Source organism: Ixodes scapularis, unplaced genomic scaffold, assembly GCF_016920785.2.
Source record: "Ixodes scapularis isolate PalLabHiFi unplaced genomic scaffold, ASM1692078v2 PGA_scaffold9__187_contigs__length_104089568, whole genome shotgun sequence".
Taxonomy (NCBI): domain Eukaryota; kingdom Metazoa; phylum Arthropoda; class Arachnida; order Ixodida; family Ixodidae; genus Ixodes; species Ixodes scapularis.
This window is the reverse complement of record NW_024609884.1, coordinates 94,696,907-94,815,611: the sequence shown is the minus strand read 5'-3', so window position 1 is coordinate 94,815,611 and position 118,705 is coordinate 94,696,907. Positions and strand designations below refer to the sequence as shown.

Genomic DNA, 118,705 nt, shown 5'->3' with positions numbered 1-118,705 from the left:
AACCTGAGAAATCCGAGTAAAATATTATTTGTGGGTAAAGCATATGGCTCTATCAAAGCGGCAAGTTTTTGACAATTGGATTTCAAGTCGCCGCCAATCACTCTTAATTGCCCCCCTCCCCCCCCCCCCCCAAAAAAAAAAACAACAAGAAAAACAAAAAAAAAAACACGAAATTTGTTTTTGTTGTTTTATTACAAATGTTTTCAGAACATTTAGTTTCTTTCATTTTTACGCGCCGTCGTTTTGCCAATCCCAGCCTTTCCAGTTCGGTAGAGCGCCTACCCGCTTGCACGTCTGCTCCCTGCAGCACGTTTCGTTGGCGTTGAAAACTGGCGAAACAGCAGTGAGTTTTACTATTGCGTATACGAGTGAACGCAACCACTGTGTGTTCCACACTGCCCGTGAGCGGAGCTCAATCTGCGGTATTGGGTTGGAACGTGGCGACGACGCGCTGCGCAGCTTGAAACTCGCAACTCTAACGCACAGCGCTTACGCTTGCGTCTATACGCAGTGCTAAAACTCTCTAATAAGGTACAAATCCCATTCCGGCTGCCGCACTACATTGGGATAGTGAAGAGTTCGGACATGACATTTCGCAAGCCATGATCATACACTCCTCCAACCCAGCTCTCCATGCCTCCCCTTTCCTGAGTTCCTCCACCTGCCTCTCGAGTTCGACCCCCTTCACCCGTTCCTGGTAGAGCTCACTGTTCATCTCCTCCACATGTGCCTCCAGTACGACCCGCTCTTCCATAAGCTCCCCTTCAGATCATCAAACCTAGTAGACCTACCCTTCTATCTTCCTAAAGCCTACCTCGAGCCTCTCAAGAAAACGGCGGATAAGGCCACTCTCCTTTGCATCAGCTATGCTCTCGAAGTCTGTCTCCTCCAAAAAAAGCCCACCGCTAACAATCACAACCAACTACCGTGTCCCCCCTTAGCCTTTCTGCTCTTACGAGCCATCGCCTAACCGACCTAGCTGCTAAAAGACTCGTTTCTGTCACCAAGGAAAAGTCCGACAAAATATAAACAAAGCTCTCCTTACACTACATCCTGCCCGGCCGCTTACGCTATTCTAAATCCCTATCCTGGTGAGTCACTGTACGAATCTACCCCACCTGCGCCATGTACGCCATGCACGTCTGAGGTGTGAAGACAGACAGTGTTCGCAGACTTTCTTTTGCATGAGCAGTGTGAGCGTGGCTTAAGAAAAACATGGGAAAGATCGGCGATTCCGCGTTAACTGACCTAATCAGTGCATATTCGGTGAAATTTCGAGCTTTCTATGGGCAGGCACTGATTTTTCCGGCTCGTTTTACAGCGTCGGATCCGCTTGAGCCAACCTATAGAGCACGGGTATTTCCCCAACCTTCAGGGACCATACGCGCGACCCGAATGCTATTGCTAAGAAATACAAGGTGTGTGGTTGCAAAGAAATAGTTTCACATACAGTTTATTGAATGTCTTTTCCGGATCAAGAAAAAAGCGGAAGTCAATGATTTTCTTTCCATGAAGCTCGCTTTTTATATACAACGGCAGGTTCATTTTGGGACTTTCGCGTTTCCCCAATTTTAGTAAAAGCGGCTCGGGGGCTAATTTTCGGGGTATTTAACAAGAAACTGCAGAAGCTCTAAACTACTCTACGTTAAAGTACGATTTGTGTTTGAGCATATACTCGACGTCAACTATTTTGTGCTCCATTGTCAAGGCCAGCGTAACTTCCGCAGTGCTCCGGTGCCGTCAAAGCCGCTTGCACGAGGGCGTCGCTTCGTCTCCCTCGCACAAGAGCACGTGTGAATGAGACGCAAAGTGAATCCACTTATGCTCTTGCAACAATGCGGGAATGCACGTGCCTAAGCTAAGAGAGAAAAAACAAAAACGTAGCCTAAAAGAGTTGGCGCCGACTAGCGCACTAGGCTCCTAGCAGAGATCGAATTTGTGGTGTCAAGTTGATCCCTCACAATCGACGTAGGACACTTTTTATACGCCATTTACTGGTCACTTTGATTTAATCAGTCGAAAAACAGACGCCCGGGGTTTTACAGGCTGCGTATTTGTGCCTTATGTGTCTTCTCTGGGCTAATCTACGGGCGCCATGAAACTCGCAACGGTCGCTCCGATGCTTTTATCCGTCAAAATTGTACCTGTGGCTGCTGAGCGCTCATCGAGTGTACGGTGCGCACAGTCTAAGCCGTCGCGCTCGCGCATTCCTTCCTTATGGCAGTGGTGGTCGTGGAGAAAGGAAACGCCATCGCCAAGGTGGTGATCCCGGACACGCTGAAGAAGATCAGCGACGTCAGTGTCACCTATGACCTGGTTGAGCTGGACGAGGAGGTAACCACCGAACAGGGTACGTGCGGGTTCTTTCGTCGTCATTTCCTCCGTTTCCCAATTGAGACCATGGTGTTAGCCCAAAAGTTACTATTGTTATGATGATTAGAGGTGGAAGGGGAAATGCCCGCACGTAAATGTTATCCTCCAATGACGGGAAAAAACTCACGCGGTCAGGAAAAAGGAGATTGAAACAAGTTGTGGGGAAATGAAAATTTCAATTGTGGTGGGAAACCGAAAGGTTCACGTAGTCAACTGCGGATCTTTGGGGGTTTTGTGTGTTGCCTCAAACCTCGAAGAGTGAAGGGGAAGCCTAGAATGCAAGTGCGATTAACTAAGTGCGGACTGAAAGAGCATCAAGTGTCAAACCAGCCGGCGCAAGGGCCGTGTGGCATTTCGTTTCGCCCACGATGTAAATCCAGGCGATCAGAGTGACAAAGTACTCCTCACACTAAGGCATGAAACTCTCCAAGTGTAAAGCGTCAAACTGAAGCAGCCTGTCGGTGGTGGACGACGGTATCACAGCCGTTTGATTTGCAGCACGCCACGCAGTTGATCTGAACGGGATATGGAGGCATTGTCAGAATATACTCGAATACAGGGGTTCGACATTCACATTTGCGGTCCAGATTAGTACCGCTAAGCAGGCGCAACCTCACTGGTAGGTTCCGTTCGTGGCAGGCTTTTAGATGCCTGAGAAAACCATTAAAACTTAAAGAAGGTGCGTTGGCGCCAAGTGTGTCGCAATCTGTGCACGAGACAGGCCCGTACGCCCATTTGGTTGTGACGCTGTTGGGGAGCCAGACACTCTGCCAAACGTCTGTAGAGACAAAGAGCTGGTGTTCAACACCCCCTGGTGTGTGACACCAGCGTCTCTCAGGTAGCACATGAAGTGGGGCCAACGGGGGCATCACGTGGGCAAACTGGACTTGGGTAGCACCAACAACACCCCCCCTGCCTCCCACATCAGTGCGACGTGGGCATGCCCAATTTAGGCTTCCCATGCAATACCCCCGTGGGTCCCCCTTCCGATACGCAAGGGCAAAGTTCGCGCAGATGTGGGCAAAGAGAGGGCAGGCCCATTTCGGCTTCCGACGCAGTATCCCCTTGGGTCCCACTTCGGCTACGCGTGGGCATGCCCAACTTGGGCTGCTGGTTTTATGCTTCCGTGGGTTACACCTCGGTTATGCGGATTCAGAGTTAACAGAGAGGTGGCCTTCTCAGAGGAAACACGTGAGTACGCCCAATTTAGGGTGCCCCTGCAATGCTCCCGTGTGTTCCAACTCGGCTATGCGGGGGAAGAATAAGCACAGAGGTGAACTCTGCGGGGGCATGCCCAACTTGTGCTACCCGTGCAATTCCCCCGGCCCGACCTTGGCAATGTGGGGGCAGAGTTTGCAAATAGGTGAGCTACACGGGGGTAAAGCTTGGACATGCCCATTTTGGGCTGTCGTGCAATGCTCCCGTGGGTTATGCGGGGGCAGAGTTAGCGCAGAGAAGGGCTACAAGGGGGCAACGCATGGGCATGCCTAACTTGGGCTGTCCACGCAATACCGTCGTGGGTCCCATGTCGGCGTTTGGGGCCACGTTAGCATAGATATAGGCTCCAAAGGGCGTAGCTGGGCGTTATGCCCAACTAGAATTGTGCCTTTTGTTAGGTAAAGGAGAAAGCCCTTTTTTCGTTTGCTGACAAGATGTAAGGTGCGACCTTGTATGGTTTGCTGAGTTATGTTAGTTTTTTTTCGTCCCTTCCTGTTTGTAGTGGCCATGTTTCTTTCTTCCTTTTAATTGTTCCTCAGTTACCCTGTCTGTTCAATGTCTCCCAGTACAGTGTCAATAAATTTTGCTATACTCTAAAAATCGCTGTCTAACAGGCTCAAGCTGGCTACATAACCCGATTATCTGTCCAACAGGCATTATATGGAAATCTGCACAGCTTTTGTTTTGCCATTTAGTACACTCGGAATTTTCATTTTCGATGGTCTTGCTCAAGACGTTTTATTGATTTATCAAACCATGCACATTAATGTAAGTAGGAAAATTGTGATATTTTTTTTCTAGCGGGCACATGGGGAAATGGAGGCATGCCCATCTGGGAGGAACTGCAATACCCGACATGGTAGGGGAAGGATAATAAATCCCGCATTGTCTGGGAAATTAGGAAATTATTAAATATCTCCAATCATTTAGGAAATTATAAAATGACCCCAAACGTGATGAAGTTCCCGTGGGCCGCCCACATGGTGCCACTGTGGGTCCCACCTAGGTCCTCTGTAGGACCAAGGAGGGAGGCTCATCTGGGCTGCCTGCCTAGGCTCCCTCTGGGCCCCATGAGGAAGGCCCATGTGGGCTGCCCAAGTAGGCCCACTGTGGGTCCATCAAGGTCAGCAAAGGTGGTGCCTAAGTGGGCCCCCCTTGGTCCCGACTTGGGAAACCGACGTGGGACCCACGTGGGTTGCCCAAGTGGGACCCACGTCGCCCCCCCCCCCCCTTTATAGCCAACTTTGTGCAACTTGGGCTTGCAATGACAGTGCATGGTGTAACTTAGTGACGCCTCTTTATATTCAAAAAAAAGCCGCTGCGTGCAGTGCGTTAATCCGCAAATGGTTGAGGTTTGGACATGCGGTCAGTTTCTGCAAAGAAACAACTCTACAAGTTTGCCAACTGAGAGTTTTATGCTTGGGGACAACTTTCCGTGGCTATGAAGACAAACCTATTGGTGCACGTGAGCTCGCACACATTCAGCGCAGTTCAAATCTGCAATTCTGAAATGCGACCGAGAGTTGTCCCCGAGTATAGAGGCCTTGAGTGAGTCTCTTTGCAGCGAATTTCGGCGATGGCCTTCTGTGTGCACAGTGTGTTCCAAGATCTTTGCTTCTGGCACGCCACCGCACCTGATGATCGACGCGGTGCGGACTCCTGGCAGCAGCATCGACAAGCTGTCAACGGCCGTGCGCGAAACGGCGCGCAGGATGCTCTTGCCCACGTTGAGCCTGACCTACGGCTGGCATAACGACTACGCCCTCAGTGGCTGGAACAAGCTGTCGCCACTCGAGCAGCAGCTGCTCGTTCACGTGACGCCACCGGGGGACGCGTACACGCAGATCATCCGCTCCCTCTGCAAGGACATGGAGCTAGGAACGGCCGGTATCCTGTACGACAAGACTGTCAGTAAGCGCCGCACACCCCTTGACTGAAATAGACCGATCTCACGAAGCGTCCGGCGCATGCGTGACACCACCATAAAACGAGACATCTCGTACCATCCCGTCCTCCGATTGCGGCGACCCGCAGCGAGCTCGTTGCACGCGCATAAATAAAGCTCAATCGATTTATTGTTGGTGTAACAAAACTGGATAGTAAGATCGGTCTATTCTGTATTGCGAACTCTTCCTGTAGCATGCTTGGATATTATGATGCCGAAAATCTTTGTTTTGCAGTCGATAGTTATTATTCTCATATTTAGGAACTTTTGTATATAAGGAATCGTGTATATTATGAGCTTTTTCGATGTTTCTGCAAGTATGGTTTTGGTCATTTTTGACAGTGGAATCTGTTGTGCAAGGGTATATTCGAGCATGCGAGTGCAAGTTCATGCGGGCACTCCAGTCCTCTTTTTTTTTTTTGTGAAAAGTATTTGTTTATACTTGTGTGTATTGTCTTCGCTTACTACCGTTTGGGCCAATCGCCCGTGTTAAATTAAAATAAATATAATCATAAATAATAAAGCCAAGTGCATTCAATTCAGCTTGTGGATTTAGATTTTCTCACACGCGTATGGTGCGCATTACCATTACTGCATCACCTTTACTTTCTCGAAAGTGTCCAATATTAAAGTCGGGGTCACTCTGCTTATACATCATACAAAATACAGTGTGCAGACAACTTCTAAAGGCGGGTCACCACGAGATGTGTGCTTTTAATGCCGCATGGCAACGTGTTCAAGGAGAAAACTTGGCACCCGGCATTCCAACCACGGATATTAGGGTAACTCGTGTTTGCAGACTCTCTTTTGTATGACGTATGGGCAGTAAGACCCCTGGCTTAAGAAAGGACTCGACTGCGAAAGGTGAACTCTGGAATACATTTGCGTAAAGAATCGGAAAAAGAATGCATTTTGCGGCGTCTAGCTCTTACCTAGTGCCAAAGGACCCTTGGTCAAAAATCCGCGCGTCACTCTGCACAATAATCGCAATGTGTCTGCTGCCCGGCAGTTCGCTAAAATCACCTAGAGTCATTGTATAAGCAATGCTCAGAGCATCGGCACTCCATTCCTTCATTATCATTTGGGTGCCGCCATTTTGGTGCTTAGTGCTAAAAATGAGCAACAGTTACGAATCAAAACTTCCTCAGCTTTGGCCATGACGTCGGGAAGCTCGGGCAATTGTGGCCTGCTCTGTCACGGACTGGTTGAGCGATTCTGGAAGGAAGACAAAAAAGCGTTTATGCTATTTCAGATAAAGCTTTCTATAACTGTCATGAATAATTTGAAGCACCAAGATGACTGAAATTTTCGTTAGTCCGAAGCGTTGCTTATTTATTGGCTCTAGAGCGACCATTGGCGTAACCTGTGGTCTTTTGAAATGCCACAGTCATCGATCACAAGTACGCCAGGCTACTGGAGAACGTCCCAACTCGGCACATCATGAGAGAAGTTGGCGACTCCTTCGAGGACTTCGAAAAGAAGGCGAAACTTGTCCACTCGACCGACGTAGCCAACTTCTTTGTCGTCGGCTCAGGTGCCACCCTCAGCAACGCCCTCAGACTCGTACGTTTAATTCCATTCCAGAAGAGATATAAAATGACCAAATCGGACCGACCGAAATTTGCCCGTGTTGGAGTGAGCCTCTCTAGGGGAAAAGACTCCGCCATTACCTTCCCGCACGGCACGCGGAGAGCCGATAATTGCAACCGGTAAAAAGAGTAGCGAATGGCAAAGCCCAGAAAAGCGCGTAGGCCTATACCTCGAACAAAAAAAATAATTAAAAGAAACCTTGCGGGACGACACAGTCTGAGAGCCGGCGCTTTTCTCAGAGACCTCTACCCAACTGAGACGTCATTTCTCATTCCACAGCAGCGCGGGTCGCGTCCTTGAGTCCAAGAGCTACGACCGCGATCCTTGACGTAAAGGAGGTAGTGACTAGCTGACCAAATGCCCCTAGGCCCGAAGGTTGTCATATACTCACGTAAATACGCTGGCTAAAAAGATTATTATGACCGTGCTGATGATGTGCGGATAAGGTGCATTGTGACGCCGAGTACTTTTCTCAGCTATCGCAATGTGTTTAGTGCTGAGCTTGCTCTTAAACGCTGGAACTTGAAACCAGGCATTCGGTCGTTTAGCCTCTATTAATAGCTCATTGTGTGAGTAGCGACCGAATTCAAGGCGCCATAGGATTGACGATCTAGTCTTTTGAACAGTTTTACATAGGAGGAATGATATAAATACCCAGATGTCCATTCACCTGGCATGGTTTCGTTGGTTTTGAAAGACTTAAAATTCCCAAATGAATTACGATTGGTAAACTTTAAACGTTTTAAAGTGCAGAACCTAGTTTTAGCTATGTAGTTATTGCACGTGTCCCAGGGTATTTCAAATGTCATTATATCAAATACATCTTAGAGAATAGGTGCATACTTGATCTGAATGGTGCACGTGGTATACGCTAGTTCTCGGATCATTGGTGATTCAAAACCGTTTGAGATGCTCGTTCGATACGGCTAGAAAGACTGATATGTCTGCTCCAGACATGAAGGACAGTAGGAATGGAGCCATCCTCGTTTTTGTGTGCACTCACGTTTTCATGTGGATAGCAGCAAGACTTCTCTGTAACCTTGTGAAAAGCAATTGTGCACAACAAAAAAAATGCAAAACAGCGCACAAAAAACAAAAAGGAAATATACAGGTCCTCCTGGTTTTCTGTTTTCGTTTCTTGCGCGCTCTTTTGTCCTTTTTACAATAAACCAACTCACCCACATTGCCCCCTCGGTTCAAGTGTCTGAACGCGGTGGCTTGTGATATAGAAATTCCTTTTCTTACTCAACAGCTTCTCTCGCTGATGTGCTTTTGGATCGAGTAACTTGCGAGATGGGGCATAGAAGCCAGGGTCCCCAACTATAGTGCTCGTATTGGTTCGGTTGAGAACATTATGATACAACCCCTCTCGCTGTCCACGCTACCGGGCATACGCCAGGTGACAACTATCACAATTCTCGGCTATGGAGCCGGCCTACTGGCACGCTATTCTAGGCGTCATTACTCCTGTCGTACAGGCATCTAAAATTTCGATTATACAATGCATGGTTTTCACGTGGCATCATTTCATCATACTGGCAGTCGTTAATACCTTTATATGACATTATCCAAAAGGTATGCGCTCATGTGTCGTCAGTGCAAGGCGTATAGAGTTTTTTTTTTTTTTCTAGTTGTTTTTTTTTATGCATGAACAAATTGAAGTTTTAAGTACGAGCATGTTACCCTGAACGATGATTGCACTGTTTGAGTGCACGTTTTTGGCAGGGATGCCGAAAGCTCGAAGTTCGCTCTTGTAGCTTCGAGAACTACTGCACTTACGCGAAGGCTAGCGTAATTTCTAGGGTGCTGCAGCCCCCCTCTAGTGCGCCAGCACGTGACTTTGTATTGCGTTTGTTTCGCAATACAACATGCTTAACGCAGACACACGTTCCCGCAAGTAGCTTTGACAGCGTTGTACAGCACGTACGCTACAAAGTATAGATCGTATTGCCTTTACTGGGCTGCAGAAAAATGTATCGCAAATTGCCCTGCAATTGTGTTGCTACGTCAAACGTTCTTCGTTTACCGCTAGCCGTGCTAAACCACTAGCGCTAAACCAAGTATTTAGTGGAGTTAGTGGTGAGTTGGTGTTAAAAATAGTTAGAGTTAGAGTTAGTTAGTAAGAGTTGGACTTAGTTAGATTAAGGGTTAGTTAGAGTTAGAGTTACAGAGAGTTCGCTAGGGTGAGGTTTGTTAGAGTTAGAGTTAGTTGATTGTGTTAGAGTTAGTGGAGCTAACTCTACTAACTCGCGGTTACGCTTTTTGTGGTTTCCCTTAACATGAACACCTAGCCTAAAACGTTTTACTTTAAAAACAAACAAAAATTAGACGTTACCTGTTTATCCAGCAGGAGCTTAGTCTGCCACAGTGGGACAACATCGTTACCCACAGTAGATGAGGAATTTTGCCAGCGCGGTACGACTGCTAGCCTGGTGTCCTTAACGTGCATCCCGCAGTAGTGATACACGACCGCACGCCAGTGCGATGCCCATTCAGATCGAATAGGCAGGGGTGAGAATTAAACCCAGGATTCCTGGGTTTCGCAACGCGTGCTTTCGCTCCAAACGCTCCAAGCTGTGGCGCGTTGAAGCGTGAAACACATGTAAGCAAGAATCGCGTCGCGTATCTCCGACGCTAGGACGAGGCCCAATGGCGTGACGTCCTGTGCGACGGTTGCCATGGGACGCGATGCGACGCGATTTTCGCTCACTTGTGTTTCAGGCTAACACACTTGGCTACCGATCTCCCCCTAGCATTGAAAAAACTGCGCTAGCCTTGACAACGTTGCACAAGAAAGCAAGTCATCACCGGCGCCAACGCGTGGCTGTCAAAATCGCCTTTCTTGCGCGAGTACTATTGTGTCAACAAAACATTCTGCAGAGTTATGCTCTTGTTCCCGGGTTCTTCGTTAGCACTTCTCATGAGTCATAACAAGGTAGATGTAGCATTTATACAATTATACACTCCTGGCTGGTGCCCCATGTGTTCAAGCACGCGAAATTAACTTTGCAAGGCTTGCAATCGTGAGTGCTTGACCACATGGCAAATGAATGGCAGAGGCCTTTTCTCCGTTTCGTATTTGGTGTACGACGCCGTAAAAGCTTCTAACTAGAGCGAGTGTCACCTAGAGTCTAATTTGCGCGAGGGCACGTGTGTGCCAATATTCCTTAAGATCAAGCCACACACTCACACTAGAAGCTTTGACGACAGTGTTCCATAATCAAATTTTTTCATGGTGACGGGACACCAAAATGATTACAATCAAACAGGTGTTAAGCTCACTGTTCCATCAAAACGAACAGAGAATAAATAAAACATTCTAGGGCCCAACCACTTCACGTGAAGATGGAGGACCAGCGAAACTGTTATCTTTACGACAACATTACGACAACTATACGACATCTAACGATTTACATATGATTGCAATGAAGACGCGTACACGTCTTCGTTGTTTATTTGTTTTTATTTAGTTTTTAGTGACAAAAGTCATCACTGTTTTATGGTCACTTATGGTCAATTTTTAAACCCAATTTTTCGAGGCACACCTCAAGGACAGTTTTTTTCCGATTGAGCCCAAGTCTCTTTATCAGCATCGCGGAAGCGAAAGAAAAGAAGGTTAGATCGGCGCGTTCTGCCCTCAGCCTCGTCACAGCGCACTCTTAGCTAAGTCGGTGACCGTAGATGATAACAGGGGATTTGGGCCTCACTATCTAATAACGCCAAGGAAGGCTGACTCCCGCGGGTTGCCCCCCCTTTTTATTCATACATGCCACGACCAGTCGGAGCGAAGGAGCGCCGTGTAAACGGGAGCTTTTTGTGAACATCCATGGACGCATTTTTTTTTTTTCAGATCCTAGCACCTAACAGGCTTCGCTGTAAAAAGCATACGTCGTTCATTACTCTTGCAGTGGATGAACGTTTTACCATACTTTCCGGGCCGTGACAGCATCTAACATTTGCAACATGGGTGCCATTAGTTTCTGATTTACTCGAACATGATAGGATGGCAGTTTCCTTGTTTCATTACAATCGCTTATTGCGTCTTGATTTCTTTCCAGGCTCACGTCAATAAGTGGAATAATTGGCAGTTTGCCTGGTTCCTCATAACAAAGGTGAGAAACCAAGCCCAATTTGATATGATACATTTATTTTTGTTTTATTGTATAGGTGATGCCAGGGGGAAAAGACGTACGTCCCTTCTATCGGCAAGTCATTGCGTGATTTGGAGAACGGGATGAAGCCGAAATGGTTAATATGGGTGTATCAAAGCATGTTTTGATCAATCCGGATTATTAACTTCCTTGGGCTTTAGAAACGTGAATTGCCTTTGGGTTTGGAAAGGGGGGGGGGGGTGTATTCTTTCCTTCTAGCTTAGTGTAATAATCCTCAAAGCCCAAGTGGAAAATATTATTTTATAAGAAATATCTTGGTCCGATAAACGTATATGATCAAATATGATCATATAAGAACATTTAAGAACCATACAAGACTATATAAGAAGTTACAAAAGAACTGATAAAGAGTTTTTTATAACTTTGTATGATCTTATATTGTTTCTATATGTTTCTTATGAGGTTCTTTGATGCTCTTATATGAATTTATTTGATCATTGGACCAAAAAGGTTCTTATAAGATGTTTCACTAGGGAGGCACTTCTTTGAAATTCATTACACGAAAGAGGAATGGGGAGGATCTAGTGCAAAAATTAACAGTGAAGGTTTCCGAATAACAGATCTAGTAATGATGAACAAGAGACATATTTACAGGTCATGTAAAAAAGTAAAAAAAGTGATATTAAATACATATTATGACTAATGAAAAACGCTTGTGAGGTGTGCTTTTCAAAGATCACCGAATCTAGCTTGATTTGTTTCGATTACGATTATTTCAGGAAGAAAATTCCAGTCAATGATAGCTAGTGAAAATGGAATCTTAAAATGTATTAGTTTTCGCGACTAGAAAATTTACTTTCAAGTTGTGGACACCATGCAAGTTGATCTGAGATAGCGGACGAGTGTAATTGTCAGGAACAAAGAAAGAGGAATTGTAAATTTTTTAAAACTTTACGAGACGAGCAAGTTTAGTTTTTTTTTTTTCGTTTGATTTTAGTACAGTTATGCTTGACGTCCAGGAGTGGTCGTTCGATATGAAACGAGGTGCTTTATTTTGAACTGATTCGGGTTTGTCAATGAGATATGCTTAACCTGGGCCCCCAAATAAAGTTACCGCAGTCTAATTTGGATCTAACGAAAGTTTTATATGCAGTTAGTTTCACACAGGCATAGGTTGCGTTTAATAAATCCGAAAGATTTACAAGCGCTAGCCACTATAGTGGTGTAGTGAGTATATCAAAATAGGTCATCAGAAAATGTTACGCCTAGGTGCTTATAGCTCGGTACTTTTTCGAGAGGTCGTGTTAGTAACGTGAAGGTTCGTATTAGAGGATTTTCGTTTATCTGTAAATGACCGAGCTTAGTTCCTTGTTGCTTTTCGAAGATGATTCTTTGAAAGGTCTCCCAAAAGCACTATGGCCGTTCCACCTAAAGTGACTTTAGTTTTACCGAGTGCGTCGAAATCTCTTCAATGGGGCGGTAACAAGTCCCAATCGTGGCATACCGCCGTCTGTTGCGCATTATAGAGAGTGAATGCAACGTAGTGAGGCGATGTGACATCTGTCATCACAATTGTTAAATGTACGTACAGCAAAGCGTGGCACTAGATTTGCTGAACATTTTTCGTTTTTTGCCATTCAGACTACATGAGTGTTGGAGTACGATAGTGCTGGCTCTCCCGACTGGCTAAGTTAAGTGACTGGCAAAAGAAGGCACATACATGTTCAAATAAAAGACGAACAACAGAGCGGCGAAGGAGCGATAGCTAGGGTGCCACACAGCGGAGGAGCCGAACAGTGGTTAAAACCTATTCATCTCTTCTTTTTCTTTTTCTTTTTTTTTTTTTTTTGTTCGCGACAAACCACTCTTGCGCAAGTCTGACCAAGGACAACACTCAACTGTTAGAAACGAACAACACAATCCTTCAAAAACAGGTCGTTCAGCTCGAACAGTACTCCCGTCTAAACAACGTGAGAATCCGCAGTGTTCCCAACGACCCGAGCGAAAATCTCGGAGTGATTCTATTGAAAAACGCATTAACTGTCCCATTGCTTAAACAGACATTTACACCCTCCATCAGGTTCCCACCTCAAGTCAACCAAACGCTTACAACATAATAGCGAATTTCCTCTCCAGGAATGTCAATAATCACTTTCAAAGGAAAGCAGATTGAGCGCGGCTAAAAACCGACGATTTTAACCTGCACTACATAAACTACCTCGTCAACTTTTTTTTTTTTTTTTTTAACGAAAAGCTGCTCTCTGAGGCGCTACGCCTGAAAAAGAAAAAAGAGTGGATGTACTATCGTGGACACTGTTAGCTATAACACGGCAGCGGCGGCCATCCCGTACCCCCAGCGCCTCATAGCAGGCGCCGTCCGAAACCCCGCGCATGCGCCGTGTGGCGGACTCGCTCTTCCCGCCTGCGAGCACACCCTCGCTTTGTCGTCTGCTAGGCACGGAGCAGACGACGCCACAGCGCTTGCCAATTTTCCCTGAACACGGTTCAGCAAACCACCGCGTAAGTGGTGTCCACGGTTGATTCCCTGACTCCGCTGGCTAAGGATAATCATCGCCACTAATTGTAATATCACGGTAGACTACTTTTTTTCTTTTTTTATGGGACAAACTTGCAGTTATACTCCGTTTCACTTTAGGTCTAAGCGCAGCGGATGCTACGACACGATAGGGCCAAACAAAAGCGACAAAAGCTCACTTTTTGCACCCTATTGTGTCCCCCGGTGATGCACTCCGTGACATTGCACCTTCTTTGCCGCTATTTGATTGGCTATGTCGTTTTGTAGCGTACGCTGCATTCGGACTTTAGCTGAAACGGAGTATAAGTCTATTTCTGTATCACACCTGCTGCGCTCATACTGGTTTGCGAGCGCATATTGTGAAAGATGCATTGCGGAATCCTGTTTCAGAAAAAGCAAAAAAAAAAAAAAAACGTAGACAGGGTTAATGCCTTAATGACTCTGCAATCTCCCCAATCAAAATCGCCGGTTTAAAATGAGTTTGAGACCAGTTCGCTAGGGCCAGGGTACCAGACGAGCAGCACTGTGGCATCGCCTGCCCTGCGCCTAGCAGACGACAAAGCGAGGGTGTGCTCGCAAACGGGAAGAGCGAGTCCGCCACACGGCGCATGCGCGGAGTTTGGACGGCGCCTGCTATGAGGCGCTGGGGGTACGGGACGGCCGCCGCTGCGGTGTTATAGCTAACAGTGTCCACAATAGTACTTGTGCACCGACCAATGTATAATTAAAGCTAGGAAAACCAATAGAAACAACCATCCACAATATCGTTTCCCATGATGACTTGAGTGTTTCTGTCTAGTTCCTAATTATTTCTGTGTCATTAGATATTTTTTTAATTTCTTTATGAGGGTATATTTGGTTGAACCAAACCTATTTTTCAGACACACCCTCGTCTTTTGAGTTGTCGGTGCTTCATCTAAAGCTTGAGCAATCATCTTGACGATCTTTTTTATTATATACCCTAAAACATGATTTCCACTTTATAGCGCTTGTTGAAACATGGCGCTATAAACAACACAAATGCCAACTTAAATATATCTGGATATCAGTCGGTCAAACGCCAACAAGATGGAACGTTCTTATATACATCGCACGGGAAAGTTGCACTTTACATTAAAAACACACTCACATTCAAATCTCGAGATGATATTAGAATATCCTCTAACCTATGCTGTGATGTCAGGCGTCCACGATCATATACGAGTCTCCATCGGGTGTCCTTCGGTTTATTGGAATTTCTCGAGATTCGTCGTCGTCTACGCCGTCGTCTACGTCGCCGTCTAGCTCGCGCTCCTCTAATGACGACCCAGCTCATAGCACATCATCCCCCTTTTCATTATGGGCTGAAACGACGGATTAGGGGTTTGATCATTCTTCCACTTCGGGTCATCACACAGTTGCAGTCTGGCTTTTAACAGGGCGGCTCTGGTGTTCTTACTGCCGTCGCAGTTTGAGGTAAGAGGTCAGGCGTGTTGTGTACTACTGATACCGGCTCCAGGTGCAATCGATTCTCACGTAGGTTCCACTTTGTGTCGACAGAGTAGGATCTTGGAGTATCCGCCGGGGATCGTACTATTTCAGTTTCACGCCGATCGGTTATCCATCTTCTGTCCCCCGTCTTCAAAGATTGGAGGTGGCGGGCACCATGTCGCTAGTCGTAGTTACATTTTTGTTGCTTTCTACTGCATTCTTCCCAGAGATTTATCTGATCTTTGTCGACTTGTTTTGGTTGAAGCGCGGAATCAGCTGCCGGTAGCGAAGTACGTAATCTTCCTTCCATAAGTAATACCGATGGGCTGTAGCCGTTATTCAAGGGTGTGGAGTGGTAGGTTTGTAATGCTACGTAGCTTTCGCCGGTCTTCTTGAGACTTTGTTTTATGATTCCTGCAGCAGCTTCCACAAAGCCCTTACTTTGAGGGTATCGTGGACTAGATGTCTTGTGTTGGAAGCCCCAACCTTCAACGAACTTCTGAAATTCCGAGACTTCTAAGTTGAGAAACTTTGAACCATCATCGCTGAAGCCTACTTCCGTAGGACCGTGTCTCACAAAGAAATATTTCATGTGGGTTATTACCGTTGTCGCTGTCAAATGGATTAAGGACGCAATGTCTGAAAATCTTGGAATATTGTAAAAGTCAGAATGAAATGCGCAGATCTCTTCTGTATGAACTCAAGCAAGTGAATAAGGTAGGCGCTGCCGGGACCCCAAATGGAGACGACAAACTCAAGCTTTTACCGCACTAATGTTTATAAATAGTTTTAACGATGAAGGGGCCAAAGAAAAATTACTGTTAAGATAACCAAGCATGCAGTTAGCGTTATTGGTCAAATAATTAATATGTCAATTCCTGGAAATATCGGAATTTAGGTGCGCTCCTGGATCCTTATAAAACGTTGACGAGCTCTAGTGTTGTGTAATTAAGGTTATAAGTAGAAGTAAAAATAACCTTGCGGGTTATGCGCATTCGTTTACACTTGTTAATGTTTAGTTCCATTGACAAAATCTCGCACCATTTAAAACTAGAATCAAAAGCATACTGTAATTGATTGGAGTCAGAGTCATTATAGATTTTTCGACAGATAGCACTGTCGTCAGCAAATAATTTGATTGGGGAGGAGAGAATGCTGGGAAGGTCGTTAATATAAATGAGAAAAAGCAAAGCACCTAAAACGAACTTTTGAGGTACGCCGAAAGAAGCAGATGTTAGAGTAGAGTTAATGCCATTACAATTTACAAATTCTGAACGGTCTGTTTAAAATGCTAGGATCCAATTAAACACATTAGGGGCAATGTTCAACTTAGTTTATACAGAAGCTTTTGGGATACCCTGCTTAATGCTTTTGCAAATTAAAACAAATTTGGTTCATCTTCAATTCCTAATCGAGAGCAACACGAAAGTAGTTACTAATGCTAAGTAGTTGTGTTTCACAAGAAAACTTATTTCTAAATCAATGTTCAGATTAAACAAAATGAGTTGGATTCAAAGAAGTCAATGAGTTGTGGTAGATGATGTGTTCGAAGACTTTACGAGGAATGATAGTTGATGAGATGGGCCTGTAATTATTACGGGACTGTTTATCACCAGCTCTGTCAAGAAGAATTACTTTTCCAATTTTCCAGTCATATCGTAGAACAGCGGCGTCGATTGACGGTTGGCATAGAATCGCAAGCATGAGAGAAGAGTATTGAATTGTCAATTGAAGGAAATTTTAATTGATTTCGTTTTTACCAGTGACTGAAGATAGTTAAAGATTATTTAAAACTTCTAAAAAAACCGTTGGGGTCACCAAAAACATGGTTCAAGAGTGAAAAAGTGTTAACATGATAAGCCGAAGTGGTGTTACTGTATGGATTAAAAAATGCAACAAACGCTTCATTAAAAATGGAAGCACCCAGGGATTCGTCAATCTTGTTTGAAGTCAAATAATGGATGACCTATCGAGGGTGGACGTAACATTTCAAAATTGCCGAGGATTATTTTGTAGCATAGATGGCAGTGATTGATTAAAGAAGTGAAGTTTGGCATTAGAAATTTCATTTATTTTATAACATTCAGCAGCAGTGGCATACTTCTACAAGTGAACTGGAGAGACAGTACCTTTCACGGCTTTGAATAAACGCTTATTCTTGTTAGAAAGTCTCAGAACTCTACTGGAAAATATTGAATCAAAATTTACAATACAAATTTTCAAGAGTATGTAGTAGCTTTAAGTAAGCGAGCTTATTTATTTTTTATTATTTTTTTTACAAAGGACTCCATTTTGCTCGAGGGAGAGCTTGAAGAAGTTTAAAAAATATTTATCTAAAAATCTAAACAAATGTATCAAAAAGTACATAAATCCAGATTAATAGCATCATAGTTGGCTCAACTATAGCAGCGAATTACTTTTTTTTTTTCGATTTCTAGCGAAGCTCAAAGGAAAGGTCAAATAAAAATCCAATTAAGAACAGGAAGAAAAGTAAATGTACTAATGAGACTAGGCATAGTAGATAAAATATGATCCAAAATATTATATGCAGAAGCTGCTATTTGTTTTGCTGTGTCAACTAAAGAGACAAATCGGAAACTCTGCTCGAAAAGTTCGTACACTCAAGTGACAGAAGATCAGGATAGAAACAACCCGAGTCCCAAACAGTCGTATGATACTTAAAATCACCCAATAGCAGTAGCGGCTTATTAGTAAAACGTGTTATAACACATCATGTAGTTTATCGACGAAGTCGACGGCACATTAAGGTGAACGATAAGAGCATCCTAGAATGAACCTTGCATTTTGAATAATGATCCACACGAAGGTTATTTCAAGAGGGGCCACCATAGAAGTAGTGCGCGATCTCGGATCACCCATAATTAGGCACTGTGCTGCCAGCCGGCGCTTCTAGTTACGATTTGGATCTGTCACGCGCCCACTGATTGACGAGGCTGACGAGCCTGAAGAGATGCCGCAATGCCCGCAAAGGTAGCAGGTCAGGAAGGACCAGACGACGCCGCCGCGCCTTGTGCGCCTTCGATTGATACGCAGATACCCTAGGAAACAAAACGACCTTTGTGTAGCACCGCGAAGTCATATTGTGACAAAATGCAGAGGCCGCGGGCTGTACTGCAAGGCGCTCGCTGGCACTCTTCTGTAGGCCGGTGAGGATTACAGTAGGTCATAAATAAAATATCGCGATGACCACTACCCCTCGCTGACTGCTAATCTGAAACAGTTCTACTCTCGGATATCCAAGTGCGATGTACAGGAAAACGGTAGGCATGCTGGCGAGCCAGTTCCGAGACTTGGCTCAGTTCATGATCGTAAATGTAACACTTATCGTTTAGGAACAATTCGTTAAAGTTAAGCTAGCATGTGGAACCATGCGATTTTTCAAATTCGATTAAATTCCTGCGTTAAACGTGTCGCAAAGAAAAATTCCTCGCCAACACCGATGTTAAATGATTTAAGCTTAGCCCTCAGTTGCAGCACTTGGTCTTTTGTTTTAAAATTGACAACTTAACAATGAATGGGTCTGCACTTCTTGGCCTAAAACTGCCCCAGCCTACGAGCAAGCTCGACGACAAAAGACGGTGAGTTAAGTTGCCAGAGAAGTTGGCACATTCCCGATCGAAATAGTCTGATAACTTTTTTATTAATTTCTTCTGCTTGCGTCCAGGTCTCGGCTGCACCGTCAGGATTCCCGTAGAAAAGCACGTTATTTCGCCTTCATTGGCCTCCCATTTCATCGAGCCGAGAACGTAGTGCGGTATTTGTTTTCCTCTGGTTTCCGTTTTCTTGCCTTAGTGCTCGTATTTCGTTCTCTATAGCGTCTGCCTTGTTTTCAACCGTTCCAAGCCGCTCTCCAATATTGGTTACTTTTTCGTTGATATCATTTTGGTTTTGCTTTATTTTGTCAATGGAACTCATACTTGTTTGGCCTGTCTTGAAGCTTTGTGATCTAGAATTAAGCTACTTCAGAGGTAACATTCGTGTAAACTAAGCCAACTACTCCGCACTTATGGAACTAGGAAATGACTACGTCTATGTGTCATCGAAACAGAGCAATTTTCGAAACGAAAAAAACACATGAATGAACATAAAGCTGCACAAAGTGTGGGCATGGCATCAGTAGTAAGAAACGGTCGTCCCAATGATAACGATAGCATACGTTAACATCAAGACATGCCTGTACAGAGAGAACCAACAACTTGTAAGGCATTGTAGCCGTGCTGCTGCCGACCTGCCCGCTGGAGAAAAAGAAATTGGGTTGTGTGTATGTTTATACAGCCTAGAAATTGGTCTGCATCAATGAGCGAGGAGTCTCTGTTGCAGTCGCTGCGGGTCGTCACAGTAATCGTTCTATATTCACACATCGAGCAACACTTTACTATTTACACCGCTGAGAATAATACATCGGCATTCTTCAAACTTGCAAGGCCAAAACGTTCAATCGTTCACGTTTCACGTCGTCGTTCTTCTTTTTCTTTCCCCGTTCTCCTTCGTACCCACGTGCCGAGGCCTCTTAGCAGACTTCTTTCTTTTCTGCTTCTACTCCCTGTTCGTCTAGCACCAACAGAGGTTTATCCAACATTAGTTGCAACACACTTCCCACCGAATGGGTTCGGACCCATTCTAAATTTCAGTTAGTTCTATTGGATAAAGCAATTGTAACGGTCGTTTCAGCAGCAATCCCCTGTTTAAACGCACGGCACATGAACGAATCTTTCCATCCCGGTTTAAAAACACTTCTTCAATCCGGCCCATCTTCCACAGCAAACGTGGAAGCTGCTCCTTAAGCAGGACAAGCTGTCCAACCTTAGTGGGTGTGGATTTCCGTTGCTTTCTTTCATAGGCGGATCGGAGCTCTCTCAGATACTCCGATCGCTACGTCTCCCAAAATCTGTTTAGAACCTCCTTTCTGCGTCTCCAAAGCTGGCGGAGCACCTCAGGAGAAGAAGTGAAGTCCTTTTTCTCCGCCACCGGAAGTGCCGTCAGCCTTCGTCCCGTGAGGAAGCTTGCAGGAGTGAGCGACTCGTCCTCGTCGATCTCATTGTAGACAAATGGGAGAGGCCGTGAATTTACTACGGCTTCAATCTCGCACAGAACAGTATGTAATTCTTCCGAGTCCAAACATTTCTTACCGATCACTTTCCTGAGGCCAACTTTCACCGATGGCGCCCGCTCAACATTATAGCGCCACTCAATATTCGCGTTGGCGAAGTGGTCTATTACCTCTGGGTGTCGGAGCGTCTTCCAGAGTTCGGCCAAGTCTTTGGACGCCCTTTTGAAGGACAGCGCATTGTCCGAGTACACGATACGACACAAACCTCTTCGCGACACAAACCTTCGGAACGCAAGCAAAAAGCTTTTTGTCGAAACGTCCGGCACGAGCTCCAAGTGCACCGCGCGCGTGACGGCACAGGTAAACAAGGCGATGTATGACTTATGCGTGAGTTCATTTTCTCACACGTATATCGGCCCCGCAAAGTCTATGCCGACCACCGCAAAGGGATCAGCCTGCGTGGTTCTTGTACCCGGCAAAGGTCCCGTTGGAGCACTGGCAGGAGTGGCACTGAACCTCTGGCAGGTAACGCAAGCATGCACTACCTTCTTCACCAATTGTGTTCCGCGGATGATCCAGTATCTCTCGCGAAGCTGCATGAGAGTGTCTCGTGGCCCCCCGTGCATCATCTGTCGGTGAGCTTCGATGGTCAGCAAGGTAGAATACCGGTGCTCCTTGGGCGGCACGGTGGGTTCACGTTCATCACGAGTCAGGTTTGCTGATCGTATACGGCCTCTGATCCGAAGCACTCCCTCTTGGTCGACGAATGTTTGGAAATTTCGCAAGGCTGAACCAGGCGGCGCTGCTTTTTTTCCAGCGGCACAACTAATCTTGGAGGCAAACTTCGAGCTTTGTGCCTTCTTTATCCAAGCGGTTTGTGCTGCTTGGATCTCCTCAGCGCTCAGCGATCCAGTATTTTTGATTGGTGATCGAAGGTTATGGGGACAAACCAAAGCACCCAGGCTGTTGTTCGGTGTAGTCTCGCAGCCGAACTGAATCTCGAGATGTCCATGAACTCCACGGACGTGCCTGCGGGTACTAAAGTGACTACAGCTTTCGAAGCTTTCTCCTCGAGCTTGTCGTGGGAAAGCACCCCAACAGTTTTTTCGGGCCATTCGGTTGCTGGAAGCTGAAACCAAGTTAGTCCGGTCCACCAGAGTGAAGCAGAAAGCAGTCGATCAGCTTTCAGCCCTCGGGTCATCAAATCTGCGGGATTTTCCTTACCCGGGCAGTGGTGCCACTTTGCGTCCCCTGAGTTTCCTTGCATCTCCAGTACTCGGTTTTTTGACAAACGTTTTCCATCTGGAGGCCTCTCCTCTTATCCAGTGCAAAGTGATCATCGAGTCCGTCCAAAAGTGAACTTCGTCCACCTGGATTTCGAGGCATGTCTTGACGTACTTCAGTAGTCTCGATCCGATCAAGCATGCCATGAGCTCCAGTCTCGCCAAGGAAATTTCCTTCAGGGGTGCGACGCGGCACTTAGCGAGCAATATTGTCGTTTTCTTCGTTCCGCTGTCGTCAGTTGAACACAGAAAAATAATCGATCCGTAGGCGGAAGAGCTGGCGTCCGAGAACACATGCAACGATCTGTGTATGATTATGTCGCTCAGTTCGCTGTCGTAGTACCTGGGCACGCTGATCTGACCCAGTTTGGTGAGCTCGTCGCACCAGCTCTCCCAGTCTCCCATCAGTTCACCCGGCAGTCCATCATCCCAATGCAGGTTCCGCTTCCGGATCTCTTGAAACAAAATCTTGGCTTGGGCCACGAAAGGAGAGAGGAAACCGAGTGGGTCGTAGAGTCGCGCCGTGGTCTGGAGCACGAATCGCTTGGTGTTTCTGCGTTGGCTTGTAAACTCGACCACCTGTTCTGTTGTAAAAGACAGTTTGTCTTCGTTCGACTCCCAGGTTATACCCAGCACTTTCACCACTCCCGTCAGCTGTCCAAGGGCTCTCTCTCCGGATACGTTGTCCTCCAGCATTTTCTTTAGGACCGCGCTGTTGTCTTATGAAGCTTCATCCCAGCTGCCCCGAATATTTTGGTGGCCTCGGTGTAGAACTTCTGGGCCGCCTCCTCACTTTCTGTATCGGTCAAGAGGTCGTCCACATATACTGATTTTTTCAGTTTTTCTGCTGTTTGTGGGAACTCGCTTTCCATAACTTAGTAATGGTGCTGTAGGGTTGCTCCCAATAGGAAAGGACTGCACGTGGTACCGAAGGTTACTCTTGTCATACGCCAGACCTCGACTTCTGGGGTAGGTTGGTCTGGGTGAGGCGGTTCTTTATACCAGAGAAACCGCAAGGCGTCGCGGTCCTGCTCGTGTACACCGATCTGAAGGAAGGCCTTCTCGACGTCTGCAATTAGTGCTACCCGATGTTGCCTAAACCTCAGGAGTAGGGCCACCAGGTCCGGATTCAGGTTCGGACCGCCTTCAAGGTTGTCGTTCAATGATCTGGAATTCGGTCCGTGCGAAGAGGCGTCGAACACGATCCTCATTTTTGTCGTGCTGCTACCCTCTCGTAGAGCAGCTTGGTGAGGCATATAATAAACACGTCCATCGGAACCGTTTATGTGTTCAACCTTCTCGGCCATCCCGTTATCTGCGTACAGCCGGATAGCCTGGTCATACCTTCGCATGAGGTCTGGGTTTTTGCTTAGCTTCCTTCGTAGACTTTCGAGGCGCTTCCATGCCACATCTCGGTTGCATTCTAGGTGCACGTCTGTTTTCCAAGGGAGGCCAACCTCGTACCTTCCCTTCGTCTTGGTGATGCATGCTTCAAAGCGTCGCGTGATGTCATTATTTGACTGATCTTGGTCCGCCTCTTCGAGTACTCCCACACTTTCAAGCTCCCAGAATCTCCTCAAGATGGATGGCTCTTGTTCGTCTACAGCAGATATGAGCACTATCACCTGGGAACAGCTGACAGTATCGGAATTCAACTGTGTGAATCCATGTATTGCCCAGCCAAAGGCGCTTTCCACTGCGGCGAGGCTGTTGCTCTGTCGTTGGATCCTTCCTGTTATACATTCCCAGTAATGTTCCGACCCCAGTAGTATCGCTACACCGTTACAGTCCAGTCCGTTCAGGTCGTCACCCGAAGTAAGGCCCGAGTTCTTCCATTTTTCCAATAACGTCCTTCTCAGGGCTAGGGAGTTCTTGCTCGGAGATGGAATGTGTCTCGAGGGCGTCGATCATGTATTTCTTGCCACTGTGTTGGTTGCGCAGAATCACTTGAACTCTGCGGTACGTTCGTTCCTTATTCTTGCCTCCGAACACTCCTACAGTCAGGATCTCGGTCCCGAGCAGTTTGCAACCGAGACTCCTCGATAGCTCTTCCGTGATGAAGCAGCGCTGGCTACCACTGTCAAAGAGAATCCGAGCTCGCGTTTTCCTGTTTTTGCCTTCCACCCACGCAGTAACCGTTTGTAAGAGTACTGTCGGCTTGTTTTCCTCGTTTACATGCAGGGTAACTGGTGCTTCGTCTTTTTTTTTTTTTTGCTGTGCGTTCAATCCGTCGGCAGATCGTCTCGGAGTATAATCTGGGTCGCACATGCTTGATGTATGTCTTCCTCGGCAGCTGATGCAGCCGGGTGTACTACGACACATCTTTGCCATGTGCCCGACTTTCGTGCACCGGAAGCATCTCTGGGCGTATTGTAGCCTGCGCTTCTTTTCAGCTACCGTTATCCTTGAGTTGCAGTCGGGTGTTCCATGCTTTTTTGACTTGCAGAAGAAACATTTGAGGCCTTCCACAACACCATACAGAGCCGTAGCAGTAGAGGTTCGTGGCATGCCGGGATTTGTAGACTTCTTCTGCGCCTCGCGCTTGGTGAAATGGGGTGTAGATTTACAACCAACGTCCTCTGGCCGTTCTTTAGATGCCTTTTCCTGGCTCTCCACCTCGATGTGCAGAAACTCGAGGAGAGTCCGAAGTGCTCTCAGATGTGTGCGATCTGTGGTAGGTTCTGAACTTGTTTGTGACGCTGATACAGATCTACTGGCGGTGGCGCTCTCGGCTTCCCACTGCAGCGTCGTTCGGTGGTATTCGATGGTCATTTCTCTCGAGAGCGCTCGAAGGAGCACTGGGTAAAGCATTGAGCAGTAGGATTCTTCGCTCACGCCCAGTGCCTTGAGACCCCTGATGCGAGCTTGAAGGCTATCATACAATCGCCGCAGGATTCTGACGTTGCGCTGAGGTGGAACACGTTGTATGTCCATGAGGCTTTCCATGTGATCCTGGATTAGCGCTTCTTGATTCCCGAACCGCCGCTGTAGGAGATCGATGGCGTCCGCGTAGCACTGTGCTGTGGGCTGAAGTCCATCAATGGCTGCCGCTCCACCCCCTGTTAGTGCCGCCTTTAATTAGTTAAACTTGTCGCACGGTGTCAAATCAGGGTTCCGGTGGATTGCGGCATCAAACTGGTTCCAGAAAGGCCGCCAGTTTTTCAGATGTCCGTTGAACTTGATCAGTTCCAGCTTTGGAAGTCTGACCTTCCTTGTTGATGCTGCCAGTCTGTATCCGTTTTCGTTCAACTGACTGGCAATGGCGGAATGCCCCGCTCCCGTCGAGCACCTTAACTGGCTCTTCAGCTTGGTTAAGTATACGACGATCTTGTCTGCGTACTCAATGACTTGTGCGAATTCCGCATCCCCGTCTTGTTCCGAAACAAGCGGTTCGATAGAGTCGACGTTGTTAAGTTGGCCCTGAGCTAGTGACAGACGCTCGATGAGCATCTCTAGCTCAGCTACGTTCGGTCCTGGGGCCCTTAGCAACCCTTCCGCGTCGTTCACCAGTCGAGTTACCTGTGACCGGATGGCCTTGCGCTTTTTCTTGAGGACTTCCATTGTACGTGAAGAGTCACTCACGTTCCAGCTTCGAAGTATCCGCAGCGATGTCACTCCCGGGTTTCGGCACCAAATTTTCGTTGCGGTCGCTGCGGGTCGTCACAGTAATCGCTCCATTTTCACACAACGAGCAACACTTTACTATCTACACCGCTGAGAATAATACATCGACATTTTTCAAGCTTGCAAGGCCAAAACGTTCAATCGTTCACGTTTCAGTCACTCACGTTCGTTCGTCGTCGTTCTTCTTTTTCTTTCCCCGTTTTCCTTCGTACCCACGTGCCGAGGCCTCTTAGCAGACTTCTTTCTTTTCTGCTTCTAATCCCTGTTCGTCTAGCACCAACAGAGGTTTATCCAACATTAGTTGCAACAGCCTCCCAGCTATAGATGAGAAATTTAACCAGTGCAGTACAACCGCTAGACTGGGGTCTTTAACGTGCAAGACGGAGTAGTGATACACGACCGCACGCCGGTACAATGCTCATCCAGATCGAAACGGGCAGGGGTGGTGATCGAACCCAGGATCCTGGGTTCTGCAGCGCGAGCTTTCGCTTCACGTACTCCGAGCTGGTGTGCGTTAGCCCACTCGGCCATCAATCACCTGTTTTTCAACTTTTTATTAAAAGTATGTGTATTTACAAAGTTTATAAATGATCACATTGGTTGCCAGACACTTCTCATGTCAGTGAGCACTGTTTGACGGGCGAAGACCGCGATTCACACACAGAATCAAAATGTAACACGCTCGATCAATTCTCTGTAGCGTCACATGCACCCCAGCGACTCGCGCAGTTGCCCGCTAATTCTTATTTACCACTGAGCCTTCAGAGCGCGGTTATGCAAACGCGCTCCAGATAGCAACCAACACTCAAGCCCTTGTTGCTCCGTCCCCTCAAGAAGGCTGCTCACGTACTGAAAGCCGTCGCAAAAGTGCTGCTACACGGGCTTGGATCCCTCTCGGACCTCCAAGTGATCCGTCCTCGACCGCCACAGCGCATATAGACCGAGGAGGGCCAGCAGCTCCCATGCCCTGCTCTGCGCACTGTCGCCGAAAAGCAGAAACTTCGCGCTCTTCCACTCTACGAAAAGATTTATCTTCAGCACTGCTCGAAGGTTTGCCCCAAAAATCTCCGCATTCATACAATAAAAAACCCATGCTGAAGTGTTTCGGGCAACAGACACAACGTACAATTGTTTGACCGAAGGGTCAAAGAAGCTTTTTTTTCACCAGCCACGTCTTGACCGGCAGCATTTCGAATTGGAAGCGTAGAAAATAATTATTCAGAGCCGTTCTGACAGGGTATCTACGTAAGCGACGAAATACATCCGATTTATCCGCACTTCCCGTGAAGCTGCGATAAAGTGGGGGCAGTGTGAGCAAATCAACTGTGTCCCAGTAAACAGCCTTTTTTTTACTTTCTGCAAGTACCCGTCGAAAAAGCGAGCACGGAAAAATTCCTTCGCCTCTGCTATTTCCCGATAGAATTTCAGAACACGTGCCCGGAAGTCCCCAGTGTCTCCCTCGAGCCACGGCCCTAAAAAGCTTCCTCCTAGCTCTTTAAACGCAGAAATCCCGAGGGGATTGCCTTGATCCCGAAAAAAGAGGAAGCGCTGTACTTTCAGCTTAAGTTCTACGTTTACAAGACCCAAGCCTCCTTTCTTCTGGCTTACAAATGGGTTGTCACGGCTCATGCGTTCAAAGCACGAGTCCCACATAAACGTTGCAAACAATCGATGAACCTTCGCCACGTCACTTTGGGGGCACGGCAACACTTGTGCGGCGTACCAAACGGTCGGGAAAAAAAACAGAGTGGCAAATAAATGCGCGATTGAACAAAAAGAGTTCCCTGGCATGCCAGTCAAGCACCTTGGTTCTGAGGCGATTAATGTCCAAACAACCACATCGGCCACTCAGTTGCTCTGCGGTCAAGCTGAACCCTAGATAGTTCGACACACTCGTCGTCCAGGTGGCACCGAGAAACTGCTCCGGTCTCAAATCCCAGTCTCCAAGCCAGGCGCCGACAGATTTTGTCTGTGTTCATCACCGCACCCGAGACACTGCAAAAGTCTGTGATGTGTTGGGTTACAGCGCGCACTTGCGTACTTGGCGAGCACAACACTGTGACGTCGTCCGCGTGAACGAGCACTTTAAGCGTACCCGACGTCAGGAACAGCCCACGAAAGCTCGCTTCACCGATAATGGCCCTTCACAACGGTTCCAGCTACAATGCGAACAGAGAGGCGACATCGGACAGCCCTGTCGCACGGATCGGGTAACTGCGATGGGAGCCGTCTTGATGCCGTTTACCACGAGCCGCATCGTGCTGTCACGGTAGCACAGCTGCACATACCGTAGCAGCCGCTCCGATCCCACACTCCTCCATGAGTCCGAAGAGGAACGAATGGCGAACCCGGTCGAAGGCTTGCTCAGATCTGCCACTGGACGCTTGAACTCCTGCGCTGCCTCGCACACGATTCGCATCGCGTGCAGGGTAGTGCTGATGGTCTGTCCCTTGATGCCGTAGGCCAGGTGCTCCCCGACGACGTCACGTAAACCCCATTCCAGCCGCTTTGCCAGAATCTTGGATAGGATTTTATAGTCGCTTGATAGCAGACTGATGGGCCGGAAATGGTCGACCTTCAAGATTCCCATCGAGTTTTTTTTTTTTTTTTTTTCTGGATGAGCACCGTTACCGCTTGTCGCATGAATGGCGGCAGCAGTCATCGCTTCAGTGCGTCGGCGTACACGTCTCGCAGGATAGCACACAGCTGGGCTGAGAACGTCTTCTAGAACTGGCTCCCGAGCCCGTCCACTCCTGGCGTCTTGCGCGGAGCTACTGCCTTGATGGCCTCCTTGACCTCTGATGCCGTTATTTTTCGGTTCATTTGTTCTCGGACCTTTGTGGATATCTTGGGCAGCGCCACTCCAGTCGTTTGGAGAACGCCGTCGTCTTCCACTCTCGTTAACAGGTCGGTGTAGGCCTGCAGAAACGCGTCTTCAAATTCTTTTTGCCGGGTTGGAGCTACTTGGAGCTTCTCGACCTTATTGCGGAAAGAGTGTTGGCGTTCCTTCGGCTTGAATATTTTGCTGGGTTCTTCATCTCTCTCGAGGAACAGCGTTCTGCTTCGGACCATGGTGCCGCGGTACTCCTTCTCGAGGAGCTCCAGAATTCTGCCCTTGCAATCGCGGATACCTTGAGTGAAGAGTCCCGGGGAGCGGTTTTCCTCCGCGATAAGAACTTTCTACGGTTTTCGTCAAGCGGCGCTTATCCGCCCTTTCGCGCGCCGCGTTTTCCCGGTTGTGCCGGAACGCTTTGAGCTTGACGTGGTCTTTCAGCTCCTCCCAGGTTACCACGTTCATGAGCGCACCTCCTGTTTTGCCCTCAAGGAGGTCCTTTTCTTTGTGCAGAGTTGTTCGTCCTCAATGAGGCTTTCGTTTAGCTTCCAGCCGCTCCACCATGAGGACTCCTCGATCCACAGCACAGGTCTACCCAGCGTTACCGTGACCAGAGCATGGTCTGAGAGAATAAAACTTCTAACACAGGCGTCGTTGCTAAAAAGTCTCCCAAGAGGTAAATACGACCTAGTCGAGCATAGTAATTTACTTTCCAATACGTGTACATTGAGTTGGCTGTTTCCTCGTTGTCCTTAGCGTCCACCAAGTCAAAGTCGTGCAGCAGTTTTCGCAGTTCCGCCCGGCTGACGTCCGTTTTCAGCCGCTTCGTGCAATCCCTCTCGGCCAGCACACAATTAAAATCGCCAGCGATAATCGTTCAACAAGGTGTGTCGAGGTACTGGCGACGATTTTTTTAAAAAGTCCCTTTGCTCAGTCACGTCATTAGGTGCATACACAGATACAAGCTTGTGAAGCTGCCCACAGTAGCATTCCTACAGCGCACACACGTCCGTTCCTGTCTCCCTTCCACTCGGGGCAGATTGCGATGCCTCTCCTCTTGCGAATCATTATCGCCGTTCCTCCGCTCTGTCCAATTGCCCTCGACAGGAAGATGACGAAGTGACGATCAAAAAAGCGCGTCATCTCCTCCACTTGACCGCCTGTGGCAATCTAGGTCTCTTTAAAAAATGCGACATCAACACGCTCGTGCAGAATAATAAAGTCCAGCACCCATTGCTTTCTTCTCTCCACAAGACTGACACAATTGAGGGTTGCAAACCTGAGGGGTCGCATTTTGTGGAAAAAGGGGGTGCGGGTGAAGCCATGCGACGAGAACACTGTCAAGAGATGAGCACGGAGCAAAGAAAAAAACAAAAAAAGAAGTGACCTACGGAGGGGCTGGCCGGCGTCGCTCTTCCGTCGGGATGCGCGGCTTTGGGTTAAAGCGCTCCCTCCGTGTGATGTTCCTGTGCCACTTGAACTCGGAGCGTGCTGATGCTACCCCTGGCCGCATGGTGGTTTCACTTGCGTTGCTAAGGTCGGAGTTGTCGTCGCTCAGGCTGGCCTGGCTCGTGTCTTTTGATTCTGGGGCTTGGATGGCCTCTACGTCTTTTAATATATACATTCAGACGTCGCTCGATACGACAGGACTGCTGCTCGACGCTTGCGAAGTGTCGGGTTTCACGGCGTCCCCTCGGGCTGCAACTATAGAGAGTGCACTTCCTTCTATACATCGACTGGGGCCTCTTTCGCACTGGCTGTGGCAGAAACCTCAGTTTCGACGTCTCGTGCGGCCTCCTCTGCCCCTTCCACGTCCATGTTGAGGACACCATCTCCATCCGCCACCACTTCCTGTGTCACTGTAGCGTAGGTACGGACGCAGTTGTCTCGCTCGTGTCCAAAGCGATGGCATTCGTCGCATCGCGGTACACGACACTGTCGTAGAATGTGTCCCGTACCTTTGCAGCGTAGACATAATGAATCACGTCCCGGAATCACGACCAGAACGTTGCCACCACCAATTCTCAACTGGTGCGGAAGGCGTTATAGAGCGACGCCCTCCTTTAGGCTTAACCGTACTGGTCTGGTCGTCGACTGGACGCCGGTGAATCCTTCCGCCTTCCATTTTTCACGATTCAGGTCCTGAACCTTCCCAAAGGGTTCTAGGGCCCTCCTGACGGTTTAGTCTGATACGTGGGGGAGCCAATGCAATTTCATGCGGACGTCCGCGTTCTCCGAGTCCACGACGACGCAATGCTTGCCCTTTACCTCCAGTTGCTTGTCGGTGATCAGGCGCCGCTCGGCGTCCGACGTCTTGAAGGTCACCATCCAGAGATGATTCATTTGGTAGGCGCCGAGCGCCTCGATGTGCCCAATCACACCAAGACATTCCATCTCGGCCCTTAAATCACCCATCTGGTATGGGCGAGCACTCACGTCACCGTACAGCAGCACAGAGTTGCGCACAATGGTTCCTGATTACAGGGGAGGCAGAACGATACGATAATCCGAGTGATTATCGTATCGTTTTGAAGCGAATGAAGCAGGCGGTGCCAACTTCATTTCACAATCTCCTTCTCTTTCTTTCTTTTGTTTTATTTTTGTCGCAACTGAGGTAAAACTTTTCTTTAGAGCAAAGAAGCTCGGGGGTAGTTTTGAGAAAGTTAATGCAGTTATTCTGCCAGGGTTGAACAAATCTTCATTGCTGGCGGAAATCCGTCAACTGTGCTTGAGGTCAATGCTATCTGAAAACGATTTGAGCTCTTTGCAACGCGTGAAAAATATTGCCCGGGCCACAGTTTCCTTTAGAAGAACACAAAGCTTTCTATCAAACAAAATATTTTTGGCCAGTAACAAATAAATTTAAAAAAAACTAACCTTGAGTCGCATGTATTGGTGTGGAGCAGTCTACCACTAAACAGCACAACTTCATGCGCATTCGCATCGAGAAAAAAAAATTAAAAGTGTGCTAAGAGATGAAAGGCATGACGGCTTAGTCCTTTGTCCAAGTTGGGTGATCGGAAGTCAGAAAACAATAAAGTTTCCGAATCCCACTTAGTGGCAGAGCTTCCATTCCCTGGAAATACTGAGAAACCTAAATTCAAGATATTTGACGCTTCCAAGGTGGCCGCGTGCACAGTGCTCCCAGACTACCAAGCGGTTTCGCACATCGTGTCATTACGGGGTCGCAAAGTACGGAATGATTTCGGAATCATTCCAAATCCAGAATGGCAACTCCGCAACACTGATACAAGCTGCAACTGGTTCAGAGCTTGCACTTGCGGACGGTGTCACGGAGTGGATGTTTGAGGACGCGCCGAAGGAGGTGGTCGCCTACGTATGGTCCGCAAAGGATACTTTCTGTTAGACACAGGTTGTGGTTTCCAACAAAACCTTTCTATTACCTCTAGGCAACCGTGGAAGGTGCCACGAGGCAGCCGTCGGACGGTGTGCAGGAGGAGGTGGTCGCGTATGTGTGGTCTGCAAAAAGGGTTTTTTTTTTTTTTTTGTTAGACACAGGTTGCTCTTTTCAGCGGAACCTTTTTCTTACCATGGGCAACCGTGAAAGGTGCCAAGGGGCAGTCATCAGAGGATACGTAAAACGTGGTGGCTTCCATGGGGTATGGAAAAAGGTATTACCGGGCGAACAGTGTGTCACTCGGTGAACCGAAGGCACAGCTGTCTTTGTTAGCCTCTTTCGTTAAGGGTCCGTGAAGTCTCGCGCCGTGAAGTGATCACTGCCAGAGGTGATACTTCACATATATACCTCACTAGCCGCTTTATCCAGGAGGTTCTCTCTGCCGGAATAATTGATTCAGGCCTTAGACTTGTAACATGCATTGTGGTTTATTATGATTAAAGGTGCATCATTGCCAAAAAAACAAAAATGCCTGACCATAATGGTGCGTATATCATGTTGTCACATGGGAATTATAGTAAAGTAATGTTGCTTGAGAGGGTAGCAGTTATTTCATTAAGGTGCACATAGACTAAAACCTTTTCACTCATTGCTTATAGGGTTGCCAACTGCCCGGTTTTCGACGGGCAAGGCCGGTTATTTTTATTACTTGCCGGTTGTCAGTCCGTACTAACACACCGTCAGTAATTTGCCAGTCTTTTATCTATCGTACTATGATACTTTTATTATTTATAAATGTCAATAATTCTCAAAAAAGACAACACAACTACCACCAGGAGTTATCGTCAATGGTAAAACTATGCCTAACAAAACAGTGGAAAAGGAACAGAATATTTTGAAGGTAAAACGCAAGCAGAGAGGCTTGGTTACAAGATGACATTTCCAGGGTAGCTATTATATAATATGAAAATAGAGAAGGGGATTTTCTAATTCTCATTACATATTTCCAATCATCAGTTTGTTCTGCAACTTCCCTACTTCCCCAGATAACTCACTTTTTTTGCCATTTTTTTCTCGGAGAAAGCTGGCAACAGCAATTGCTCAAGGCTTGTGCTGTGTCACAAAAAGTAAGGTAGTAACACAATCACTATTATTCTGAACGCAAGAGGTCAGTGCATTACGAAGGCCGATATTTGTTTGACAAACAGGCACTAGTAAATGGTCTATCTTCCACGAAAATGTCTATGCTCGCAAGTCTGTGTATGCTTTAGATCAACCTTGCGAATCCCACACTTTTAAAACATATAAAACAAATAATCGAGCTTTTGTGAATATCTTGCTTTAGAACTTTAGAAAATATTTAAAGAAATCTGCTACTCAAACCCAACTTGTATTACGTATGCTTTCTGCGGCTGGTGAACAATGGCCTTTTAGTCCCCCACAGTGCAGTCGGAATGAAATTGAAGGTTTTTTGAGTTGCACTGAGCAGAAATCAAGCTATTTAGAGTTATCAACTGAGTTATAAAAAAAAAAAAGATTTTGGTTTCAATTTAATCACTTTCAACTGAACTGCGCATTCGGCATGTTGTTAAAACAAAAATACAGGAGGAAACCACAACCTACTTGTCGTCCTGTGGAATCCGAAAGAACTTTCTTCCCGATCTTTTTCGCGTTCTTCCAATGTTCCTGCACCAGGCTACGCAACAGTAGCTGCCGTAGCCAAACATTCCGGGGGCTTAAAATAGAAAACAAACTTAACATACTTGTCATCGTGAGATTATACGAAACTGTACTCCATGTCACAGGTTGTGTGCAGAGCCGTGAAAACAATGGGCTTATGCAACAGGCTGCTGCGCAGAGTTACGCCCGCGCTCCGTTTTTGATAGCACTGAACACATCTTGTGAGATGGAGTATGGTGCCTATCCTTTCTTAAATATTATGAAAAAAATATCCTTGCGACAAGAAACCCCCACAAAGTTCGAGGTTAGCATACACAAAGATGGGCAACGTGGAAGCTTGACTTGCACGTCACAGTCACGTAATACAACGACATGCGTTCAGCACGTGCAGCACGCGCGTGGAGCTTGCTCACGCGAGAAAGGCCAAGTCAACATTCATATGCCCTGCCTGCAACTGCGCGCACCTTTTCATTGCACACTGTATTAGCGACGTTCGCGAACAAAAGCGTCGTTGCGATCAGCTTTCCACGATTGGCCAAACCACGGGCAAAAGAGCGCTGTTAGGCTGTCAACTTCGACGGTATTAATTTCAGATTGTAATGGCTCCTAGCTTCCACTGCGCATTTTAATCACACCATCGAACTTGTCATCACAACTGATGGTAAGTAGGCAGGGTAAAAACTCGTGATGTCAGGGCGAGTCAAATCGTGACGTCACGGATGAAAACCATGAGAGGGCGCCACCGAAACATCTCAGCGCTAATACACTGCAGTACTCGCTGCTCTTTTCCAGCACAGAGAAGAGAGAGAGGAAATATTTATTGTAAGACAAACACCTCGCCCGGTGCTCGAGGAGTAGATCTATACCACCCTTCCCCAAGAAGGTTGTGAACGTGCTGGATCAGGAATATTAGTAGAGTTCGTGTTGGTGTTCTTTTGGTGGGGCAAGCCAGCTCTCCCAAGAGGTAGGGCGTAGGTTGGGGGATGGGGGGGGGGGGGGGGGGGGGGTTATAAAGTTCTAGATATGAGTGGTCTCTTGTGCGGATATTCCAACATCGTCTGTGCGGGAAAATCGAGGCAGGCGTGCGCAGTTCTTTAAGAATAACTGCTCGGGCTTTGTGTAGTTGCTTGCGGTGTTCACGTGGGTCATGGGATTCAGGCCAGAGGGTGGGAGGCCCCGGATTTCCTTCAGCGTGGGAGAGCGCGTGCACTCTTGAATTTTCTCCCAAGCCCTGATGGCCAGGAATTCATTGAACGGTGACGAGTTGATGGGGGTGAGTGGTAAAGTGTTCTTGGAAGGGAAGAAAAAGACGGGTGCTTTTGGCTTGACGCATACGTCACGTTCAAATGCACAAAACCAAAACCCCACAAACAAACAAGCTAAGCACATCATGACTTACCAATTTCACAAGGAAAGAATGTCTGGAAATTCTCTTGAGACGACAAGTCAAAGAACCCACTAAACACTCGACGGCAAACACAGGTCATGGAGCCGAAGTAGCCTAAGCAACCGCCGTTCGTAGTGTTGACGGCTCCAAAGCCATCCTTCGAGCCGCGGCCATAGCCGCAGCAGTTTGATCTTTCTGGCGGTAGTCAAAACGATATTTTATATTAAAAGATTACACTTTCAAGAGAGGCTATATATTCAAATTATAATTACATTACAACCGACTAAATGAAATACCACTGCTGCGTGGATTAGCGGCTGGTGGAGTCCCTAGCTCGGTCACGAAACGGCTCGAGTGACTACTCTACGTTTTCTAAAAGTTTTTTTCTTTTTTTTTTCGATTACATATTACAAAAAAAAAAAAAGAGAAACCTGTACATAAACTACTCAACAAAAAGTCAATGCTTCGATACGCTGGGACGCAAAGGTGATACAAATTTCGTCATTAACACGTGACCCTCAGGCGTCAAACGAGGGTTGTCCTTCCTGCAGGCATTGCGCGTTTAGTTTCGATATCGACAGCCGTCGTGATGTTACAGAAAAGTGACGTGTCTCACTTGATCATCGCGACATATTCCGGTGCGCGGTCGAGGATGCTTTCAGATTGCAGGTGATCCCGAGGCTTGTCAGTCGTCATTCCAGACGGCAGCTGCCGATGCCCACTTCTTTGTAACCAGCGCGTTGGCGTAAAGAAACCCCTCCCTCTCGTTTCCGCAGGACACATTTGTTGCCAAATGCGAGGAGTGCATGAATGTAACGGCTCTGGTGGCAACTCCGGAGATTACCGACCCTGCACTGGAGACCCCGGCCCACAAGGACCGAGAGAACTACCCGTTTTCGTCCCGGGTAAGTACTGGCTCCAGCCACGTTTTCGATCCTGGTAAGTGCTGGCTGCCAAGCTGGACAGGCACGTAACGTTGGAGCTCATCAGCCACGCATTTCATCTCTCTGTGCTTTTTTTTTTTTTTTTTTTAATTGAGCGTATAAAAGCCTGCCTTTATTTCGCATAGCTACCCTACCGAAAAACCCAGTATAACTTTTCACTCTCTGGATTATGGAACTGGAAATCTATTTCTAGAAACCTGAAATCCAGAATGCCAGAAAAAGGAATAATTTCGAAAAACCTGAAATCCAGATAGAATCCAGAACAATTTACATATCCATAATTGAGATAGCGAAGGGTTACACTGTGTTTTACGGTAGCGTAAAAATTAGGTTTTGTCCAAGTTCGCAAGCTGAACTTCAATAAAACAAATATAAACGAACTTCAGACACACCAGCAGCGCGGCTGCGAGACTATTTTCACTACACTGTGCAATTTTCGAGGCAGCTCCATATTTCGTTACGTACAAGGAATATAGTTGTTTTCTGTTGGATGTCTGTTTTTACCGAATTTAGAGCAACACCCCCCGCCCTATGTAATGCCCTTGTGCCCTTAGGGTTTCTGAAATAAATAAACAAAAAATATGAACACACGAAAAGATGAACCCAATTTATATTTATAACATAAAGGTAAACTGAAGTAGTCCGTAGCTGAGAAGAAAAATACAGTTTGAAGCCGCTTCGTTCCTTCCAGGCCCGGTGAGTGCGAGGAGGTAGGGGGAGGGCGTGACGTCATCTCCAGAAATCTCGTTTTCTTTTTCTACTTTTTTTTGCTGCTAGATGACGTGTTTCGAGTCTACCACATAATGTGTTATATGGCGGCCCCTAACCGCTTCCGGCTCATGAGGCGGATCTAGAAAAGGCGAGTCCCCGCCGAACGCTGACTTCTGATTGATTGCACACAAGTGCTGGCCCAGCCGCACGTCTTGTTCCAGTAGGTGCGGGTTAAAGGGCCACGCGCAACCCCAAGATCGATTCTTCACTGCGATAGTGGAACACTTGGCGGGGTTCGCGCCGACGACCGCGCTCCATATCGGCGCGGGCCATTTTCGCCACCACCAAAACATTGCACAATGACGTCCCGGCGCTAACATCACGTCACATGTTACCTGGCGTCAGCGGATACCATAACGTGACATTGTCTAGTCACTTTGCACGATGACGCAATGGGACTTAGTGACGTCGGGTGACACCGTGAGTCGCATAATGTCATGACGTCACGTGGCACTGTAATGTCACGTGACATTCAAACGTCACGTGAGAATACGTCGTCTTGTGACACCATTACGGCACGTAGAAACAGACATGAGACTGCTGATAATGAAAACAATACAAACACGTTCTCGGGTGATAAAACCAATAAAGCTAGGTGGGTGGCAAGGCGACGAAGCCACGGGCGTGAAATTAGGTGGAGCTGCACGCTTGAAACTTAAGTTGGCGATTTTGGAAGTGTTCTTCAGTGACTACAAGGCGGTGTTAGTTTGTGTCTAATAACATTGCACGAGACGTTCAGACAACCACACCAACGACAGGGAACGGTTCATGCAGACACGGGCAGTTTTGTTCGTTCCCTGGATTTCTAACCTGGGCGCACGATTTTCAATGTGTTCTTCAATTACCATCAGGCAGTCCAAGTTTGTGTCCAATAAGATTGTTTAACCGATTTACGAAATGCTTTTTACTTAATACGCCCTCATTGGTTCCAAAGCGCTAAGAAATCTTCGTCCGGTGCGTTATTCGGTTTGGAGCAACGAGGGACAGTTTGAGTGAGTGACTCACACCTCATCCCGTGTGAGGTCATCTTCGTTAGAGTCCAATCAGCGAGCTCCGTAACCTTCGGCGCTAACTTTGTGTTTAAAGAGGTACCCCGGCGATTTCTTCATGGTCCCCGATTCGCCTGAAAATTTACTTGACCCATCAACGAATATCGCTAAATTAGTATTTCAAATATTAAGCCAAAATATTTTTTACGAAGTTATTGAATTTATAATTTCGGTCCTCACCGTATTCTCAAACTGAAAGGCTCTACTGGCAACAATGAAAAAGTAACGCCAATGAAAGTCATGGGTTCCTGCACATTTTGTTCCCGACCGATTACAAGCAGTTTCATAATCTCAAATGAATGCTTTGGACGCTCGCTCAAGTACCTGCACACCAGCACGAAACAAATCCTTGGCATGGTCTATTTTTGAGACTTCTCGCTCGACTCGCAAGCCTGCCTTCCACTGACGTCACGGCACTGAAGAGTGAGGCATATCTGAATGTTGATTTTTGCAACATTTTCATTTGCGGATTTCGCAATAACTATTATGAATTTCACGATTCCAAATAGCATATCGTAAAGGCGCCGGGTTTTCCGAAAATATAGTTGGTTCAGGTACTTGAAGAAATCGCCGGAGTACCCTTCTAACGAGTCTAGCGACCCTCGTGTGTAAGCGCGTGCAGCGTGCGCTTGAAGGTAACATGGCACACTAGCACTTGCACGTGCTTGCCCACACGAGCAGCACGCCCCCAGCAGTCGAAAATTTCAGAGGTAATGCCACGTCCATCGTTTCCGTTTTTTACCTTTCGCGCGCTTAGTGATTGGGGAGGAGATGGAACAGTCACGCCTCTCGCGGTACGCTTCAGCTGTACGGACAACAAACCGGATTTTCTTGATTGTTTTTGATCAGAGAAATCGAAGGGGACGATTCGAATGCCGCTCCTCCTGCGACCAAAGCACTGAGCAGAGCGGCGCGCTCGTGTCCGAACCGTCCATGACAAGGTTCAAATTCTTCGTAGTAAACACTGGGCTGTGGGGACAACAAGCTCGATAAAGCGCTCGCTACAGTTCAATTTCCTGCCCAATAGTATGAGGTGAAATGATTTTCAGGCTAAGATTAACTGGACAAAACATACGCTATAATTAACCTTCAACCCATCTTAATCCACAATCGGCCTCAGTTGAATGTCATGCAGAGATGAAGACCGAACAAGTGTCGCGCGCACGCCAGTGACGCCTGTGAAGTAGGTGACTAATGATACACATGGTCGCTTCCACAAGTCTCACAGTTAGTATTCTTGACTCTTTGTTGGTAGTAGTTTTTCCTCTCCCCTTGAGAGAGTTGCCTGCTAAACTCGGGTTCAGGTTGTAATTCTTGAAATACTCTGTTTTAGAAATGTTTCTCTTTCTCTCTCTCAAACACGTTTGTCATTCATCCAGACGTCGCGATGAGAGACCTGCTGGAGGAATCAGAAGGGTAGAGTACACTGCGCGCCACTGTTAGCGCGAACACGACTTCGGCGCTTTCTGGCATCTTACTTAGAAAGGCTATTGGGGGCACATCAAAATTTACCACTTACACCAGTACCCTAACTGACCACTTTCAACAGCTATAGTAAACTTGGATGAGTCCTTCAATAGTGAGAAAATACCAGAGAAAACCGCCGATAACTTGTTCGTGCTATCAGGGCCGCAAAATGTAGATTTCTCTCAAAGACTCAACTTCTTCAGGGCGGATCTATCTTAGCGAAACATGTGGACTCTCCTCCTGAGGCTTTCCACAGGAGGTTCACTTTCGTATCTCTGCTAACAGCATCTGCTGTCTTCGCGCCTTAATTCTTTCAGCTGGACGTGGCGTTCTACATCGACACGACGAAGATGGCCGTCAAGGCGATGAACGAGGAAAGGAAGGCTAGCCGAATGCCGCCTGTCCTCGAGTTCCAGACTTGTTCTAACACGACCATTCCGACGTCTTTCATGGAGAAGCGTAAGGACATCCAACTGGAGACCACCATAAAAGAAGTGAGCTACGCCTGTTACAACCAGAGACGGTAGTGAGGACAGTATAACGGATCGAATGTTTAGGCACCAACTTTTTTGGGTGATGAAAAAAACGGCACAAAAAAGTTTTGTAATAGAGGCCTGTCGGCACAATGGTTGGTTCATGGGAAGGTCGAGGGAATAGTCTGTCATCGGCTTTGAGATTCACATAAGAGGCTCTCTGTCTTTACAAGGGCTGAATTGCTTAAAAAGGCTTTCAGTCGAAGCCTCCCTTGTAACTTGCCTTTTTTTATTCAGCCAATGGATCTCATTTGGTATGCATATAGCTCGCCGTCTCAGTCATTCGAGCAGCTTCCGGTAGTGACAAGTCGGCATGGTATCTCTCCAGACGGAAACGAAACACCGTATGTCTGTGGCCAGGCCATGCGGCGCTTCACGCAAGTTACGCAGTTAGATGTGTACGTCAGGCACTGGGCAGTATATTGTCACTCGCATCATTAGACATTCGTAGCCTCCCTCACAACGCCTTGCGTAACTTGAAGCTTGATGGCAATATCCAGTTCAAATATCCAAACCTGCAGTAATTTTGTATGGCTTTAGTATATTCTCTATATAATCGACGTGTTCTGCCAAAACCTCCTCTATACTCACGAAGCCTGGCAGTTCGACGACGGAGCCATAGAGTGCCCGGTCGCAGATTTGGAGCACAAGGATCTGGTAGCAGAGAGCATTTCTCGAGGAACCTGGTATTCAGCGCACAGCTTTTGCAGCGGCGAGGACCCGAAACATGGTCTTCAAACCCGACGATAAAAGAAGCGGTAGCGCGAGGAACGCGAGGAGCACGAGCGGACATTCCATCGCTGGGGAGAAGTGTGTTTCGGCGTCTCCCCGCAGCGGCGCGCCCGTTGCACGTCTCTCCTCTCATCCGTTGTCTGCAGCTCTGCCTTTTCACTTTTGGCGGCCACGTCTCGTGGCGATCTGCCAGGCTTTCTCAGTAGAGAGGAGGCTATGGTTCTGCCGATACTTCCTCCTCGGCCCACGTAGATACAGTGACTGGGACCTACGGAGAGAAGCATGCGAATGACGAGGCCTAAAAAAATCTTTTCGACAGTCTGCACCGGGATTCCGGGGACGTGACAGCTCGTATTCAAAGTCCCAGTGCAGATTCGCTTGCGAGTAAAAGCTGATTTGGGGCAACTTTCATTCGAGGAACTTCCACCTTATATCATACAGCGATTCGCTCGCGGGCTTGCGGAAAATAGATGCGCCAGAACATTACAGACTGTGTCAACGTAAAGTGGAAAGAACGGATACAAAAAGGGGAAGAAGAACTATTGTTAGAAGAGTGAAGGAGAGGTCTCTGTTACAGAGAATATGTTGTCTCCTCTAGTGGGTATAGGTGACCGAGTGTGTGACCACGGCTGGTTTGTGGCTGTGGTGTGACCGCGCGTCAACTCTCTCGCAGACGTGAACCAGTCTCTGCGATTTGCGGAGAGAGCTCAGCGCAACACCAGGTCAAAAAAAAAAAGCTCTATCTACGGTGACACTTAGCGCAACGTGTTACACATTGGTGTCTTGCACATAGTCACATCCCGGACTGCAACTCTGTCACGAAGTCCGTGGGCCAGTTTGTCATTTTCACGTTATTTTTACTAATTAACAAAGGGCACAGCTCATGTATGTACAAACAAAAAGAAAAGATAATTCGGTCGGTTGACAGGCGAAAGGGCCACGCGTGGTGTAAACGTGATCAGGAAAGGCGACCACAGGGTTGAGGATAAAAATTGAAACGTATTTATTGCCTTGGCAAGGCGACAAAAACTGAGCTCTCTAAAAAACACTAGGCGACGCGCGCTCGCGAAAAGACAAACAGAAAACCAAAGAGTAGGTCAATACATAGCCGCATACTCAAAGCGCACAGGCGCAACAAAGTACAAGGGATAATAAAAGTCTTCTCTGTCGTCGTCGCTGGTCCAGGGGGATGAAAACCTCCTCCATGGTCTTGGTCAAGTCCGTCGGATGATTTTCTCTCGCGCACTTCCTCACACACTTACACCGCAACACTGGCATGCGCAGTGCTGCACAGAAACCAACTGAACTCGAGGAGCAACAATGGCGTTCCAACGGCGGGCTCAACTGCCCGTCGTCTTCAGGACCGCAGAACGGGAGAGCAGCGTCTCCGACTGCTCTTGGGATTCCGTGCCCCCGCCAGTTCAGCTCTCTATATAAGAACTATCCGCTATCCGGAGACACTCACTTAGACGAATTGGAAACGAGCTTCTTAGCTCCAATCAAAGCTCTGTTTTTCGGGTTACAAAAAAACAACACAGGATCAATTTTAACTTCATCTAGCTTCAACAGCGTCACTGGGCGGTCGGGACGCGGTCACCCGACAGCCGATACCATGAATTCAACGCGTACAGAAAGTGGCCTTGCCGCTAACGAGCTGTACCCAGACCGCTTCCCTTCGGCATACCCAGAAGGGGCGCGACCGAACACAAACCAAGCACAAACAAAACAAACCTTCAATTTTGGCTCTGACGCGTATACACAAAGCGGCTTGAACGTAAAGAAACCAGACCGCGGCAAGTTTCCCTTCGGTACATTCGGCGTGGCACAACCAGACACGCACAAAAAGCCTTCGGTTTTCCGTATGACGTGTACAAAAGGCGGAGTAGACGAGGCAGTGCCCTGTCGCTTCTTTTCGGGATACGCAGCATGCCTCAACAGACCGCCCACACAAAAAAAAAAATATAGCAATAACGACTAAACAAAAACACTCACACAAAAAAAAAAACTTTGCGATTCGTGTCAAACTTATAAATTTAAATTAGGCATGTGCGAATAGTGAATTTTGAGTTCGGAACGAAGTCGAACCGAATAGTTTTTTTTTTGCCGAATATCTTCGAATCGAATATCGAATAGTTTCTGCAAGTCTTTCACTACCGCGCACCATGCTTAAACGAAACTTTAGCTGAACTCGTGAAGATTGTTTCTAACCTTCCCCTTGCCACTTCAAAGCCCAGTTCATTTTAATATAACTCTATGAACTGTGGCATGTAAACGACAGATCTTTCACAGCTGTCCTAATCGAGCGTATTCATAAATATGTCTGCTATATGCAAATATACTTACTTATAAATAAAATCTAAAAAAAAAACAAAAAAAAACAGACACGTTCAAAAAAGGGTTTCTGGCCGGTGCATTTTCAGTGTTCGTGCGTATGGTGCATGATTTGCTCGCTTTGCGAAGCGACGAACATGGGCGTGCTGGGCTGAGGAGGTCACACACTGGGCTGAGGACTTGTGAATATTGGTATACCTGGGGACAACTTTTCTTGGCAATGAAGTCAAAGCTATGAGTACCCCTGCGCTCGCGCACTTTGAGTGCCGATCACAGCTGTGCTCACGCGGTCTTCGCTTCTCCGGAAATGCCAGAAAACGTTGTCCCCGAGTATAACATTTGCATAATCGGAGCGTTAGTCCCGTGAAGTGCGCTTCTCTGCGAGCATTACTGCACTACGGGGATGCTATACTCGCGAAAAACGCCAGCTGCGTTGGCATTACTTCGCCGCAGTGCAAGGGTGTTCGGTGAGAAGCGCACTCAACGGGACTAACCCGCGGCGATCAACACGTCGAAAAGTACGAATATCGCAGTTCACCTCGAAGCGAATATTGAATAGCGTATTATTCGGAATTACTATTCGAAAATTTGAATATTCGCGACATACTATAATTGTTATATACTCGCGGACAATGAGTGTGATATCTCTGGCGCTCAGAGTACCAGCGTAGATCATAGGTTTCGGTACGAACGTTCTCGGGGCTCGGAGGAAGAAGAAAGAGGTATCCGGAAAAGGCCAGAAAGGGGGCCGAAATTTCACTCGGGCTTCGCACATCTCCCGGCAGAGGCATTCTCAGTGTAGGGCTCCCGCTCAGGCGCGGTGGCGCGCCGTGCGGCCTCGAAAACCTTTGCGCGAATAAGGACGCTTGCTCTAGCCCTGCCATATTGCGCGTCTCACGGCGTGTGCCAGAAATGCGGGCAAACCTTCGACACACTTGTTCCATGGCGAGGCGGCACCGTTCAGGCACCTGTCTCTTCTTCCACCTTAGGCCATTCAAGGTGTTAAGACTGCAGTTTGAGCGAGTGGTTGTTCTTACCACCGAGGCGACAGCGCACAAATGATGACACAATTTGCACAGGCACACAAAAATGGGGACACTCACACAGCGCTGACTAACAAAGCGAATGACAATGAAATAAAAAAAAAAAGCATTGTTAGTCAGCGCTGCCCAAGTGTACCCTGTTTTGTGTGCCTGTGAAAATTGAGTATGCCTTCATGTAACATCTAAGGCATTTAAGATGGTTCTATGGGCTAGTCGGTTCATACCTAATAATTATAAAACCGCGCACAAAAACACAAAGACAAGCAAGAGAAGTACAGTGCGCTCAACTTATAAATATAACCTACGAGCTGTTGCCGAAATTGGATATCACCGTCACCTTATGATGAGAACCATGATGCTGCACGGAATAAAACGGCTCTTTCCGAGACTCTCTCCACTCCCCGTCAAGTGGCACGACAAGTTGCCGTGTGTGTATCCGAAAACCGCCCAATTCTCCCCGAAACCAAGCGTAGCAAATCATAAGGCGCGCATAACGCACGCACGAAACATTCTGTGCTCCCCGGGTTGATCAAAATTATCGAGACCAGTTTGATATTTCCTCTCTGAAATTTTGTGCGTTGTTTTGATGTCGTTATTCCTGACCATTTTCCGGGATGTCGCAGTGATTGACCTCCGGTGCTCTTCGAAAACGCAGATACGCGAGTGTTTGCCAGCCTGTATAGAAGCAACGGTAAATCTCGAAATCAGCTGACCCAAAATCACCCCAATGCTCTACGTTTTAATTATTTGTTCCCATTAACTATTTCAGATGGCCTACGAAGGACCCTACGGGAAATACGTGTTTACAGGCACCTCAAGTGGCTACCAGAAAATAAAAATGACCTTGAAAAAAGAGTCGTTCAGGAAAGGGAGAAAAGTGGAGAGTGTAAAGGTATTTATTGTTTCTCTTGTTTTTTAAAGAAGGGTGTTGCTGCTGTTGTGTTGCAGAAACTCCGTGGAAAACCAAGATATTACCGGCCGTATTCCTCTCTGATCACCAATTGTAATGTCACTTCCTTTGAGACTCATTCACACAGTTGCGTTTGACTATGTTGCGAAGCACCGTGGTAGATAGTTTTAGCGCTCTGATAACGCTGCCCCATGACTACACGATGCATGTACAACGGTGGCGGCAGAGTATCAAATATTGTTATCGGAATACAAATATATATATATATATATATATATATATAAATAAAACTGAGAAGAAAAAAACCCTTAGTGAAAACAGCAACAACGGACGATTTAATCTGTGACGTTTCGGCCGGAGTCCGGTACACACACACACACACACACACACACACACACACACACACACACACACACACACACACACACACACACACACACACACACACACACACACACACACACACACACACACACACACACACACACACACACACACACACACACACACACACACACACACACACACACACACACACACACACACACACACACACACACACACACACACACACACACACACACACACACACACACACACACACACACACACACACACACACACACACACACACACACACACACACACACACACACACACACACACACACACACACACACACACACACACACACACACACACACACACACACACACACACACACACACACACACACACACACACACACACACACACACACACACACACACACACACACACACACACACACACACACACACACACACACACACACACACACACACACACACACACACACACACACACACACACACACACACACACACACACACACACACACACACACACACACACACACACACACACACACTGTAGTGTGAGCGGGGAAATATAGACAAGCGCAGCCGTAGTAACAATGTGAGAAAAAAGAGAAAGAGTGATAAGTGGTTTTTTTAATTAAGGGATAGGGAAAGGGAAAGAGACCTGTCGAAAAATTGGGCCAGGGGCGGGGATCGAACCCGCAACCATCGCCTATGTGCGTCCGGGCTACACCTTAACCGATTAGACCATCGCGGCTACTGGTTTCAGAGGACTCAATTTTTGACCAGCTCTCTATATACAGTTAGTTTAGAATTTGCTTAAGTGGGTGGACGATAGCCGTTTTTTATTTAATGGCATGCTAGTTCCGAGTTGCGGCAGTGACGTGGCACGTCATTTGAACTTGCAAATGTCAGAAAGGGCCCGTTTTCCAAGATATCTAGGAAAGCACTCTTAAATCTTAAAACTTGAAACATATATCAGCAACGGCTGTCGTCCACCCAGTTGAACGAATTCTAAACAAACCGTATACAGAGAGCTGGTCAAAAATCGAGTCCGCCGAAACCAGTTGCCGGGATGGTTTAACACTAATCGATGAAGGCGTCGCCCCGGATAAACGAGATGGCGGGTTCGAGCCCCGCTCGTGGCCCCAATTTTTCGCCAGCTCTTTTTTCCTAACTTTAATGCGAGAAATAGAACTTGCAACTCTTCTCGTTTTAATGTGTATTCTCGTTTTAATGTGTATTAAAACGAGAATTAGCATATGTAATTAAATTGCTGATCGTTTTAAGATATTTGTTTTAAAACAGACGTGAAAGCTAAACTAATCAGTTTGTGTAGGTGACTCATGCGGCCAGGTGGACATAGTATGCGAAGATAATCGTAGGGATCTGTAGGTTAATTAAATAAAATATGTTAATTCACGTTTTAATTATTGACAATGAACTTATGATTCTAATTCGAAACATGCTGAGCGTCATCAAAGATTACTAAACTGGTAAATAATCGAGATACTTGGAGCACGAGGGAAGGATGGTGGAGCGCTCAATATCCCACTGGTGCAGCAGGAGCAAGACTAGCGGTGCGATAAAGCACCCGCGCGGCTACTCCGTCTCTCATCATAGGCCCGGTCTTGTGCCTGTTACACGAGTGGGAAATTGAGCGCACAACTGCGCTTTCCACGCGCTCAAAGCATGTCTAAAAATCACTTATTTGGCGGTTCCTGAAGACGCTAAAAAGGAATAAGGCAGGGGCAGCATTTTACGCCGTTCTGAAAAAAAAAAACAAAAAACGCACAGTTTGGACGTGTCTCTAGGTTTTGGTTCCTTATCGGAGCGCACCTACGCGCCCGCGGTCCTGCTCCCCCGTCATCGCGGCGCGAAGTCACCCCCTCGCCTCCCTGGTAGGATGGAGGCAAGTATGGCGCACGTGTGTTATCTGTCTCGGCCACTGGGGCGCGGGACCGCGGGCGCAGGGATGCGCTCCGATAAGGAACTGAAACCTAGGAACGCATCAAAGTTGAGCGTTTTTACGGAACGCTGTAAAATGCTGCCCGTGCCTTGTCTTCCGAAAAGAGTTGATTTAGGGGTTTTCGATGATGCTTAGCAAGTTTGTCAGTGGAACCATATGTTCATTTTTACTAATTCGAAAAGGAATTAGTAAGTTTTAGTTAATTATCTTGCTAATTAGTATGTTTTTGCACTGCTTCGGTACTTAAACCTGAACGAGTTCTTACTGACGTCAAGCGCAATCGCTCTATGAAATATGGTGAATGAAGACGCCCAATTTATACAGCCAAGTCCATGATTTTTTAATTCCTAACATACGACTGGCAGTTCTCATTTTCGCCCACCTCGAAAAAAAATATCTTTATAGTCAAGATTCTAGTAAGGCTGCGATTACGAAACTGCCATGGATATATCACAAGTTCTCAGATTGCACCTATTAACTTTTTCAAGTCGTATACTAGCTCCAAAGACTTGAAATGTGATTCAACTGACGTTCACTAACAAACGACGCAGCTCAGACCGTTCGTTCGAAAGCCATGGCATAGCGATGGGGCATCTCCGCGCTTTAGAGTTCGAAACCGAAACCACGAGAAATGTTCACCACTTCTCATTTGGTGCATGATCGTCCCCCAGTCACTCCCAAAATTCCCAAAGGGTGTCTTATACGCAGCGCCCAGTATGACTCCGGTCTATTGTTTCAGTGGAATCTGTCCCGGCAAGCTTGGAAAACTGTGCTTTCAGGAGGAAACACTTTTTCCTCTGTAAAAAGCGTAATAGTTCCTGAACACTATTCTGAAGCCTCCAAAATCTGTTGATAGCACCTCTCTCGCACGCTCAGTACGTGTTTAAAAAATATTACACCTTTCGTAAAAAAAAAAAGTATAGCGTTTTGAAAAGGTGCATTGGGTATAAAACACCTGTCACCCACCATTATAGGCGTTTTGAAATTTACTGTGTAACCAGGCCTTCATCTCCCTGGCCACTACACCTCTTCTATACACACACGGGATATTTTATTGTCACTGCTAACTAACTCCCGCGAAAACTATGCATCGCATGAAAAGAAAAAATGTTCATGCCGTAGTGGTCTGTACCGAAGGGCCCATTAAGAAAAATTATTAAGATTCAGTAGAATTGGGTAATAAATTACTTTTTTAGTAATTAAAATTTTTATTGTTAATTTTAAATGTAGGGTTTTATTAAAAACATTTAATGCGAATCATGGAAAACTACAAATTCCACCCAGATTTCTGACATAAGCACGGTTAAAAAATCTGGATTTTCGTTGAATAAATCAGATATATTTTATTTAGATCATATTTATGGAATTTAAATCAGATTCATTTGATAGAAATCGGTTCAACTTGATTTAAATCGCTGGAGCTTAAATGAGTGAATTTTATCGCTACATATATATTTAAACATGGCAGATTGATTTATCAAACCTTCGGATTACTGATAACAATGCAGAATGAATTACTGCAAACTTAAAGAACTGTTTAATTAACAACTTTTTATTTGTGTAACTCCACCCATACTAGTACAAAAACAGTTTGATTTTTCTCGTTAGCTAAAAATGTTCACTCGTTTTTCGCGTGCTGATTTGCTCGCAATACGACGTTACCTTTCTAGTTTTTGTTTATTTGTTTTGCGTTCTAATTTGCTTGCAGTAGGACCCTATGTAACTGACGAACGACGTGAAAAGTAGAGAAAAAAAAACTCAATGATCCGATTTGCTCAAAAGAGCAATGCCGTTATTGATTGATGATTCTTTGATTTAAATACAAAACAAACGCACATAGAAGGCATCAAATGATTGACAAACCTTAAATAAAAAATAATTTCGATATTATTTTTACGGGAAAGGTTTGATTTAAATCATCATGTAAAACTTGTCTGATTTAAATCAAAATTTAAATCATCTTGATTTTTATTCTCCACCCTACATATTAGGCACGCGCAATATTTTACGGCGTTCCGAAAATTATTTGATTCGGACGTGTTACTAGGTTTCGATTTGTTGTCAGAGCGCATCTCCGCGCCAACAATACCCACGCGCAAGGTGCGTTCGCCGCCGCGCATAGAGTCGAGATAAGAAAGCCTGCGGATTGCCCATGAGCTGGCCTTTTTCACGTCGGTGCCAGTAGGAGGATGCAGCTTTACGTGCGATGCGTGACACCGCACGCACGTTGAGCGTTTTGGCCACGGGGGACAGGATTGCTGGCGCGGAGATGCGCTCTGAAAAGAAACCAAAACATAGAAAAGCGTCCAATTTGAGCCATTTTTCGGAACCTCGTAAAAGGCTGCCTTATATCATTGTAATATGTGTGGACTTGGTAGTTTTGAATGACTCTCATCAGGTTTTTGATTGAAACCGTACCTTCATAGTTTTTTTGTTATATTATTTATTTATTACAGAAGTAATTAATTACCCAATCATACTAGACAATTTCATTTTTATTAATGGGCCCTTTGGCACAGACCACTGCGGCTTCAACTTTTTTTCTGTGCGATGTGCAGCTTTCGTAGGAACGATTTGGACCGCGTTTCCAAAATATATACGATATATTCTTAACTTAATTCGTAAGAAACCGGAAGTAACAAGGAGAGAGCTGAGGGCCCGCTGGTTCTTGCCTTACTGTTTTGTTCGGAGAGGTTCTTCGAAGCAGATTTTTTTGCTCCCCCCCCCCCCCTCCTTTACTGTCTCCGCCATTGCTCACAGGCTTCTACAACACCTAAATAAGGCCTGTATTTAGAAGCCCTGACTTACGAAGAATTTTGACAAAATGTAGTTAGTTCATAGTATTGCTCGAACGAAGCAGCCATGCTCCTAACTTCTTGAATGTGCTCGAAGAAAACCCGTAAAGCACGCACGTCGCCATTTTAAATTGAATAATCTTGAGTCACCTGCACAAACTCTGTGCATCATAAACTTATTCTTGATTGCTACGTTTATTTTATTGTAATTACCGAACCAGAACTACCAGCTGAGCACAGCCTCATCCGCCAACCCGTCGCTCCCGCGGCGTCGAGCAAGCTGCCAAGAGCAAAGGGGTGCAAGGTGTTGCCTTATTCGAAAGCGTTGGATGAATTTAAGAACACGGGTACCGACAGGGTACCCGTGTACACGAGATGCGCTTGAGCCAAAACTGACAACGCGCTACCACAAAGTCAGCGCGTTGTCGGCGGCGCCAGGAGCCACAAGAGACCAACAGGCGCGCAAAAGTTGGCGCGTGGCCTGCACTGTGAAAGAAGACGTTGTTTGGGAATGCCAATGTACTTCTTGTTGCGTTGTCTGTTTTGGTTGATCGTTTTTTCGACCTCGTAGGGATTTCAATTTTCAATTTTGGGATTTTGACTGTTTTTAGCGCAGTCAGCGTCCCTGAACTGCAAGGTGTAATTTTTTTTCTCGTTATTAAGCGTAGTTTTAAAGATATCGACGCCTCAAATTTTTGTTTGGGTCGCGGTCAACAAAACCAAAACTAGCCGCTCGAGGCCCCGGCAACACTGGAAATAAGCCGCTATGTGAACGTGACGTCAAGATCGTTCTCGTTCAACAAGTACGCAGGCCGAGCGGCACCTATTTCTGTTGCGCTAGCCGTCTAAAGATAGGAGGTTAGCTGCTTTTGTTTTAAGTCTGTATACGTGCTAGTTATCCAGCATATGTAGCAAGAGTTAGTACGTATACCCAAAAGCTATAGCGACTGGAAAACCCGTGAACTCGTACGGTGCCGTACTCGGCGGCCACCGCCGTGCGTGCGCTATGCCGTACTCGTCGCTTGTATACCCAAAAGCTAGTGACTGGAAAACAAGTGAACTCGTTCGGTGCCGTACTCGGCGGCTGTCGCCGTGTGTGTGGTCTTCCGTACTCGTCGCTAGGCCTAAATTGTCATCTGGGCTCCGTGGATGGAGCAGCGTTGCTTTACGCCGCGCTGCCAGTGACGTACAGTACTGAGGGTCCTCTCGCTTTCGCGCTGCGGGTCAGTCCCAGACACGAAGGTTTGAGGCTCCGGCGCTGGCCGCGGCGCCCGAACACACGTGTGCTGGGCTGAACACGACTGCTTTTCATTCTTTTTTCCTCGGGTGCGTAAAAGCCGAAGTACAAAATCCACTCGTAGAACAGCGTTCACCCACAACTTCTCTAATTTCCGGTCCATTGGAAACTTGTGAAAAAGCACCTCCGGGTTCCGCAGCGGGTTGTTTGAGCAGCCCACAGCGCTACACGTTCTACTCGGCATCTTTCGAGGATCAGCTGGGCAGTCTTGGGCGCACCGAGTTGCTCACTAAAACGAGTCCTGGAGTCCTCACAAGCAAATAAACAAAAGGCTATGCCGAAGCTACACGGGCTACAGATAAAGGCAACGGCTAAACACGCAAGTCACAAGCCGAAGTAGCGGTGGTAGCGGCTCAAAGAAGCGCACTCCGCGCAACGCCGGGACCGGAAGAAAAAAAAAGAGAAGGATATTGATGTCACGGCCCAATGTTGCTTTAGCGATCGGCAACCCGCTGGCCGCCCGCTAAGGAGCAGCGGCTCGCGGCGGGTCGCATTTTTATTATCGGCATTAGTTGAGAATGCGGCGACCCCCGGACGTAATTTTTTGACTGGGGTAGTATTTTGTGTCACTACAGCGGTACCAGTAATTTATTGCGTTTTGAGTTTTGGCCGGAGTTGCCCTTTAAGCGAGTGCATCGAGGACTCCATTTTCCCAGGTTTCCGAATGGACAGACGATGGAGACGGAATGGGCACTCTCAGCGAAGCCGACAAGCTGAAACCTTTTGCCGCAGTGACTGTGTTTCGAATCACGACTATTGTGGTGAGTACGTGAGAGAGCAGCAGAGCTATGAATTGTCGCTTCGTTTAGTTGTAGTTATATTTCGATACCGACCTTATTGCCTATACATTTAGAATCTCGCGTTAGAAAATGCGGAAATCAACCGCGAATTCCCGCAGACAATACGAGCTTCGTCTGTGAAGAATTTTCGCGCATCGGACGTATCTGTACAAGACGTAGAGGGCCATTTCTTGTGATTTACAGGAACCGAAAAAGCAAATAAAGGGGACCATTCTTTAACTTGAAAATGCGTTCTGCGCTCGGATCCCGGGCACAGGAACGTCATGCTCAGTATTACAACGTATTTTCTCGTAAAATCGATTGTCATCATTCTACGTCGTTATTCTGTTTGCTCGTAAACGAAAATGTACGGATCACGTGAAAAAAACGACATTCATAAATGGAGCTTGTGCAGTGCGATTCGCGCCGCGAGACATGGGTATGCCATTTTTCATTTTACGGAGCATAAGAAAGGCGTAGCTGTTCACACTACGTGATTGGTTCCTCCGGCGGATAGCGCAGTTTCAGTCGGTGCGGAGCGACCATGAGCTGTTCGGATTTCGTCCTGCGTTTCGAAAGTTGGCAGTGAATAGCAGTTTACTGCAGTAATTTCATTGCTCGTTGAGTGTCGTTACTTCTCGATAAAAGTAATTGTAGTTGTCATTCAGTTATATTTCGGTTCAGTAATCGCAAATTGTGAATTATAAATACAGCTACTGTCGTCGTGATTTTCTGACTCTCGAGCTCCGTTCTCTAGCATCACTGGCCACAAAACTACTCCGAGCGTCTGTCTTCTGCGCAGCGCCAGCTCGTCTGCTTCTTTTGTAAGGGTGACATCCGAGCTCCAATCTCGGATTGGCTCTCATTGAAGAATAGTGGGTTCCAGGGAGCTTGCTTCGGGGTCACTTCCCATCAGAGCCAATCAGAGCTCGGCGTCTCTCTGACGTCACCGCAAGAGGCAGACGACACTTGCATTGCCAACTCGTGGGGCTTTGAAAGCACCGAGGCTTGGTCGGGGCGCGAACCACGGACGCGCCGCTGACCGATCGTCCAGGTCATACCACCCCCAGTGTGCCAGAGAATAGAAAGCACTGGCCACAAAACTACTCCGAGCGTCTGTCTTCTGCGCAGCGCAAGCTCGTCTGCTTCTTTTGTAAGGGTGACATCCGAGCTCCAATCTCGGATTGGCTCTCATTGAAGAATAGTGGGTTCCAGGGAGCTTGCTTCGGGGTCACTTCCCATCAGAGCCAATCAGAGCTCGGCGTCTCTCTGACGTCACCGCAAGAGGCAGACGACACTTGCATTGCCAACTCGTGGGGCTTTGAAAGCACCGAGGCTTGGTCGGGGCGCGAACCACGGACGCGCCGCTGACCGATCGTCCAGGTCATACCACCCCCAGTGTGCCAGAGAATAGAAAGCACTGGCCACAAAACTACTCCGAGCGTCTGTCTTCTGCGCAGCGCAAGCTCGTCTGCTTCTTTTGTAAGGGTGACATCCGAGCTCCAATCTCGGATTGGCTCTCATTGAAGAATAGTGGGTTCCAGGGAGCTTGCTTCGGGGTCACTTCCCATCAGAGCCAATCAGAGCTCGGCGTCTCTCTGACGTCACCGCAAGAGGCAGACGACACTTGCATTGCCAACTCGTGGGGCTTTGAAAGCACCGAGGCTTGGTCGGGGCGCGAACCACGGACGCGCCGCTGACCGATCGTCCAGGTCATACCACCCCCAGTGTGCCAGAGAATAGAAAGCACTGGCCACAAAACTACTCCGAGCGTCTGTCTTCTGCGCAGCGCAAGCTCGTCTGCTTCTTTTGTAAGGGTGACATCCGAGCTCCAATCTCGGATTGGCTCTCATTGAAGAATAGTGGGTTCCAGGGAGCTTGCTTCGGGGTCACTTCCCATCAGAGCCAATCAGAGCTCGGCGTCTCTCTGACGTCACCGCAAGAGGCAGACGACACTTGCATTGCCAACTCGTGGGGCTTTGAAAGCACCGAGGCTTGGTCGGGGCGCGAACCACGGACGCGCCGCTGACCGATCGTCCAGGTCATACCACCCCCAGTGTGCCAGAGAATAGAAAGCTAGAGTGCCCTCCATTTCCGAGATGGAGAGACAAAAAAGTTTAATTGTGATGTGAACATTGAATATTTTATCACGACTCGTGTCTGCTATTTCTAGAATAATTGAGAGTTCGATTCCTCATTAAAATCGCTCAACACCTACGAACACTGGTAGATGAATTTTGTTTTTTTATCTGCCGGGGTAAAAAAAAACACGAACAATCTAGGTGATATTGCAACTGAATCTTACCATACTTCGAGCTCAGCTCCCATATCGTGACTGCTCTAAAACTATTCGTCGGTGGTTAGACAAGGAATGGACGAATAAAGTTATGTGTGGAGAAATAAATCTCGGACTCCGGATGGAACAATGAATCGAGTTCGACTAGGATGGTGCGTCTATGGTGACTGTTCGAGACAGATCCGAACAAGCACTGCCCGCGCACTGCCATCCGAGCCCCATTTCTTTTTCCAATAAATACGTGGCTTGCACGTGACGTCAGTACGCCCCTCTTTCTGGTGGCCAGAAGCGCCTTTTTAACGCGGCCGAAGCTACCCTCTCACGCGCCCTTTCCCTCGTTATGTCTGACCAAGTGACGTCAGTGCAAGCTATGTATAGCACATTCAGAATGCGCTGTGCTCTGGTTGTGGGCCTATTTAGGAAAGTGGTCTGTAAACTCAAATTTCAGCTGTGTTTGGAGCGTTGCCTCTCCTTCCCCACGCTCCAGCGTTCCAAAGTCTTTTAAAGGATAGCTCAGAGACGAGCCCATGGATGCCCATTTAAAACGCTCACCTGCGCCAAATGAAAGTTGTCCAGATAGGACAATCCAGAAGGGTCCCAAAGAGTTGCAATTTCCGCAAGGGATCCGCATGGCATGTCGTCTCTAAGGCGCCTCGTGCCGGTTTCCTACTTTATACTACTTAATGAGGACAGGAGGACATTGAGGTTAGGCAAAGAGGTTCTAGAAAATAAATAACGCCACACGAACTGCAATATAAAGCCGCATTTGCACCTGTTGCGGCCCGTGAGATCCGTGTCCCTAGGTAAGGTAATCGTGCCCAGCTGACGATGGCTGGCTCTCTTCCAGCAACCACCGTTTATCGTGCGCAAAAACGCCAGCAACGGTGAGAACCAGTTCGAAGGCTACTGCATCGACTTGATTAACGCCATCAAGGAGATCCTTAAATTCGAGTATGTCATCACTGAAGTGAAGGATAAGATGTTCGGGTCCATTGACAAAAACACCAAACAGTGGAACGGGATGATCAGAGAACTCGTCGACAAGGTAAGGCTGCATGCACAATAGACTGTTCGCAGTCAAAGCGCCCTCTGAGAAATCATTATGGTATACGATCAAGTAAGGTCGCTCCGAACAGGGCCAAACTGCAATAGTTTCCCTGCTGCAACCTGATTGCTTACAAGACCATAGAAAGAGTGACTTTAGTGACGTACTTGTCGTATCCGACATCGTGTTTACTCGAAGAATTTGTGCAATATTTATTATATTTATTAGCAAGGACCTTCCCGCAAGACGGGCATATCGCCGAAAAATTCTAGCGAACTACAATGCCCAGAAATCTATTGTTCTAAGAAATCCAATTCAATCTGAATATCAGTATGTCAGATGTGATACTGAGGCTCCCCAGGAAAGCAAATTTGTAGGTCGCTATTTTCGGTCTAATCATTTGCCCAGCTTCCTCAGAAGATTGTAGTAGATCGCATGCGGGGTTTGTGCATTGTACCAGCATAACCAACCACACAAGACCCGTTCACTAGCCCTTGACAATCACAAAATGATGACAGTTGCCCTTATTCGCAAATATTAATTGGACAAAAGCACCCGGTGCAGTGCTATCCAAAAGGTCGTGTATATTCAGTGTGGCGATTTTCCGGCAGTATCCTTGATATCGGTGCTGAACGCAGAACCTTGTGTCGTATTAGAGGGCGCCTGCAGAGCGCACGACACGAGAGCTCCGACTGCGCGCGACAGGAAAGCGCCGCGACACGAGAACGCGTGTCATTGGAGCGCGCGTCACGAGAGCGCTGAACAACTGCAGCCAGCAAGTTGCCTTTTGCCGTGGCAAGAACGTCCCAGTATCGAAACCCCTTTTAAACGCCATTCTAAGATTCGCAAGTCCTCAGCCCAGCATCCGATCTGCTCAGCCCAGCAGGCGCATGTTCGTCGCTTCGGAAAGCGAGCAAATCACGCGCCATACGCACGAACACTGAAAATGAAACCGGCCAGGAGCCCTTTGTTTGGAAAGGTCTGGAGTAACTAGACCTTTTTTGGAAAGGTCTAGAGTAACATTAGATTATCTGTTACGCGAAAGATGGCATTGAACAATATGTGAGTGCAGCTTTAATTTCCTCAATAATCATGGGAACGAACGAATTGATTTCTAGCGCGTTCCAAATTCGACGTTTCCCCAACGTTCGCCACAATTAAAAATGATAATGATGTACCACCTGTACGCACGGTAGGCTCCTGCAGCCTTGCTCTGACTAAAGAACTAAAATGTTTATTCTCCTCCCCAAAGAAGGGAATCGCCAAACCAACGTGTTTCACCCGGCCATGTTGATATGTGAAGCGAATTTTTGTTTCTGTGTGACAAAAATGACAAGTAGAATTGTCTCAAGAGCGAAAGCAGCGAAAAATTTTAAAAGGAGCACACTATAAGCGGCAGTGACGACAACTGCGTTATAACGTATTGTGTTAGGATCGATAACCTGAAAAATATGAATTATCTTAAATTGTGCGACTGCAGACCACTGCGTCGCTTTGCCAGTTCGCTCAGCTTAATTTGCGTGCTCAGTGATTTAAATGCCATAAAGCGCTCGAAATGCGACTCCATCTGATGTCAAAATTTCAGCTCCGTGAAAACATGTGTTTGACAACCCCAACATCGATCATTCCTAAGGCAAGCACATGCGCTCTCATGACCCGGCGCTCTCCTGCCGCGCTCTCTTCCGTTGACGCTCTAGTGTCGTGCACTCTCGTCTTATACAGCCGTGTTATATATAAATATAAGCGGGGCGGGTAGTCCAAAGCAGGTCCAGTAATTATGCTTATTTGACACCCAAGCGTGTCACATTAAAAAGGTGCAGGTTGAAGGGGTTAAGGTGGCAACCATTGTTAGAAAGCTCTATCTAATCTCAAATAATTGCGTATAGATGTTTCATTCTATAGAAGACCGGTTTCATTTGAATGCGACCAAACTTGTCGGGGTGATATTTTTAATTGTATGTGGTAGCTTTATTTTTCTAATGCACAAAACTGCCCTTTAGAAAAAATTTAAAAAATCCAAGTGGCAGGAAATGAAATGTGTCAAAAACTCAACTTGATTTTTTTTCTCGACTATGAACGTCAATTTAAGTATGTTGGTTTTGCTCAAGCGGCTAATATATTTTCACGCTGCAGGAAACATTACGGACAATTTATCAATAATATAGTGATTTCAGAGTTAATTTTGTATAAAGTAGCGAACTTGCTACCTGGCTAATGTTGCTTCCAACTTGAATTGCTCCCGTCAAATATAGTAACATGAATCAAGTATCAATGCATAGCTATAATTGTAAGTTATCTGATGGCGTATTTTGTGTCTTCTTATTGTTTACGAACAAACATATATCTAGCTTCAAACTTGCTACAAATCTACAAATTTAAAATATTTGAAGTCGCATTTATTAAAAAAACAGTGCTTATTTTCTTGAACTTTTTTTACTTGATAGACCATACGGTCTAGAAACACTGTATATAAGTCTTAAGTGTAATAATTTTCTTGTATTTTGGGGGACACGTTAAATATGCCAATTTTACGCCTGTCACTCAATCCTTGGTTTAACTATGCTGGCTTCAATGCAATGCTGCTGGTAGTCTCATTAACAGCAGATGTTTTTAAAAGCTACTTTACCATGATTTCTTTGCCGCTATATATGTTCATACCAACTCTTGTAATAACCAAGGGACGTTACGAAGGGCTCAAATAAACCATTCATGTTAACAGTAATGACACCTGCAGTCAGAGAACAGGGGAAGCCAGACATTCATAATACCTTTATTTCCCTTCAAAGCTATGGGGAAGGTTGCGGAAAAAAAGTTGAAAATGAGCTTGGCCGGCTCCTTCCTCCCCATAATTTATACAATTAAATATGTTTCAAGCTCTGGCAAGCGACTTTTCTTACTGGATAAATTGCTGGAGCAGAGCGCGTTTAAGAAAACTCGCACATACAACTCATAATATTTACGATGGCCCGGTTACTAAAATAAATAAAACCCCTGAAATATTATGACCAAAGTCGTTATATATATATATATATATAGGAGTAGTATGTTTTTTAGCTCCCCCAATTTTTCGAATTAACGGGAGGAAGTTATATGAATGTTGTTTTCACTCTGTGTTTATATGGCTCGGCGGGCATTATATGGGAATATAACCATCACTATTATCAGGCTGATTATCTCAAATTCGTTAATTAATTTTTGAATACTGCTATTAGGATATCCGTTTATACTACACATTTTGAGGCGGTCGTACTCCAAGACTTCCATAGTGTAGAATTCGCGTAACTAGCCCGTGTTCCGCAATATTCGTCCCCGAATTTTGCACTTTTATCCGGCTAATGTAGCGAAGTTCGGCTATACAGCCTACTTTCGCGGGTTTGCCGGATTGAGTGGAGAAGAAGTCGGATTAAGTAGAAACTTCGGCGCAGATATATCGGAACACGGGCTGGTTACGCGAATTCTACAAAATGGTTTTGGTATGTAACTGTGTAAAAGTTTGCAGTATATACATATAAACAATTAAATGTAAATGTGCGAGCGAGCTGGACAAGAATGACGAAAATAATCCCTGGGGAAGGGGAACAAGGGGGACAAAGGACAAACACAAATCTCAAATACAGCTAAGGTTACTGGTGCGCGACCGAAAAAATCCGCCTGGTCCGGGTATCGAACCCGGGACCTCTCCATTTTCAGTGGAGCGCTCTACCACCTGAACTAACCAGGGGTTAGACGTTAGTGGAGCAAACAGGTTTAATCAGCTGCCACCAGTTTGTTTCTCCTTTGTCCCCCTTGTTCCCCTTCTCAAGGGATTATTTTCGTCAGCAGGGTTGTGTTCGACGGAGTGTCGGAACGTCTGGCAATTAAACGAACGCAGGAAGCCTTTCGATGAAACGAACTGTCGATGACACGTCACATGTCGACGAAACGATCTTTCGATGAAACGTCGTCCAACGAACTGATTGCCACCGGGTCACCGCCACGTGGGCGCTCGTCAGTGCGTTCCTCGTTCTCCCCGTAGAACGCCGACATCGCCCTGGGTCCCATCTCAGTGATGGCCGAGCGAGAAACGGTTGTGGACTTTACGGTGCCCTACTACGACCTCGTCGGCATCTCCATCCTCATGAAGAAACCGGAAGTCAAGTCCTCCCTTTTCAAATTCCTCACTGTGCTCGAGGGCAGTGTGTGGGGCTGCATCCTCGCCGCATACTTCTTCACAAGGTGACTCTCACCTACGTACTTCCGCCAGTGCAACCGAGCACGCCACGGTAGAAACTTTACTCCAATTGGGAAAATGCGCTTAAACTTCAGAACCCATTGTAGGGTTTCATTTCTCATAACAGCGGTCTGTTCACGTCACACCGCGACTAATCTTGGGCGTTATAGATATAAAAGTATGCAAACTATTGATCGGACTGAGGTCGATTACATGACGTTACCGCACACTGCAGGCCCAGGGGTGTGACCGAAAAACTGAGCATCGCATTGTGTTGGAGACTCTTAATTAGACCGATTTCTTGCAAAACTCTTTGCCTTTTTAGAAACTCCTTTTGTTTAGACAACCGTTTTGCAGAGTCGTTGCAGACCTCTCATGCCCCAGTCCGACCAATCGTCTGCAGAAAGGTTATTTTTAAATAATCTGTGTTACAGACAATCTGGATAAAGAACCCTAAGCGGTTTCCATTCAGAAAGTCATTCGAAGAGTTATATTTTAAGATTAATGTCCTTGTTCATTTTGTTCTTCGGGGTTAACATGCTTATAATAAAACAACTGGCCTGTATCTTTGCTTTAACGCAGAACGCACCGACTGTCGTCCAAAATAGGTATGGTGCGTAGGCTCACTTTTAGAAAATCCTTAAAGGGGACGTGCAACGAATTTTATACTTTGCGTAAATACCACTTAGAATTAATATAACGTTTATACCTACCGAGCAACGCTCTTTTCCTTAACTTGCAGTCAGGAGTCGCATTTTTAACACGCACTGGGGTTGGCAAAGCAGAGGACACGCGCTGAGTTCCAGACATTGTTAGGGTTCGGCAATTTTCGTCATTGAAGTGATTGGGCACGAGCCACTACCCGAATGCTTGTCGAGGTGTTGATTATCACGAGCCCAAATGGAGTGTTCGCGCAATGCTTGAGTCCAGTTTGTGAGCCGCGTGCAAATATCGTCTTGAAATTGCACCGCAACAAAAAGGTTTCTTGGGCAATGGCGTCGCGTGCGACTATACTCTGACCGATCGCCTGCAAACGAATCCCTTTACAAAGCAAGTCGTTTTGCTGGTGATCCACTAATGGAACGTTGGCGCAGCTCACCGGTCGCGGTCCGACCGATGGTTTGCAAAACGGATTTGTTTTAGGGAACTTCGATTACTCTACTAGGAACCATAAGCACATAAAAGCAAAGCTCGTCTGACTGAGAGCACGCGTTTTTGCAGTTTCCTCATGTACCTGTTCGACAGACTGAGTCCGTACAGCTACCGCAACAACAAAGAGAAGTACAAGGACGACGAGGAAAAGCGGGACTTCAACCTCAAAGAATGCCTCTGGTTCTGCATGACGTCACTTACCCCACAGGGTAACTCAATTTCCCGTTGTCCAGAAAATGCGTCATGTGCATATCAAACTTGTTGAGGGCTGGTGTAGCCATTGCCGAAAAAGCTTCCATTAAATTAATCGTTGCAAGGAATTTAATTGTACTAGTAGAAGCATACGAGTCTAGCCAGTTCTCAAGGCAAACAGTAGTATTTATTGCATGCAAACACTCTGGCGGAGCGCGACATAAATAGCGGGAACAAGAAATCGTTCGTTTTTCCTATTTTTATCTTACAAAGGAAAGGTTGTATTACAGCTATTGGAGTGTTGAAGAAAAGTGTTCATTCGGATAATCCCCTTCAGTAATCAAAGTCGCTGCTGGTCGATACCCTATTTGAGTAATATCCGAGAACGCGCCAATGTCATGCTCGAGCATAGTGCATGAGAGCCCGGCAAGCAGACTTGTACACGTTACTGAAAAAAAGTAACTGATTACAATTACAATTACTACAGTCAAAAAAGTAACCGATTACCGTTACTGATTACTGCCTCCCAGAAGTAATTGAACAATTACTGCAAAGTAATTGATTACTTTTCAAGTTACTTTCACGTTACTTCTTATTGCGATAACAGAAATGCACAAATACACAGTAAAATATTGCGTACACAATTTTGTTTGGTTATTGTTCCCTTTTTTGTTTTCAGACCCGGACCTTGTCGTGTAGCTGACGCGTCGACCTAAGGAACAAAGCCCACTAAAAAGTCAATAGCGAGTTCCCGCTTCCCGTCGACTTTATCAGCAATCTGCAACGAGATCCGGAACTCCCCAGCCAAGGCTGGTGGCGCGCTTGTAGAAAAGCGTGGCGTAAAAGAAAAAAGGATTTGCCGACTAATCCTAGTTTTATTTTTTTTAGATGTTAAAAAAATGTCAATCATTTTTGCTCCATGGCTGAGTGACTATGCTGATTTTTGTGAGAAAAAAGAATTGTGGGATGAAAAATGTAATTGGTAATTGTGTAATTGATTTTGTAATTGATTACAGAAAAAAAGTAATTGAATTACTCCGAGCGTTACAGCTTGACAAATGTAATTGAAGCGTTACAAAATTACACTTAACTGTAATTGATTACAAGTAATCAATTACTTGTAACGCGTTACGTACAAGTCTGCCGGCAAGTAACACCAGAAGTGGTGATGTCACAAGTGCGTGGCGGCAGAGTAGGAACACCAAGAAAGGCACCCTCAATTTCGCTTCTTCCAAAGCCGCGCTTGTTGCTTTTAGAGCGCAGCTCTTAGGCGCCCGTTTCTGGCTCGAACGGCGTCGGCGTCAGCGTAACCGCGCGGTGCATTATGGGTAAATTTCCCCGCTAAATCTAACGGAAACATTTTCCCTCTAAATCTAGCGTAAAAATTTCCCCGCTAAATCTAGCGGAAAAATGTCCCCGCTAAATTTAGCGGAAAAATATCTCCGCTAAATCTAGCGGCAAATTTTCCCGATTAAATCTAGCGAAACATTTCCCCGCTAAATCAGGCGGAGAAATTTCTCTGGGGGTCACGTGACCCCTCCCCCAGGTCACGTGACCCCCCCCCCTTGAGAACACGTGACCCTCAGTACCCTTCCCTCTTCCTCCTCAAGAGCTGCGCTCTAATTCGGCGTTACAGGGAGTTGTAAACGGCTTTCATTTTTTTGTTGGAATTAACTCCTTATAGTATTTCCTGCGCCCTTGTAGACGTTCACATTAGTGCGAGCAAGCTGTTCTACAAATTTATTAAATAAATCAGTTGGAAAACGAACAGGCAACTGGAATTTTTAGAAAAAATCACAACTTAATAGATCCAGAAAAGTAATCAAAATATGTCATTCAAATAGAATTGGGAATGGTGATTGGGGGTCTCTGGTCGCAGGCGGTGGCGAGGCACCTCGCAACTTGTCTGGGCGTCTGGTAGCTGCTACCTGGTGGCTCTTTGGCTTTATCATCATCGCCTCTTACACGGCCAACTTGGCCGCCTTCTTGACCGTATCCCGTCTGGACTCGCCCATCGAGTCTCTGGACGACCTGGCAAAGCAATACAAGATCAAGTACGCTCCCCAGAAGGACACGTCCTCTATGACCTACTTCGAACGAATGGCCTACATCGAGGAAAAGTTCTACGAGTGAGTTTCGACTGTCGTGCTCTCGAGTTCGTGTGGTCTTGTCAAGGCTTGGGCACTTTGCTCTTATAAGTTATCAGGGGTCTCCAAACCCCAGCCCACGGGCCAGAGCCGACCCGCGGAAGTCTTCCGACCGGCCTGCAGCTGGCCGCGGTCCTTCAAATGAAGCTCGGCCCGCGGCTTGCTTTCAACAGACCCGCTGCTACCCGCGCAAAGAGAAGTGCGCATAAAGAAACGGTGCCGCTACGCGCTCGAAATGCGCCAACGAAAGAAAGAATGAGAGATGTCCTATTACTGCGGACCTTCAAGGTCCAAGCGGGGCGGCCGATAAAAATAACGCTACACAAAGCAATGCTTACACATAGAACAAGAAAACGAAGGGGGAAATGCGGCTGCACAGAAACACAAGACATACAAAATATACATATATCAAAATCTAGTAAATCACAAAGTTACAATAAGCCATCGAAATATACAATGACAAAGATTACAGTGAAACTACAAAGCTGAAAGGTCCATCAAAATATACATTGACAAAAAGATTACAGTGAAACTACGAAGTTGCGAGGGTCACTGGGATAGATAAAGATTCCAATGATGATGCAAAATCAGGTGATGAAAACAGCTCCAGGTGCAAAGAATGCCACGCATTTATTGTCCTGACCAACACACGGCCCTGACGTCACGCAGCTGCGGTGGCGCTGTCGACAGCACTGCGCATGAGCAGACGCTTCACTACACGTGAATTCGGTTTCTGCGCTTGTCTGGAAACAGCCGTGTCGGTCTATTAGTACGTGCGAAATAGGGCGTTAAAGAGTATCGGTGATGGTGTATTGTTCGTTTGGTTGAAAGTGGACTAACCTAAGAACAGGACATTAGAGAAACCTTAGAATTGACAAGTTGGTGTAAAAACTTTAAACGGGCAATCTTACGTCGGTGTTGGAGGGTAGGTATCTTGTTTGTCTACATTTCAATTTACCATAAGCAAAGCGAACAGCCCATCTTTGAACTTTTTCTAGAATGTCGGAATGTTCTGTTTGTTTTTTGGGTTTTTTTTTTTTTTTTTTTTTTTTGTAGATGGATCCCACATTGTGGAACAATATTCGAGTTTGGGTCGAATGAGAGAAATGTAAGCTAACAATTTAACGTTTGGAGGGGCGTTCTTAAGTTTATGCCGTACAAAACTAAGCTTGCGGAAGGCTCCCGAGGAAACTTTTTTATTCACGTGATCCGACCAACTCAGAGTTCCAGTGATGATAACACCAAGGTATTTCAATTTATCAACTTCGAAAATGAGGAAGTCAATAAGTGAATGGGAAAACACAAGCGTTTTTTTCTTTTTTTTTAATTTGTAACACGTAAAAAAAACTCTTTGGTCCAGATTTAACCTCATGCATATCCCTCAGGTCACACCAGTCTTGAATCGCACCAAGACCTGAGTTAAGTAAGCATTGATCGGATGATAAAGCTATACTTTTGAATAACACACAGTCAACCGCAAATAATCTTATATATATATATACTTATACAAGGATCAACTGCGTCACCGATATTATTTACATATATTAAAAATAGTAATGGCCCTAATACGCTGCCTAGTGATACTTCTGACGTTACATCCAGTGTTTCCGAACAACCCCCTACGTCGACGAATTGTTTCCTATGTAATAAGTATGAGCGAACCGAGTTAGCGATTACCGAAGGAAGACCTACACTATGCAGTTTTGATATTAGTTTGCCTTGCGGAACCCTATCAAATGCTTTACTGAAGTCTAAAAAGATAACGTCTAAACTCTTAATCTCATTCCACTTAATGGGCCACTTATAAGTGGAACACCATTGCAAAACTTTTCCGCTTACTTATCAGGAACAGTGTTCCAGGTACTCCATAGTATATCTGGAACAGTGTTTCAGGTAAGCTTTCAGGGCAGCATGTGGAACGGTGCTCCACATGATGACATTTCGAAAGCTGTTCCACATATAATTTGAAATTTTTTATGTGAAACAGTGTTTCAGATAAGTTTTTAGGGTAGTATGTGGAACAGCCTCCACATAATGACACCTGGGAAGCTGTTCCACATACATTTGAAAGGATTTTATGTAGAACACTGTTCCACGCTCCTAAAAAAGCCTGTGCGTCTACTTTCCCGCAAAACATTCAGAAAGCCAATCACTGGAATTTATGGAGGCAGCTCAGCGAATGACGATGCCGAAACATATGTTCAGATCGAAAAACGAAGTCTGCGCTGTGACCCTAAGCAGTGCAAAACTTTGCATTGCTTAGTGCAAAGTCCCGCGCGCGCGGGACAAAATCGAAAACGGAGTTTCGCGCGCGATTCCGTGCGTCTGCGCGGGTGCGCGGACGTGCTGCATGCGGCAACACGTTCCTCACTCTGTAACAATGCGCGATGCCCGCTTTCAGAACTCTCGAACCGCTCGAATCGTACCACAGGAACTCCTAAACAAAGCAAGGGCTTTCACTGGAACTATTCTCTTAGAGGAAGAACGTGGTCATCAGGTTCCCTTTTTTGTATGTGCTTTGCTGCTTTTGCCGGCTCCCCTCTGAACGCTGGCCGCCTCCGTTGGTGTGTATTTCTTCTTGGTTTATTTGTCTCGTTTTTGCTCGGCCTGCGCGTATTTGCCGCCAAAGGATTCTAACTAGAACGCGATAAAAGTTAAAAAGAACACGACAATACACTTTCTGGAGGTCTTAACTGGAACAGATTGGCGCGAAAGTGCAGCAGGGTCAGTGGAACGGCTGGCTGATCCGCATAAGACCTGCGGTTCCTCTTTAAAAAAGCAAAAGCGAAGCGAAGAAAACCGGCGTTCCGCATAAATCTTTTGATCCACATAAAATATGTGGAAGTTCCACATAGAATATGTGGAACCCATGTGGAACGAAATTAAGAGTGTACCTGGCCTGCCTTATCCAGTGCTTGTGCAAACTCATGAATGGTAGTTAGTAATTGTGTATTGGTTGAAAGGCCTTTTCTAAATCCGTATGAAACTACGTCTGCAAATTAGTTTTACTTAAATGTTCTCTAATAATCTTACTAATGGTGTGCTCTAAGAATTTACAACTTATGCATGTTAAAGAGATAAGTCAGTAATTAGTTGGTGATAACGGGTCCCCTTTTTTGAAGACTGGTATTACACGTGCTGTGAGCCAGTCATTTGGCAACACACCCGAGGAAAAATAAACACGAAAGATCATAGTCAAAAACTTTGCCGTGATTTCTGCGTACCCGCGCAAAAATCAATTCGGTATGCCATCTGGGCCGCACGACTTTTTTACTTCTAGGTTTAACAACATCTAAAGTACGCCATGAGACGATGTAAAGTCAGCAGTAAAAAAAGAAGAGATGTCATCATACTTACTCAGGCACATCAGGGGCAGAAAAGACCGACTGAAAGTACCGATTGAACTGCTCAGCAATTTCACCGTGATCGGAAATCAAAACGTCATTTACTTTAATCTTATCAATTGACTTTTGTTTGTTGCCAAGATACCTCTAAAATTTATCTGGGTCGTTTTTCATGAAGTCAGGAAGGCGTGGATGAAAAGTAACGTTGTCTCGCCTGTTGTACGTGCGTCGGTAATTCACTTTGAAGTTCCGGAATTTGAGCTTTATTTCGGTTCCCCTTTTTTCTGAGCCGCTTGATTCTACGTTTTAATGGATTATTGTTTGATTGATCGATGGGTTGCAACGTTCGACACGTTTACGTACACCGGGAACAAATGTATCAAAGTAGTAATTGCATGCTCGTCTGAACTTATTCCAGGAAATATTAACATCAGAGTCATTAAAGTTGTCTAGTGTGTCTTCTAAATGAAGGATGATAGAATTATCATTAGAACGGAGAAAACTCTTTGCCATCTTAACTTTAGCTTCTTTTGTTGGTTGACTAGATGGGTAATGTGCAACGAAAATTAACAGTTTGTGGTCAGAAAGACCCTTCTCAACCGAAACTGTATATTCTGTAATACACCGACTAATAAAAACTAGGTCCATAATAGAACCACTAGATCCGTGCTCATGTGTGACCACACTGACAACCTGCAAGAGGTCCAAAGCAAACATGGTGTCAAAAATAATGTCAGTGTTTTCACGGGAGCCAAGTGACAGTTTCACCCAATCAATATTGGGAAGGCTAAAGTCATCAACAATATTTTTTTTTTATTGTTGAGGTGAGACGATAAATGGTTGTACAATTTATGCAGAAATTCAGGATGAAAATTTGGAGGTCTGTATACATCATACGATATGAATGTATTACCCCATATCTTAACTTTCAAGCACAATCTGTAATGTTCATCTATTTGGTCCAAAAGCACGACATCGACATTTTCCTTGAACACAACAGCTACACCCCCGCCACGTGGTGGGCGGTCTCTCCTAAATATTTTATGAGCTGCAGGAATGCTGCTATCATCACCAATGTGGTCACAAAGCCATGTCTCAGAAATCACTGTAATATGGGGATCATGGGTTAACAACAGCGACTCAAGGTGTTCAACTTTGGTCACTATGCTTCGAGCATTTACGTTTAACACATAAAGTTGTTTAGCATGTGGGCTTCCTGGTTGTCGATTCGGTGGATCGGGCAATGACAGAGCGGAAAGTTTGACACGCACGTGCTTTATGTCGTCCCAAACATACTAGTCATCATTGACTCGCAGTTTGTGGTTAGAAAGAGGTACCTTTTCCCCTGCTGTCTTATCGGCTTTTGCACTTTCCCAGAGAAATCTTCGTTTGGACAGAATGTATTGCGAATAGTCATTCCTTATGTAAATAGTCGTTCCCTTTAATTTCTTTACATTGTGAAGTACAGCTTGTTTTTCCCTATAATCCTTATAATCCTGAAAAAACAGAACGACCGGTCTTCGGCCGCTACTTCTTCCGAGCCGATGTATTCTTTCCTTTCGAAATACTCACCTCTGTTGGCAGCTGTGGAATCCCGGCACAGTGGCGGACTTCAACTTCAATGTCATGGCACACTGCAAAAAACACACCCACAAAAAAAATGTGATGAGTGCAGTGACGTTGCACTTTTGACGCTGTTTCATTGGCTCGTAGGCTCGTAGTGTTGGCTGCGCTCCGACGTTCGCTATCTTATGGCATGACTTGCCTGTTCATCGATGTCTGCTGTACTGCCATTGAGCAGTGTTTCCGACCTTCTAGTAATCGGCACGTGGTTTTCGGAAGGCGGTCTAATCTGGCGATCGAAGCAAATTTCACTCCAAGCCTTTGCTCAGACTTCAGATATCACTTTGCTCCTTAATTGGGACTCGGTTTCTGTGAAAAGACGGTGAGAGTGCAGGCGAGCTGGTGGTAGCTAATCATGTCGTATTACACCTGAGACTGCGGTGGAAGAAATCGGAAGAACTTTCAGTAGAAGGAACAGACACAGAGAACGTCTCAAACTCAGCTCAGTTTCTGTATCTGTTTAAGGGATTCCATATACAAGAAGATTGGAGCGACGGCTTTGATCTTCAAAATTGGCGATTTTACGGTTTTGTGGACTAAGGGCATCCTCAAGGGTTAAAATGGTGCGTTCAAGCACTTGGATTTTTTTCTGTTTTCACCGTAAGTGCCTGCACTAACTTGACAACATCGGACAATTTTGTACGCCATTCATTGGCCTTGGAGTCTGTCGAACTCTGTTGATTTCTGAGGGGTACCAGTTCGGTTATTATAGTATTCTCTCCCGCCATGATTTGCGCGAACATGTCTTCAGTCGTGGTACTCGGATTAATTTAACAATGTCATCTTCAGCATCACCATTCGTAGTCACCTGCTTTGTATCTGTGTACTTTGCGTTCTCATTTACATTGTGCTTAGTGTCCTCTGTCACAAACATTGTATATTGTCAGCATTAGTGTTATCATTCTCATTAGTCTTTTGCACTGCTCGAACGTGCCAAAGTTCCCATGCGCTTTGATTTATGCCTGGTGAGTTTTCTTGGTCACAAGTGGTGTGTAATGTCGCAGATAGCTAAATACAAAAAAGGAAATTGGTATATGTAATTATCCAGCTTAGGGTCTTTTTTAATACTTACTCTAACAATCATTTCTGTGTTTAAATGTTTGTCTAGATTTATTACTGCTTTTTTTTAGCATTAGTACCCGCATGAGAGGAAAAAGCTGACGGCGTCCGTCTGTGGACACAAAACAGTGGGAAGGGAAACGCGTTGAGAGGAGGGGAGAAGGAGAAAGGCGAGAGGAAGGCGACGGCTCCGGTTGCGGAAGCCAATGCTGGGGCGAGTCTTGGAGGTGTGCGGAACGCGTATGCCTTGTGCTACAAAGTGGGAACCCAGTACTAGCGCTGGTCCAAGTAGGCGGCGAAAGAAGACTGACTGCGAGCGAAGGAGACCGGGTGCCGAAACCGGTGAACAACGAGCGTCAGGCAGCGGATGCCGCTGGCGATTCCTACGGGTCATGCTAACATATTCCCGAACGATCCATCAATGGATCTTCCTTTTTTATTGAGTATTTCCTCGTTTATAATTACTCCTTCAGCCTGGCTCTCGAAACTGCGACTGATACCTAATGTGGTCCCTTAGTCAAAAAGTTTGGAGACGCCTGAGTTAGATGAAATTCAGGCCACTAATCTAATACGCCATCGCTAAGAAAAGGCCAACTCACTCGGTGAGTAGTGAAAGCACCAAGCGTGAGTGGTGCTCCTAATTTCTGTTTTGATATTTTTTGCGAGTCATTAGCGGGCAGTGTTGGCGGTAACGCGTTACTTGTTATCTGTAACGCGTTACTTTTTTGCTAACGTAGCAATGCACCCGTTGCCTTCAAAAAAGTAATGATAACGTACATAAGTTAATTATTTCGATTAAAGGCTAACGTAAATGTGTTACTCGTTATATCTTTTTTTTTAAATACACAAAAATTTGTTTTGTGTTTTTAGGTGCCAACTCGTATGCATTGCTGCACTCGTCTCACATACCCTCGAAATCTGAACCTTAAACACCATAAGGTAAATATGCTAGGTTTCTGAGTGGACACAATGTTTCTTGAAATCAAGGCGCTTATGCACACGTATAACTTAAAAACAGTAAAACGTTTATATTCATAATTAAAGTCCGTTACTTCTTATCGGTAACGGTAATGGTAACGTGTTGCTTTTATTTTGAGGTAACGTAGGTCGGCAAAGCGTCCCTTTTATTCGCAAGTAACGGGTAACGTATGCTGTTACTTTTCTTCGCTAACGCCTACAACACTGTTAGCAGGAAATCAATTGCCAGTGGCGTCTTGTAATATTCGGCGATGTTCCATGATGGACAAAGTAGAGTTCCAAGTAGTTTAAGCCGTCTATTAACATATTTTTATCATATATTCGCCCCATTATTTATACACCAACTCCTGTTTACAAACAAACCGGAGCGCCCCTAGCGGACGCCACCAGCGCCGCGCATGCGCGGTGGATGGTGGGCAAGAAGCCTGCCGTCGCCCATAAACAAATCATCGAATTGCGTTGTTGTCGGCGTCGGAGGGAGTCCCCGTGCTCTTTTTCGCGTTGGAATTGTTGATTCTACGTCCTCCTAACAATATCTGACTACTTGAGCGGCTTCAGCAAAACTAACGAGGCAAAACTTTGCGTGAATAATGTGACGTGCGGCGATTCATTTCACGTGGACGCCGCAGAATTAGCGCTAAAGCCGGACTCCCACGATGAGAGTCTGCTCGCTATTTTCAGTCGCGACATCGCTCGGACTGCAAAATCGTGGACCGTAGCTGAGATGGTGGACGTCGATACTGAAAACCGCAAGTAGAATCGGGCATTGCAAGTCGGTGATGGCCACTGATAACAATGATCAACATCTTCTAGTATCTGTTTACACTTAGCCTATACTTACCCCAACCATCCTTCAAAAGTGTTTTGAGGCCTGCGCTTTGTTCTTATCGCAATTACCGGGTCAGCGTTTGGTTTACGAGCCGCTGTCGTTTGAACGAGCTGACGACAAAAAGCAGCCAAGTTTGAAAGAGCAGACGACAGTTCGAACGCATGCGCAATGGAGTAAGGGAAAGAAGCACCGCGTCCCGCGTCAACAAACCATTCGAATGTCACGTTGTCGGCGTCTGTGTGAGTCCGCATACCCTTTTTCGCGTTGGGATTGTCAATTCTACGTCCTCATCGCAATTTCTTACCACTTTAATCGCCTGAGCGAAATTATCAAGGCTCGTTACGCCGCTAAACTTTCCGTAAATGATTTGACGTGCGGTGATTCATTTGCATGAACGCCGCAGAATGGATGCCAAAACCATGATGAGATTCTTCTAGCTATTTTCGGTTGCGACGTCGCTCGTGCTGCAGAAGTCTAGAAGGTAGCGGCGATGATCGACGTCGATACTGAAAATCGGAAGCGGGAACAGACCAAGCGTAACAAGTCGGTTGTGGTCACCGGTACCAATGATCAACATCTTGTATCTACTGTTTACACCGAGCCTACTTAAGTCTTTTGAGGCCTGCAATTACTTTTTATTGCAATCACCGAGTCAAACTTTGGTCTACGGGCCGCTTTTGTTTGAACGAGCAGACGACAAAAAGCAGACAAGTTTGAAAGAGCAGACGAAAGTTCGAACGATCAGGCGGCCGTGTGAATTTGAAGACGCACTGAACCCGTGGGTGGTCCGGACAACTTGGTGGTTTTCTCTCGTTCATGTTGGAACAAAGCAAATACATCTGGCGACCACAAAGTGCTGCCCTCACACGCAATCGTAGTTCGACAGCGTCTGGTTTGCCCTTTTCACGGCTACTATCCACGTTCTCGGACAAACGGAGGGGGCAGAAACACATGAAAACTGATCTTCAAACCTTTCCAGACTCTCTTGGTACAGCCCCCATTGCAGCATTTTGACGAGAAGACAGGTTTTTTGTCTCGTTTCTTCCAAGGGAACACAGGAATGCATGTCTGGCACGGCGACTTCTGCCCACCGCCCCAGACCGGAAGTGCGTCCTGCGCGCCACCACCGCGGCGTGACGTAGGAGAGTTGAGTTCGTGTTATCGCTCATCGCACCTTGTCCTTACCTAAGCTCCCTCTGTGAGTCGCAATAATTAGCTCTTCCGGTGCTATATATTAAAGCAGACGCCCGGCCATTATTTTAGAATGTACGCAACAAACAGGCGAGGAGTCCTGACCTGTTAAGTGGCCTTTCATTTCAGCATCTGGAAGAACATGTCGCTGGATGACACTCTGAGCGACGAGGACCGGGCCAAACTGGCCGTCTGGGACTACCCGGTTAGCGACAAATACACCAAGATCTGGTGGACCATGAAAGAAGCCATGATGCCTGAGGAATTCGACGAAGGGGTCAGGAGAGTCAAGGCATCCAAAGGCTCTCAGGAGGGTTTCGCCTTCATCGGTAAGTCACTGATACCGTTGGGACGCAAAAGTAAGTGTTGCTCAGATGGTTCACCTAAAAGGTCCCTGAAAGAAAAAAAAAAAGAAATATTAAGTCTGGGGGGACACGCGTGGGAAAAAAAAATTAATTTTACGCGAAAAAAAAAAAAAAACATTTTTTTAGAACAGTATTAACGGCGCGAGACACGATTTAGTCGGCAGTCCCCTCCTTTCCACTTGTTTTCTCTCGGCATTTCGGGTGCGTGGACGAGAGGTGGATCGGCTCCGTCTTCACATTGAGGTGGGAAGAGCGAATGCCCGAGATGGTCATTCCGGAATGACCCGTGACGTCATGGACTTCGCGCGCAGAATTTCAAATAAACCTCTCACCGTCAATATTGCTCTCAAAATATTTTTCCGCGTCAAATTTACTTTTTGTCACGCGTGTCCAACCCAGACTCTGTTAAAAAAAAAAAAAAAAAAAAAAAACATTTTTGTTTTCTTTTTAGGGGATTTTTAAGAATCGAAGGGCACGGTCCCGCGGTATCAGAGGGTGGTCTAGGATATTACTGCATCAATTCATTGAGACAATTCTGAACAAAGTGTAAAAGGACCAAAAAATTATATTGGTTGGCCACGCACTTTGTTCATAAAGGTGCACTAAATAGATTTTTAAGTTTATCTTGTAATGGCCCTAACTTGATCTACATACTCCAAGAAGTTTAAAAATCCTCATATTGGAATGCGCACCCCACTTCAATTTAACAATGCGTGATTTAGGTATTGAATAACAAGACTCATCTTTAAAAAAAAATGAACCATTACACAATTGTAGGGTTTTTTCCTTCTATGTGCTCCCCTGTCCCTAGACCGCTCCATGCGAATCTTTCATTGCTGAAAGTAGTGATGTAGGTCATCAAGCCCTTGGTGTGCTCGCGTCGCTTTTGTCTTCACAACATAGTCAAACCTCGTTCCTAACAAACCAGGCTTCATCTTGGCGAATAGCAAAAAGTCAGATGGGGCCAGGTTGGGTGAGTACGCCGAATGCTCTAACACAGTGATGCTATGCTGAGCCAGAAATGATATGGCCTGAAATCTGTAGGAACAATCATGGATCCTTCATCAAGAAAACGCGCAACACACAAAGCCTCGTCAGTCGTGTCGTTCCTGGCGCAGCATAGCATCCGCCATAGTCACCTGACCTGGCGCCATCGGACTTTTTCCTATTCCCCCAAAACAAGTCTGGGTTGAAAGGAACAAGGTTTTACTCTATTGATGCCAGCAATGAAATATTCGCATGGAGCGGTGCAAAGACAGGGGAGGGGAGTACATAGAAGAAGACATTACAATTGTGTGTGTTTCTTTAAGATGAGTCGCATTATTTAGTAGCCAAATCTTGTATGTTCATATGTAAAGATAGACTTCAGTCTAAGAAATTAGAAGGGAATGTAGTCCGCGCAAAGACACAGCAACCTAGTGGTGAGATGTCTCGGTGGCGCCCTCCTAAGGTTCTTACCCGTGACGTCACGACCAGGAGTATCAGTTGTTGGTGGTGTGTATAAAAAGCACGGTGGAAGCCTGGAGTCATCGCATTCTCAAAGATGTCAGTCTGGCATTGATCTTATATGCGTAGGTAAAGGCAGAATGATTACTACACTTGGCCAATCGTGGTCGGTCGACCACAGCATCGCTTTTGGTTGAGCATGTCACCATAAGGCATGGCTCAGTATGTTCACGCTTCTTGATTCGGTCTTCGGCCTTCTTAACGGCCTCTATCTCATTGGCCGCCTGCCGCTATGAAAGAATCACCATCTCGTCCGGCGTCTAATGATTGACTGATTGTATGACATAAGGAGATAACTGTTTAAAAAGGTAGATCAAAGACCGAGGGCAAAATTATTATCTTCGGGCACTTATTTCTGAAACTTCATTGTGCTTGTAGCGGACTCAACCCAGGTGAAGTATGCCACAATGACCAACTGCGACCTCGTGTCGGTGGGCAGCGAGTTCAGCCGGAAGCCGCTAGCCCTCGCAGTTCAGCAGAACTCGCCCCTCAAGGACCAACTGTCCAGCGCGTACGTATACTCTGCGTCCATGATCTGTACCCAAAAATAGTGAATATTTACTGCATTGACTCAATAATAGCACGCAGCGCTTCGCAGTGAAATTCGTACGTCTGCGTTCCAACAAAATTCAGTAGAATCTGCTGTTCTTCTTTTCATCTTACGTCCAGAAGTAGCCGACGCTACAAGCTGAAGGGAGAACAATTAGACAGCTTCAAAAGAGCACCGTCATCGTGTTTGTCATGTTTCCGTACGGGTTGTATCATCGCTGAGCCAATCTTGAACAGAAAAGGCCCGGTGACTTGCGTTTTTGACGCTGCTTTATTGTTCCCACTGCTCGTAGCATCGACTGCGCCTGGATTACAGCTGAAACGAAGTATAGTACAAAGAGATGTTCCCCGGAAGGAGCTTAAAGAATGACAAGACATAGGGAACCTTTTTACTAACAAGCAAACAAATACCGTAGACTCATTGATCACACTTCAAACGACAGAAACACCAACTCAGTTTTCATTGACGTGTAAAGACTAGGAATTACGCTGCACCAGTGAGGTTGACGTTTAATATGCCCAGAATTCTGCACGGACACTTCCTGCAACAGACTCTTCGCTGATTTTGTTCCGTCATTCTATATACTATCTCTCTTTCGTTGATAGCAATAACTAGAGAGAGTTGTAGTATTGCGTATAGAACACGGAGGCGATGTGCGTTTGCGTTAGCATCACGTACTCCACGCTGCGCATGCGTGTCGTCGCCATGAGTCAATCCAAGACCGCTGTTAGGTCTTTCAGCATCCGCAGTACGGAATACGCAATGCGGAACACAGTGCTTGCGTGCGCTCGTATACGCAATACTAAAACTCAAAATTGGCTATGCGAGTGATCTGGGAAAATGAACACGCACGAACCCTGTTTATCGACAGTTCAGGTTATTAGAACTAAGTAATAAAATAATATATATATTCTCACGAACACAATTAAAAAAAAAAATTCCTGCTTACATGCACTGCTGATTTGAGGTAGGCTGAAAGGTCGCTTATAGCCAGTACCAGTCGGATCCAGGTGAGCCGGACTACAATGTATGAGGTGCCTCTTCGTCGCAATCAACTTGAGGATATCCCGAAGCATACGTGGAGGGACGAACCTCCTACCTACAAAGGGGAATCTAGCGAGCCCCACGTTATGTTCAGAACCGAGGAGGTGATTTTCCGTGGGACCACGGTGCTCTTTGTGTGTCCTCCTTACTTGCTTCAGAGAGTTAAACCCTTTGGCAGCGTTGGCGAGGCCGTGGGGAAATTACTCTAGACTCGACTGATCGGTTCAAAAAAGAAGAATAATTCATAGGTCGGTGGAGGGAGACTGCTCTGATATTTGGTTCCCCTTGATTGGCTCTCCGTTCACTTAGCGGGAACATACATGAAAAGAAGTCTCCCGCCTCAGCGCAGCGGTTGCTACTCTAAGCGCGATCCAAACCAACGCTTCTTTTTGCGCCTGTAGGTCGTGCGGCTGCGGATGTGACGTATTTTCGTGACGTCGCGCCACTTCTTCGCTCCTTCCGGGCGCGCGCAAAAAAGTTGGATAATTTCAACTTCTTTCTCAACGCGCACAAAAACGCGCGGTGACGTCTAGGGCGCTCCTGTGTCCCGGCCGATCGGTGGAGGGCAAGCTAGTTCCGGCTCCGCGTTTCTTCGCCGCCTTCTCAGAGCAAGTGACAAAAGCGCCCGGTGCGCATCCATCTCCTCCCCCCACTTTTATTCTCTTCCAACATAACAATGCGATCTCTCTCTCTCTCTCTCTCGCCGCCTTCTGGCTGCGACAGACTGGCCTGGCCGGCCAGTCTGTTGCGTGCGTGCGCGCTCGCCCGAAGCTGGCCCGTCCAAACCAAAGCGCACGGTTCTGACTCAGAAAGCGCGCCCGGAAACAGCAAAAACGTCAGGAAATGCGTCACATCCGCAGCCGCACGACCTACAGGCGCAAAAAGAAGCGTTGGTTTGGATCGCGCTTTAGGCTTCCGAGAGAAGTCTTTTCCGTTCAAGTTCCTCTCACTAAGCTCGACCCCCTTCACATTTTTGGTGAAGACGAACTTAAACCATTATCTTTTTTTTTTTTTTTACCCTGATACAAACCAATGCATCTGCCCCCCTCTCCTTTTGTAGCCTGCATACAAATATCCACTGTGATAACCCACATAACGGGAAACTCTAGAACAGTTTCATTGTGGTTTTTACAAGTTTACGAGCCAAACTTGTGCATTCAGCAGAGGAAACATTTTGATGGTCATTTTCTCTCTTTCGCCCACGTCGAGCTTTCATCTCAAAGTTCGTTAAACAGAGCGACAAGAAAAGTGCTACTAAACAAGCTCTCCTAATCAGAATCCTCAAGTTACTGAACCAACGTCGTCTGGAGGGCCTTAAAGAGACGTGGTGGAACAAGAACCCAGCGAGGGTGACCTGCGATGACAGCGAACGCCAGAGCGATGGCATCAGCATCAGAAACATCGGTACGTGAACGCGCTCCTTTTCCAATTCCTATAAGAGTGCTGCTTTAGCCAGCATATTTCCGCTACTCAGCCCCACGTCTTCTCACGTATTACTCATGTTACACACTAAAAGATTCCTTTTTTTTTTTGTGAAGGGTTTTGTCTGTCTACCGAGAAACACAATTTTGCTTCACCTGAGAACCAAAGCTACGAGCACCGATTCCCCGCCACAGTGGCCTTAGGAACCCGGGATTTGGGGCGGACGGCTCGTAGCTTCAGCCCCCAGTCAGTGGGCAAAAACAGATAGACTCAAAACATGAGCATAACAGAACGCAACCAATGAGCCGCACTCTCGCCGCGGCGTAGTAATTTTATTCAAACACCTAACTCGCCCTCAATACACAATTTCAACGTCTCCGCATCTAATGTGCACCGTCCGGGACGTTCGCCACTTTGCCAGGCGAGCGCGTCCAACGCGCGAACACTGCGGAAAGCAGAGACCTGCACCTCTCCAAGCACATCCCCAGAAATTTGTGACATTGTATCATGCTTGTGCCATCTCTTCGATGGCTACGGCAGCGCTCCCATAGAAGCCCATGTATTTAATATACGAACATGGCCATAACACCAAAACGTTACGCTTTGAACAATTTGCCATGATACTACTCTATTCTAATATATACCGCTATTCTTGCCGCTATTCTTGTGCCGAAATTCCAAGATGATGACTTGTAAACTGCAGGTTCCCGAGTTAATGCAAGGATTCAGGCGAGTTGGGAAAAAGAAGCTGAAGCGGTTTCGTATTTGACTAAAAATACATAAATTGTCTTCATTTGGCCTCCAGGATCACAAATATCGAGATTTTTTTTTTTTTCTTCTCCTTAATTTGGTGCACGGAGGCTGCAGAAAATAAACTTCAAAGTTGCGCTAAAGTTCCTCCATCCCAGAGCGTTACGTCATAAGAGGAGTTTTCGGAATCTCTGCTCTCGCGCATCTTTAGCACCTATCAAAGCTAAATGCACGCGCACTCTCACTATTTTCAAAAAGGTAAGAAAGAGACGTCACGACGGGTGTCAGTCCGGGGAAGATACCTGGCAAGCTTGCAATTGCACGCACTGCCCGCACGAGTGACACGTGCTTGGCGGCCGAACGATCCATTTATGGCGTAACGTCTGGTCGGAGGTTTTTCCTGTTTCCACGCGTTTAATTACATCTTCGGGGAAAACGAACGTGATGTTCAGATTCACGGGATAAATAAAATACTTTAAAATTCACCTTTCACTCGTTTTCTTTTTTTCTCTTTTTTTTTAATTTTTTTTTTTTTTTTTTTTTTAAAGAACTGCCATGTTTAACCCTCGAGAAAGGGGGAAAGAACGACAGGACAACGCGAATCTTTGTCCTATCCTGCTGTTTTCCCACTCTCCAGGGTTAAAAAATATCAAGATCCTCAATCGAATAAGCTTTTGATAGAAGTTTGACAGGAACGGCGCGTCAAGCAGCGTTAAAAGCGCAAGTCACTGAGCCGTTCCTGTTTACGATTGGTTCGGCGACGACAGAACGCATACAGAAACACGACGAATATCATGACGGTGCGCCTTAAAAACTGTCTGATTGGTCCCATCAGCTCCGAGCGTCGGCTGCGTGGCAGCTTAAGGGGAGAATATCGACCAACTCAACTCTCGGACGTGACGCCCCAGCGGTGGCGCCGCTGACGGCAGTGCGCGTCTACAGACGGTTCCTAGCATTCGAATCTGGAGGTGCGCACGCGCGATGCCCATACCCGGGCAAAGCGGGCTTCTTTGAAATCAGTGCGTTGGGCTATACACGATATTGCCGCGTGCGTGGCGGAGTTAGCAACGTATTGTGGCTGTCACGCAGTGGAGTGGGGTTCGAATCCCACTCTGCCCGGATTCTTATTTCATTCAATATGTACTCTTCCAAGAAATCCCAGCCCATTCTCGGCTGTCATCGAGTGTTTTTGTTTAGATCATTCCTGAACGTGTCGCGTGTATAAAAGTAGCGGTAACGGGCTGCTTCGGAACAGTCACCCTTCCATCGCCGACGCAGGATGCGTGGCACTTTTCTCTTTAACTTGTAGGCACAAGTTCGCATTATTAAACGTATATTTTCCGTTCTTAATTTGTCCGCTCTTTTTACTGTTGACAACACTGCACCAGGCGGAAAGCGGATATAAATCAACACGTAGCAAATTATGTTCCTGGAGTGCATAAGGTGAAAAGCCACCCTAAGATACGTCCTGAACGCAATCAATCACTAATAGTGGCGTGTGTTTGATACCCTATACTCACTCATAGCACTGTTATCTCTGAAGGGAACTTAACTATATCGCACTCCAAGACAAATAAACTATACTACAGATATGCATGCGATGACTTCTGCGAAATTTTTTAGAATATTCTTCCTTTGATAGTAGTATATCCATAAAATCGAAAGGGAGAATGATAAATTTGTCACTATGTTGCTACCGCAAGGCACTCATTATATCATCCCTTTTTATCTTCGATGTTACAGATTTTTTTTTTTTTTACTTGCACACACTACTCTTTGGCGGGAATTTGCAACACGGCGTAAAAATTAAAGGCGAATACGCAACGTGGGGACAGATAAGTGAACTAGAAACGACTGTCACAAATTTCTGGCCATAGGTGTTTCTACGCCCTCATTCCAGACCACAATATTGGTACACGAGGGCGAACTGGTGCGAGGCTCTCGGAACAGTTTGACATTATGGTTTAGAACTTATCCTCGGTGCATTTTGCATGGTCTGGAATAGCGAATAGCAAATGTATCTAATAACGGTTGTTTCTTTCTTTCCTAGGCGGCGTATTCATCGTGATTTTTATTGGCGTCGTGATGGCTTGCATCACGCTAGCCATCGAGTATTGCTACTACAAAAACCGGAAACCCAACGCCAAGGTCGTGGCAGTTAAGGAGTACCCTGGAAAGGAATCCATCAAGCATTGACGGCCAAACCAGCAAGAGAAACACCACGATGCCGCAACGGGGCGCCTGAAGAGCACAGCAGCATGCAGCACACCTTATGGAGCAGCGTCTTTCGCGAGAAACCATAGATTACTCTAGAACCACTGAAATGTCCTTAACGCATCGGCGAGGAGCATAAACGGAGTTGACCGATTAGTGGGGTTACGGCCACACTGGCGCCAGATGAGTCAGTCGAAGTGAGCAAGTTGGGCAGAGCGGTGCTTCACCAAAGCAATGCTCCGCCATATTACCGTTTTTCAGCTTTGTGAAAACGGCAGGGTAAGAGGACCTGCACACGACTGTACTTCACATCCTCACAGAAAAAGAGTGTAGTCACAACCGTTCGACCAAAGTTTTAGCTCCTTTTCCTTCCCTCGACTTTCTTCTCCCTGAAAGCGAGGGAAGTATTGATGCCGGCTCGATACTTGAAGGCAGTGAGTCGAAGCTAGGAAGTTTCTAAGCTCCGCAAATATTCAGTGATCCAAACAAATAAACCGTCATTTTATAATATATATATATATATATATATATATATATATATATATATATCGAGTGGCTGCTAAAATGGAGGAATTGCTTGCACTGCTAACAAACATAAATGGAAGGTCCTCTGTGTGTATTTTGTTAGAGTGGACGGACCCTGCCTTTTTGCACATTCACCAGCCGTGCGTGTTGTTTAGCCGAAACAAAAATCCGTTCTGGGGTGTGCACCGCACCCGATTCACTCGCTGTGGCCGAGCAGCTCCTCGCAGACTGTAGATGCTTTGAAAAACACGAATAATACGTAAAGGAAGTTCCACTGCTGTGTAAATTTTCAGAAAAACAATGGCACGCTGATGTACCCCTGGGACCTGGCCGTGGAGATATTTTTTTGAAATAAACGTGTGACAGTGCTCAACGCTATTTGAAAGTCGTTGGATGAAATAGGTTTCCTCAAGATTGAAAAGGTTCGGAAGTTTTGTATACAAAAAGAGAATATACAATCAACGCGCAAGTTTCGGGCGTGTTGCTGATGGAAGTCAGCGGTGCTCTTCCCGTTGCATCGAGTCTCATTTTGTGAAAATACATGATACCGGCACATGACTGTACTATCAATGAAGAATATAATTTGTTATTTTTTAAAGGTACTCTGTGCAATGGTACCCTTAACGCATGATCGCTACAAGTGCCACGGGTGGAATTAGTGATCAAAAATAAACTAGTGGTGTTAAATAATCTAGCTCTATTATTAATTACAGCTAAACTAGCGGAGTCAAATAATCTAACTCTAACTATTAATTACACCTGTAGTCGTTGACCGGTTTAGAGTTCAGAGGAAGCTCTTCCCACCTCTTTCCTCTCTATCCGACCGAACGCTAGAGAGAAGGCGACCTCCTCTCCAGCGTTCGCTCTATAAAAGTAGAAGGCGGTTTGAGGAGCTTCACCTGAACTCTTAAGCAATCACCGACTATAATTATGAGTACGTATGATTGATTGTGACCAGGAATGCCTTTTCTTTGTATGCTTCTACATTGCCTACTTTCGTCACACTGGAACCTGACACTTCTGAAGAAATCCAGCCCATTTACACATATACTCCGTTCACCCCTAAGCTGACAGTGCAGTGGAAGCTCCGCGATCGTGGGACCAATCATACGCCAATCTCTCGCCCCGTGATCACTTTCCGTCCATACGCAGGCGCAGAGAGCGAGGTCAGGTGATGAAAGGGGGAGAGGGGGGGAAGTGATTGCTCTGGCAAGCGCGTAGCTCGAACAGCACTCTCAGCTTAGGATTCACGAGCTTAGACTAAGTATACTTCGTTTCACCTGAAGTTCGGACGCAGCTGACGTCATCATACAGCGCGGAAAGCTCACCAACACGGTGTTCCTCGTGTCTCTGTGCGTATTTTATTATCGCTCAACCAATCATGTCTGATAGGTACCATCAGCTCATAGCGTCCACTGCTTCCAGACATACGGTGAAACAAAGGATATCGTTGTTTTAAAATTAGTAGCACGTCTGAATAGTCACGAGCTAAACGAAAAATCAACGACTAATGGCGCGTTTGCGCTTGCTGGTGAGCGGGCGGATACGCGCAGGGCGGAAAGTGGATTTTGGAGCCGGGTGGCAAATTCGAATCGTCGCTGGCGGAAAATGCGGATATGGGTCCCGAACCAATCCAGATTTTCTCCCAGCGACGACTCAGCCGGCAATGGCCAGGCGGCGCCAGCAGGGTGAGAGCACACGGCTATACCTTGCCTCATTGTAACTTGGCAAAGGGTGAACGATAAGCCCCACATTGCGTGCCGAAGGCTTCGAAATGCGCGACGTATACGAGCGCAACGCGCACATATTGGAGCATGACGCTGCGAAAAGCCCGATACCTCTCCGGAGTTGAGGCGCGCTCCGGTGATAGGCAGTCACGTTCCGATTGGCCCGCCAGGGCCGTAGCTTCCGCTCTACTGGCACGTTACGCGAACACAGCTTCCTGGGATACCCAGTATTTCTTACTTCAGACACTAGGCTAAGCGGCGCCACCAGAGAGAAAGCTCACGTTTGAACAATGCAGCCGCCACTCCAAGGGGTACCCAATATTTTTTGCTTTAGTCGCCAGATGGCGCCAAACCAAACAGCATTGCAGGTTGGCGCCAACCGGCTCCAAAATTTACTTTCCACCTGAGCGGATCCGCCCGCGAGACCGCAAGTGAAAACCCGCCATAAAGTCAGATTCACATGATGCGATTATCCTGCGATTTCGTACCTGCGGCATTAAGCCCCGCAGCCTCTATTACGGATTTTTGCCACCCGAGCGATGTCGCAACTCAGAAGCCGCAACCAGAATCGCACCCTGTGATTCAAGCCTAATGGTGCGTTTACACTTGCAAACAAAAGCGCTGCTGCCGAAGCGATTTCGGCAGTGGCGGAAAACCCAGGAGGTGTTTACATTTATCTATATACTAGAGGCGGACGTTTTCTCGTTTTTCTCTTGGAGCATCAGGTGCGAGATTTCTTGGCGTCTGCAGCTCGCGGCCATTCTCGCCAAGATCTAGGAGTCGCTCGGAGCACGTGGCAACGTCCAGTACGAGTTTAGGCTTAATTCACGTTGTTGACGCTGGATCGCGATCGTTTCGCCACACTGGAGGAACCGCGCGAAGATGGTGAAGTTGTACCGCAAAGATGAGACTACGACGATTACGTATTTCCTGCTTGGTATGTAGCAGGGCATGAAGCGGAAACCAAAGAAGCAGCGGTACATCGACGGCGGTGGTGAATCATGCGCCTTCCCAAGACCGCGAGAAGAAGGAACGCGCGCTCTGCTGTTTTTCATGTCTTCGCGTGTGAATCAGGTGAATCTATCTCGAGCCTTGGGTGGTGATGTCTCTGCTCAGAACAAACGAAGAAGACCCCCTTCCCGCTTGGCCCCGCACCTCAAATGAACGTACGACCCTTTGTTTCAAGTGGTCTTTTCCCGCATGAATAGCTAACCTGGTTTTGGGGACCTGCTGGTTTCCTTTCGTTCCTTTGTCGTTCCGGTGTTATTTCTTGTGTAGTAGAGAGCTGTGGAGTTTGAAGAATGTCTGTTTCCTTCAAGCCGGTCGTGGATTGGATGGTGTCAGAATCGAGCGTGTCGGACGCAGTCGCTCGTCACAAGTGATGCTGTTATGTTTTATATAGAACTCAAAAAATGAAAGCCGTTTACAACTCCCTGTAACGCCGAATTAGAGCGCAGCTCTTGAGGAGGAGGAGGGAAGGGTACTGGGGGGTGGGTCAAGTGACCTCGGGGGGCGGGGGGTCACGTGACCTTGGGGGTCACGTGACCTTGTGGGTCACGTGACCTTGTGGGAGTCACGTGACCTTGGGGCGTCACGTGACGTCGGGGGGTCACGTGACCTGGGGCCACGTGACGATACCGATGACGTCATCAGTAGCGTCACTGATGACGCCATCAGTGATGATGATGACGATGCGGATGCCGGTGACGTCATCAGTGACGTCACTAATGACGTCATCAGTGATGATGACGATGACGATGCGGATGCCGGTGACGTCATCAGTGACGTCACTGACGACGTCATCAGTGCCTATGACGTCAACGGGGGGTCACGTGACCTCGGGGGGTATCCCCAGGTCACGTGACCCCAGGGGGGGTCACGACCTGGGTAACCATCGTGACCCTCGTGAGGGTAACCCTAGTAACCCTTGTGAGGGCAACTCTCGTGACCCTCGTGAGGGTAACTCTCGTGACCCTCGTAAGGGTAACTCTCATAACCCTCGTGACCCTCGTGAGGGTAACTAACCCTCGTAACCCTCGTGAGGGTTACGAGGGTGAGTAACCCTGGTGAGGGTAACTCTCATAACCCTCGTGACCCTCGTGAGGGTAACCCTCGTGAAGGTTACCCTCACGAGGGTTACTAACCCTCGTAACCCTCAAAAGGGTTACCTTCACGAGGGTTACCCTCACGAGGGTTACTAACCCTCGTAACCCTCGTGAGGGTTACAAGGGTAAGTAACCCTCACGAGGGTTACTAACCCTCGTAACCCTCGTGAGGGTTACAAGGGTAAGTAACCCTCGTGAGGGTAACCCTCGTGAAGGTAACCCTTTTGAGGGTAACTAACCCTCGTAACCCTCGTGAGGGTTACGAGGGTAAGTAACCCTCGTGGCCCTCGTGATCCTCGTGAGGGTAACCCTCATGAGATTAACCCTCGTAACCCTCGTAACCCTCACGAGGGTTACGAGAGTTGCGGTTACGCCGACGCCGACGCCGACGCCGACGGCGACGCCGCTCAAGCCGGGAACGGGCCCCTAAGAGCTGCGCTCTAATAAACACCACGCGGATTACCCTTCGTCAAAAAGGTACGTCATAGCCTCATGTACAGTACGTACGTTTTATTACTTGAGTAGACTTTTCTCGAAGGGGCGACGGGGATCGAAACGTAGACTTGGCGATTATGTAAGTTGTGCGATTACGCTCTTCATGATCCCGACCATTCATTTCTCGTGCGCCCTACTTACTGTGTAGAGCACACCAAAGAAGCAGTGGTGCCGCTGGCGGTGGTGGTTCGTCCGTGCTGCGAAAAGAATGTGCGTGACGCTGCCTCCTTCCTCGTCCTTGCAGGTGAATGCTATATCGAGCCGTGAGCGAAGCCATTTCTATGAACAAACAGGAGAAACGGAAGTACGCACAGCGCCACGCAACTTCTGGCAAACGCTGAGGCTCGCGTCGGCCGAAACCCTTAGCCTGGCGGAAAAATACGGTCTCGGACCGATCCAAGTTTTCCGCCAGCGATGAGCGGATTTCGGCGCTCGGCTCCAAATTCCACTCGTTGCCGGCGCGGATCCGCCAGTGAATTCGCAAGTGTACATGCACCATAAGAAGCGACTACTCCCGGCGCCATTCACGGGTGCGAAGCAAGTGGGTCAGAAGGAACAGGGAAAAGTGACGTCATAAGGTAGGTACCATATGCGCGTAATCAAACGCCACTTTCGGTATCGTGTAAAATGTAATATTTAAATATAAATTAGTATAAAGAAAAGGTTACAATGAGAGCCTGACTATCCAAAAGATCTTACACAAAATTTCACAAATGGTTGCAGCTTTGTTTCTTTCACCAAACACGATGAAATGCGGTAGCCTGACAGGAACATCGTGAGTGAAAACGATTAGAAAAAGAAAAGGTACGACGTCGACTACGAAGTCAACAACGACGTCTAGGATGACCTCAACGGCGACGTTCAGGACGACCTCGAGGATGACCTCCTAGAGAACGACGTCAAAGACGACTTCTATACTCCGTTCACCCCTAAGCTGAGACTGCGGTGGAAGCTACATCCTCGTTGGACCAGTCATACGCCTCTCTCTGGCACCATCCTCGCGTTCCCGCCCATTCCCACGCGCAGAGAGCTGGGTCAGGGGATAACAGGGAGGCGGCTGATTGTACCCGCGGGCACGTAGCTCCCACCGGAGTCTCACCTTAGGGGTGAACGGAGTATAGGACCATCTCTAAAACGACCTCTAGGACAACGTCGAAGATGACGTCAAGGACGCCAGGTCACGTAAGCTTCAGCTACCGGCGCTTACGAGCTTACGCGACCAGCGCCCATACGCACATTCGCGTTTGAACGCGCTTGTGCGTATGGACCGTTGGCTTCTTCTATTCCGGAACGCTTCCGCCCTCCCGCAGATGAAAAAACACATCTGGAACGTTCGGTTGATAGAGACGGTTTGAAATGTCACTTACAAGGGCACATCTGGCCCGCATTGGTCAATGGTGTAACACATAGCAGATGTCCTCAAGTCTTGAGAAGACCGTCTGTAGGACCATTACGAACCAAACCCTCCAAGTTTGCACACAATCTCGAAGGATACCCAGTTGCGAGGATTAGTTGTTACAAATATTTGGGCGTAACTCTCTGGCACCAACCTAGGTTGTGCAACCCACATAAATAATATTGTAAAAAAAAAAAACGAATTCTACATTATGGGATTACCAAACGATACGCGCAACTTGCTTTTGAACCCTTCATGTCACCGCTGTGGATGATAGAGGAGTTCGATGAGAAAACGCAGAACTTTGATTCGACGATAATAATCCCTGGAGGAGAGGCACAAGGGGGATAAAGGACAAAACACAAATCCCAAAACACACCTAGGTGACTGGTGCGCGACAGCAAAAATCCGCCTGGTCCAAGTATCGAACTGGGACTTCTTTATTTCCAGCGGATCGTTCTACCAACTGTGTTAACCAGGAGTTAGACGTCAGCAGAGCAAACGGGTTTTATTAGCTGCCACCAGTCTAACACAAACAAGGGTGAACGGCCTGAATTTTTATGCTTATAATGATAATGCAATTAATGCAAAGGCGTAAGCGAACTGGACATGAATGACGATAACAATGCCTGGAGAACGAGAACAAGGAGGACAAACACAACTCCCCGAACACAGCTAGGTGACTGGTGTGCGACCGAAAAAAAATCCGTCAGTAGAGCAAACGCGTTAGCTCAGTTGGTACAGCGCTCCACTGGATATGTAGAGGTCCCTGGCTCGATACCAAGACCAGGCGAATTTGTTTCGGTCGCGCACCAGTCACCTAGTTGTGTTTAGAGATTTGTGTGTGTCCTTCGTTCCCCTTGTTCCCCTTTCCAGGGATTATTATCGTCATTCTTGCCCAGCTCGCTTGCACCTCTACATTAATTGCATTATCATCATAACTGATTCCCACATGGAAAGGTTCCAGCACTTTGTAACAGCAAACGACATTGCGGAACCGAAGAAGTTACCAGTGTTCCTGACGGTGATTGGCTCGCGCGCGAACAAGGTGCTCCAGAATCTAGTATTTCCGGCTGTACCAGGGGAAAAGACGTTCGTTGAAGTGACAGCTCTACTGCAGACCCACTACAGCCCCAAGGGCTGCGTGATCGCCGAGCAGTGCAAATTTAATCGAAGAGTACAGCAAGACCAAGAAAGCGCGGGATATTTTATAGTAGAGGGGAAGCAAATCGGCCGGAAATGTGATTTCGGCGAGTTTCTGTAAGACGCTTTACGAAACAGGCTCGTCGCGGGGCTTCAAAGCGAAGAAAGTAAGTGCGCGTTGTTTGCGTAGAGCTGCTTTCATTCGAAGGTGATTGTAAGATTGCCATGGACAGGGAACTAGCAGCGAGAAAGGCAGTTTTGTTGCATGCAGAAAACAAGAACTTGGCGGTGAATGCGGTCAGAATGCGCGAGAAAACCAACGAAACTACGCGCAGAGAAACACCGGGAAAGGTGAAGAAAAATGCAGCCGATGCGGGTAAGGCCATTCATCGAGCGACTGCTGGTACAATACAGTTAAACGCACAGGAAGTGTTCCACCGTGGAACACATGCAGAAGATCTGTGGCAAGAACATGAAAGCAACAAAAAGCGCTACTTCGTCGAATCATCCGAGGAAGTTTGCGACCTCTATGTGTACTATTACAGTAAGGTGTCACGTGCGCTAGATAGCGGGCACTGTGTAACCATGAAAGTAGAAGGGAAAGGCGGAACCATGCAGGTGTATACCGGGGCGGCTGTCACTGTTATTCCTGAGAGTGTGTGCGTGGCGAAATTTTGTCAAGTGAGTTGCGAGCCTTGCCAAGCAGTTCTGAAAACGTACACGGGGGACCGGTTGCCTGTAAAAGAGAAATTGTATCTGTCAGTATTAAACCGGTATCAAGCCGTCATTCTACCAGGAATTCTGGTAAAGATGAAGGGAAAAAAATGACCGCATCTCCACGGTGGTGAATGATGTTGATTGGAGCGAAACTCTGGTGGTGCTGATGATACTGATTTTACTCTTCATACGTAGTGCTGATGGTGCTGATTTTTTTTTTATTGCTCATAGGTAGTGCTGAGTTCCGGGTTGCGCTTCGACTTCATTATTACTGCTTTATGGTCGGTGAAATGCAGAGCCAGTGGTTCTTCTAGCGGATCAGCTTGGATCCGCTAGAAGCCGTAGAAACGCATCTCCACCGCTTAAGTCTACGGTCCACGTCAGAAAGAGAATATGTGGTATGGAACGTGGTTATATATGCATTTGAGCATTTGACCGCAGCGCCCTCTCGTCTATAAACGTTGAACCAATGCATGCAAAGTTGAACGCGATTATATACGCATTTGACCGCAGCGCCCTCTCCTGTATAGAAGTTGAGCGGCTACATGCAAGGTTTCATCCATGACAGAAACCCCAGCTCTTGAGTTACTACCACATCTTAGAGCCCCCTACTCGTCCCGCAGTCGTGGCCGAGTGGTTAAGGCGATGAACTAGAAATCCACTGGGGTCTCCCCGCACAGGTTCAAATCCTGTCGACTGCGCAAACATTTTTTTCCCCTTTTTATGTGAGCACGGACGCCGGCCGGCCGGAAGGACGGCCGGACGGACGGACGGACAAGGCTAGACCCTAAGGAGCTTCGCCCCTAAAACTTCCCGTTCTACTGCGGCCGAACTGGTTGGAAAAGCTCCAACTAGACTGGAAAGCGCTGAACTGTGTCGGAATGGAAGATCGGGAAGAAACATTGCGTATGAAGTTTCCACGAATGTTTTCAGAAGATCATGGCATTATCAGTAACTACGAAGCGAAAATTCCCTTGAAAGAAAACAGCATGCCAGTCCTCTGCAAGGCGCACTCTGTACCATTTACTTTGCGGAATGCTGTCGAAAAACAGCTGAATAAGCCTGAAGGAAAAGGGATAGCCAAAAGACTGGGTGACACCTTTGGTGATTGTAACGAAAGAAAGACAGTGAGACGCTAAGATTGTAGTCGCCACACGTAGTACTCCGATGGCTTGTTTACGGCCATTGGGGCGGAATTGATATTTGTGCACTAAACTTATCGTCAGCGTACCAACTGGTGTCACTTAACCCAGAGTTCAAACCACTTTTGACGGTTAACACTTACATGGGGCTTTACGAGTTTCAGCGGCTTCCGTTTGGTGTTGCCACTGTCCCAGATGTTTTAGTCCTTCATTGACGAATTACTCAAGGGAATACCGAGCTTTGGTTGTTACATAGTTAATGTAAATATGGCTGGTCAGGACGTTCAAGATTATCAGAATATTCTGGAGCAGGTCTTGATGATGATGATGATTTGGGGTTTTATGGCGCAAGAGCAACTTAGGCCATATTGCGCCAAGTGGAGCAGGTCTTGAAGCGCTTGAACGACTCCAATGTCACCCTAAAAGAGGAAAAATGTAAATTCTTCAAGGAAACCGTGACGTAGCAATGTCTCAAATTTAGCGGAATAGAATTCAACCCACGGAGGATAAGATAAAGGCAGTAAAAAAAGCACCCGCCCCCACCTACGTTACCGAAGTGAAGGCGTTTTTGGAATGGTAAACTTTTTTTCAAAATTCCTACAAGACGTGTCCACTGTGGCAGAGCCACTGTACAATCTTTTCCAGAAAGGTCAAGCATTATCCTGGACTCGAGAGTGCAATGGTGCGTTTCTTAGCACCAAAGAATTGCTCCCGAGCCGCAGTGTTTTGGCTTACTATGATGTCTGTAAGCCAATATGTTGTGCGACGCGTCCGCTTATGGGCTGGGGGCAGTAATTTTTCACATGACACCTGAAGGTGACGAACGGCCTTTGACATTCGCGTCGCGCACGCTTACGAGCGTCGAGAGAAATCACGCGCAGGGAGAGCGGGAAGCCTTTGCTCTCATGTTTGGATTGAAAATGTTCCACCGATTTTTGTGCGTGCGCGAATTTATGGTGTGCACAGACCATCAGCCACTTCTGGGGATTTTGGCGCACAACAAACCCATTCCAATGCTTGCGGCTGCCAGAATGTAGAGGTGGACCTTGATCGTCTCAGCGTACCGTTACAGGCTGAAATACCGCAAAGGTAAAAATGTGGAGGTGGCTGATGCGCTGCCAATGCTCCCGAGAGTTATATCGAGAACCAAGGAGTCTGCGGAGTGTCTTTCTGTTTTTTTCTATATACGCCACTCACGGCAACAGATGTGGCTAAGGCAACTAAGTCAGACAAGACTGGGTAAAGTGGGGGTGTTCACGGTAAACGGGTGGCCAGGGAAACTGTCGGACCCTGAGCTAGAGCCTTATTTTGTGGAACAGAATGAGCTCTTCTTTGAACAGGGTTGTGTAACCTGGGGAACAAGAGTTATTGTATCCAGGAAGCTAAGAAAATCGGTCCTAGCACAGCTTCACGAGGACCACCCAGGAACCAGTCGAATAAAAATGTTAGCAATGAGCTATGTATGATGGCCAAATATGGACCAAAACATAAAGTAGTATGCGCAACTGTGTACCATCTGCCAGGCAGTACAACCAGCGATTCAACCTGTATCGTTGCACTCATGGGCGTATCCAACAGGTTGCTGGAAAAGACTACATGTAGATTTTACGTCAAAAGGGCCGAATTCTTTCATGGTACTGCTAGATCTGTTTTCTAAATGGATCGAAGTGTGGGTATTGAGTACCACCACTGCAGCTAATATAGAAAAGCTAAGGAGCAATTTTGCTGCCTATGGGTTGCCGGAGAAACTAGTAAGTGATAACGGGGCGCAATCGTCTCACGAGTTTGCTGAATTTCTGTCTGTTAACAAGATCAAGGACACCAAGGCGCCGCCATATTACCCGGCCTCCAATGGAGTGGCCGAACGGCTTCTGCAAACAAATCAGAAGGGGCTTTTAAAACAAGTGTTCGAGAAACAATTAACGGGAATAAAGATCTCGCTTATAGAATGCATCGAAAGCTACTTGTCAAGTTACCGAAACGCGCCTTTCACTGTCACAGCAAAAACGCCTTCTGAGCTGTTCTTGAAGCGAGATGTTTACTCCCGTTGATTGTTTCTCTAGCACTTGTTTTAGAAGCGCCTTTTTAGTTGTTTACACAAGCCGTTCATATGCAATACAAAATAGGCCCCTGTACAGGTTGAGATGATCATGTTCGGTATACACATGCCGACCCCATTCGCGCACGCCATGACTGTTCCCATCAAACGCAACCCCCGAGAACAATCCAACGGACAATGTGTAACGCTACACCGGTGCCGCTGTAGATAGTCGCTTTACAACCAGCAGACAAGCCGACTGACCACTAGGGCTCCCCCACCTCCAACAACAGACAAGTCAGCCACTACAGCAGCCACGTCGATCTCCGCAACGCCTGCCATTCAGGCAGGATCACTGCCGGACAATGCGGTGCGATGGAGTGGACGCCCAAGGCGGCCGCCTGAACGCTTTGTGGCACAAGACTTCAGGAACCGATGTGTTCTGATTTGTGGGGGAGGAATGTGATAGCGTGGCATCGAAGTGCATTGTCATACAAGTGGTCTGCAGCGAGACATCAGTTGCTATATAAGAGCGTTCGTATTCCATAAAGCTTGTTGATCGTTGGCTTCCAATCTCCGAGTTATCACGTACTTATGACGGTCCTTGAAGCTAAGTTCAGCTAATGCAAAACTTATGGCATATAAAATACTCGTACGTCTATTGATGGAATAGGCATGTGAAATCTTGGATCCCCACAGTATTCAAGACGTGCATAAATTGAAAAGAGCGCGGCGTTTTGCTTTGCGTTTTATTTATTTCAAATATCGTAAATTGGACTCTCGAACGGCTCTATATTCGAAGGCTAACCTTCCGATACTCAAGACACGGCGTAAGGAAAAAAGGTTGAAATTACTTTACAAGATTCTAAACGATCACCGATTGCAACTCTCACCCCGAAGATGCTGTCTCGTGACATTCGCTTGAATCGTTCTCTTCATTCTTTGCGTCTTACGACGTATCTTGTGACCTGTGAAATAAAAAAGGGAAGGGAAACATTCTGGTTTTGTTGTTGTTATTATTGAGTGCGCTTTGCTCCTGCGTTTGTGATATTCTAGCTTATCGTACAGCAAAATATTGCGTGATTCGTTGGATTTGTTCCGGCAGTTTTGCCAACCCATCTGAAAATCTGTTCAGACATTTAATCGTGTTTTCTTTCTTCCAGTGTGTGTTGGCTTTTCTTTTATTGCGTGAGCATTAGAACGCTCGCTTTAGCGAAAACCCGGCGGTGTCTTTCGTTTGTCAATCGTTGCGTGCGACACTCTCATTGGTCCGAAGCGCTGACGTGAGCACGCGTCAACCTCTCTCCCCGGCGCTGACAAATTGACAAACACCGCCGGGTTTTCGTCAAAACGAGCCCAGCTGCTGTGGAGCCAGAGAGGAGGATGCGCCTCGCAGCACCTCTTAGATAACCGTAGTGCTGATTGAGATGCTTCAATCAGAGAAGGCCAACGCTGGACAGAGATTAAAAAACGAGTGCTGCGTCAGCGCTCGGCTTCGAGTCAAGTTTGAGCCGAACGTTGACGGTCGTGTCCAATCCGTGAGCAGCGTTGGCCTTCTCTGATGACGCCAACCCATTCAGCACAACGGCTTTGTCATCTGTTGCGGCGCAGTGGAATGCGGGCGCGCTCAGCTGCCGCTCTGCTCTCGCCGGTTGTTCTTCGCTCTGGGCTTCCGTAGTGTGTGGGCTCTGATGTGTGTGAGTGTAGTTAAAAAGATGAATGCGGTTCACTCCACGAGTGATATGGAGGCGGTTCCTTCCACGAGTGGTATAGATGTGGTTCTTTCCACGAGTGCTATGGATGGCCGTATCCAAGGGCGTCGACGTACTTTGACAGGCAGAGTACGAGACAGGGGTGATACAAAATGACAGGAAGAGCCATTGATGGCTTCCTGGGGAATCCGTTAGCATGACGCTTGGGAAACGCCACACACGTTCTCCCTTTGGCAAACGCTAACACCGAGCCCATAACGAGGTTTAAAGGGGTACGGAAACGAAATTTTAGCGCCGATCTTTCTGCATAAATAGGGGCTAGGGACAGACACCACCTCGGAAATATCAATATCGCGCTGTAAAACACAGGAGAACTAATTTTAAATCTAATTAAACCATTTCAAATTCACATCTGGTGGATGGTAGGAAAGTTCTCGTGACATCACTTGTGGCATAGGAGCAGCGCCGTTCTGCGGCAATACGGCGTGCCGGCAGAATTAGCCTAGGCCTGAACGCGTTTGCAAAGCCTTGGCGGAGAAAGCCAAAGCGTAGTTGGCCACAGTGAGCTCGTTCTCGTTGCGGCTCTTTGCACGACACGACCCGAGCATGCTTCTGGCACGGCCGGTATTAGTTGCAGCGAGTCGCGAGCTGCGAGCCGACGTTAAAAAAAGATATGTTTGAACTACGAGAGTGTCAGCAAGAGCCACGCAAATACCTGTTGACACTCGGAGCGGACTCGCGCGTTTGATCCAAGTGCTGGATTCGCTCTGTTAGACCGCGTTTCGGTAAGCGCTTCTGGACCGATCTTTTACAATTGCAACTCGAAACTGACATGACACTCGGCAAAAAAAGGTTGGACTGACATCGTGTAGCTCCCACGAACTGCTACAGCTCGACAGTGACGTATAGCGTCGTGTCAGAATACAAATGGCATACTAATAACAAAGTGTACATACCGTGTTGCGAAGGTAATTCATATGGCGTTTATTTGAGCTCTATATCACGCAAAGCAAGGAGTAGAATTAATGAGAGTTCCTTTTCGACGACAGCGTTCGTCACCGCTGTCGCGGAAAACAAGGAGATCGAGATGACAAGGGGATAAAATTGACCTCTGAAATTTAGTTCAGGGATCAAACTATTCATCCGGGAAGGGCCCACAAGGGTCACGCGGGCATATTCCATTCAGCAGGCTAGCCGGTCATGGGCAGACGGTCTTGGCCAAGTACCGCCAGAGCAACGGTGCGCCGAGTCGCTGTTGCTGCTAGGCCTACTATATTCTGCCGAGCTCGCTCGGTCGGTAGAATCGTGGCCGTTGTAGCTCTTCTCGGGTGTTTGTGGATCCAGCGTTCTTGATCGTCGTGGTCTGTTTCAAGTACTCTTTCTTTTTTTCTTGCTGGTTGAAGTCGGGACGCACGAGAAGAGCACGTAGAAAAATAAATGTCCGTTGGTCGTCGCTACAAAGAAGCTGAGCGACGCTGTCGACCATGTTGATTTAATCGTAAAAATTGCGTAAGACAGCTGCGGAGCTGTCGTAGGATTCTGTCGTAACCTGCGCAAAAGTTACGACAATTTCGTTTCGAGAATACGGGTTTTCTCTCAAATTTGTCGTACGCACTTTTTTCGTCGTAAGTTCGCTTTCAGAATCCGGCCTCAGAGCTGGTTTTGTCAGTGGTGCCGTGGTTGCCGACTTGCCGTCGTGCAGCGTGCGTGCAGCCCTTGCACATCTCAAACGGCCACGTAGTCACAGGTCGTAAATCGTCGACGCGCCACCAAGTGGCAGCGCTCGTAACCACAACGTCCACGCCGTAGCTTTTACCGTCTGGCACAAGTGACGTCACGAATGCGCCCAATATCCCAAGACGCATCGCGCTCTCCGATGGCTGATTTTTGAGCGCGCGCCCAATCGGACCCCTCAGGGTGAAAAATATAGCCATCCGTTCAAAATACAAACGCGCGATTATGATTTACGGATATCATTGATCATATTAAACCTATTTCTGACCATAATAGGTGTATTTCAAGTTTCGCTTGTTAAAAAGGCAACAAAAAATGAAAGCCGTTTACAACTTCCTGTAACGCCGAATTGGGCAGCAGCTTTTGAGGCGGAGGAGGGAAGGGTACTGAGGGGAGGGTATACCCCTTCTCCTCACCTTCTCATCCTGACTGCTAGTCTTCCCTCCGAGCGGTGATCCGCCGTCGCCTCACGAGGGTCACGTAACGTCACCGGGGTCACGTGACGATGAGGATGACGTCAACACGATGATGTCATCCCTAGTGACGTCACTGATGACGCCACCCTCACTGATGACGTTATCGCCATTGTCACTAATGACGTCATCATCACTAATGACGTCATCAGTGACGACACCAGTGACGTCACGCGTCCCATAATGCACCGCGCGGTTACGCCGACCGCGACACCGCTCAAACCGGAAACGACCGCCTAAGAGCGGCGCTCTAAGAAGCAATTCGCGTTTGCCTTGAAGCAGCAAGGTATAGTACTTTCATGATTTCCCCAGGACAGGAAATGGTCCATCGTACAGGTTTTGCAGAGGCTTTTGAGGTGCATCCGTTCTGATGAAAACCATCAGCCCCTTTTTACAGCAGTCAAAGGTGCGCAGAACCAGTTTGAGCATAAAAAGCAATTATACCATAAATATTCAAATGTACATTAGCTAAGCATTGTAATCGCAATAATTAACCTCAACGTAATCAAAAGTTTCAAATAGAAATCATTCTCACCGACATCATTGGGATCCCATTCATTAACATACATTGTCAGCGTTAATGCAAAATTCTCCATTTCTGTTGCATTCAAACAGAAAAAATATATATATAAAGATGCATGAAAGACATAGGTATGTTTTTTTTTTCAGCATCAAATTATCAATAGACTTAATTATTAATAAACAAATTATCAAAAGCACTATAAAAAACACTTTGAAATCTGCTACCCGCTTGCGGAACAGTTTTTAAGTTTAGGTCACTGGGCTAAAAAATGTGTTTTTACACTTTTCTCGAACATGCCGATTCTTCGACTTTGGCGTACTATTTCAACGATATAGGGGTGGTTATTTATATAATCAGATAATCGGTAATCAAGTTTAATCAAACTATCGTCAAAATGATGAGTTAAATAGAGCGCCCTTCTAAACAGGGGTTTCCCCAGGAATTGAAATTAGGGGGGTGTCTAAATTTTAGGGAGGGGAGGGGGGGGGGGGGTTAGGGGGCAGGGGTATTGAGAATAGAGGAGTCGTTGTAAATCAGGTGGGTGCCTTAAAAAAACAAGCCCCCCCCCCCCCCCTTCCTGGGTGTGTGTAGGGAAAGGATTACGAGATGGAATCTCCAACGAGTTTGAACGTCCAACAAGACGAAAGATCCAGTTATGGATATTCAGGCACGTTGGACATTCCGGCACATTAAACATTCCGTCTCGATGAACATTCAGGCTCGCTGTAGATTCCGCTTCAATTGGATCTTTCGTCTCCATTCAGGCACGTTGGACATTCCGTCTTGCCTGTCACGTGCTAGAATACTTTGTCTTGTTGAATATACAGACATGCGGGTATATTTAATCCGCATTCGTGTAGTCATTGCCGTATTTTCGTCATACTAAAATGTCATGCCACTGACGCCGACGTTGACGAGCTCACAGAGAAACATAGAGCAGACAGAAATATTCTAATTTCATCTATAAGAAGGCATGATGGTTAATTAGCTAAGTGCCGATGCGCAGCTACTTACTAATCGCTTAAAGATACGACGCCAAACGCCCCTTTGATAGTGACAGTTCAAATGTTTCGAATGTTTCGATGACATAGGTGAGCCAGTCAGAAATGGCCCGAAGTCACCGGTAGGAATTCTAAAAATCACACCCAGATGTACCTATAGCCTGCATACTGTGTGAATATAATAATTGATCGCTCCACGTGGCTTTCTATTCTTGTATGGGAAGCGTATTGCACCGCGAATCCGGCCAGTTCGTCGAAAGCCCATTGGTCTCTGGATAACTGGAAGAAGGACAATTTGTCGAATAGGGCATTTCGCCAAGGCTAATTTGCAGAACGGAGAATGGGGCGAAAGTGCCCGTTCGTCGAACTGGCGAAAAGAGTTGATTAGGGTGTCTAGATAGCCGGGAACAGTGGGGGTCAGCACTAAGACCCTCTTTCCAAAAAAAAGAGAGGATGGCGAATGCAGCTCTAAGAATTTACAAGGGTCCGAGAGTGAATCGTACCCGGGTCGTTCGAAATTATAAAAGTCGGGTTCTACGTGACTATGTTCACTCGCAACTCTAGCGTAACTAAATTTGGAAAGACCGAGCGAGGGGCTGACCTCCTGATCCCGTGGTCATATATGTGCATTTGTAATGTGCGCATATAAATAAATCGCAGTCGCACTGTAGCAGCAGCTCTGCGAGAGAGTTACAACCAGTTGAAATCCGATCGCAGCCTCGGTATGCTACCTGGGCCCGTATCGGTGCAATTGCTGCATGCCACGTGACCAGAAAAGGCAGAGCGGAAACGACGGAAGCGAATCCTAAAAAGTATTGTATTAATTATTAACATTATCTACTCGCTGCTTATCGCATGGTTCACTGCGACAGCAATCACTTTGGTGGCATAAGCACGCGAATCTAATCGTCGCGATAAGTGTCAGTGTGCCGAATCCTCCGGAAAAAAGGTCACCACTTTAGGACTTCACCTGCACAAAAACTTAATAGAAGGAACGTTGTATTTTATTACGGATTTTGATATGAGAATCGAATTTCGTTTTTGGGGTCCGAGAAGTCCAATCAGAAATGTCTGGAGCTTTCACCTTCGTTTCGTAAAAAGAAAAAAAAAAACAGCTACAATCTAATGTAATTACACAAACTACATCGACTTGACCTAACAATAATACTAGCAATTTAATAAGGCGTTTCTCTCCCATGCGCGAGACATCATCTTTGCGCGACCAGGGACACCAATAAGGAAAATGCAGCAACTCGTACAATGCGGAAAGAAGACTGTAACTGGGGATAAGCACGATTGACGATTTTAAGAACTCTTGTGGACCCCGCCTTTGTTTCCGCGCTAGAGTTACGACGTTCTGAAAAGCAAACGCGTGACCCATTGTCAATGGTCACGGAGTTGGGGCTTTTATCTTGTAGCATGTGGGACCTTTTATACGTCTTTTTTTTTAATTATAGAAGTTATCTTTATATTTAGATATATAAAACAAACAATAAATGGATTTTTTTTATAAAGACTACGAAAGATACGAGCATAATTTAAATTTTATTCGGGGGACTTCACGGAGGCAACGTCAGCGGGCCAAGCTCAGCGGCGCACCAAAACAGCCGTGCATCGAAAAGCCCAATACTGAAAAGCCCAGTACCTGGACGACCACGCACCGAAACGACCGCGTACTGAGATCTCCTCACCGAAACGTGCGGATCCCCATTTCACCGAAAGCGTTTTTTGCCGCCATAATTTTTCTGTAATCCAACTATTCTAAAAAGATATATCTTCTAAATTCTGTGCAGGGTTCATTCCATATCCGTTGGGTATTCAGACTCGCTTGACATTGAGCCTCGTTGGACATTTCGTTTCGGTTGGATCTTTCCTCGCGTTGGACATTCTGGCGGGTGGACATTCCGCCTCGATTGGACCTTTCGTCTCGTTGTACGTTACGTCTTGCCTGTCACGTGACCGATTGGACATTCAGGTTCATTGGACATTCAGTCTCGTTAGACATTCAGGCCATAAGAGTAGGGAAATCACTGCCTCTAAACACTTGTGGTCAAAACATCAAACGGGTCATGACATCCAGCGAGTCAAAACATCCGTTAGGTCACGTGACACAAGAGTCAAAACATCTAACGCGTCAAAACATCCATCCGAGTCGAAACATCCATAGAGTCAATACGTCCATCGAGTCAGAACATCCATTCAAGTCAGAACATCCATAGAGTGTAAACATCCATCGAGTCAGAACATCCATCCGGGGGCTTGAAAGGCGGGGACCTTGAAAAGTTGGAAGATATATATATTATTTTTGTTGAGTTGGGTCACTCTTGTACACTTAGCTATCATATAGTTTTTAACATTTCTCTTTAAGGTTCTATGCGTGGATGTATGCATGCATGGTGTTATGAATTGAGCGCATGATTATTTTTTTTTTGTACTTAAGTGCTTTATACAAAGACTTCTGTCGTTTTAAGGCAAAAGTAACCAAATAAATAAATAAGCTTATAAGATAACGCTTGTACTTTGCGCAGTTTGCCAGGTATTTTGACAGCTTCTGACTTTCGAACACAGTCCTATCAAGACATCTGGGGCCAGTTTGACAACGATGGACCACGCAGCACCAACATGGTGGAAGGGATCGAGGCATAACGGACAGCACAGCCGGCTGACGAGTCATCGTCCAGACTTGTCTGAATTGATACAGTTCCTGCAAGTTATCCAGCGTTCCTCGCAAAGTAGGATTCAGGCACTGCTCTTGGATCCTCTCGTGGCGGCGTCTGCACCGGCGGTTCAAGTGACCAAACGTAACAGGCGGCTGCAGGAGGAGAGGGCTATGTTCTCGTGCTCCTTGGCGACTGCAGTTCCGACATTTCAAGACGTGCTCTATTACTTTGACAGGATTTCATGGATTGGAGTGCTTCCATAGAACGAACTCACTATACTCGTTTTCACCTCAAGCAAAAAGGACTTTTTGCGCATTGTTCATACGCCGGGCGAAGTAGTTCTTACAAGATTTGGTTGCCGGAGGAAGACGCGATGCTTTTGGCGTTTAAAACCACATACGTCTTGATTAGATAACATATATCTAATCTAGAATGCGCCTAGTCAGTTACAGGTTAAGAAGGTAGCGGCAAATGCCCCTCAAAGGGAATCAGATATCCCTCCGCCACCTCCGCATCCAATAGCGTCCCACCGTTTCCGTGACGTCGCGGCCACCGCGCGAGGAGGGTCTTGCCTTTCTGTACATATTTGCTTTATCTTTCGACTTTGACTTAGCATTGTGGAAGCCACGAGAGGGAGATTAGAGTTTCCCCCGCCGACGGAAACAAATACGACTTTCGGGGATTAGCTTCCCCCCCGATGGATACAAAGGCTGCTTTCAAGGGCTCGGTTCCCTCTTCGATGAATACAAAGGTCGCTTTCTTAAAAAGTGGGATCGGAGGCAAGTGGGAATCCATTGAAGCGGAACCAGGAGCGTTTCCAGTGAACTCTTCTTTCGACCGCGGAGAGATTTGAAACGGGCGCATCACACTTGTGGGAGGAGCTTCTCCTACCTTCTTGACTTGTAACCGACTATACGTATATCTTAATTCTCCACATGAAGGGGGAAATCAGTAATGCTCCGCGAGGAGACGGACTTTTTTTATACACGGTTCTTGAGGTGAAAACGGGTAGAGTACATGAGCCGGCTTACCTGAAAATTTTTAATTTTTATAGATGTATGCTTGTGCACACAACAAACCGTTCTGAACGCCTCGGACAGCACTGGCGTTTTTCTCAACAACCTTTTGTAAAATATCCTAGTGTCGCATCTCGGAGTGAAAGTCGGGGCACAAACTACCGTATTTACTCGAGTAATAGCCGCACTGTTTATGAAAAAATCCTGAGGGTTTGCTTTTCCGCGGAACACACGGATTGCCAATCGCGGCAATCGATCGACAGCATGATTCCGACGGTTAACAGGGCAGAAATAATGTCTTCGCGCGAAGATACCATCTGTAAAGATTGCATTTGAATGGAGAATCGTGTCCTAGATCTAGTTATTCACTATGTTATTTATGCGCAACGCGATGATTGGCTGTATATGTGTTCTGCGAGAAAGTCGACGCAAAGGCCTTCTTCATAAATAGTGCGGCTATTACTCAAGTAAATACGGTATTCTCCGTTAACACCTTGGCCTGTAGTGCTGTGAAAGCGCTGTGGAAGCCAGTTTTCGCAAGTGCAACCAATTGCATGCTTCTTGTGAGCTTGACATCGCTGTCCGAGCGTGAGCATATACGGGGATAGGGGCGATCACGTGTTGTGACGCTGACAGGTCCAACGAGCGCCCAGTTTATTCCGTACTTTCAGCTTCGGGGCGAAGGGAGTGTATTCTCCACGACAACTTTTCCTGGCAATGCAGTGGAAGGTACAGGCCCGCGTCCCCTCTCCCATTTTGAGTGTGCGAGGCGTGCGAGAACTCTCCTCCTCTCCCCATTTCCGGGGAGAGGAGGAGAGCCCGCGCACACTCAAAATGGGAGAGGGGACGCGGGCCTGTACATTTCCACTGCATTGCCAAGAAAAGTTGTCGCGGAGTGTAGTACGTGTGATGAGCCATGACTGAGCATATGGGCCTAAGCATGGAATAGCACATCTCTTCATCGGTCCCCAGTTATGACGAAGCATAAAATGTTTTCGGCCTTCCTGCTTTTCCAGAATCTGCCTCTCGTTGAGCCATTACTTTGGCTTCCCGAGCTTACGCTACTGCTGCGAAATTCCGTACCATTTGCTCGGCCTTAGCTGTAACATTATTAGAGGCACGTGGAGCCCGCTCCCGAGCATGATGATTTTCACCGTTCTCCATGGATGTTTGCCCCGCTTATGGCGTTTCGTCTCGTGCTATCACGGACACTACTTAGAGCCCATCGCCCGCTTTGCTGGTCCACCGCATGTGAGATGTACTATGCTCGAACCGGTGAAGGAAAATATACATATTTAATTTTTTTTTTATTCCTAAGTAGGCGTTCAGTTCAAATAAATTGCTAAAATTCCTTCTCCCATATATCTACAACCATGTGTTATTTTTAGGCCTCCTTGAAACATATTACCATTCGCAAACCTGCGTGCTAAATAATATTTGATGCGCAATAAGCTTCATTATATAGTTTTCAAGCATGCAACCCGCTTAACGCATTATGGAGCCGCCCACGCTGTGCATGCCTGTTCCTTCTGGGTTGAAAACAGAGCGGAACACTAGAAGCGGTTTTCACGATCTCTGGTAAGATACCACAGTGACAGGGTGCACAGCCTCACTAACCAGGGTACCGTACACTAAGAAATGACAAAAAAGAAAGTGGACATATAGCACTTACTCTCTGTGCTTGGCTTCTTTTTCCGTGTGAAAACATTGTTCATCTCTTCGTCATTTATAAAAGCTTATCGAGGAACATATGGCCTGTGCTTACCACATTTTTAAAAGTCGGCTATGCGAAAGAACAACCATTTTAGGTAAAATAGACATAACACCCCACAAACAAACTTTATATATCAGAATCGGAACCTGGATTGCGTCAAAACGTTCAACGAGTCGGAACAACCGTCCGATTCAGAACATCCAAGGCGTCAAAACGTCCAACGAGTCAAACATCCACGGATGGATGTTTTGACTTGATGGATGTTCTGACTGCTATCAGATAAGGATGGCTAGCTTGGTTAGTTGGTTTTGCATCATGGTGTAATACGGGCAAAAAAAAACGGACGAAAACAGAACTGGACAGGACTTGGCGTAACTTTCAACTGAATGATTTATTCGGACGAAAAACTTTTAAAAATATAAAAACAAACAGGCACACTTGGCAGAACACGAAGATATGGTCCAAAAGCACACCCCCCAGAAATACCAGAGTCATTGGTTCTTCAAATAGTAGAATTCTTTATCGGACAGTGACAGTGATAGTGCGCTTACAAAAGAATTGCCTAGTGGGACTTAATCAAGAAGGTTTAATGATTTTCTCTGGTCATTTTTGTTTTGTGATGGCCCATGACTCAGGTCTTATCAAAGATGGGGCTGCACTTCTCAGAGTTTCATGGGCCATTACAAAACAAAAACGGCAAGAGAAATTCTTGAAGCCTCCTGATTAAGTCCCACCACGAAAACTCTTATATAAGCGCACCCCCTTTGTCATTGTCCGATAAAGAATTCTACTATCAGAAGAACAAATGACGCTGGTATTTGAGGGGAGGGGGGAGGTATTTTTAGACCATGCATGCCTTTGTGTTGTACCAAGTGTGCCGGTTTTTATATTTTTAAAAGTATTTCATCCAAATAAACCATTCAGTTGAAAGTTACGCCGCGTCCTGTCCAGTTCTCTCTTCGTCTGCTATTGTCTGTTTTATCATACATCAAAATGCAGTCAAAGACTACAAGGTACACCAGGCACAAACACGCATACTAAAAGCGCAAAGCCGTGGTGGGGGGTTTGCGCTTGATTACTTTAACCGGTGACAACAAACGCACTAACCGCTCATTCACACTGGACGTGGATCCGCGTTCGCAAAGCGGTTGCGAACGCGGTTGTATAAAGATCCAGTGCAATTGCACGCGCACTCCATGACATCAAGTGCGCGTGCAATTGTACTGGATCTTTATACAACCGCGTTCGCAACCGCCTTGCGAACGCGGATCTGCTTCCAGTCTGAATGGGCGGTAAAAAGCGTCGAGCTCCGTGACGTTGCGTTTCTTGGCTCTCTTGTTGTTGTTTGCGGGTTTTATGGCGCAAGAGCTCCGATGGCCATACTACGCCAAACTAGGTAAGCTAAAAATACATTGTTAAAAGTACACTAAGACTAGACTAGAAGCTGGCTATAGTTTGTGTAAAATATCTGTAGTTTTGAGAAAAGCTAAAAGAAGTTCAAATGATATGAGAGGCTGTTCCCCTAGAACCAAGACAGGGTGAAACGGGATGCTGTATTTAAAAAACTCAGGAAAAAAGGTCTTGTATTGTTGTAGAAGGCCACGGCAAAGAAAGAGAACATGTAGAACAGATAAAGTTTCTCCACAGTACTTGCATAATGGCGGTTCCTCACCTATCAGCAGGTATTGATGAGTAATGAACGAGTGGCCCATTCTCAAGCGGCACAGGAGAACTTCGTGGAAACGATTTTTATTATAGGAGGTTTCCCATGTGCCAAGTTCTGGTTTAATGGCATGAAGCTTATTATTATCGGCTAACTTCCATTCAGACTGCCATAACAGTAAAAGTGAAAATCTCACAGACATTTTAAGGTCTTGGTAAGGTATGCGGATATTCGATGGTAAAAGGTTCCGTGAAGAGGCGGCTAGTCTATCTGCAGCCTCGTTGCCTGCAATGCCCACATGGCTCGGGATCCAGCAAAATATGATGTCATTCCCACCAGCGAGTCCCTGTTGAACTTTGGCCCGTACGAGTTGAGTCAACTTATTCGTAGTTGATGTAACAGAACATACTGCACTAAGAACACTTTGAGAGTCTACAAAAAGAATGGCTTTCATCACTTTGCTCCTGATTATATAGTCAAGGGCTGTTAGAACACCATATAGTTCCGCAGTAAAAATGCTGGCGACATTGTTGAGGCGAGTGACATGAGTAAACGAATTTGAATAAACAGCGGAGCCGACAAAATTGAGGACTTGGCACCATCAGTGTCAAACTGGCAGTAATGTCTGTATTTTTCTTGCAGAGCTAGGAATTCCTGTTGTAGAATAAGTGGAGAGACGTTATGTTTATTAATGTTTGTAAAATACCAATCACAAGCTATAGGTTTAATATCCCATGGGGCAGTATGACATGCACTTTCTAGAAAATGAACATCCTCTCGTGGTAGGTTAAGGGAGTGGCGGAGGTTCTCAAAACGAAGACTCAAGGGTTGAATAACAGTTGGTTTATGGTTAAAAGTGGAACAAAACTTTGACTCTCGAATTCTACTGTGGGTTGGATGGCTGGGTTCCGATAACACCTTGTAGGCATAAACTAGACTCAAATACTGCCGCCCTTTTTCAAGAGACATTTCATTGGAGTCAGCATACAAACTTAAAATAGGAGATGTCCTAAAAGCACCGTTTGCAAGACGCAACCCAAGGTGATGGACAGGGTCAAGCATTTTTAAGGCAGATGGCCGGGCAGACGCATACACGATAGCACCATAATCAAGGCGCGATCGCACAAGAGAAGAGTATAAACGAAGTAGACAGCTCCTATCGGAACCCCAAGACTTGTGTGAAAGAACTTTCAAGATTTTCATCGCCTGTAGACATTTTTGCTTCAGCCACTTAAGGTGACATAAAAAGTTCAGCTTGCGGTCAAAAATCACACCAAGGAACTTATGCTCTGGTCTAACTGCAATGTTATTTCTATTTAAAGTAAGATTTGGATCTAACCAAAGTTTACGCCGCAGAGAAAAGGGCACACAGACTGTTTTCTCTGAAGAAAACTTAAAACCATTTTCATTTGCCCATTTAGTCATTTTATTTATAGTTAGCTGCAGCAGCCTTTCACAGCTAGACATATTACACGATGCTACAGAAATTTGAATATCATCTACATAAAGGGAGTATGATACGGAGGGAGGTATAACACGGCATACAGAATTAAATTTTACAGCAAAGAGGGTGACACTCAAGACTCCACCCTGAGGAACCCCATTCTCCTGAACAAACAAGTCGGAAAGTGTTGTACGCCGTACACGAAAAGAGCGATCACATGAGAAGTTTTTGATGCAGTGAAGTAATCTGCCGCGTACTCCATATTCAAAAAGGTCACGCAGGATGCCATGTCGCCAAGTGGTATCGTAAGCCTTTTCCAAGTCGAAAAATACCGATACGCAATGCTGCCTGTTGACAAATGCCTCCCGTACAAAAGTCTCCAGCCGAACTAAGTGGTCGGTAGTGGAGCGTCCAGGTCGACAGCCACACTGATTTACATCCAAAATATTATTTTGCTCAAGGAAGTAAACAAGACGCTTGTTGATTAACCTTTCATACGTTTTTCCCAGGCAACTTGTCAATGCTATTGGCCTGTAATTTTACGGGAGGGAAGGGTCTTTTCCAGGCTTCAGTAACGGAATCACTTCTGCCCGTTTCCACTCGGCAGGGAAGCATGAATCTCTCCACAGGCCATTAAAATAAATGAGGAGAGCTGAGAGTGATTCCTTCGATAAATGTCGAATCATCTCATAGTGTATACGGTCAGGCCCTGGGGAAGAGTGCTTCCGAATATTCAAAGCCATTTGGAGCTCCACCATTGTGAACGGTTGATTGTAGGGTGCAGAGGCTCCTCCTGCCAAGCTGATTCTCATTCTCTCTACATCAGATTTTAACTTCAAAAATGCCGAAGAGTAGTGCGAGGAGTTTGAAACGGCTGCAAAATGTGCACCTAACAGATTAGCCTGGTCGTGCAATGAGGATGCAGATGGAAAGAGGGGAACTGTGAAACAACGGTATCTGCCTTCGACCTTGTGAAGTCGGTCCCACACTTCTTTTGCTGGGACATAGCTACTAATAGAGGACAAATATCCCCTCCAAGACTTCCGCTTGGCCTGCTTTCTTGTCCAACGAGCTTGAGCCCTATTTCGCTGAAACTCTATTAAGTTCACAAATGTTGGATACCTGCGAAATACGCCCCAAGCTTTATCCTGTTTCTTCTTGGAGATGGAACAATCATCATTCCACCATGGCTTACATTTTTTGGCTATTTTACAGGAAGTTTGAGGGATGGAACGAAAAGCGGCATTAATTATCTGTTCAGTAATGTATGTTGTGGCTTCATCATGTGTTAAGGACTGGAACATGCGAGGTTTTAGGTCCGAGTTTAGGCTAAAAAGACTCCAATCTGCTTTTTCCAGTTTCCAACGAGGGGTACGTTTCATAAGGCTTGGTACAGAAACCAAACTCTCCAGGACGACTGGAAAGTGGTCACTTCCGAAAGGATTATTTAAAACTTTCCATGTAAATACAGAAAACAATGAGGGGGATGAGAAAGAAAGATCAATAGATGTAAATGAATTGTGAGCTGCACTAAAAAAGGTTGGCTCTCTTTTATTCATAAGGCATAGTCCAGATGTTAATAAAAACCGCTCAAGGACCCCACCACGTGAGTCTTGACGGGCGCTACCCCACAAGGGGTGGTGAGCATTAAAATCTCCTAAAAGTAAAAAAGGATGAGGAAGCTGTGCAATAAGTCTTTGGGGATCATGAAGATGCAGCGGAATGCTTGGTGGAATATAAATAGACACAACAGTGATAAGGCGGTCCAAAAGAAGGCGCACAGCCACAGCCTCAAGAGGCGTAATGAGAGGAACCTGAGAGCAGGCTACCCCATTTTGGACAACAACTGCCACTCCACCAGATGAAATAGATGCGGGGCGATCTTTTCTAAAAACTTGATGGCGACACAACACTGACTTATGATGATCGCTAAGATGAGTCTCTTGTAAGGAGAGAGCAATAGGATGTAGATCGTCCATAAAAAAATTAACATCGTCAATATTGCGTAAAAGACCGCGGCAGTTCCACTGCATAAAGTGAAAGTTGGTCATTCCTCTAAAAAGAAGTTAAAAAGTTGCTAAACTAAAGAGTAAAACTAGTTAAGAATATGTAAAAAGTTGTAAATCTGCCACACATGGCAACAAAAAATCAACGTCACTTTGGAGGGATTACAGGTTTCTTGTTTTTGTGCTTATTTTTAGAAGTCTGCCACTCCATGTCGTCTTGCTCAGACGCATGAGTGGAGACTTCTGTACCTTCATCCATTGCCTCTACCTCTTGAGGCGAGGCCTTTGCTGCTGGTTTGGGCAGGCTCGGAGCATGGGGCGCCATGCCCCGTCCACGACCAGCCCCAGTCAAATGGGCGGAGGAGGTGCTGGGCGGGGAATCGCCCAAGTGCACCCGTTCCTGCCCCTTAGATGTCGCAGGAGCAGCACGAGAGCCATGCTGCTCCTTCGATGATGTTCTCTCCAGGGAGTGTGGGCGAGAGTGTCCACCCTTCTCCCTGGAAGGAGACTGCGGAGGAGGGACGGTTGCGGTAGCCACCGGCCCATCCTGGGTTTAAGAAACAGCCTGAGACAACACAGGCTGTTGCCCTGTTGGAGCGCGAGGGTTCGCACTCTGGCTGGGAGGGTCCGTGGACCGCCCAGCCGAGATTGCATGCCCCGGGAGCTGAATCTTCAGTTGGGGCGTAGGGGACTGCCGTGGCTTCCCATAGTCCAGAAAGGACGTTTGGGTCGCCACCGCTACCATCAGTGGTGCAGGTCCCCGCTGCACCACCTGCGAATAGCTGCCCTTGCGCAAGAATGCGAAACGACGGCGTGCCTCTGGGTAGGAGAGATTTTCTTTGACCTTAAAGGGGCCCTGCAATCATATTTCAGCGTCTACCTTTTTTGCGGTTTCCACGTCTCTTAGGGGTCGGGCAAGCCAGCGGGCACGGAGAGAGTTACTAAATATCAGTGCGTCATATTTTAACCGGACGACACGGAAACCTCCTCCACCGACGAGGGCGACCCGCGGTACCGAAAGCGCGCAAAATGTGACGTCTTTGGTCCTGGGCTTACTACTTGTCAGAGCCGCTAAAAGCTTCTTTTTAGTCGAAATACAAAATATAAGTGGCGCGAACCGTTTCAATTATTTATAAAAGTAGTTTTTGTTCAGTATTTTAGATATAAAAAGAAACGAATGCCGCAACATAAAGTACGGAAAGAAGAAATGACCCGTCGACATACCCGCCACCAAGCGGTGGAAAAGGCGGCGCATACTAGAAAAGAGTAGTGGGATCAGGCGCCGACACGGAAAGGTCCTGGATGTACGCAGCGGCGCTGCGGTCGTATGGGCAGGAGGATCCGACCGGCTCCGAGCGTTCCGAAGGCCATCGGTGAGAAGCTTTGTCTTGCGGTTTGGCCGCTTTGCGGTATGGCAGCACAAAGTAGCTCCCATTCTGAACTGATATTTACTCCGTGTTTGCTGTCGTTTGTGGCCAATGAAGTGTCATGCCGAATTAGTGTTTAATCGCGCAGCAAATGCAATGAGAGCCGCTCTGGCTGCCCGCTGCATACAGCCTATCCAGAACACGCTTTAATGGCGCCCTCTCGCGCCGTCGACACGGAGTGCGGCAGCCGTGAGCGCTCGATGAGCTCACTACTTCTTCTCTAGTTCATGGCCACTCTCAAGCAACCAAGGACGTCATGAGGGAGGTTATTTTTTGCTTGTTTTTGTAATTTTAATTTGCCTATAACTTTTAAAATAAAGGGAATTTCAAGAAAAAAGTTTCACTGAGTTACTACGTTCAGTGCGCTCAGGTTCGGTGCAAATTAATAATTAGTAAAAAAGACATTGCAGGGCCCCTTTAAGAGTAAGTAGTTCCTTTTCTTCCTTCCACGTTCTGCAGGATCGAGAGTATGCAGGGTGGGGTTCGCCGCAGTTTACACAGTGTGGGTCGTTGGTACAGGACTCTGCGGGGTGGTCAGATTTGGCACATTTCGCACATGTGGCTTTTCCACGGCAATGCTGGGAGCCATGGCCAAACCTCTGGCATTTGAAACATCTTCGAGGATTAGGCACATAGGGCCTAACCTTGCAGTGAAGATAGCCAGCCCTAACAGCATCGGGGAGTGTGGTGGAAAAGTTAGAACTATGTGTTTCGTTTTCCGCTCTTGACCATCCCGACGCAGGGAGATGCGCCTTGCAGCTACAACTCCTTGGTCAGAGAGCCCTTCAAGTATTTCAATGTCGGAACTCTCGATCAGGTCATCCTCAGAGATAACACCCTGAATCGTATTGAGTGAACGATGAGGTGAAACAGTCACTTTGTGATCAGACACAGAGTTCAACGCAAGGAGTGCTGTACTCTGCTGTCTGGATTGGATTTCCACAAGTAGGTCTCCTGAGGGCATCTTTTTAGCTTTGAAATTCTTTCCAACCGCACTTTCGAGCACTTTCGCAACTAGAAAGGGGGACATTTTGGAAAGTGATATATCATCTTCTGAGTGAATGACCAAAAATTTGGGGAATGTAGGAGTAGATGAGGTTGTGTCTTTTATAGGGACTTCGGTGCGGACCCTTTTCAGGGCCCGATCAGAGGGAGGTTTTGCTTTAGAACCCATAAACGATGGGAGGAGATTCAGTGCCCGGGTGCACCGCCCACCACGGAGCCCAACAAGGGGGTAGGTAATGTGCCATAGCAAGAAGGGCTTGGCTGACACAATTACTCTACCAGTACTGCCCGGGCACTATACCCTAGTGTGGTTGCAGGGACAGGACCTGTTTCCACTCAAGGTTGGCCCTTGCCGCCTAAGAAGGTGAAAAAGGAAGGAAGAGAGTGTAGAAAAAAAGAGAAAGAGGTGGGAGGAAAAGTGAAAGAAGGAAGAAGAGGGTAGAAGAGGCGACTGACTGGATCATCCTGGTCGGGCCAAGCCAGGACACCCGTCTACGAGAAGCAGAGGCCGAAGCGGTGTATTGCCTCGCCCAGGGGGCCCCGAAGGGTCCAAACATACCCCGGGTTCAGCTCAACCACCAGGGTCCCCTTTTCCCCGGACACGGGTACGCCACGCACAGCCAGACGTGGGTGAGCGAACCCACATGGCTCGGGGTTCGTAGTGACGCCACTCACCAAGCACCTACCAAAGTAGGTGCCTGCGTGCGGGTATGGTGGCCCACGTAGCTGGGGTCCGTGGTGACGCAACTCACCAAGAACCTAGCACCTAATGTGCAGGCGCCCCCTGCGGGGCTCGGGGTCCGTGGAGACGCCACTCTCCAAACACCTGCTTTCACAGGTGCCCCCTGCGGGGGCGTTTCTAGGCTCTGCTTGAATGGTCACATTGACTTGTTATGTCGGCTGCGCTCTGACTGAGATAGAGAGAGAGAGAAGACTTGCGAAAGACGAAATACTGACGTCGGAGTAACAGCCAAGGGCCGAACGGTCATCGTTAGGTGTGTGTGTGTGTGGGGGGGGGGGGGGGAGTATTAAGAGAAAATTGTGGAACAGGGGAGAAGGGCTGTGCTTCGAGAACGCCGAAACAGCGGGGCGCGAGGAGCCACAAACCGCGACCGAAGGGAGGCGGCAGAACCGATGAAGGAAGGAACCTTTTTGTAGAGTCCAGAGGAGAGCGGGAGGTAATTCCGGTGGCACACGGTCGTTGAGACGTCGCCACAAACACACCGCACAAAACACACACGCAGAGCGCACCAGCACACAGCACAATGGCTCCGCAAAGCAGTGCGGTTCTTGCGCTGTCCGGTGCGCTCGCGTCGGCCCTTGAAAATCCGAGTGAGGGAGTGTGATTTTCGTGCCGGACCGTACCCACATCAGCAGCAGGTCTCCAAGGTGAACAGCCTCTAGTCGATGGACCAATGTAGGCAAGGGAAGTCGGCAAAACGGATCCGTAACCTTGGGATAAGGATTGGCTCTGAGGACTGAGCCGGTCGGGCTGGGGACCTGAAGCAGGAACGGCACTGCACCGGGACTGGGCGGGGCTCGCCGTTCACGCGGCGCGGCCAAGCCCGGACCAGCGTCGGGACCTTCCTGTGGAAAGCCTCAGCTGCGCAGCGTCTGAGGGCTTCGTTCCCAAAGTGCTATGCTTCGGCCGGCAAAAAACAGTCAACTCAGAACTGGCACGGACCGGGGGAATCCGACTGTCTAATTAAAACAAAGCATTGCGATGGCCGCTGGTCGGTGTTGACGCAATGTGATTTCTGCCCAGTGCTCTGAATGTCAACGTGAAGAGATTCATCAAAGCGCGGGCAAACGGCGGGAGTAACTATGACTCTCTTGAATGCAGCGGCCCCGGCTCCAACACCCGTGTTTACACGGGGAAGTCCGGGTCCCTCTGCCCAACCACCTACAGAGTGATAATCCTTCGCTTCTCCATCAGATTCCGGGGATCGGGTCCCCCCAGGCCTTTCTTGGCCTTGTTCCGGAGGGTTGGGCTTGCCACCGGCCCAAGCTGCCAGTAATTGGGCCTCAGGTTTAGCCAGCCCTTCTCTCTGTCTGTTGGATCCCTGCCCATGTAACACCACCAGGCGGGGAGCCTCTTGGCCTCGTCTGGCCTCGGGGTTCCTCGGCACTCTTGGAGAAACAGGCAATAGCCAAATGCCTCGTCATCTAATTAGTGACGCGCATGAATGGATTAACGAGATCCCCACTGTCCCTATCTATGGGACTCCACCACCAGGCGGCTACCGGACCGGATCGCCCAAGGACGTTTCACACGACGCATTTTTCTCGCGCATCTAGTGTCGCGAAATGGTTGCGCCGTCTGAACGAGTCCGAGAAGGACGCGCGCATCCAAAAAGAGTTGCGCGCACACCTCGCTTCTGGAGCGAGCTTTTGCTGAAACTTTGCCGAGTCCTGTCAATCACTCTGAGGGCGCCGCCAATGGCCGCTCAGAAACGCTCTCACGTGGCCTTTGAGGGGGGAGTGAGCTGTTTGAGAAGACCACTTCACTGCCGGTGTTGTAGCGGAGCCATATCCGAAAAAAACCGAAACCACGAACGATGGATACTGCCGGTGCTTCCGCAAGCACGTCAAGCACTGAAGGAAAAGTGAGTAGCATATCGGAAAAAAATCCAGCGACGGAGGAAGACAATTAGCGGGAGTTGGCGAGATCATAATAGTGCTCATAGCGTTGTTGTCGCGATGATACCACTGGATAAGAAACCATCGAGTAAACTGAAACCAAGTTTGCTTTGTTTACAAGCGAACGTGAAAAGATGTGCGCTCTCTGAAACAGTTGGCACAGTAAACTCGGGGCAGACATGGGCGCTGAGAAGTAACCAGATTGGGCACGTAGCGTTTCTGTGAATACCATGTGCATTGATAGGAGCTTTGGCAATGAATTGGCTGCGTACGGGCTCGGCGCCGGCACATGTCCTGCACGTACAGGTTGCCGCCTCAATCGGCTAAGCGCACACGCGAGATCGCTCCCAGTAGTGCAGTATGTGAGAGAAAAAAAATTAAATTGAATTGACTGCATGAAATGCGCAAAGCAGGTCCCCAGATAAATAGCGATCTGATTCGGAGCTCATTCAAAACGGTGCATCGGTGTGTGTTGTTGTTCCACGTGAAGCGGTACGTGTGAACGAGCACATTTCGCGAAACTTGAGTGTCGCGAAACTGTTGCGCGCCTAAAAGATGCATCGTGTGAACAGACCTTAAGCTCCCCACCTTTTGCTGAAAGTAAGTTTCGCTTCGGCCGCGCGTGGTTCGCGCGCCGTGTTCCCGGTGTTCGCACCTTCGGACGGGTCTGCACGCGTCCGAGACAACCGCGTGCTCCCGGACAACACCGGATACCCCCCGCTGCTCTTGGGAAGGTCACAAGCCCACAGCGCACAATTGAGCACCTCTCCAAACCCGTGAGCAGCCGGCCGCTGAGGCCTTCTTCACCCCTCGACGGTCGCTCGTTTTTGTGGCTTCTAGAGTTGGTGCTAAGCGCGAGTGGACCGTTGGTTCCTACCCCGAACGTGTTTTTTTAAGTCTCTGTGCATCGAACCACGCACGGAAGTCAGTGGTTCAACTGCCATTCCTTTTTGTGTGTGTGGCAGCTTTGCCGGCTTCCAGTAAGAATTTTGCGCGCGAACTGGGAGTGTCTGCGACTGTGTTTAGTTGCACCGGCCGTCGACAGGGCGGTACGTTCCACCCGTGGATTTCACCACCTCTGTTCAACTCACAGCAGGGGAAAACTTTTTCTATTTCCTTTCCCTAATTTTTACCTTTTTTCAACTTTTTTTTATTAATGTTTCTCAGTCACCCTTCAATTTGGTTATGGAATTTCTCGCATAGTTCACGCTTTTTAAGTTAAGTTTTATGCCGCACCGCGGCGCGAGTTGCTGCCCTCGTTTGGCAACCCTGTTGGTGTTTTTTTTTTTTTATTATTATTATTATTTTAAGCCTTAAAAGATCAACCACAAACGTTTTTTTTTGTTTTGTTTTGTTTTTTTTTTTTTAGTAGCTACGGCTACACTACGCCCCGTGAACGGTGGTTCACATTTCGGGGGAACTAGGGGCGACAGTTTGGTTTGCACTCCACGATTAGTGCTGTAGCTCCGATACACTCCAGCGAGTCGGTGATTTGGAAATCCTTGTAGAAACAACCTTTTATACTGCGTCGTGTCCTGTCTAGAACAGGTCACATCACCAATCACCCCCCCCCCCTGGCCAGCACGACTGCCTTACTATTACAATCCTCCTCAGCCGTACGCGACAAGGAAAGATTTCATTCCCCCCCCCTTTTTTTTCCTCCCCCTTTCACCTTCACCACCTGCATCAAGGCTCATTACATAATCAGTCATCATGACTTCGCTCGAGAGGTTCTACCCCCCGGATACGGTGGTCTGCCACTTCTGCGACCTACGTATTCCCTCTCGCATTAAGATGGGGGAGCACTACCTCTCCAAGCACGGGTGCCAGTTGGTTTGGAGGTGCTCCATCTGCCAGACCCACACGTACACTCTAAGCACCTCCGAGTCCATGTCCAGCCATTATAGTAGGTGCCGCCGGAGGCACGAGGGAGCTGGCAACAGCACTCCCCTACATGCTTCAGCGCCTCCAGCCCCTTTGGACAGTGCGCAGCTCTCCACCATCCAAAACGCCCATGCGAGCACTCCCCTACACGCCTCAGCACCACCAGACACCTTGGACAACAGTAGTCACAAGGTACCAACACGACTACGGGGGATTTCTCCACCCGGGGAAGATTCCCAAGGAAGAGTTCTCTCCACCACTTCAGAGCTCTTGCTCAGCTACCAGTCCACTACCAGCACTCCAACTCAGGCATCAGCTCCTATCACCACCCTAGAGGGCAGCGATCCCGCGATGCGGGCGAAAAAACGGGCCACACTCTTTCCAACTGGGAGCCTCACCGCTGCTCTATTGACCAAGCCCACCACCAGGGACCTGGTCGGAAGCCGACCTCAGGGTGCTGGCGTGCGGGGAACTTCGACTACCACCGCGGACAAAGTTTGTGAACATGGAGCTGGCCAAGGGATATAAGGGACTGACATGGCAGACAATAAAGGACTGCAGGGCCAAGAAGCTCTACCGGGGCGTCCTGCGTCAGGAGCAAGCGCGGCTACGCTCGGTGACTCCAGCTACGGCTCTGCCCGCCACCCCACATCTCTCCAGACAGCCCTCCAGCTCTCCGATCCCGGCCATGCCAAAGCAGCACGTGCCCACCACCAAGGCGCGTATCGAATCCGGAGTGCTTCGTCTATCCAACACCAAGCAGAGGGCTCAGCGAGGACAAGTACAGTCACCAACTTGTGCTTTACCACAAGAAAAACGCAGCGTGGGACAGAGGGGGCTTCCCGCTCAAGCCACAGCAGGGACCCTTCACCGCTTCGACCTCGGACACCTGCCACCCTTCCTGCAACAGCTCCACCATACAAGCCCGACAACCGCCCATGGACCGCCGACGACACGAGAGCGTTGGCTCTCTCGGAACTGCAGGCTCCGGCAGCCATGGTGTGCGACGAGGAGTTAGCCGCACTACTCCCAAGAACCTGGAAGAGTGTCGGGGACCACCGAAGATAGATGTGTACAAAGAGGCTTTGGCGAGGGAGAAAGCAAGATCCGAGCTAAGGAGGGTGCACGAAACACATCCCGAGTCCAGCTTCTGGGAAGAGGTCACTGCAACCCCGGTCCTCGAGGAACAGTCTCCCAACCGAGTCTCTCTCGACTCAACCCTGGTGGCGGACTTCCAGGTGGGCTGCGGGCACGAGTGGGGAGAGTACGGACGAACTGTTCACTACCCCTCTAAGAACTCCTCTGCCCCCCAGGCAGAGTGTCCCTGCTTCGGACTAACCACCAGTGTTGCCACTCCTACTGATTTTTCAGTAGATCTACTGAATTTTTCAAAATTCTGCTGATTCAGTGATAATTCCAGAAAATCTACTGATTTTCATCCTTTTTGCCAACACGTGGTCCAAAACTACTACTATTTGCTCCAAGGCGGTCCTTCGTGCAACTTCGGCGCACTTCGGTATGTGTCTGTGTAGGCGTTGTAAAAGGAAATGAGGGGGATGCGCACAGGTAACAACACAATGCAGGGGAAAGTTAAACCAAACGCGGTGGATCGGTGTACAAAATGGAAAAGGGAGAGGAAGGCTTGTCAAAGCTAGAGCGATGGCACGGTCGGCCATCTGAGAGGGCGCACCTCGCTTCGAGCCTTTCTAGGGAGCAGGGTGTACGATAGACAGGTGGCGAAACGGCCCGTAGAAGCCTACCGCAGCGCCGTGACCGGATTGTGTACTCGTCTGCTTGCGGGTACCCCCGATTTGCGACAGATAGCGCTGCGGCGAGAGGAAAAAAATCGGAATCAGATTTGCGTGGAACTCTATGGGAGAGTGCGCAAAATAAATTGAGATCACGACAGTCCTCCACTGAAAATCCACGAGAAACCATCTCCGTCAGTTTAGCCGGTCGCCACCGGTCGCCCACCTGGAGTGAGAGTTCGCGGTGCTCCACATAGATGGCGCCAGAGAAAAAGAGAAAACCAAGGGGGACACAATGCGGTCGCTCATTCGGCTCTCGTTTCCCCACCTGTCTATCTTCCACCCTGCTAGGGAGGCTCAAGTGAGGGTGGGTGCAACTGCTAGATCGGCGATCACGGGACATGGACGCCATTTAATTGCTAAATTTTGCTGGGAGTCTATGGGGCAAAGGGTCGTTTTCTTTCCCAACTCGGGTCATAAAAGCCCATTAAGGTGCTTGAATAATTTACACAAGGTATAAATGATTACTTTTCCATAGCCACCAGTTTTGTTGCGATACATCCACGCGCGGGGATGTTGCCATGTCGGGAGGAGATAAGGCTCCATCCACGCACTACGTCACTTCCGCCGCCCACGTCACTTTTTTGCGTGGACGGAAGCAGTTCTTTTTCCATCTTCTCTCCGTCCACGCAGCAATCAACCTACGGTCTTGTCTCCCATTGTTTTGCCTTGTGCTCGGTGGCCATTGCTCCTTGCGTTCCTGCCGTGCGCGGACTGCTGTTCCTGCATGGTCTTCCCCAAGCGGGTTTATCTGAAGTGTTGTTTTTATTATTTTTTTTTATTGTTTTCTTGGTCAAGAAAACTTTGTGTATTCACACGGTCGCGCTTCTGATATGCCTCCAGTTTTGGTTGCCGGGGATTCGATGGTGAAATACTTGTCCCAGTATTTCACATCGAATAACCGGGTGGCTGTCGAAGTGCGGGTGTTTAGTAACATTAGGATCAAGGCTCTGCTTCTCAAAGTGTCTGACGCCCTGCTCGATTTTTGGCACAAACAATACCAGCGTTTGTGCCAGCGCGTACGTTGACAAGTACCGTCGGCTGGCCGCTCAGATCTTGGAACGCAATCCAACGACGCAGATCGCTTTTTCTTCCAAGTTGGGAGAACAGGTTCTTTTCGGTTGTAGTGTAAGCGTAGGCAGAGTGCAGTGATCCAGGCGTAGAATGATCGGCACAGAGAAGTGAACTGGCTCCTGCAGGAGTTCTGCCGCAAGAAGGGCTTCGTGTTTATCGGTGATCTCGTGGACGAGTGGCATCTGTGCATCGGCTACTGTTTTATTTGTCATGAAATAAACTGTTTCTGGAATCTTTTAGCCAGTTTTCTCGATGGAATGCTCTCAATAGGTTTGTTATTACTGAGTCTAATGAAAAAACGGTTAAAGTACAGGCGAGCTGGTGGATATTTACCATGATGGAACTTAACCCGAGACTGGGGTAGAAACAGAAACTTAAAAGTAGAAGGGACAGAGACAAGTGAAGAGAACGTCTCAAACGCAGCTAAAAGATTTATTTAGTCCCACATCCTTATATACTCACAACCACAAGGTCACCCAAACACTCAACACAACAACATTTCAAAGACAACACACCAGGAAAAAAAAAAAATCCCAAAGACAACAATGCAAAGGGACGCCCCCTCAAGCAGTACTACGAACAGGGGCAAACCATCCACTTGTCCGGAAATCTAATGCATGCTTTCCCTTCTCGCACAATCTTTGTGAGATAGCGAGCGTGCGCGCAAGTCAAGAACATACGAAGCGTGCGCTCGCACTTGTCCCCTTCGATGCACATAAGCTCACACTACAACGCCTTAAACGTGTGGGCAGCGATGTGCACATGGGCGAAGGCCCCAGAGGCCGCAGCCGCGCCAAGCCAACCAAGCCCACACTAGAGCACTATATACGCCTCGCAAGTGGGCTCATTTTCGTCTTCTGCGCATGAGAAAGGAGGCGCGAAGGCGGGAGAGGAGGTTGATGACGATTCGGGCTAAGCTCCGCCCTCGCACATGTCGGGGAGACCGGGGGGTAAACAAACATCGGCGTCGGCCATGGCGGCCGTGCTGTAGCGGCGACCGCGAGTCTTTTGTTTATTGTAGCCCGGTTAAAATTTGCCGAGTCCACAAGATCGAGCAGCTTTGATGCCCCTTACGATTCCTCCGTCGTCTGCTAGAAGCATTTCGAAGATTCCAAGATGAAGACGACGAAGAGCATCAAAAGAAGGCGCTTGCCTAGCCTCGCGATTGAAACGCCGGTTGCGCCGGTCACTGCGAGACCGCCGCCCGATTGTACCGATAAGTTGCCTTTTATCTTGTTCTTCCTTTACGAACACAACAGATTTTGCCTTCTAGCAGGTCTTTAGAAATCTTGTGTGGCGGAGTCGATAGGCGCTATTAATCGAAAAACAGCCGAGAATGTGGTGTTTTCGCGATCCTCCGAAGCCCATTTTCGCAGGTGATATTTAGGAATTTCGACTCGAAACTGCACGGAGGCCGTATAAACTATGTTCCGTTTCATTTTAAATGCAATCGAAGTTAAATCTACATGGGCGAGTCCCGAGCTTTGATCATAGCTGCCATGTGCGATCTTGCAGTGCGTTCTCGCGTTTGTAATTTTCTCTTCGTTCGCACTTAGATGAGACGCAGTATAGTCATACATCGTATTTGGTATAGTAGTTTCAGTCTGCGGTTGTAATCATGGCACTGTAGAAAAGCACAGAGCTCAAAACTTACCACAAAAACGCGATCGTTTTTTTTTTTAACGGGATCGTTTTTTGTTTGTTTTTTTCTTTCAGGAATGAAGTTGGAATGGCTGTTACGTGTAATACAGTGAACCAACTCGGACAGTACAAATTTGCCGTTTCACATTACCCAGTATGAGTGAATTGCCAACGAAGTACCGATGCCGCCTTTCTGCAAAATGTGTTGCGCAGTGTATCTTCGAACCACATCGACGCTGTCAGTGTCTGACGTGTTTTTGTGTGTCGCTTGTCTCCTTTATCGTTCCCTTACCAAGATGAAAATTCGGATATCGTGCACTATCCAAGCCTAGCTAATGAGCGCCCCATGGAATTGACACGGGAGTAAACAATGGCTAACATGTACATATTTTTGTTTTGTTCGCTCAGCAGACTGGGACTGAGTGTGTAAGTGATAAACTTTCTAATATCATTTGTCATTTCTAGGTCCCAGATGGGCTGTTGACATCCAGAAACACTCCAACAGATGGTGGTCATACAGCGATTGTGAAGAATGTGAAGACAGTCCCATTTGGATCCAAATTCCTAGTCCACTCATTGATAATCTTTCCTTGTTGCATCAATGCCCAAGTATGCC

The 118,705-nt window shown here is 47.1% G+C and overlaps 1 protein-coding gene and 1 non-coding gene across 2 annotated transcripts; one reads left to right on the top strand and one right to left on the bottom strand.

Annotated features, from left to right (window-relative positions):
* The first annotated feature begins 2,217 nt into the window (after positions 1-2,217).
* On the top strand, positions 2,218-79,358 carry LOC8035248 (ionotropic receptor 25a). The gene is made up of 16 exons (XM_042287467.1): positions 2,218-2,350; positions 5,188-5,502; positions 6,924-7,099; positions 11,185-11,238; positions 35,257-35,385; positions 39,029-39,205; positions 44,120-44,208; positions 51,312-51,441; positions 54,603-54,800; positions 58,816-59,015; positions 60,232-60,371; positions 62,234-62,483; positions 71,655-71,854; positions 73,775-73,907; positions 76,267-76,394; positions 79,213-79,358. Exons 1-16 carry the CDS (start codon positions 2,218-2,220, stop codon positions 79,356-79,358), a joined length of 2,598 nt encoding a protein of 865 aa, XP_042143401.1.
* On the bottom strand, positions 58,449-58,521 carry Trnaf-gaa. Its single transcript has one exon. It is a non-coding gene; the product is annotated as a tRNA-Phe (tRNA).
* Positions 79,359-118,705: the final 39,347 nt, after the last annotated feature.

Excerpts from the sequence above, each read along its gene's own strand:
- LOC8035248 (XM_042287467.1), top strand. The coding sequence starts at position 2,218 with ATGGCAGTGGTGGTCGTGGAGAAAGGAAACGCCATCGCCAAGGTGGTG. Across the intron at positions 59,016-60,231 it reads GCCGCATACTTCTTCACAAG|TTTCCTCATGTACCTGTTCG; the intron begins GTGACTCTCACC and ends GCGTTTTTGCAG. Across the intron at positions 73,908-76,266 it reads AAGGACCAACTGTCCAGCGC|AATCCTCAAGTTACTGAACC; the intron begins GTACGTATACTC and ends TCTCCTAATCAG.